Source organism: Mesoplodon densirostris, chromosome 1, assembly GCF_025265405.1.
Source record: "Mesoplodon densirostris isolate mMesDen1 chromosome 1, mMesDen1 primary haplotype, whole genome shotgun sequence".
Taxonomy (NCBI): Eukaryota; Metazoa; Chordata; class Mammalia; order Artiodactyla; family Ziphiidae; genus Mesoplodon; species Mesoplodon densirostris.
In genome coordinates, this window is record NC_082661.1 from 118425548 (window position 1) to 118569417 (window position 143870).

Below are 143870 nucleotides of genomic sequence, written 5' to 3' on the forward strand. Positions count from 1 at the left end.
TAAGATCTATATGAACTTTAGTAGGTTCTGCTCCAATTATTTTTCCATATCAGTGGAACTTTGAGCCCATAGAGTATCACGTTCTGTTTCAATACTTGTCTGGGGTATGCACTAAATATAAGGGAGAAGGCAAAGGTATATCCAGAACAGAATCAACTTGCTTATGAGTAGAGGAGTCCTCTGGAGTCTCACAAATAGTCCCAAATACTCTGGTGTATATTTAATATTGCAAAGTAAGTCTCTCCCTATTAAATTTGCAGAGGTGGTATCACAGAGCAGCAAGGAATGTTTGCAATCAAGGGCTCAAGGCTTACAGTTAAGGGCCGGGAGATAGAGAACAGCTGTGGATTATCTGAAATGCTTACCACCTATGACGTATGTTTGTTTACTGCCAGGCACAGTTTGAGCAAAGGTGGCAAGGTTTAATGTAGAAAGATTAGCACCAGTAGCTACCCGAAACTGATGAGGTTACCGTCTATAGTGGCACTGTGTTCCCCACAAGATACATCTTCACCTCCAGAACCTGTACATTTGACCTTATTTGAAAATAGGGCCTTTGTAGATGCAAACTGAGATGCGGGCATACTGGATTAGAGTGGGCCCTAATTCAATGATTGGGGGGTAATTGGGACACAGAGAAGACACGGGGAGAATACCATGTGAAGATGGAGGCAGATATTGGAGTGATGCAGCTACAAGCCAAGGGTTGCTGGCAAACCACGAGAAGCTAGAAGAGGCAAGGAAGGATCCTCCCCTGGAGACTCTGGAGGGAGCATGGCCCTGCCGACACCTTGATTTTGGACTTCTAGCTTCCAGAACTGTGAGAGAATACATTCCTGTCGTTTTATTCTACCCAGTTTGTGGTAATTTGTTACAACAGCCCTGGGAAGCCAACACACTTTCTATATTTATAGTTAATTCACCTGAGTGTTTAAGGGTATGGTAGGTATTGTGTGCTTTTCCTTCCTTGGAGCATGGTCGTTAACCTGAACTGAGAGATTGTTCTTGGTCTCGGTGTTTCTCTCATAAGATGAGACAATCTTCTTCCCAGTGTCTTTTCTGTTTATGATATCTGCAAGAGTCCTTGTCAATAGGTGGTTGGTTGAGGAGTACGCTACCTGGCTGATCTGCAGGGCCACAAGTTTATCTGGGGTCCTGTCTTGTTTTTGTTCTAAAGTCCTTTAGAAATATTTGCTGGGTATTGTTGTTCAGGTCAAGAGGCTATTTCCCATTTTAATTTCTGTTTTTGAACTGGGTCTCCAATTTCAGGTTTAACTACATTAACAGAATGAATGATGAAAGGGCAACTTTTTAAACTCCCAAATGTTGCTACAATGTGTTTTCTAGCCTATCCCAAAGATCTCTTATAGATTCATCTTTTCTGTTTGCATGATGGAATTATGGCTCAATCTGTTTTTATTGGAAATGTTTTAGGTAGGGATTTTAGGAGACTTCACCCTACCTTTTGAGTCTTTTTGTGGATTCTCAGGTTTATTATGGAAAGAAGGAGCCTGTAGACTCCTTTCCAGGTGAGTCCACTCAGCTTTTCCATTCAGGATTTAGCACCTGATGTTCTGAGCAACACGTGTACAAGTTGATAGAGGTCAGGTAACCTTGGATCACATACTCCCCCAAATATTCTAAATTATTCTATGAGTAGTTGCTGGTCTTGTCTGGGTTTGAGAAAGTCCTTAATTATAGCTCTTAATTCAGCTTGGATCCAAAGTTTAAATTCTACAGTTGCTGGCTTCATACCTAGTTCATGAGAGGAATGGACCTTCAGAGGCAAATGGAATTGGGGGGTCTTAGGAGAGTTGTTGGGGAGAGGGAAGGGGCTCTGGACAAGGGAAAGAAGAAGGAGTGGATGGAGGCTGGTAGTTAGATCAGAAGGATGGGGGGAAGGAGGGAGAGTGTATGCAGGAAGGCAACTGGGGGACAAGCAGAGGAAGGTTTTTCTAGGAAAATGAGTCTAGTTCGTTGTTGCTTAAATTTGTCAAATTTCTCATTAGCTTTGGCCAAAGAATCGTTTAGGGAAACAATTTCTGAATCAGGATTCTATTTGGTGACCTCTGAGTACCAATCAAAAAATGCTACCACTGGGCCTGAGAAATCTTGTTCCCTTTCTTTTCTAATGCATCTCTCAAATGAACAAACTTGTTCACATGGAATGTTCAGAGTGGCCACTGAAGGCCCAAAGCATCCTTGGTGAAGTTTTGCCATTTAGAGAGATAGACCCAAGAACTGGGATTGCAAAGAGACCACATAAAAGAAGCAGAGTTTTCCTGGAGGAGGAGAGGATTTAAACTTAGGCAACACCATGAGAGCTGGCAACAGTGGGTAGGAATGTAATGCTTGTGCACCTCATGTCTCTCTGGACACAAAATCGAGATCGAAGAACCCCATCCAGTTTTACTGGCAACTGCAATAATGTTGGTCCTAGTGGATGCCAGTCTGGTGAGAACCCCAAACTCACAGGTCAGTGAGGCTGGCTGGAGCAACAGGTTGTAGGGCCTACTATGTCTGTGTTCTACACCATGATTCTCCTTCTTATGACAACACTTTTAGACAGTACAACACAAAACAGTAACACAAAAGACAGATGCAAAAGAATGAACTGATTCTATCAAAGATGCCAAACAAATGTGAACCAATAACAAAAGCTGAGTACCAAACTGAGAATAAATAGCCAAGGAACTCAACACAAAGAGAGCAGAAGTAAGACCCAAAACCAAGAACTGCAAGGCACAAGTAGGCCACTGTGGGTGCCACACCTGATTGAAGGCTGTAGTCTGAGGTAACAAGCAGACTATGATGCAGACCGTATCTTGGCGGGGCTACCAGGAAAACTGGAAGCAAATGAAGATTGCCCACATGAAACAGGCAAAGGCTATTTATTCAGAGCTTGTGGTAGCCAGGGCATGAGACCCATCACTTACTTTTGGCAGAGACTCAAAGGCAGGCTAGGGGAATGGGAAAGCCTCATAGTTTAAAAAAAAAAAAAAAAAGCCTCAGATTAGAGATTGGTGGGAATTTTTTTTTAAAACTACATTCTTCTGATACTAATCATTACCACAGTTATGCTTTAGTATTTTTCCCAAGTGAACTTCTTATTTTATAAGCCCCAGTATATTATCCATTATCTGCCATAGAATTTGAATTAAGCATTATCTTCTCTCCAAATTCAAATTACATACATTTAGTATTTGACTTGGCAGTTAATAATAAGCTTACAATTTAAATCCATTGATGGCAGAACCTCAATTACTTTAAAAACAATTCTAATGGAGGATTCAAAGAACAGTTTTAAAGAAATGACCCTGTGCTATGAGTTCATGCCAGGTCCTGTCCTGGGAGAGCTTATGCAGTTTCCTCTCTGAGTTTCCATTTTCTCCATTGTAAACTAAGGACCATAACCTACTCCACAGGGATGTCAGGAAACTCACGCTAGAACATAACCAGCCAACCAGACCAAAACCTTAATTACGGCAGGCAGAAAATGTAATCAGGCATGCCGTCTGCTCGAGGAGCTGGTCAAGTGGTAGAGATTCTGAACAAGAGAGGGATTGTTGCATGTTCTTATTTTAACCAATTCAATTCATATTTGTTTGTCTGTTTGTTTTTGCGTTACGCGGGCTTCTCACTGCTGTGGCCTCTCCCGTTGCGGAGCACAGGCTCCGGACGCGCAGGCTCAGCGGCCACGGCGCACGGACCCAGCCGCTCCGCGGCATGTGGGATCCTCGCAAACCGGGGCACGAACCCGCGTCCTCTGCATCGGCAGGCGGACTCTCAACCACTGCGCCACCAGGGAAGCCCCAATTCATATTTGTTGAACGCTTACTATGTGCAAAGTACTGGGAGATGAAAAAGACATGGTCCTTACCTTCAGGAGCTTACAGACCCATGGAGTCTATGACTAGATGAATTCTTTACTCTTGGGCCAGGTTGAGGAGGAAGGGGTGTTAGAACCATAAATGTTTTCATTTGCTCAGAAGTGACATGAGTGAGGAGTGAGATCCTGAAGTTGGGTAGAGACTGGACATTCAGCAAGCCTGGCTTAGAAGTAGGCTGTCCAGACTCTCCTACCCATGGAATTCCCCACAGGACATATCCAAGGAGACCATCCAAGTTAAAGATATCCCTACAACCATCATCCAATGAAGACAGCTGTGATTAGGAACAGATTCCCCCTGCAATGCTGCCACTCCTACAGGATGTACCACCACAGTCGCCCCAGACTTCTGCTCTAACTAATGCACTTAATGATAACAATGAGCTCTGACTGCCTGCCACCTACCTACCAAGCACAGTGCCAACCACTTCAAATGCAAAATTGCGTTTAATCCTCACAACAATCTTAGGAAGCACGTACTATTATTGTCCCCATAACACAGCTGAGGAAACTGAGGCTTAGAGAGGCTAAGCCCACATAGCCTGCCAAGGTAACCCGCTAAGGAGAGCAGAGCCCAGATGGAAGGCAGATCCCCTCTTAGCACAGCCATGTCCTGCCCAGACACAGGCAGGGTCTGGTGCTGCCCGGTACCCCCTCACCTGCTCAGCTCAGGGCCGGACAGAGTGCCTTGGGGATGTCCCTGGAATAAGCATCTGAGTGTAGGGGATGTCAGGGCCACCCACTAAAGTCATACAATGTGAGACCTCGAAGCCATTTTCCAGAAAGTCTACCTCAACCCCCTCCTTTCACATATACGGAAATTCAGATCCAAAGAAATGGAGTGACTGGCAGCCCAAGGTTTCCTCGCTGGGGCCTCACGCGCAGCCCAGCCCTCCTGAGGATGCTCGGACACTTCTGGCGACCTGTCAGTCCTTAGCTAAGTGCCCACGCAGGCACTCATCGCCCCCTCCAGCTCCCAGGGCAAAGGCTCCCGGGCAGGAAAGCGCTGCCATCCCCCGCTGAGTCCCTCCCTCCTGCAAAGCCAGCCGTCCGGCCGGAGCTGGTACTCCCATCCCTGCAGACGCTAGCTCGGGTAAGAGCGGTTTCCTTCCTCCCGCACTCTCCTAACCTCCACAAATCGTTTTTTGGGCTACACGCGCGCGCACACACATACAGACACATTTGTAGCGGATACAGGGTTAATCAGTACTCGACGCCAATTACTGAGCTTTTCTATGCCAAGCACTGGGCGCGGGACGGGCGTGGGCGGGGCCGGGGCGGGCGCGCGCCGCGGCGGCGTCCTCATTTCCTCACGCGCGCCGGAAGTGGAGGTTGTCGGCGCGGCGGCGCGCCCGGAGGGTGGGCGTGGAGGTGGTGGCGGCCCCGGCGTGTCGGGCGCCGCCCAGGTGTGCCCGCGGCTGGGGAGGTGGCGGAGGGGCGGCGGTCGCCGTGCGCAGGCGGGTGAAGTCGGTGAGTATCCGGGCCACCCGGCCTCGCTTGCCCGCGGCTCCCAGGGCTCGGGCCCGGCCCGTGCGGGCTCTGGGGCGCGGGCCCTGGACTGTGGGTTCCCGTCGCTGTCGGGTCACCTCACGGACGAGCTCTCCTGGGGGCCGTGTCCCCGTGGGTTCTCCGCAAGCCCTCCGGAGTCTGCTCCGGTGTCAGGAAAAGCCGCGGTTTTTCAGAGCCGTTTGACTTGGCTTTTCAGAACTGTGCTGCCGGAGACCGTTGGTTTGCGTGTGTTTTATTTTTATCACTTTTTTTTTTTTTTTTAAACCAACTCACCGCCATCTCTGCTCCCCTCAGTGGGTAAACTTTGTAGTCAGCTGTTACCGCTTTATTGCGTTAAATTAGTATTCTCTGGCGGCAGCCTTTCTATGCCTGCCAGACGCTAGGCACCTTTAAAGGATGCATATTTGTGTAGGAATTAGTGGCCCCGAGGAGACCACAGGACGGGAAGCCTCTTGCATTTTTAGACTTCTTGAAAATTACACTATTCCTGAGCAACTTGCCGAGGAATAATTTGTAAACGCCATAGTGAAGTTTTTATTTATGATGTTATTGGCAGAATGAAAGAATGAAAATTTGATTATAAACCTGAAGCTTTTATCCGTCAGACTACTTTTGAGATGTATATGCGATGTCTGGACATTTAACTATCATTGAAGGTTCTCAGGAGCTGGGCCTTGATTTTTGCTGGAGTTAATGTTGTATTAAAACAGGACTTCGAACGTGGAAGTAGGAATCCAAGTAGTATTTTATGACTGAGGATGTTAACGTTCATTTTGTATTATTATTCTGATACCATTTGTCTAAAGTTGTCTTATTACTTAATGTAAAAAGGATGTTGGATATCCAGTATTTATGGCTCAGAGAATTTTGAGATAAGTAAACACAGTTTTCGTTCCCTCAGTTTGGAAATTACATTTTTTTCTTAACTTTTTGATTGAGATATAAAATATCTATGAAGTCATCAAGCGCATAAATCTTAGTTGTACACCTCAGTGAATTTTTATGTTTTTATTAACTTGTGCAACCACCAGCTTTCATATTATACCTGTAGAACATTTCCATCATTCCAGGAGTTTCCCCCTGCTTCTTCCAAGTCAGTTATACCCCTGCCCACCCCCCATCAGTATTCTGATTTCATCATCTATTAGTTTTGTCTATTTGGGGCTTGATATTAATGGAATCCTACAGTATACTCAGCATATTGATTATGAGATTCATCCATAATGTTTCATGTATCAGTAGTTAATTCTTTTTTTATTGCTGTGTAGTAATCCATTGCATCATTATATGACACTCCTCTGTTGGTGGATATTTATGTTTCCAGTTTTTGTATATTATGTATTTTGAAGAATGCTATGAACATTCTTATAAATGTCTTGGTGAACATCTGTGCATTTCTGTCAGCTGTGGAATGGCTAAATCATAAGGTAGGTGGAAAATTACGTTTTAAACATCATGGAGTCTTCCTTTTTTTTTTTTTTTTTTTTTGCGGTACGCGGGCCTCTCACTGTTGTGGCCTCTCCCGTTGCAGAGCACAGGCTCCGGACACGCAGGCTCAGCGGCCATGGCTCACGGGCCTAGCCGCTCCGCGGCATGTGGGATCTTCCCGGACCGGGGCACGAGCCCGTGTCCCCTGTATTGGCAGGCGGACTCTCAACCACTGCGCCACCAGGGAAGCCTGAGTCTTCCTTTTTAAAAAATACAATTTGTTATTTTAACTTCTATAACATTAAAGATTAGTAAAAAGCATAACTATTATGATTTCAAGACTTAAGTGATTCATTACCATATTATTATTATTTACTCCTTGGATTGCACATCTATGACAGTCTTCTACCAGACTGTCATTATTTGTTTAACTGTCTGTTAGACAAGTCTGTTAGGTAGAGCTGGTGATGTTCTGTCCCTGAAGCTTGTTGTATAACACTTAGGTAAGAACTGTGTTACTCAAGTTAGTGGTTGCTAGGGGAAATGAAACACCAAAAGGATGTGCCTAAAAATGGATTGAAGAATCATAGGATTGCAAGTCAAAAAACTTACATTGTTGTTGTCATACTGCACAGTCCTAGGATAAATGTAAACTTGAATTATAAGGTTAGTTACAACTGTGAATTTACTATAGGAGTACAGTGATTTCCACCTGTACTGAAATACTGATATATTTATAATGGGAACAGACAACAAAAATCACTAAACATTTGTGGGAAATCAGTAGCATGTAAGAGATGGCCCAGACTGAACAGATACAAGGACTGGACCTGAAGCAATGTAGCTCATGGAAGAAAAAGAAAAAAACTTTAAGGTAAATGTTAATATGCATAGATTTTGGAGGGTATCATGCCTACTGAACATATACAGGCTGCCCTGAAAACACACAATCAGTTCTTGAATATTAAAACATAGAAAGTAGGGAAAAATAGCTAACGTGGAAAATGGATCCAGGAGAGGGCCAGTGTACATCTAATAGGAATTCCAGGAGGGAATAGAAATTAGAAGAGGAGAAATAACCACAGAGGTAACAGATCATGAAGGTAGGAGTATCCAGGCAGAATCTTGGGCAACCTGATTAGACTTCTAATCTGAGACATGGAATGCTGGATGACAGTGGAGCAGAGTTTTAAAAGTGCTCGTTGGACATTTTTTTTTCCGTTGGACATATTTCGAATTCAAAATCTTATCCCTAACCGAGCTATCATTCAAAGTGGGGGCAAAATAAAGTCATTTTCACCCAGAACCACTAGGAATACCTCAGGATGTACTATATCAAATGAAAAATTAATCCAAGAAAAATAGATGTGGAATTCAAGAAACAGTGGTCAAAGAAAACAGTAAAACTTATTTCTTTACTCCAAGGCATTGATAACTATAGCTAAGAAATGTAATGCAATGCAAAGGAAGGATTCATAAACCAGAGTAGGTAGTTTTCAAGTCTGTAATCTGGAAGAAATATTTAACGTGATTTTAAAGTTGATTGGGAAGGTGGGTAATAAGTAAAGGCATGTTGGAAGGCTTATCCTGAGTATCTACGCTATAGATACTGACCAGTTACATGTTGGAATGAATGCTTTAAGGAAATTTGTCCCAGCAATTCCATTAACAGGGATTTATTCTATAGATGAATTAACATGTGGAAAGTCATGTATATACATATAAGACTATGTCTGCTGAGATGTTAATAGTGTCAGTAGATTTAAAAGGATACACAAGGGACTTCCCTGGTGGCGCAGTGGTTAAGAATCCGCCTGCCAATGCACGGGATGTGACTTCAATCCCTGGTCCCGGAAGATCCCACATGCGGTGGAGCAACTAAGCCCGTGCGCCACAACTACTGAGCCTGCGCTCTAGAGCCCGGGAGCCACAACTACTGAGCCCACATGCCAAAACTACTGAAGCCCGTGCACCGCAACAAGAGAAGCCACCGCAATGAGAAGCCTGTGCACTGCAACAAAGAGTAACCCCCACTCACCGCACCTAGAGAAAGCCCACTGCAGCAACGAAGATCCAACACCGCCAAAAAAATAATAATAATAAATAAATAAAAGGATACAGAAAAACTGGAGAGGGGAACTGGGCCTCTGGGATAGAAGGGAGAGGTGTCACTCTATGCCCTTATATAGTGTTTAACCTTTTTATCACGTGTATTTATTTTGTGGAATTTTATAAATATAAGAAATTTTTAGGAGTGTAAAAATTGTAAGCGTTTAGAGCATGGATTGCCAAATCTGGCTGACCACCTGTTTTAGTATGATCTGTGACCTAAGAGTGGCTTTAATATTTTTAAGTGCTTGGGAAAAAAAGAATAATAGTTTGTAACATGAAAATTATATGAAGTTCAAATTTCAGTGTCCATTGGAACAAACCTGTGCCATTCATTTACGCACTTTGTGCTACAAGGCAGAGTTAATTGGTTGTGATCTTTGCTACTTGACTCTTTACCTAAAATGTTTGCTAACCCCCGATTTAGAGGCCAGAAATAGACTTCCATATATATAGGAATTTTGCTTATGATTAAAGTGGCATTTCAAATTAGTGTCAAGAGCATGGATTGTTTAATAAGTGGTAAGAATTGACTATCTATTTGAGGAAATACATTTTATAGTAGGATTATTTCTGGTAGGGAAGCCAAAATTGAGAAGTAATACAGGAAAAGCTTGATAGGTTTAACCATTAACAACAACAAAACAAAACTTTGAGTAATGGGGAATAATACCTAAAACTTACTGAACACTTAATGCTTGTCATGTTTTACTTGGTTAATTGTTACAATAATACTCCAAGGTAGATGCTATACCTGTACCCACTTAACGGGTGAGAAAACTGAAACTTATAGAGATTAAGGAACTTGTCTGTGTTGATGAGTTAGAAAGTGGTCGAGCAGATATGTGAACTTAGGCTATCTGGCTCCCAAGACTTTTATACAGACAAAAACTGAAAGAATTATTTGTAATTTGTTAACACCATTGTATAGATACTATCTATGTCAGCACATCTGGATCTACCTCATTCCTTTTAGATAGACATTCTATTGTATAAATGTCTGCAGTTTACTGAACCTTTCCCCTACTGATGGATAAAGTTGCTTTTATTTTTTTTAGCTGTTACATATAACACTAGTAAACATCTTATGCATGTGACTTTATATACTAGTATGAATATTTCTGTAGTTTAGCATCTTAAAAGTGGAATTGCAAATTGTTGCACTAAAGGGCATGTGCATTTAAATCAAATTTGTCCTCCAAAAAATAAGAATGTGTGTGTGTGTGTGTGTGTGTGTGTGTGTGTGTGTGTGTATTTAGTTTATCGTTCATCAAAGGAATTGTAACACCTTGGAAAGAACCTTGGCCATCCAAGCAAGTGATTTCTTTTTACAGAGGAAGCCCAGAAAGGTTAAGTATTATGCTCAAGATTACATAACTGTTAAGTAGCTATGACACTTGACTCAGTTTTTACTGTGCCACAGGCTGCCTTTGGCACAATTTTCTGCTTTATTTATAAAGATATGTGTATTACTCCCATTTGTTTTGCTGAAATCCACGTACCATAAATTTAATTTTCCCTGGAAACACTTGTCAAAATGATCCATCTGATGTTACTTGTTCTTGGCATCCAACACAGTGGCTGTCTTAGTCAGTTTGGGCAGTTATAACAAAGTACCGTAGACTGAGTGGCTTATAAACAGCAAATATATTTCTCAAGTCTGAGATCAGGGTGCCAGCATAGTTGGGTTCTGGTGAGGATCCTCTTCCAGGTTGTAGACAGCCAACTTCTTGTATCTTCACAAGGCAGAAAGAGGGCTACTTAATTCTCTGGGCTTTCTCTCATAAGGACACTAATCCCATTCAGGAGGGCTCCACCCTCATGAACTGATTATCTCCCAAAGGCCCTACTCCTAATACTGCCATATTGGGGGTTAGGATTTCAACATATGAATTTGTCGGTGAGGGGGGGAATATTCCATTCATTGCAGTGCCTGACATACAGTAGGTACTCAAATATTTGTTGAATGCATGCTGCCTTTTGGTGATCACTATTTCTGAATATTTACAAAGTATTTGTCCAGTGACCTTACAGAATCCATGTATCATTGTAATACTCATCAGTTGCTCAAGAAGTAAAAAGTTCTAATTCTCTCCCTTACATGTGTTTGTACTTCATAATGTTTTAGTTTAGTCTGCTGACAGAGGTTTTGTTTTCCTAATAATTTTTGTGACTTTTTGTTGTTTAAAGAATGAACTCAAAATTATACATTTAGTATTTGAAAACTTTAGAAATTGTTCAGAAAATTTAGGAAGATTATACAGACTAGAACGTTGAAAATAAATAGATTCAGATTCAAATGGGTTGCTTGTATTTTGCAGAAAGCAGTAGGCTACTCTTATTGCAGAAGTTAGTTTGGCACATTGCAGTGTAAGCATCCTGGAAGTGATTATGAAATGTTTATTGGTAGTTTCATAAAATTATAGAATCAAATGTTTGAGTAGAAACTGGTTAAAGGTCATATTATTTAGGGATCATTACTGTAGAATGAACTATCTTTAATACTCTCTTGTTTTCTCAGAAGCACAAGGCAAATAGAAAAGATGTAACAAGACTTTCAGAGTAATCTAAGTACTACTTTTGTGGGGGCCAGGGCCTGGTGTATGCTTCGTTTTGTCTTTTTAAATCCAGATTTGTAGTCAACAAATCTTCATATTTGTCTTAATGAACAAAATGGAGTTTACTTACAAATGCCTCTTTGGCACTACTAAACAGCTTCATTGAGGTATAATTGACTTACAATAAACTACACATGTTTAAAGTATAAAATTTGATAATTTGAATATACTGTATATACCTGAAATCATCACCACAATCAAAATGATGGACAAATCCATCACTCCCAAAAGTTTCTTTGTGCCCTTTTATAATTCCTTCCTGGTATGACCTTCCCTACCCTCGCCCCATCCCAGGCAACCACTGACTCCTCTGCTTTCTGTCACTACAAATTACCTTACGTTTTCTAGAATTTATATAAATGGAATCATACTCTTTCATTGTACTCCTTTCTTGTTGGGCTTCTATTATTGAGATTCACCCATATTGAAACGTGTATCAGTAGTTTATTCCTTTTTATTGCTGAGCTGTGTTCCATTGTATGGCTGTATTAGTTTGTTTATCCATTCACTTGTTAATGGACATTTGAGTTATTTCTAGTTTTTGGCTGTTTCATATAAAGCTGTCATGAACATGTGTACAAGTCTTTGTATGGACATATGCTTTCATTTCTCTTGGTTAAATATCTAGGAATGGAATGGCTCAATCAAATGATAGGCTTATATTTAACTTGTTAAGAAACTGTGAAACCATCTCACATTACCACCAGCAGTGTATTAAAGTTCTAGTTCCTCCACATTGTCACCAACATATCAATCTTTTTAATTTTAGCCCGTCTAAGATTAGCCATTGTGGTGTCTCATTTTGGTTTGAATTTGCATTTCCCTGATGGCTAAGGCTAACAGTGTTGAGTATTTTTTTTCATGTGCTTATTTGAAGTGTTTCTTCAAATCTTTTGCCAATTTTTTATTGTGTTTGTTTTGTTATTGCATTTTGATACTTTTAAAAATAGATTCTGAATACATGTCTTTTATCATATATATGCTTTGCCCATATTTTCTCCCGGCCTGTCACTTGTTTTTCCATTCCCTTTATAGTGTTCTTCAAAGAGCACAAATTTTGTTGAAGTCCAGTTTATCAGTTATGCTGTTAGTGTCATATCAAAGAAATCTTTGCCTAATTCAAGGTCACAGAGATTTTCTCTTATGCTTCTAGTTTTATATTTTAAGGTTTTCATTTAAATCTGTGATTCATTTTGTGATTTTTTTTAAATTGAAGTACAGTTGACTTAAAGTATTAGTTTCAGGTATATGACATAATGATTCAATACTTTTATAGGTTATACTCCATTTAAAGTTATAAAATATTAACTAAATTCCCTGTGCTGTGCATTACATCCTTGTATCTTATTTACTTTAAACCTAGTAGTTCGTACCTCTTAACCCCCTTCCCCTATTATGCCCTTCTCCCCTGTAATTCATTTTAAATTATATCCTAGTGCATATGAAGCGGTATCTCATTGTAGTTTTCATTTGCATTTCCCTATTGGTTTATGATGTTGACCATATTTTCATACACTTATCGGCTTAATCTTTAGAAAAATGTCTGTTCATACCTTTTGTTCATTGGGTTATTTATTTTTTTAATGAGTTGTAAGAGTTCTTTATATATTCTAGATGCATCTTATATATTCTAGATGCATCTTATATATTCTAGATATATATATTTATATATTCTATTATATTTTCTAGTAGATATATGTTTTACAAATATTTTCTCCCATCCTTTTCACTTTCTTGATGATACCCTTTACAGCACAAAACTTTTTAATTTTAATGAAGTCTGATTTATGTATTTGGTCTTTGGTATTTTGATGTCATAGATCTAAGAAACCATTGCCTAATCCAAGGTCACAAAGATTTACATTTATGTTTTGTTTATAAGTGTATAGCTTTATAGTTTTAACTCTTACATTTAGATGTTTGACCCATTTTGAGTTAACTTTTGACTATAGGGTGAGGTAGAGATTCAGTTTCGTTCTTTTGCTTGTGAGTATCTAGGTATCCTAGCACCATTTATTGAAAAGACTGTTCTTTTCCTATTGAGTTACCTTGCCACCCTTGTTGAAAATCACTTGACTTAATGTGAAGTTTTATTTCTGGATCCTAAATTCTATCCCATTGATCCATATGTCTAGTCTTATGCTAGTTCCATGCTATCTTGATTACTGTAGCTTTGAAGTAAGTTTTGAAATGGGAAAGTTGAGTCCTCCAATTTTGTTCTTCTTTCTCAGTACGATTTTGGCTGTTCTGGGTTCCTTGAATTTCCATGAATTTAGGATAAGCTTGTCAATTTCTGTAAAGCTGGGAATCTGAAGAGGATTGTGTTGAATCTGTAAATCAATTTTGAGAGTATTGCCATCTTAATAATATCAAGTCTTCCAGTCAATGAGCATCGGTATCTTTCCACTTATTTAAATCTTTAATTTCTTTTAACAGTGTATTGTAGTTTTCAGAATACAAGTCTTGTACTTCTTTTTTTTTTAGTTGAAGTATAGTGGGTTTACAATGTTGTGCTAATTTCTGCTGTACAACAAAGTGACTCAGTTATACAAACATATACATTCTTTTTTTATATTCTTTTCCATTGTGGTTTATCCCAGGAGATTGGATATAGTTCCCTGTGTTATTCAATAGGACCTTGTTGTTTATCCATTCTACATGTAATAGTTTTCATCTACTAACCTCAAAATCCCAGTTCATCCCTCTCCCTCCCCCCTCTCCCGTGGCAACCACAAGTCTGTTCTCTATGTCTGTGAGTCTCTTTCTGTTTTGTAGGTAGGTTCAGTTGTGCCGTGTTTTAGATTCCACATATAAGTGATATCCTATGGTATTTGTCTCTTTTTGACTTCACTTAGTATGATAATCTCTAGTTGCATTCATGTTGCTGCAAATGACATTATTTCATTCTTTTTTATGGCTGAGTAGTAGTATTCCATTGTATATATGTGCCACATCTACTTTATCCATTCATCTGTTGATGGACATTGAGGTTGTTTCCATGTCTTGGCTATTGTGAATAGTGCTGCTATGAACATAGGGGTGCATGTATCTTTTTGGATTGTAGTTTTATCTGGCTGTATGCCCAGGAGTGTGATTGCTGGGTCATATGGTAATTCTGTTTTTAGTTTTCTGAGGAACCTCCATACTGTTTTCCACAGTGGCTGCACCAACTTACATTCCCACCAACAGTGTAGGAGAGTTCCCTTTTCTCCACATCCTCTCCAACATTTGTTATTCGTAGACTTTTTAACGATGGCCATTCTGACTGGTGTGAGGTGGTACCTCATTGTAGTTTTGATTTACATTTCTCTAATAATTAGCGATGTTGAGCATCTTTTCATGTGCCTACTGGCCATTTGTATATCTCCTTTGGAGAAATGTCTGCTAAGGTCTTCTGCCCATTTTTCAATTGGGTTGTTTGTTTTTTTGTTGTTGAATTGTATGAGCTGTTTGTATATTTTGGAGATTAAGCCCTTGTCAGTCGCATCATTTGCAAATATTCTCTCCCAGTCCTCTGTAGGTTGTCTTTTTTTTTTTTTTTATGGTTTCCTTTGCTGTGCAAAAGCTTGTAAGTTTAATTAGGTCCTGTTTGTTTGTTTTTGTTTTCATTTCCATTGCCTTGGGAGACTGACTTAAGAAAACATTGGTACGATTTATGTCAGAGAATGTTTTGCCCGTGCTCTCTTCTAGGAGTTTTATGGTGTAATGTCTTATGTTTATGTCTTTAAGCCATTTTGAGTTTATTTTTGTGCATGGTATGAGGGTGTGTTTTAACTTCATTGGTTTACATGCAGCTGTCCAACTTTCCTAGTACCACTTGCTGAAGAGACTTTTTCCCATTTTATGTTCTTGCCACCTTTGTTGAAGATTAATTGACTGTAGGTGTGTGGGTTTATTTCTGGACTCTCTTTTCTGTTCCATTGCTCCATATGTTGTGTTTTTGTATGAATACCACACTGTTTTGATTATTGTAGCTTTGTAGTATTGTCTGAAGTCTGGGAGAGTTATGCCTCCTGCTTTGTTTTTTCCTCAGGATTCCTTTGGCAATTCTGGGTCTTTTATGGTTCCATATAAATTTTTGAGCATGGGAAATTTTCTTTTATGGTTCCATATAAATTTTTGATCATGGGAAATTTTTCCATTTCTTTGAATCATCTTTAATTTCCTTTACTAATGTTTTATACTTCTCAGAGTATAAGTTTTTCACCTCCTTGATCAGGTTTATTCCTAGGTATTTTATTTTTTTTTGGTGTGATTTTAAAAGTTTTTTGTTTTTTTGTTTTTTTTTACATTCCCTTTCTGGTATCTCATTGTTAGTGTAAAGAAATGCAACCGATTTCTGAATGTTAATTTTGTATCCTGGTACTTTGCTGAATTCGTTTATTAGATATAGTAATTTTTGTGTGGAGTCCTTAGGGCTTTCTATATATAGTATCATGTTATCTGCATATAGTGACAATTTTGCCTCTTCCCTTCCAATTTGGGTACCTTTTACAGTAAGTCCCCTACATACGCACCTTCAAGTTGTGAGCTTCCAAAGATTCGAATGTGCGTTCACATGTCTAATCACGTAAGTTAGTTCTGTTTGAGGAGAACTAACTGTTAGTTTTAGAGGCAGAGGACCTGGACGTAGAACGGTACACAAAGGTTGCAGCAGCCATTCAGAATACAATCCAGTACTACTGTGTCTTCTATGACAAGAAAAAAAGAGCTACTACCCAGATATCACTGGATCATTTTTTCAAGAGGTTAGATAGAATTGAATCCAGCAAGGAACCAGAACCTGTGCCACCAACGTCAGGCATGAGTGAAATTGCAGCTTGCCCTCCATCTCCTATTGCTGATGATCCTTCAGCTCTACCATCTCCCACCTCCTCTCCCTCCTCCAGTCAGTAACTCTTCTTGCCTGTTCACTTGATGCCAACCCCTATATGCCAGCTGTTGTACTACTGTACTTTTCCAGGTACTGTACTGTAAGATTAAAAATGTTTTATTTTTTGTGTTTGTTATGTATTATTTGTGTGAAAAGTATTATAAACCTATTACAGTACAGTACTATATAGATGATTGTGTTAGTTGGGTACCTAGGCTAACTTTGTTGGACTTATGAACAAGTTGGACTTACGAGCATGCTCTCGTAATGGAACTCTTTTGTATATAGTGGACTTACTGTATTTCTTTTTCTTGTCTGATTGCTGTGGATAGGCCTGCCAATACTATGTTGAATAGAAGTGGTGAGAGTGGGCATCCTTGTCTTGTTCCAGCTTTTAGTGGGAAGACTTTCAGCATTTCAACATTGAGTATTATATTGGCTGTGGGTTTGTCATAAACGGCTTTTATTATGTGGAGATATGTTCCCTCTGTACCCGCTTTGGTAAGAGATTTATTGTGAATGGATATTGAATTTTGTCAAATGCTTTTTCTGCATCTGTTGAGATGATTATGTGGTTTTTGACTTTTCTTTTGTAATGTGGTGTATTACATTGATTGATTTGCGTGTGTTGACCCATTCTTGTGAACTTGGGATGAATCCCACTTGGTGGTGGTATATGATCTTTTTTATGTGTTGTTGGATTCAGTTTGCTAATATTTTGTTGAGAATTTTTGCATCTATATTTATCAAAGATATTGGCTTGTAACTTTCTTTTTTGGTGGTATCTTTGTCTGGTTTTGATATCAGGGTGATGGTGGCTTCATAGAATGTCTTTGGGAGTGTTCCCTCCTCTTCAGTCTTGTGGAAGAGTTTGAGAAGGATCGATATATGTTCTTTGTAAGTTTGGTGTAATTCACCTGTGAAGCCACCTGTTCCTGGACTTTTGTTTGTAGGGAGGTTTTTTTAAAATTACTATTACAGATTCTATTTCACTGCTAGTGATTGGACCGTTCAAATTATCTGTTTCTTCTTGATTCAGTTTTGGTGGGCTGTATGTTTCTAGAAAGTTGTCCATTTCTTGTAGGCTGTCAAATTTGTTGACATATAATTGTTCATAGTATTTTCTTATGGCTTTTTATATTTCTGTGGTGTTGGTTGAAATTTCTCCTTTTTCATTTCTTATTTTGTTTATTTGGGTTCTCCCTCTTTTCTTCTTGGTGGTCCTGGCCAGAGGTTTGTCAATTCTATTTATCCTTTCAAAGAACCAGCTCTTGGTTTTAGTGATATTTTCTTTTTTCTTTTTTTTTTTTTTTTGCGGTATGTGGGCCTCTCACTGTTGTGGCCTCTCCCGTTGCGGAGCACAGTCTCTGGACGCACAGGCCCAGCGGCCATGGCTCACGGGCCCAGCTGCTCCGCGGCATGTGGGATCTTCCCAGACCGGGGCACGAACCCGTTTCCCCTGCATCGGCAGGCAGACTCTCAACCACTGCGCCACCAGGGAAGCCCTTTCTTTTTTTTTAATCTCTATTTTATTTATTTCCTCCCTGATCTTTATTATTTCCTTCCTTCTGCTGACTTCAGGTTTCATTTGTTCTTTTTCTAATTCTTTTAGGTGGTAGGTTAGATTGTTTACTTGAGATTTTTCTTGTTTTTTGAGGAAGGCCTGAATCACTGTCACTTCCCTCTAAGAACTGCTTTTCCTGCATCCCATAGATTTTGTATGGTTGTGTTTTTATTGTTGTTTGTCTCAAGGCATTTTCTAATTTCCTTTCTGATTTCTTTGTTGACCCATTGGTTTTTTAGTAGCATGTTGCTTAGTCTCCATGTAATCATTTTTTTCCTCATTCATTTTCTTGTGGTTGATTTCTAGTTTCATGCTGTTGTGGTCAGAGAGGAAGCTTGAAATAATTTCTGTACTCTTAAATTCGTTGAGGTTAGTTTTGTGCCCTAGTATGTGGTCAGTCCTAGAGAATGTTCCATGTGCACTTGGAAAGAACGTGTTCTGGTTTTTTTTTTTCGGATGTAATGTCCTGAAAATATCAATTAAGTCTAACTGTTCTGTTGTATCATTTAGGATCTCTGTTGCCTTGCTGATTTTCTGTTTAGAAGATCTGTCATTGATGTGAGTGGGGTGTTAAAGTCTCCTAATATTATTGTATTCCCATCAGTTTCTCCCTTTATGTCTGTTAGTGTTTGTTTTATGTATTTGGATGCTCCTATATTAGGTGCATATATGTTGACCAGTGTAAAATCATCTTCTTGTATTGATCCTTTTATCATTATATAGTTTCCTTCTTTTTTTTTTTTTTTTTTTTTTTTTTGCGGTACGCAAGCCTCTCACTGCTGTGGCCTCTCCCGTTGTGGAGCACAGGCTCCGGACGCGCAGGCTCAGCGGCCATGGCCCACGGGCCCAGCCGCTCCGTGGCATGTGGGATCTTCCCGGACTGGGGCACGAACCTGTGTCCCCTGCATCAGCAGGCGGACTCTCAACCACTGCGCCACCAGGGAAGCCCTATAGTTTCCTTCTTTATCTTTCTTTATGGCCTTGTTTTGAAGTATTTTGTCTGATCTTTATCTTTCTTTATGGCCTTGTTTTGAAGTATTTTGTCTGATACGAGTATTGCAACTGTGGCTTTCTTGTCATTTCCGTTTGCATGAAATATCCTTTTCCATCTTGTCACTTTCAGTCTGTGTGTGTCCTTTTCCCTAAGATGGGTCTCTTGTAGGCAGCAGCATATTGTAGGCTTTTGTTTTTTTACCCAGTTTGCCACTCTGTCTTTTGATTGGAGCATTCAGTCCATTGACATTTAAGGAATTATTGATACATATATATTTATTGCCATTTTAAAACTTGTTTTCCAGTTAATTCTGTTTTTTCTTTGTTCCTTTTTCTTTTTGTGGTTTGATGATTTCCTTTTATTTTATGCTTGTGTTCTTTTTGGTTTTTGTGAATCTGTTGTATGTTTTTGATTTGTGGTTGCCCTGTTTTTCAAGTATGTTAACCCCTTCCTATATCTGCTTGCTTTAGATTCATAGTCATATAGCCTCTAACACACTCAAAAAAAAGAATCTACATTTTCTTACTCTCCTTCCCATCCTTTTGCTGTTCCTTGTGTTTATCATTGCTTTCACAAATAGGTTTTTTCTCTTTTTTTTTTCCTTGTTGCTCTGTATACCGGCTAATTTAAGTGATTTACTTCCAGTTGTGATTTCCTCCTTCCTGTATCTTCCTGCTGCTTTTCTGTTTAGAGAAGACCTTTCAATATTTCTTTTAGGATAGGTTTAGTATTGCTGTATTCTTTTAGTTTTTGCTTATTTGAGAAATTCTTTATTTCTACTCTATTCTAAATGATGACCTTGCTGGGTAGAGTATTCTAGGTTGCAGATTTTTCCCTTTCAAGACTTTGAATGTATTTTGCCACTCCCTTCTGGCTGCACTGTTTCTTTAGAGAAATCAGCTGATAGCCTTATGGGGGTTCCCTTGTAATTAACTCTGTTTTTCTCTTGCTGCCTTTAGAATCCTTTTTATCTTTAACTTTTGCCATTTTTATTATAATATGTCTTGGTGTAGGTCTGTTCAGGTTCACCTTGTTTGGGACCCTCTGTGCTTCCTGTATCTGCATATCTGTTTCCTTCTTTAGGTTTGGGAAGTTTTCAGCCATAATTTCTTCAAATACATTTTCAATTCCCTTTTTTCTTTGTTCTCCTTCTGGAATCCCTACTATGTGTAGATTGGCACACTTTATATTATTCCACAGGTCTCTTATATTACTTTCATTTTTTTTTTCATTTGGCTTTCTGTCTGTTGTTTTGATTGGGTTATTTCCATTATTCTTTCTTCCAGATCACATATTCTTTCTTTGCATTATTCATTCTGCTGTTTGTTGCCTTTAGCTCAACTTTCATCTCAGCAAATGAATTTTCCAATTTTTCTTGGCTCCTCCTTATAGTTTCTAGTTCCTTTTTACAATAATCTTCATTTCTGTTGATACCCTTTCTTAATTTCTTCAGTACTTTCATTACCTCCTTTTTGAACTTGTTGTCTGTTAGACTAAAGAGGTCTGTTTCATTGTTTGTTCCTTCAGGGGAATTCTCTGGGTCTTTTAACTGGGAGCTATTCCTCTGCTTCTTCATTTTGCTTATATTTTTCTTACTCTGTGAAACAATTATCTACTCTAGTCTTGGAGGGCTCTTTATATGCAGGTGTGTCCCTGTGTAGCTTGTGTTTAATATTTTTTTGGCTTGAGGGCTGTTTTTGGTTTGGGTGCTTGCTGTCTCTTTGCTCAGCATGTGCTGCCCATTATCCCCTTGATAGGGGGTGTGCAGGTGCATAGCCTGCACATGCTCCCAGGGAGGTGGGGGCAGTAACCAGCGTCCATTTGCAGGACCCTTGCCAGTGGCAATGGTCTGCTCCCACTTCTGGAGTCAGAGATGGCAGCGGTGGCTCATGCCCAGCCCTGGAGCTCGTGTAGGAGGTGCCCTGCCAATAGAGAGCACGTGTGGAGAAAGAAGCTCCTACGGCCATGGCACCCCCTCCTCGTGCGCCCCAACAGTGGCGCCTTGCCTCTCTGGCAGGACCAGGCTGTCTCCATGCAGCCAGCCCCAGTATTCTCCCCAGGTCTGACCTCCAAAGCCCAAGCCTCAGCACCCAGCCCCCACCCACCCCAGCGGACGAATGACAAGCCTCTCAGGCTGCTGGGGAGTGCTTGGCGGTGGCCCCGACCATCTCTGCAGGTCTCTCTCCACTTTGCCTTCTGCAAACAGTTTGCTACGCTCTCCTCCCAGGCTCTGAAGCTCCCCCTCTGTGCCGGATGATTTCCCCACCAGTAAGGGGACTTTGCAGTGTGCAGAAACTTTTCCTCTTTCACAGCTCCCTCCCAGGGGCACAGGTCCCATCCTGATTCCTTTCTCTCTCTCTTTTTTTCTTTTTTCTTATGTCCCACACAGTTATGTGGAGATTTTCTTGCCCTTTTGGAAGTTTGAGGTCTTCTGTCAGTGTTCAGTAGATGTTCTGTGTGAATTGTTCCACATGTAGATGTATTTTTGATGTATTTGTGGGAGGAGGTGAGCTCCACATCCTACTCCTCCGCCATCTTGATCCGATCTTTGTACTTCTTTTTTTTTTTTTTGCGGTATGTGGGCCTCTCACTGTTGTGGCCTCTCCCGTTGTGGAGCACAGGCTCCAGACACGCAGGCCCAGCGGCCATGGCTCATGGGCCCAGCCGCTCTGTGGCATGTGGGATCTTCCCGGACCGGGGCATGAACCCGTGTCCCCTGCATCGGCAGGCGGACTCTCAACCACTGCACCACCAGGGAAGCCCCAATCTTTTGTTAAAATTATTCCTAAGCACTTTTATTTTTTTTGGTGTAAACAAATTGTTCTCATAATTTTATTTTCAGATTGTTCATTGCTGGTATATAGAAATGCAGTTGATTTTTGTTTATTGATCTTGTATCCTGAGTTCCTAATTTCTTAGGATTTTCTTTATGCAAGATCACATCATCTGCAAATAGAGATAGTCCTCTTTTTTTTCAATTCAGATGTCTTTTATTTTGTTTTCTTGCCTAATTGCCCTGACTAGAACATCCTTCAATACAATGTTTAATAGAAGTGATGAGAGCAGACATCCTTTTCTTATTCATGATCTTAGGGGGAAAGCATGCAGTCTTTCACCGTTAAATATGAAGTTAGCTGTGGGTTTTTTATATATGCCCTTTATCAGGTTGAGGAAGTTGCCTTCTATTCCTTGTTTGGGTGGTTTTATCAGGAAGTGGTGCTAGATTTTGTGAAATGTTTTTTCTGTGTCTATTGATACAATCATACGGGTTTTTTCCTTTATTCTATTGATGTGGTGTATTGCATCAATTGATTTTCAGATGGTAAATTCACCTTGCATTTTTGGGATAAATCACACTTGGTCATGGTGTTTTGTGTTGATAGATTTAGTGTGCTAACATTTTGTTGAGGATTTTTGTGTCTATATTCATAAGGAATATTGATCTGTAGTTTTCTTTTGATATCTTTATCTGGTTTTAGTAGCACAGCAATACTGGCCTTATAGAATGAGTTGGGAGGTATTCCTCTGTTTTTTGGAAGAGTTTGTGAAGCATTGGTAATAATTCTTATTAATTCTTGGTTGAGTTCACTGGTAAAACCATCTGATTCTGGACTTTTCTTTGTGGGTAGCTTTTTGATTACTAATTGAATCTCATTAGAAGTCTATTCGTATTTACTATTTCTCCTTGAGTCAGTTACAGTAGTTTGTCTCTTTCTAGGAATTTGTCCATTTCATTCAGTTATATTTGAAAGCAATTTAAATAATAACAGAAATCTTGGGGAATTCCCTGGCGGTCCAGTGGTTAGGACTCAGCACTTTCACTGCTGTGGCCCGGGTTCAATCCCTGGTCCGGGAACTAACATCCCACAAGCTGCGCAGTGTTGCCAAAAAAAAAGAAAGACATCTTGTAATTATCCATGTAGTTAACATTTCTGGTTTCTTCATTGCTTTGTGTAGATCCATATTTCCATCTGCTAACATTTTCCTTCTGCCTAAAGGACTTGTAGTGAAGGTCTGATGGTGATGAATTCTTTTAGCTTTTTAATATCTAAAAAAAAGGTTTTTGTCTTTGTTCATGAATACTTTTTCTGAATGTAGAATTCTAGGTAGATGTATTTTTCCTTTCAGTTCTTTAAAGACATTGCTCCATTCTCTTTGTTTTTTGTTTTTGTATGATGTGTTTTTTTCCTTTGGCCACTTTTAAGATTTTCTGTTTATCGTAGGATTTGTGCAGTTTGATTATCATGAGCTTTGCTTTAGTTTTCTTTGTGGCTTTTGTATTTGGTATTCGTTGAGCTTCTTGGATATATGTGTTGATAGTTCATCAAATTTGGAAAAATTTCAGCCTTATTTTTTTAAATATTTCCTGTAGCCCCCTCCCCCTCGTTTGGAGACTCTAGTTACATATATATTAGGCTGCTTGAAGTTGTCACGCAGCTTACCAGGTGCTCTATTCATGTTTTTCATTATTTTTTCCTTCTATATTTTGAATAATTTCTGTTGCTATGTGTTCAATTCATTAATATTTTGTTCTGAAATATCTGCTGTTAATCCCATTCAGTATATTTTTCATCTCAGAAATTGATGTTTTCATCTCCTTAGTTCAATTTGAATCTTTTTTTAATGTCATCTGTGTGTCTCCCTATTTTTTTGAACATGAATATCTTTTTAAATACAGTTATAATAACTGTTTTAATGTCTTTTTCTGTGAATTCCAGCATCTCTGTCATTTCTAGGTCAGTTTCAATCATTAATTTTTTCATTATGGGTTGTGTTTTTCTTTTTCTTTGTATGCCTGATCATTTTTGTTTGGAGGGCAAACATTTTGAATTTTATTTTACTGGATGCTGGATATTTTTATATTCCTATAAATATTTGTGAAGCTTGTTGTACAGTTATATGGAAACAATTTGATCCTTTCAGGTCTTGCTTTTAAGGTTTGTTGGCAGGATCAGGCCTGTGTTTAGTCTAGAGCTAATTATTTCCCACTACTGAGGCAAGACCTTTTTGAGTACTCTACCCAATGCCCCATGAATTTTGAGGTTTTCCAGTTTGTCTGGTGGGAACAGTCACTATTCTTGGCCCTGTTTGAATGCTGAGTTCTGTGTCTTCTAATTTTGTGTGTGCTTCTGTCCTTAGCCTCAGTTAGTTTCTTCATATGCCTGCCCTTATTAGTGCTCTGCTGCACACCCAAAGGGTGTCCTCTTGAGATCTCTGGAGTTCTCTCCCTGTCCAGCTCTCTCCTCTGGTACTATATCCTTTGAACCTAGCTACCTTGGTCTCCTCAGACTGTCAGCTCCACCTCATCAACTCAGGGAGTTACCTGGGCTCTGCTTAGGAGGGGACTCCCTGTGCTATGGCCTGGAAACTACGGCAGAAAGCTGTGCAGTCACTTGTTTTTTGTTCCTCCAAGGATCAGTGTACTTTATTACCTAATGTTCAGTATCTTGAAAATCATTGTTTCATATATTGGGTTTTTTTAAAAATTGATTTTGTTTGTTTTTAGTTGTTTCCAGTGTGAGAGTAAATCTGGTCCATGTTACTTGATCTTGGCTATAAAAGGAAGTCTCTTTAGTCTGTTTTAGAGTGTAAGAATTGATGGCTCCTAACGTTTCTTTCTACTCTGAGCCCTTTGATTTTGTTTTACATATCTTTGACAGCTCAGTTTTCCATTTCCACAGTATCCCATTCTCTCCTCAGAACACTTAACTATCTGCTGTTGGTGCTTGGAAGGTTGCTTGGGATTAACTCTGGGTTATGAATGAACTTGGTTTATCATACAAACAGACTACATAGAATGATGGCAGTCAAGGTGTAACAGCAGAAGATGGGTGTGTTCTCTAATACTATTCTTAACATATTTAGAGTTGTCATAATCTAGTTTTTTAGGATGTTGTTAAAGAGTTCCCTTCAGGGAACATAAAGGCAAATATGACTTTAATTGGAATCTTTTATGTTTAACAACCACAGAGCTATGCAACTAACATTTATAGTCTAAAATAATTACAGGGACTTCCCTGGAGGTCCAGTGGTTAAAACTTCACCTTCCAATGCAGGGGGTGCGGGTTTGATCCCTGGTCGGGAAGCTAAGATCCCACATGCCTCATGGCCAAAAAACCAAAAAACATAAAACAGAAGCAATACTGTAACAAATTCAATAAAGAGTTTAAAAATGGTCCACATCGGGGCTTCCCTGGTGGCGCAGTGGTTGAGAGTCCGCCTGCCGATGCAGGGGACACGGGTTCGTGCCCCGATCCCGGAAGATCCCACATGCTGCGGAGCGGCTGGGCCCGCGAGCCATGGCCGCGGAGCCTGTGTGTCCGGAGCCTGTGCTCCGCAACGGGAGAGGCCACAGCAGTGAGAGGCCCGCGTACAGCAAAAAAAAAAAAAAATGGTCCACATCAAAAATATCTTTAATTACAGCAACTTTTCTTTCATTTCAGTGGATAATATTTAACCATAAGATATTCAGCTGTAAGATAAGCATGTAAGATATCTCAGACCTGTATTTTGCTTAAAGGAGGGAGAAAGAAGACCTTGGCTTTAATGTTGCCACTTAATAGTTATATAACCTTATTTAAATCTTTTCATTTCTGAACCTATTTTTCCTATACAAAAGAAATACTAGCAACACTATTCTGAAAGGATGACATGGGAAATGTATAAAAATACCTTATAAGTCAGTATTTTTCAAGATTTTTGGATCACAACCCACTTATAAATACATTTTATGTGGGTAGCTCATGCATATGTGTGTGTGTGTATTTGCCACACAAAATTTACTACTATATGTGATATGCACCAGTACTTCCTGTTCTATTTCACTGAAAAGTAAACCTTTGGTAGTGACCCATTAATGGGTGATATCTCACAGTTTAAAATACATTGTCTATACAAAGAAAAAAACTATGAGGTACCATATTAATATAAGGTTGACATGCTTAGCTTATATGCTGTTAGTTATCAAGTTCGAATATAGTATAGTTAAATATATATAACTTTATTAACTTATTCAAGATTATGTTCCCACATTTTTAGTTTTAATCTTTCTTTTCCCTATAAACGGGCTAGTAATAACTTACAGTTAAGAGATACCTCTGAGTTTTAACTTTTAAACAGTGAAATTTAAGTGGTTTCTTATGCTAAGAATTACAGTTCTGAGACATGTTAAAGTCCTAGAACTAATACTGGCTTTGTTTTTTACTTAGTTTTCTTGATACAGTACCAATTTTTTTTCCAATTTTTTTCTATATCACTTAAATAAGATTTATAAGCAGTAAAACAGATGCCATCATAGTAAAACTTGTGAATTAAAATTTTAAGGATACTTGGTTATCTTTTGGTTAACTAAAGTAATAAATGGCTAAGGGTAGTTAAGTCCATTGTTTGTGATCCACTAGCCAAAAGAAGTTTGAATCTATCCTACATTTTGTATAAATATGTGCCACAAAAAACACACATTGCAGCATTTTTCACAGAAGGCATCCAGGCTTTCCTAATCACCAAGAAACTGACGAGGGCTGATGTTCTCTAGTGACCTTCCTCCATAGGTTCTGCTGCACTGGTAGAAACCAACTCTGTTAAAAGCAGGGTGTAGTATCACATGTTCTTCTTGACAAACCCTTCATTAGAATATAAGTTCTCTCTGCAGTGGAGGCCTTCCCTGCTTCCTATCTCCTAGGTTTAGCCTTCTGTATTTCTAGAATTAAGGATCCTTAGTTTAGAAAGAAACATGGAAGAGCTCACATAGCTGGTTGTGGTATGAGGGATAGCATGTAATTTTGTAAATTTATAAACGGTTCTTGGATTTTCTTTCCCTGTAGATAAATATGTTCCTGTTTTTCTTTATATAGACTCCAAGCTTTCCAGAGTTGTAGGAAATCTGTTGCTGTGTAATACAGTGGAAAGAATTATGTGATCTAATGCTCAAATAATCTACTGGAGGACTTTGGATATAAAACTGTTTCTTAATGTGTTTTCCAGATGTCTGTGACCTTTTGAAATTGTTTTTCCTCCCAACTTAATTTTAAGGCTCTTATATTGACTGAGTTGAGCTATAGAAATTAATGAAGTGGAATGCTTGAACTGAATAAACTGGAAGAAAATCTCTCTCTCTAGAAAGCCATTATCAACATAACAAAAACATTTTATAGAAACTCAGCTCCCAAATGGTGATATGTTATAGGTGGGAAATGGCGAGTTAATTGAAATATTATGTCAATAAAGAGTTATACGTGATGTAATTTTCAAATAGTTAGGGACCAATAGAATCTATCTATTGTAACACAAGCTATGCTAAACATAAGTTTAATGTTTCTTTGATTCATTCAGGTTATGGATGTGTAGACATTCTGGTTGAAAGTATTACATGTGATATTTTAGTGTTTCATAAGGTATTTTTCTTAATACTTTCTCCCAGCATTTACTGAATATTCTATATTAGTGCCTCTCCTGGTGCTCTGCCTATGGTAGTCACATAGCTAAGTTTACTGAAGCTGTCAACAGTGTGATATACTTAAACAAAATTCTGATTGATTCTGATCTGTTTCTTACAGAAAAATCACCACCCATGTCATGGATTTTATCTGATTGTGTAGATCAGATTTCCTTATTCTGGATATCATGGTAACAATATAGGAAATATGCATTATTTCTCATTTCTTCAAGTAGAATTCACTGCTGAAGGAAGAAATTTTTTAAGCTACAGCCAAATTCATTTTGGTACCTTTTATGGAAATCCTGATTTTGTTTTTACTCTTTTATAACCTTTCGCAAAAGGTATGAACAAGCAAAGAGCACATCTCATTAGGCAAGTCCACATTAATAAGAATGCCTAGAAGAGGATTGATTCTTCAGACCCGGACCCACTGGCTACTGTTGGGTCTCGCTTTACTCTGCAGTTTAATATTATTTTTGTACCTTCTGGAATGTGCCCCCCAGACTGACGGAAATGCATCTCTTCCCGGTATCGTTGGGGAAAATTATGGTAAAGAGTATTATCAAGCCCTCCTACAGGAGCAAGAAGAACATTATCAAACCAGAGCAACCAGTCTGAAACGCCAAATTGCCCAATTAAAACAAGAATTGCAAGAAATGAGTGAAAAGATGAGATCACTGCAAGAGAGAAAGAATGTAGGGGCTAATGGCATAGGCTATCAAGGCAACAAAGAGCAAGCACCTAGTGATCTTTTAGAGTTTCTTCATTCACAAATTGACAAAGCTGAAGTTAGCATAGGAGCCAAACTACCTAGTGAGTATGGAGTCATTCCCTTTGAAAGTTTTACCTTAATGAAAGTATTCCAGTTGGAAATGGGTCTCACTCGCCATCCTGAGGAAAAACCAGTTAGAAAAGATAAGCGAGATGAATTGGTAGAAGTTATTGAAGCTGGCTTGGAGGTCATTAATAATCCTGATGAAGACGATGAACAGGAAGATGAGGATGGTCCCCTTGGAGAAAAACTGGTATTTAATGAAAATGACTTCATAGAAGGTAATGTGAAAACAGCGTTGGTCCATAGTTACGTTAGTATGACAAAATTCTGTTATTGTATGCTAGTAATATGTCAGTCATTATCCACAGTATTAAAACATTTAAATTTTTACCCACTAAATTCCACCAAGAATTTAAAGTGGCTTTTTAGAAAAAATTATAATGTTATCATGATAAAATAGAAAATAAGGACCAGGGAAATAGAATAAATCTAAGTTTAAATAGCAAAATACTCCCCAGGTCGAAGGGCTCTTAGGGTTGTATATGTATTTGCACGTATATGTATTTGCATTCATCTCTTAACTGGTCTTGATGTCCATTTTTTATATTTTTTAAAATATATGAACTAAGGCTCAAGACTTGAAAACCATTTGCTAAAGGAAAGAAAAAGAACCTAATTTAGATTAGTGATTGTTCTGTATTTTGAGTGGAGGAGAAACACATGTCAGAACATCAAGAGGCATACATAGTTCTGAAAAGCATATTTGGCATTTGGAAAAGTAAAGAAATAAACCTATTTTCCTAATACAGACTGCAGAAAGGGCATAGGATTTTTATATGTCAAAATGGGACGTGACTCAGAAGTTGAGGAACATTTGTATAAATTTAAGATATTTGTTGATTAATATAAACAAGAATAATTATAAATCCCAACTCATCTCCATCTTAATACCCCCTGCTAGGTATTTAATTGTAGACTTAAAACCATCTTGGATACAAATATGTCTTGAAAGTTCTCTTTGCTCGATTCTGTAAACAGTATACCACGTGTAGTTTTTTTTTTTTTTGACCCTAAATCATCATGGGTATCACTTGCTATAATATAATATAATACCTTGAGCCTTTGGAGGCCATCAGGGAGGGGCTTGTGCTTTTCTGTGGCATTTTAGCTGTCTTCTCCCTATAGCTACCTCTTTTTTCCCCTGTCACTTCCTGCAATGTTTGATGGGTTGTTTCTTTCAAAACGCTTGTAATTTTTCTGGAAGCTCAGCTTTTTGTCTTTTCACTGTATATGTTTGTAGCTTATGGCAGAATTGAAAGCTGCAGAGGAAATAAGATAACTAAGATATGTAAAATGTCTTCATGTCTGCCTAAAAAGGAAGGAACCTATGCCAGTTTTATATTCTGCAGCTTCTGCTTTTCTTATAACTCTCCTCGGATTCTGTCACTTACAGGATTTTTCTCTGCATGGAACACATTTTGTCCCTTGCTTTTCCTCCATTGTGCTGCTTCCCTCATCAAAAAAAAATAATTACTGACAATGATTTAGTAACTCCTGTTTCTCTACCAGACTTCAGCTTTGATGTCACTTCTTCTGGGAGGTGATCTCCAACCTGCAAGTTTAAGATAGCAGTACTTCTTAACTTCTTCCCTGTGTCCCATCTCATAGCACTTGTCATAGTATATGGCATTTCCCATTTCCTGATTTGTAGTTCCTGATACACTGTAAGCCTCAGGAGGAGTGGGACCAGTCAATCTTGTTCACCATTTTATTTCCAGATATTGACTGACTCACACATCTGTAGATCTAACCTCTCTCCTGAGTGTCACACTTAAAAACCAGATTGCCCAATAGACTTCCATACTTTATTCCCAAAGGTGTCTCATATCACCATGTTTAAATTTATACTGATTTTTCTTTGTCTGACTTCATTCTATCCAGAGTCTTGTGTGTTTGCATGTGTATATCACTATATTGTTATTTCTTTATTTTTCTGTCTTCCTTACTAGACTGACCCTTCCAAAAAACTGGGACCATGTAGCCTTCTTTATACCATCAGTGCCCGACACAAATGCACTCAAGTCATTTTTGTTAAGCTGAACCAAGTAGTAGATGATTTGACTCTCAGGTCTAGAATTTAATATTGCTAGAAGTAATTTCTTTATTTTCGTCATTTGGTTTCTGTGTTGATAGGCTCTGCTATTAAAGTCATATATGAAAAGGAATCATTGTCATTTGGAGCATATTTTATGGGTTGAATAATATAGCAGAGTGGTGAACATTTTTTTAACCTCTCCTTTTAAAGAAACAGTTGTTGTTGACTATACTGTGGGGATAAAATTTTCACAAATATATAAAAACCCTACAAGTCTGGTATCACACTTTTGATCTTTGAGTAAAATCAATAGTCATATTGAACTTGTAAACTTTGACATGGAGACATCTTTGTTCCTAACTCTTTCCTTTAGGTTATTATCGCACTGAGAGAGATAAGGGCACACTGTATGAACTCTTTTTTAAGAAAGCAGACCTTACGGAACATAGACATGTGACTCTCTTCCGCCCTTTTGGACCTCTTATGAAAGTGAAGAGCGAGATGATTGACATTACTAGATCAATTATTAATATCATTGTGCCACTTGCTGAAAGAACTGAAGCATTTGCACAGTTTATGCAGAACTTCAGGTAACTCCCGGGGCTTAGTGATTTGACTGAGCTCTCCTAAAAAAAAAAAAAAAAAAAAGCACATTTCATGCCATTTTATTTAATTTACCTTCACTGAGTATGATTACTTAGGATTACAGAACAATTTTTTAGGCTTTAGGGAACTTTATGTTTTGATATTCCCTTTTTTTTTTTTTTTTTTTTTTTTTCGGTACGCGGGCCTCTCACTGCTGTGGCCTCTCCCGTTGCGGAGCACAGGCTCCAGATGTGCAGGCTCAGCGGCCATGGCTCACGGGCCCAGCCGCTCCGCGGCATGTGGGATCCTCCCAGACCGGGGCACGAACCCGCGTCCCCTGCATCGGCAGGCGGACTCGCAACCACTGCGCCACCAGGGAAGCCCTCCCTTTTTTCTTAAGGCATGTATAGTATATTGCGTTACTGACAACTTGAACTGTGAAGTAAATTGAGGGTGACAACCATTAGAAACTAAATTTGATTACCTTTATAATTGTGTTTGAATTCATTTTAGGACAAGTTGAATTTTTAAAAATAAAGTTACTGACATGTAACTTACATACAATAAAATCGACATATTCCAAAGATAGAGGTTTCATGACTTTTGACAAATGTATACACCCATGTAACTGCCTCTCTAGTTAAGATATAGAGCATTACTATCTCCCCAGAAAATTCCTCGAGAACAATTTGAGTTTCAAAATTGAAAGAAATTTTAGAAATACAAATATTCAAGTAAACGTGGGAGAATGTTATTCCGTCTTGGGAAGCAGAGACTGTAGCAGTTTTTAAAAGAATTTTTTTCTTTTTTTTAATCATTAAATTTGGATATTTTTAAATGCTGAAGTGTTAAAAAATTAACAACTACATATTAGGGTAACGATTTGAGGAAAGTTTTACTTTTTTGTTTTAATTGAACAATTGTCATGTTTTTAATACTTTAATATGATAGTTTTAATTCTTTGTAGTCCCAATCTTTGTTCTCATTGAAGTTGTTGATGTAAAAGTTAGTTAACACAGTTCTGTTGCAGAATATCTAGAAGTCATGCTTCCGAATGAGTTTTACGTTTTTGAAATTGCTCGCTTGAGATCTGATTTCCTAAAGCATTTTTTAATTGCCTTTCTTGGAATTACCTTCAGATGCTACATTATTCTTTACAGTTACTGATCTCAATCATGACAAATATTTACTCCTTGATGATAAGTATAATTTCTCTAATTAGCCAATCTGAAGACAAAGTAACTCTTGACCCCAAATTTGAGTTATTTATTTATTTGGTTTTGAACTGACTGAACTTATTTCCTTGAGTAGCTTATAATTTGCTTCTGAAGGCAATAGCAAAGCAAAAGTTCCAAAGATGTTTTGAAATATGGCAAAATTCAGCAATATTGCCAGTTTTATATTTACTTAAAGCTTTGTGTGATTTCATTCTAAATGAGTAATGCTTCATTTGTTTTCTTGTTAAAGCTTCATGTGATTGCTTTCTGAATGAGTAGTGCCTCATATATTTTCCTGAATGAACTTTATTTTTCAATTCTGTTAGGGATGTATGTATTCATCAGGACAAGAGAATTCATCTCACAGTGGTGTATTTTGGTAAAGAAGGACTATCTAAAGTCAAGTCTATCCTAGAATCTGTCACAAGGTTAGTGAGCCATGTCCACATTGAAGTCCTTTATGTATAATAATAGAAGAATGAGAATTTCAGATACTTAATGAATGAATAATTTTGAATAGCTGCTGTTAAAAGTTGGCTGAGCATGTGAGTGGTGGTGCTAGTAAGTTCCTCATTTCACCCCTAAGTTCACTCTAAATGACTCATCTTCCCTTAACCTCTTAGACAGTGTGGCATGATTAGGGTGCTCTCACTCTGCGGCCCACTCACCTTGTATATATTTGCCTCCATTTATTCTTCCATTTCCTTCTTTTTGAACTCTTTCCCTTTTTCTAAATTTAATCCCTTCGCTTTGATATCATCTCCTGAGCTTGTCTCTCTTGCTTGCCACTTTTCTTTCCTTCCATTTTCCTGAGTTCCTTCTCACCCTGCAAATGATGCTTAGGTCTCCCCTATCCTTAAGAGACCCCCACCTGACTCTACAGTACCCAGTAACTGCTATTAGGTTTCTGTCCTTTAACATCTGAACCTCACAAAACAGTAGCTATCTAACCAAGCAACTCATATAGTACCTGGCACACAGTAGGTACTCAGAGGTTTGAATGAATGAATTAGTAATTCCTTAATAATCCATTATTAATTCTGTAGCTTCTCAGCCTTTTCATCTCTAAGTTATGGGCCCAGAGTTATGACCTAACTGCCAAATTCAGCCTTTTCTCTGTCATCCTCTTTGCTTTCTTACATTTGATACCTAACCAGTACCTTCTTGAACCTCTCCTCTGATGTTTGTAAAATGTAAATATTTTGTAAATGTAGATATGTTGTAATGTAAGATATAGGTTGATTGACTTTTCTGACCACATCAACTCTGTATCCTTTACTTGCTTCTTTACCTTTCTGCTAGTTGTGGCCATTCCCTAAGAGTCCAGCTTTGGCCGGCCATTCTTCTCGAATCGTTCAACTAACATTCATTGAGTCCCACCGACTATGTTCCAGGTACACTGCTCGGGAGTCTAACTGGGGTGGTTGGGATAGGACTGGGCACAGAGGAGGGAGTTGCAGTCCCTACCCCAAAGGGACTCTCACAGCATTGGAGTAGGAAAAACAAACACTGTCTTCCCCTCCGCCTTCACTGGCTCCTCCTCCTGCTGGCCCTCTTTCAGTTCGGACGAAGGTTCTCATGATTCCCTGGGCTTAATGTCTGAGGGCCAGCGTCTTTCACTCATTCTCTACCTCTGATTAATCGGTTGCTGCTTACCGCACAGGACCTCTGTTCTGTCCTCTCCTTGCTGCTGCCACCGCTCTAACCCACGCTCCCCTCCCTCCATTTCTTCCCTTTGTCTCTTCCCTCCTTACCATTTTCAGATCACCTACTAAGTACTAGTGACTCATGTTGGTATTACTGAAGTTGTCCCTGCACTAATCAAGACTCCTCTGTGGCAAACGACAGAAACTTATCTTGAATTTGGTTGAGGAAAATGGGAGCATTATTGAAGAATCTTGGATAACTCCCAAAACTAAAGGGGTTATTATAACCAAATTTAATGAGAAGAAAACCAAAACAGCTTTGGTATCTTAGGGACTCGGACCAGAGACTTGAATACCATCAGAATTCTCTTGTCTTCTTGTCTGTTTTTCTTTGCATGTTGACTTCATTCTCCTGTTGCAGATTGGCTTCTTCCACATGTGAGGTATATGGCTGTTGGCGGCTCTGGGCTCACATCTTCTCAGCTTTGCCATCAGAGAGGAAAGAGCTTTCTCCCAGATCCAGTTGAGACAATCCCAGGGAAGGACTTTTGCCCACTCTTGAGCCAGTCACTATGGCCAGGTGGGGTGGGGGTATTTTGATTAGCCCAGCTTGAGTCTGGTCCTCGCCCCTAGGAAATTACTGTGGTTGGGGTATTCTGTGATTAGTTCCTCCACTTGGTGCTGGGAGTGTGAGGTGGTGATCAGCACTTTCCCCAAAAGAAGGGAGAGATTTACAACGTATAAAGGGGGCGGGGGGGGCATGGGCACTCATAGCACTTGGAGTCCACTCCATGCACTGTTTGAGTCTTTGCTTCCGTGTCTCCATTTCCCATTCTATACTATTTTAAGAGTAATCTTTTAAAAATGTTCCTTTTTTGATCCAGCTGTCCCCTAGTGCAGCAGTTCTCCAACTTTAACATCAGTAACCTGGAGTGACTTGTCCCAGGAGAGACGCAGATGCTTAGCTCCTCCCCTAGTATCTGATTCAGGGGCCTGGGGTGGGGCCTGAGAATATGTATTTCTGACCTGTTCCCGGGGAATTCTGATGCTGTGGGTACATGGACTTGGCTGTGAAAAACCACTGCCCGGGTGGAAAGACCCTGACTCCTCCTTGACTTTAGAACACTGACCAAGTTCTTCAACTTCTCATGGAAGGTACTCCTTAGTCTGACCCTTTTCTGGTCTTCTCTCATTGTTCCATTTTAGAATCCCTGTGTTGTCTTATTCCTGTTCTTTAAAAAAACTTTCTACTTTCTTACCTCCTTGCCTTTTGAGAATAATTAATTGGAATGACCTTTACACTCACCACTGAATTCAGGATTTTAACTAAGGTATAACTTAAATTCTGTTTCTAACATCTTCTCTAACTACTTCAGACAAAAGCAATCTTTTTTCCTCAGAACTGCTGTTCATTCATTCATTCAGAAAATATTTATTGAACTCCTACCCTTTGAGGGGCGTTGTGTCCATAGTAATGAACAAAACAAAATCCCTGCTCTCATGGAGCTTACATTCTAGTGGGAGACACTCAAACAAACATGTCTGGTGGTACTGAGGAAAACAAAGCTGGGCAAGGGGATAGAGATTAAAGAAAAGGGAGGTCAGGGCTACTTCACATGTAGCCTGAGGGGATCCCTCTGATAAGGGGACATTTGAGCAAAGATCTGAAGAACTAGAGAGAACACTCTTTGTATGTATCATTCATGTGGATTGCATTATTTATTACCAAATATTATGCTACTTTTCCATGTGTATATTTCTTACCTCCCCAATGGGTTTTTAAGATCCTGAAGGGTAGTGGCCCCTCAACACTTATTAACTTCACACCACTAGCATGTTGCCTCAAATGTGGGCATTTAGTTGACTCTCTGTCCCTGATGATGATCATACACATGAAACTGATCATTGCCTTTCCTTATATGAATGTAGACCCAACATAATAAATACCTGAAGGTAAAATATATTTTGTAAGTTGTGTTAAGAGAGTCAGCTTTAAGTGGAACTTACCATTTGTTGTATGTGCTTTCCTTATAGTGAGTCTAATTTTCACAATTACACCTTGGTCTCATTGAATGAAGAATTTAATCGTGGACGAGGACTAAATGTGGGTGCCCGAGCTTGGGACAAGGGAGAGGTCTTGATGTTTTTCTGCGATGTTGATATATATTTCTCAGCCGAATTCCTAAACAGCTGCCGGTTAAATGCTGAGCCAGGTGGGTAAAATGTTAGTAGGTGAGTTGAGTGTAGAATTTAGAACAATGTCGGCACATCCCATATTTTGAATCAAGGTAATTATGTTTTTTAAAGGTTATATTTGGTGTAATTTAGCTGGAATATTAAGTAGGAAAGTGAAAATTTGCCCCTCTGAAGTTCATACCCCTTGTTCTTTTATGGCCAGATTCCAATGTATACATTTGGATTCAAATAAACAAATGCAGGGCTTCCCTGGTGGTGCAGTGGTTGAGAGTCTGCCTGCCGATGCAGGAGACACGGGTTCGTGCCCCGGTCCGGGAAGATCCCACATGCCACAGAGCAGCTGGGCCCGTGAGCCATGGCCACTGAGCCTGTGCGTCCAGAGCCTGTACTCCGCAATGGGAGAGGCCACAACAGTGAGAGGCCTGCGTACCACAAAAAAATAATAATAATAAATAAACAAATGCAAAGAAATAAAAAGTCTTGAAATTGACAAGGAGGAAGTAGCACCCATCAAAAAAGAGCAAAGCGATAGTGTGATGTGTGAGATTCAGAAGCACTCTACCTCAGGCAGGTGGTGCCAGCACACATGCAGGCATGCACTCAGGCAGAGGTCTAGATACAGATGGTGCTTGGTCTCCAGACTGCATTTTGGGATGATTACTATACTTTGTTTTATGTTGTACATATTTTTTGAAAATGTTAAGAGCAAATGACATTTTTATATATCAAATATTATTTTAAATGTGAAAAGGAAGTTTTCTATATTAAATCTCATAGTAAATTTTTTTATATAGAACTACTCATACTGTACAAATTATTATCTTCTTATTAATCAATTTGGTTAGGGATGGTTGTCAGGAACTCTCTGAGAGTCAAGTGGGTAAATGAGGGTTAGATTTACCTTTTTTGCACCAGGCAAAAATATATATTTTATATATTTTTATATTATTTCTTTAATGTAAAAGAAATAAATTTGCCTGTGGGAAATTGAGCTCCCCTTCCCTGAGTGGGTTTTAATGAAGATGAGATGAACATCTGCTGGGGATCTTGTAATAAAAAGGCTGCCACATTACTTACAGGGTCCTTGACAATTTCTGAGTGCTACATATTATCACGTCTGATTGAGGCCAGTCTCAGCAAGGGGTTCTCTATTGAGAGGAGATGGGCTAGTTAGTTAGCCTTAAAGGGTCCCTTCAGTGCTAACAATTTGAATGCTAATGACAAGGCCTTTTGAGGGGGCTATTACATCAGGTATTTTTAACTCAATCTTCCCAAGTTTTCCAAATCTTGTTTAGATCTGTCTACAGTTCTATATTCTAATTATTCTTTATGTATCCATTATACAATATCCTTTGGATTCACTGTTTCTATGATTCATTTTGAAGGGTGAGTTTAACAGAAGTTTCTAAGTTTCTTGGTGACTGTCAGAGATTAACCTACATCTGTTACTGCTAACTCGATGAAACAATGATTAATAAATGGTTCACCTCAGGAACAGCTGAGAGAATGCTTTCGTGCATCGCCCCAGAGTCAACAGGAATAAACATGTCAAAAGGGAATAAAGCACCCTTTAGTCTTTTTTTCTGTTCTTTTGCAAGGTTATAGTTTCATAGCCAAACTTACTGATATATTTTAAAATCATCATCATGTTCACCAACATGAGGTTTCAGTAACCTGAACATTGATAAAATATAATATTAATCAAATAAAATCATCATATGTAACAAAGAAACACTTTAACAAAGTCGTAGTAGATATTGCAATAAAGATCAATGCTTTATTTTATTACTTCTTTTTGTGATGTAAACATATTTTAATTTATAGGTAAGAAGGTGTTTTACCCTGTGGTGTTTAGTCTTTACAACCCTGCCATTGTTTATGCCAATCTGGATGTGCCCCCGCCTGTGGAACAGCAGCTGGTAAGACTCTTACTATTGGTTATGAAAAGTCTCAGAGATCTTTGCCTGGTTCCTTTATGTTTGTTTCACAAACAGAAAACATAGTTTCAATTAAAAACTGTAGTTACTGTGAACACATTTTCATAGTGTACCCCCTCCATAAAGTGTGATTCTGGCAGGGGGTTGGGGGGTGGGCAGAAAAGTTTAGGCTACAGAGAAAAATTCAGGTTCTAGATTGTGAAAATTGTACGGTCATTCCTACCAACTTATATTTAGTAATACTAAAAATAAATTTTAATTTTAGAAACCTTACTAACTGGAAATTAAAACTACTAAATAAATAAGAAGGAATAATATACTATGGGAAATTACTTAGAAAGTCTTGGAATGAGAATGCCATATATCAGAACATACAGTTATTGACAAAGTTATAAAACTTTTGAAAAAAATTTAAATAAACTTATGTGAAATAATTTAGATTTACAGAAAAGTTGGAAAGATAGTATAGAGAGTTCCTGTACTTCACCCAGTTTTCCCTGTTGTTTACATCTTACATAGCCATGGTTCATTTGTCAAAATTAAGAAATTAACATTGGTAAGTTACTGCTAACTACACTGTAGATTTTATTAGGATTTCACCAGTTTTTCTACTACACCTCCTCCTTCTGTTCCAGGATCCAGTCCAGGATACTATATTGCATTTATCCTAATCTTTTATTGTTAACATTAAGAACAAAAAGGAAACAAATGAACTAAGAAGACAATTTAACACGTTTAAAAAGTGAAAAGTAACTCCAGGAAAGAAAGAAAGATAAAGGTGGAAATTAATGAACCAAAAATAATAGATTGACAAATATAGGAGCTTATTCTTCATGTGCAGAAAAAATGTAATCATAAAGTGGGTAGATTCAGGGTAAAATAGAAAACAACAACATACGAAATCAGAATAAGAAAACATTAAATCTATTTCATATAGTAAGTTTAAAAAATTCTAAATAAAAGGAAAGATTTTAGAGTTTATAAAATATTAGCATGGGGCCTCCCTGGTGGCGCAAGTGGTTAAGAGTCCACCTGCCGATGCAGGGGATACGGGTTCGTGCCCCGGTCTGGGAGGATCCCATATGCCGCGGAGCGGCTGGGCCCGTGAGCCATGGCCGCTGGGCCTGCGCATCCGGAGCCTGTGCTCCGCAACGGGAGAGGCCACAACAGTGAGAGGCCCACATACCGCAAAAAGAAAAAAAAAAAAAAAAAAAAATTAGCATGAACTAAATTCATGTAAAATTGTTTTTTGTACTTTTATTTTATTTTATTTTTGGCTGCACCGCACAGCATGCGGGATCTTAGTTCCCTGACCAGGGATTAAACCCATGCCCCCTCCATTGGAAGCATGGAGTCTTAACCACTGGGCCACCAGGGAAGTCCCTCATGTTAATATTTTATAAAAGCTCATGTTAGTATTTTATAAATAAAAGAGATGGAAGCTCTGAAGAGACAAAGAGCAATTTAAAATATTAGAATAGTTATCAAACATTTAACCTGCAGATACGTAGATATGTTTCACTGGTGAGTTTTTCCAAACTTTCAAAGAACAGGTAATATTAGTGCCATATGATCTACTTAATATATTTTAAGAGGCCAGCATTATCTTCATACCAACCCCTGGCAAAGCATGTATACATAAACACACACACACACACACACACACACACACACACACACACACACACACACACACACACACACACACACACACACACACACACTTCTACCTTATCTGTAGGCCAGTATTACTTAGGAATATAGATACAAATGGGGTCAAAGTGGCAAACTGAGCATCTACATCTGCCTTATCTGACACCCTAAATCCTTTGTAGAAGTGAATTATTAAAAATAAAAAGGCATATTCGTACTGGAGAATGAGAGAAGTGCCATTAGGAGATCTAAATTTTGAGAAATTTCTGTAAGATGACAATAGTTGTCATAGGATTGATTAATGGAGGAGAGAACAGTCTGGAACATATTCAGGACAACACCGAAGATGGGGCTGCCTTGCATCCTCTGAGCTCATAGAAGACAGGGAGTGGTAGAGTATCTGTGCTTCTCTGGGAGGTGTGCTGAACAGCAGGCATCACAGGCACTGACCTACAGGCTGAGGCAGTGTGTGTGGTCCCTGGAGCTAGAACGGCAGGGTAGGGTCCTAGGAATACTGAGTTGTAGGGTGGATAGGGAGCCCCAGACTCCAGAGGTGAGCTGTTGTTGGCACATTTTGCCCAAGACCACGTTTAGCCCCTCCTTCACTATTGCTGGAGATAGAGCCCTGTAATCATAGCTAACAACTGGGGGTTTTTGAACAATGATTTTTGAAACAAAAATGAGTAGCAGCTAACCACAGCTAGCCAAACGTTTGAGGGAAGCTAACACAATGAAAGAGGCATCAAATTTTAATAAATAGAAAAATTAACACATGAGAATATGAATACAGGTAGAAAACAGCTTTAAATATATCTTTAAGGAAATTAGAGAAAATGTTAATTTCGTAAAACTATTTGTTCCTAAAAATACAGTCAGAACTTGGAAATTGTGAAAATATAAAACTCAGTAAATGGGCTGAATAGCAGATGGTCACAGTTGAAATAGTTTATAAACTGGCAGACAGGCCAAGAGATAATGTGAGAGAAATATTGAGATGTGGAAAATCAATTCAGAAGCTCCCAGATTGTTTAATAGGAGTTCCAGAAGGGAAAGAAAAGAGAATAGAGAGGGGAGGAAATAGAAGAAAACTTCAAAGAACTAAGAAAAGATAAGTCTTCAGGCATTTGAGAACAGAAGTTAAGGGACAATCCTAATAGTTTCCAGAAACGCCAAAAATAGCAAAACCTAGCTTGTCTACAAAGGAATAATAGGTTGGCACTCGTGGCCTTCGTGATAATATTGGTATTAGAAGATAATAAAATGACACCTTGAAAATTCTGAAGAAAAATAACTTTGATTATAGAATCCATATTTGACTTACTTGAGGGCAAAATAGACATTTTTTATTAGTTTCTGCTTTATAACAAAGTGAATCAGTTATACATAAACATATGTTCCCATATCCCTTCCCTCTTGCATCTCCCTCCCTCCCACCCTCCCTATCCCACCCCTCCAGGCGGTCACAAAGCACCGAGCTGATCTCCCTGTGCTATGCGGCTGCTTCCCACCAGCTATCTACCTTACGCTTGGTAGTGTACATATGTCCATGCCTCTCTCTTGCTTTGTCACAGCCCACCCTTCCCCCTCCCATATCCTCAAGTCCACTCCCAAGTAGGTCTGTGTCTCCATTCCTGCCCCACCCCTAGGTTCCTCATGACATTTTTTCCCTTAAATTCCATATATATATGTGTTAGCATACGGTATTTGTCTTTCTCTTTCTGACTTACTTCACTCTGTATGACAGACTCTAGGTCTATCCACCTCATTACAAATAGCTCAATTTCGTTTCTTTTTATGGCTGAGTAATATTCCATTGTATATATGTGCCACATCTTCTTTATCCATTCATCGGATGATGGACATTTAGGTTGTTTCCATCTCTGGGCTATTGTAAATAGAGCTGCAGTGAACATTTTGGTACATGACTGTTTTTGAATTATGGTTTTCTCAGGGTATATGCCCAGTAGTGGAATTGCTGGGTCATATGGTAGTTCTATTTGTAGTTTTTTAAGGAACCTCCATACTGTTCTCCATAGTGGCTGTACCAATTCACATTCCCACCAGCAGTGCAAGAGTGTTCCCTTTTCTCCGCACCCTCTCCAGCATTTATTGTTTCTAGATTTTTTGATGATGGCCATTCTGACCGGTGTGAGATGATTTCTCATTGTAGTTTTGATTTGCATTTCTCTAATGATTAATGATGTTGAGCATTCTTTCATGTGTTTGTTGGCAGTCTGTATATCTTCTTTGGAGAAATGTCTATTTAGGTTTTCTGCCCATTTTTGGATTGGGTTGTTTGTTTTTTTACTATTGAGCTGCATGAGCTGCTTATAAATTTTGGAGATTAATCTTTTGTCAGTTGCTTCATTTGCAAATATCTTCTCCCATTCTGAGGGTTGTCTTTTGGTCTTGTTTATGGTTTCCTTTGCTGTGCAAAAGCTTTGAAGTTTCATTAGGTTCCATTTGTTTATTTTTGTTTTGATTTCCATTTCTCTAGGAGGTGGGTCCAAAAGGATCTTGCTGTGATTTATGTCATAGAATGTTCTGCCTATGTTTTCCGCTAAGGGTTTGATAGTTTCTGGCCTTACATTTAGGTCTTTAATCCATTTTGAGCTTATTTTTGTGTATCGTGTTAGGGAGTGATCTAATCTCATGTTTTTACATGTCCCTGTCGAGTTTTCCCAGCACCACTTATTGAAGAGGCTGTCCTTTCTCCACTGTACATTCCTGCCTCCTTTATCAAAGATAAGGTGACCATATGTGCGTGGGTTTATCTCTGGGCTTTCCATCCTGTTCCATTGATCTATCTTTCTGTTTTTGTGCCAGTACCATACTGTCTTGATTACTGTAGCTTTGTAGTATAGTCTGAAGTCAGGGAGCCTGATTCCTCCAGCTGCGTTTTTCGTTCTCAAGATTGCTTTGGCTATTCGGGGTCTTTTGTTTTTTCAAACAAATTTTGAAATTTTTTGTTCTAGTTCTGTGAAAAATGCCAGTGGTAGTTTGATAGGGATTGCATTGAATCTGTAGATTGCTTTGGGTAGTAGAGTCATTTTCACAATATTGATTCTTCCAATCCAGGAACGTGGTATATCTCTCCATCTATTTGTATCATCTTTAATTTCTTTCATCAGTGTCTTACAATTTTCTGCATACAGGTCTTTTGTCTCCTTAGGTAGGTTTATTCCTAGATATTTTATTCTTTCTGTTGCAATGGTAAATGGGAGTGTTTTCTTGATTTCACTTTCAGATTTTTCATCATTAGTGTACAGGAATGCCAGAGATTTCTGTGAATTAATTTTGTATCCTGCTACTTTACCAGATTCATTGATTAGCTCTAGTAGTTTTCTGGTAGCATCTTTAGGATTCTCTGTGTATAGTATGTCATCTGAAAACAGTGACAGCTTTACTTCTTCTTTTCCAATTTGGATTCCTTTTATTTCCTTTTCTTCTCTGATTGCTGTGGCTAAAACTTCCAAAACTATGTTGAATAAGAGTGGTAAGAGTGGGCAGCCTTGTCTTGTTCCTGATCTTAGTGGAAATGGTTTCAGTTTTTCAGCATTGAGGACGATGTTGGCTGTGGGTTTGTCATATATGGCCTTTATTATGTTGAGGAAAGTTCCCTCTATGCCTACTTTCTGGAGGGTTTTTATCATAAATAGGTGTTGAATTTTGTCGAAAGCTTTCTCTGCATCTATTGAGATGATCATATGGTTTTTCTCCTTCAATTTGTTAATATGGTGTATCACGTTGATTGATTTGCATATATTGAAGAATCCTTGCGTTCCTGGAATAAACCCCACTTGATCATGGTGTATGATCCTTTTAATGTGCTGTTGGATTCTGTTTGCTAGTATTTTGTTGAGGATTTTTGCATCTATGTTCATCAGTGATATTGGCCTGTAGTTTTTTTTCTTTGTGACATCCTTGTCTGGTTTTGGTATCAAGGTGATGGTGGCCTCGTAGAATGAGTTTGGGAGTGTTCCTCCCTCTGCTATATTTTGGAAGAGTTTGAGAAGGATAGGTGTTAGCTCTTCTCTAAATGTTTGAGAGAATTCACCTGTGAAGCCATCTGGTCCTGGGCTTTTGTTTGTTGGAAGATTTTTAATCACAGTTTCAATTTCATTGCTTGTGATTGGTCTGTTCATATTTTCTATTTCTTCCTGATTCAGTCTTGGCAGGTTGTGCATTTCTAAGAATTTATCCATTTCTTCCAGGTTGTCCATTTTATTGGCATAGAGTTCCTTGTAGTAATCTCTCATGATCTTTTGTATTTCTGCAGTGTCAGATGTTACTTCTCCTTTTTCATTTCTAATTCTATTGATTTGAGTCTTCTCCCTTTTTTTCTTGATGAGTCTGGCTAATAGTTTATCAATTTTATTTATCTTCTCAAAGAACCAGCTTTTAGTTTTATTGATCTTTGCTATCGTTTCCTTCATTTCTTTTTCATTTATTTCTGATCTGATTTTTATGATTTCTTTCCTTCTGCTAACTTTGGGGGGTTTTTGTTCTTCTTTCTCTAATTGCTTTAGGTGCAGGGTCAGGTTGTTTATTCGAGATGTTTCCTGTTTTTTAAGGTGGGATTGTATTGCTATAAACTTCCCCCTTAGAACTGCTTTTGCTGCATCCCATAGGTTTTGGGTCGTCATGTCTCCATTGTCATTTGTTTCTAGGTATTTTTTTTATTTCCTCTTTGATTTCTTCAGTGATCACTTCGTTATTAAGTAGTGTATTGTTTAGCCTCCATGTGTTTGTATTTTTTACAGATCTTTTCCTGTAATTGATATCTAGTCTCATAGCATTGTGGTCGGTAAAGATACTTGATACAATTTCAGTTTTGTTAAATTTACCAAGGCTTGATTTGTGACCCAAGATATGATCTATCCTGGAGAATGTTCCATGAGCACTTGAGAAAAATGTGTATTCTGTTGTTTTTGGATGGAATGTCTTATAAATATCAATTAAGTCCATCTTGTTTAATGTATCATTTAAAGCTTGTGTTTCCTTATTTATTTTCATTTTGGATGATCTGTCCATTGGTGAAAGTGGAGTGTTGAAGTCCCCTACTATGAGGGTGTTACTGTCGATTTCCCCTTTTATGGCTATTAGTATTTGCCTTATGTATTGAGGTGCTCCTATGTTGGGTGCATAAATATTTACAATTGTTATATCTTTCTCTTGGATCGATCCCTTGATCATTATGTAGTGTCCTTCTTTGTCTCTTCTAATAGTCTTTATTTTAAAATCTAAAATAGACATTTTTGAACACTGAAGAACTCAGAGTTTATTTCTCACAGACCTTTTCCAATTCAGCAGAATGAGAATGAGCACATTGAAAGAGGAAGACCTGAGAATAAAACAGTGGTCAGGGGCTTCCCCGGTGGCGCAGTGGTTAAGAATCCACCTGCCAATGCAGAGGACACGGGTTCGAGCCCTGGTCCAGGAAGATCCCACATGCTGCAGAGCAAGCCCCTGTGCCACAACTACTGAGCCTGTGCTCTAGAGCCTGTGAGCCACAACTACTGAGCCCGAGTGCCACAACTACTGAAGCCCGTGCGCCTAGAGCCCATGCTCCCCAACAAGAGAAGCCACTGCAATGGAGAAGCCTGCGCACCACAACGAAGGGTAGCCCCTGCTTGCCACAACTAGAGAAAAGCCTCTGCGCAGCCACAAAGACCCAGTGCAGCCAAAAAATTTTATTTAAACGCAGCCAAAAAAATTTTTATTTAAAATAAAATAAATTATTTTTAAAAAGTGGTCAACAACAGCAAGAACCTAGTAAAACTTTAGTTTCTTTAAATAGTTGTTGATGAAACACATAATAAAAAAGAAGTTAATAGCAATTTAGGATTAAAAATCAAAGGGTATATACATGGTATACATACATATATGACCTAACTCTGTCCCAAGAGACCCAGAAGCAGTGACATCTTTAGAGTAAAAGGCATACCCAGCTCCCAGATCTTAGTGCTGGGACAGGAAATAGAGGAGCCTGGAGCATCTTGTAGCTCTAGAAAGTAAGGAAATATTCAAACAACAAAAGGATGAGGGTATGTCAGAGGGACACAAGAGCCTGAAAGGGCTCCCAGTGGCAAAGCTGGAACAATTTGAGCAACAAAATAAATAACCTAGTACTGGATTATAACACCAGCATAAAATAAATATCCATGAGTCCATACTGATATAAATAAATTTGTGAGTGAGTAAATAAGTAATAATAATGAATGAACTGGATAGATTGATAGGTTGATTAGATTAGATAGGGGGAAAAGAGACAGATCTTCCCTACCGAATTCTAAATAACTTGTATATACTCCCTTTTCCAGAAGGTGGAGCTAGGTGACTCACTCCCAAAGAAACAAGTATGAAAAAAGAAAAACTAGTAGGTTTCAACAGAGAAACCTGGCAGACACCACCTTAAACCAAGTACTGAAGGTTAACGTTACTAGTGTTGTCATGTACCCCCTCATATGATGTAACAAGAAAGGCACTTCACCCCTGTGGTCTTTCTTCCAAAAACCTACAGCCCCAGCCTAATTATGAGAAAAACTTCAGACAAACCCAAATTGAGGGACATTCTATAAAATACCTGACCATTACTCCTCAAAACTGTCAAGATCATCAAAAACAAGACTGAGAAAATGTCACAGTTTCTCAGGAGACTAAGGAGACATAACACCAAATGCAATGTGGTCACCTGGACTGGATCCTAGAACAGAAAAAAGGACATTAAAGGAAAAACTGGTGGAATCCAAATAAAATCTGCAGTTAGTTAATAGTAATATACCATTGTTGGTTTCTTAGTTTTGACAAATGTACCAAATGGTGTAAGATAATAACATTTAGGGGAAGCTAAAGCTACAAGAGAAATATATGGGAACTCTTTACTATGTGGCAACTTTTCTGTAAATCTGAAATTATTTCAAAATTAAAAGTTTATTTATAAAAAATTTTACTTGGAAAAACAAACCAGAAGAAGTGCAAAATGGACTCAACCTATGAGGGTGAAGAGTTAATATTCTTGTCTGGTTTGGGAGGATGTGGGCGAAGAATGATTTGAAAGTGGATTCATTCTAAGATGTTGTATAGAAAAATAAGTTTAACTACTTCCATTTCAAATTGTAGTTTCACCAGTTTGTAACCATTGCAAGTTATTTAACCTTTCTAAGCTTCATTCTTCTCACTTAAAAAGCGTAAGACAAAAGTTTGCTCTCCATAATGTTTAAAGTTGTATTAGAAGTAAATAGGAAATACACCAAATAGGAAAAAAAATAGTTAAAAGGCATTTGATAATAATTCACAGTAAACATATTTAAATAGTCATTCTTACTAAGAATGCATTAAAACAGTGGTGCGGTACTTTTCTTCTGCTGTGAAATCGCTGTTTTTAAAAACAGCCACGTGAGTGAGGCTGGTGCTGTAGGGGCTCCTCCGTCCCTGCCAGTGGTGTGGGAATGCAGGTGAGCTTTCTGGGTCAGGAGTTTTCAAACAGGTTCATCCCTCTGATCCAATAATTTCCGCTCCCAGGAGTCTCTCCTGAGGAAATAATCAGAGGTGTAGAGTAGCAATATACATAATATTGACAAGATTGAAAACAAGCAAAACTCTAATAATAAAATGATAAATTGAATTGTAGTATATACTGTGGTGAATGTTGTGTGTCAAGAGGAAAATGTTCATGAAATGGAAATAAATACAACAGCGTAAACGTAGAGGTAAATGTGAAGTTAAGAAATGGTAAATGGTGTATATATATTTTAGATATTTTAATGCTATAATAGCTAGTGTTTTTATGTACCCTTTTGTTTGTGCAAGGTACTGTGCTGCTTTTTATACACGTTAACTCATTTAATCCTGAAACAACCTCTGAGGTGGATGCTATTATTACCCCTATTTTACAGATGAGGAGACAGCTGTGCGTGGATGAGTGCCCCCTCCCCTAATGCACAGCTGGCCAGGATGGGGCCAGGAGCCTGGGCAGTGTGGCTCCATAGTTTCCACTCTGTTATATTAATTCATCAAATAGTGAGCGTCCATTCTATGCCAGCCATTATTCACCGCTGTAACCCCAGCACATAGAACCGTACAGACGCGATTGTTGTTCACAAGAATCTTTAGTCTGGTAGGAAAAGACAGAAAATAAAATCAATTAACAAGTACCATGCAGATCATTAAAACAGACTGCGTTGTGAAGAGTGATTAGGTGGTATCTGTGTTGCATTGGGTCAGAAAGGCCTCTCTGAGATGGGGCTTCCAAATGAAAGGAAGGAACCTGCTACACAGTGACTGGGGAAGGCAGTGCCAGGCAGAAAGACAGCTAGTGGATTTCCTAAGGTGGCTGGAGCACAGGGGGCGAGCGGGCACAGAGCTGGGCCAGGTCATGTAGAGCTTGCTATACCCCTGTAAGGGGTTTGAATTTTATGTAAGTGTGATAGAAAGCCTTGGGAGTTTTGGTTCTTTGGAGAATGGATTGTGTGTGGCTCTAGCTGCAAGTAGCCAGTTAGGCTTTTGCAGTAGACCAGGGGCGGTGCTGTGGCTTGGGTGAGGATGGTGATTGTGGAGAAAGGTTTGGCTATGATTTAGAGACAGAACTGACAGAGCTTGCTGGTAGATTGATTAGATGTGGGGAGTGAGGGAAAAACAGGAGTGGCAAGAGGAGAGATCAGGACTTCAATTTGAGCATGGTATGTGTGTGGGGGTTATCAGACGTCCAAGGGAAAGTGCCAAGTTGCCAAGGGAATTTGTGAACCTGCCGTCTGTGAGCAGCTGAGGGCTGGAGGTGTAGGTTATGTGTGGATGGCTGCATCTCCCACATGCTTAGGAGAAAGAGTAAAATGCAATAAAATATCAACAATCAGGGATTGTAGACAATATGAGTTTTCTTCTACTTTCCTCAGTGAAAATGTGCTGATTTAAAAATCAAAACCAATGACTCTTTTCCCCAAGTCTGATAATATTTGAAGAATTTTTAAAGAAACTAAAGTTATAAATGAAGTCATAATATTTATAAAATCAGAATTGGCCTGGGGTAGAAATGTCAGAGTGGATGTTTTAATACTTTGCACCAGGATTATATATATTATATATTTTTTGACAAAGGAGATAAGAATATTAGAGCCCAGTCTTGGTTTTGCCACAAAACTTATGCCTCTATAAATTTATTTATTCATTTAACAAGTATTTATTGAAAGCCTATCCTGTGCCTTGCATTGTTCTAGGTACTAGGGATATGGCAGTGAGCAAAATTAATAGCGAGCAAAATTAACAAAAAGTCCTGCCCTCAGGAAGAAGCCTTCCGCCCCCTACCAAATGTTAAAGGAAAATTTATATTTCATTTATTAGCTCCTACTTGAGCCAAGTCCTCAGTACTGCCTGGTTCATTCTGTCTTCCGGAGTGGTTCTCCCATTCTGCACAGCAGCTTTTTCAGACTGTCCCACTCTTCTCAAAAGCTGCCTCCTCTACAGACCTGTATATTCCTATATTCCTGCTATCTGCAAGAATTTCCAGTCTGTGGTTGCCCTACAGATCACTGAAATTCATTGTGTGCAGAACCTAGCTCCACATCATCCATCTCTGGGCTGGTCCTCCCCGCCCCCAACCCCATGCTCCTGCTCTTGTGGGGGAGGTACCGTCACATACCCATTGTCAGGACAACAGTCTGCTGTCATCCTTGGATGATCCTTCTGTCTCATCCCCTGCTCCTGCCCATTGAGTCACTTGCTGACTTCTGTCAATTCTGTGTCCTAAATCTTTTCTACATCCATCAAATTTTTTTTTCTTTCTGTACATACCACGACAGTCTGTACCACCAGCCTCTTATCCCCAGATTATAACTGTTGCCTCTTAACCAGACTCACTGCCTCCATTCTTGCCTTCTTACCTCTTCTCTCCCCTTATCTCTTCTCCCTTATCATCCAGAATGACCTTCCAAAAACATCATCTGATCACATTACTCCTTTCGCTCCTAATCTTCAGAGAACCCCCATTACCATTAGGATAAAGCCCAAACCATGTGACGAGGCACGAGGCACGCGTAGTTCTCTCTGATGTGGCCCTGCTGATCCCTCTAGGCCAGGGGTCAGCAGTCTGTGGCCTGCAGGCGAGATCCGGCCTGCTGCCTAGTTTTGAATGGCCCATGAGTTAAGAATGGTTGAAAAATATTTTTAAAAGGATAATATTTCATGGCACATGCAAATTATATGAAATTCAAATTTCAGTGGCCTTAAAGTTTTTTGGAACACAACGCGTTCATTTGATTATTTAATTGTTAAGGACTGCTTTCACACTACAGTGACAGAGTTGAGTAGTTGAGACGGAGATTCTGTGTTCTGCAGAGCCTAAAATATTTACTGTTCAGTTCTCTATAAAAGTTTCCTGAGCCCTGCTTCATATTTGTGGGCACCTCTACTTCTGACCCCAGTGTTTAGTCCCACCATCTTTCACCCACAGTGCTCTCTTCCATCACAGGCCTTTGCGTAAACTGTTCCTTTGCCTGGAGCTTTCTCCCAGCACATCTTTTCATTTGACTAACTCCTACTTATCTCTCAGATCCCAGCTCTAACTTCATTTCTTGAAGGAAGCTGTCTCAGAATGCTGCAGCTTGGGTGAGGTGCCTGTCTCTCTCCTCTCTGTCACCCTCCTCACATCCATATCCTCATTTCCCTCCTTACCCAACTCAGACTCCATGGTCAGCTGTTACCCACAGCCTCTTTTTTGCCATACACTCACCTCCTTCATCCCTCACTCCTTCCAGTGTTTTCTCTTAGAACCCTAACCTGGTTAAGGGCAACTCTGTCAACCAGGCCCCAGAGCAGCATAATGTGGAGAGTGAGAGACACACAGTCCCACTACACTGCATAGCTTTAAACATGACCGCAGGCCTCAGGAGTCCCAGACTTCCCTGAAATCCTGTGCCTTACCCTAGTCCACCCACTCTTTGTCCTCCAAGCCCGCCACACTATCCTTCTCATGCCTCCCAGCAACCCTCACCACTCCTCACTCTCCACGTATCTGTTTCATTTAGAAAAGAGAAGCAGTTGGATGTTCACTTCCTTATTCTCCTGTCATGAGATCCATCGGCCTCACTGGCTCTGTATCACATTCTCAGCCTCTCCAGTCCCAGTGGAGGAACTGCCACATTCCTTCACAAAGTCAGCTCGTCCTTTTGTAGTGAACTGCGTGGGGTTCATCCCTCATGCCTAAACAAGGGCGCCCCTCAGCCGTTCTTCACTCTCTCCTATCCTAACATTTTGCCTCTTCTAGATCATTGCCATAAGCCTACCAAAATACTGTAATACCACTTATGTCTGGAAAATGTAATAGCTGTTTCTTGACCTGGGGCCTCATTCTTCTTGCCCTTGTTTTCTGAGCTCTTGCCACAGTTGTTTCTTTACTGTTTGTCAAACACTCCAAGTGAGCTCCTCCCTCAGAGCCATTGTACATGCTTCTGGAATGATCTCCACATATTTCCATAGCCCACTCCCTGATTTCAGTAGGGTCTCTGCTCAAACGTTACCTCATCATAGAGGCCTTTTGTGGCCATTATATCTAAAATAGGCTTTCTGTCTTGCTCTCTGTTTAGCCTATGGCATCTTTCTTTCTAGCATGTCAACACCTGAGACCTATATTTATTTATTGGTTATTTTCCCATCAAAACGGAGGCTCTGTGGTAGCAGGGGTTTTGTCACCTCTGTTCCCTGCTGGGTCCCAGCTCCCAAAACCAAGTCCAACAGATTAAACACTTGTTGAATGTATGAATTTTAAAAGGAGGTTTATCAAGCTTCAACTTTTACTTCATTCTGCAGGCTCAGTGTCATCAAAGCCCTGGTTTTCTTTTTCTTTCTCTGCTTGGACTTCAGTGGTGACTGCTCCATTTTAAAGCTGGTTTCCCTCATGGTGGGAAAGGACTGCAGCCGTTCCAAACTTCACATCTATACCCTACACCAGGGGTTGACAAACTTATTCTGTAAAGAGCCACATAGAAAATATTTTAGGTTTTGCAGACCATACAGTCCCTGTTCCAACTTTTTTTTTTTTTTTTTTTCATTTTGCGGTATGCGGGCCCCTCACCGTCGTGGCCTCTCCCGTTGCGGAGCACAGGCTCCGGATGCGCAGGCCCAGCGGCCATGGCTCACGGGCCCAGCCGCTCCGCGGCACATGGGATCCTCCCAGATCGGGGCACGAACCCGCATCCCCTGCATCGGCAGGCGGACTCTCAACCACTGCGCCACCAGGGAGGCCCCCAACTATTTAATAACTCTGCCATTGTACCACAAAAATACCCATAGACAATTTGTAAACAAATGAGTGTGGCTTTGTTCCAATACAGTTATTTACAAAGCCAGGTGGTAGTTGCTTACTCCTGCCTTACACCATCCAAAGAGAGCAAGTGTCTTTTCTAGTAGCTCTCAAAAGAATGAGGGGGCTTTGTTTTCCAGAGTTCCCAATAGCCCTCCTGTTTTAGCATGTTGACCTGAACTTTGTCTAATGCCTAATCAGTTCCTAAGTGAGTAGGGTGAGACCGTCTCACTGGTGTAGCGTGCTCACGGCCCAGTCTGACGCTGCCGGTGGAAGGAGCGTCCCTGAAGCTCACGGGCTGCATGGGGCCAGGTAATAACCAGAGCAAAACTGTACACAGTTAGGAAAGCAGTAGGGGAATGGATGCTGGCCAGGCACCAAATAAGGTCTACTGTGTAGAAGTGATCAGTGTATGTGCTTGTGCAACTGGTCTCCTCCTTAAACAGAATGTAAGCCCCCTGAGGTCAGGCATCAAATTCTTTGATTATTAGTAACCTCAGCTTGCACCTTGTACAAGGCTTGAACAAATTAAATTGAAAGTAGAGGACAAAAGTATGGACACCAAGGGGGGACAGCAGGGTAGGGGGTGGGGCGGTGGTGGTGGGATAAATTGGGAGATTAGGATTGACATACACATACTAATTTGTATAAAATAGATAACTAATAAGAACCTGCTGTATAAAAAAAGTAAAATAAAACAAAATTCATAAAACAAAACAAAACAACAAAAAAGAAGTAGCAAGAATCCTATGCTCATGGGGATTACTGTATTTTTGTTGGTTTTGTAAGGATTTAATAATATAAAGGCATCTGATCCATTATCAATCACATAAATGACAGGAGAAAGTATTATTTGGAAAATATTTTAATTTGTTTCATTGTTGATTGAAACTACTTCTAGTTTTTGAGGGATTAAATTGAATTTTGTTTTTTAAACTTAAGGTTCACAAAAAGGATTCTGGCTTTTGGCGAGATTTTGGCTTTGGAATGACTTGTCAGTATCGATCAGATTTCCTGACCATTGGTAAGTATACCTTACATTTAAGGATAGGACTTTAGGTATATACTGTAATATGGCATTTTTCTAAAAGGTCTCAGATCTAAATGTTTTCCTATTAAATTTTGAATGTCTGAGATTGACTGGAGAGTCTGGAAATATGAAAGGCAAAGTGAGCTTATAATTAATGTCTTTGAATAGAAAAATGAGGTCATAATGATAAAATAAAATACCCATATTTGCAGTTGTTTCGAGTGCTCTTACAAAAGATCTGTACCTAGCTTTGGTGGTGTACTCATGAATTGTTACAGCTAGAAATAATGTTGGGTTATCTAGTCCAAGGGCTTCCATATTTTTTACTTGGAGAGGAAACCACCGTTTTCTTGAACATAATGCAAAATCCCAGTATTTAAAACAAATGGAAAAATGCCTACTCTTTCTAGCTCTGGTTGAAGTTGGAGTGGGGAGCTTGGAATCACTGGCTTAGTCATCCACTCCCCTAAACCAAAGCTAACCATGAAGAATCTCATCTAAGCTACCTGCCCCACTGTACCTTTAGTCTCAACCAGCAAAAATTAAAGTATCAGAGCCTAATTTAAGGAAGCAGGCTGAAACCTGATTCATTCATTCCATGTCTCCTGATTCGTTCAGGGGCTACCTTTCCACAGCATATTAGAATATATGGTATATATATATTTTTAATAGAATATATTTTGTGTATTTTTTAGGTCCATCTTACCTTCATTTTTATAATCAGCCATTTGTTTTGGAAATTCCTACACCTTGTCTTTTTTTTTTTTTTTTTTTTGGCCACGTTGGGTCCTCGTTGCTGTTCACGGGCTTTCTCTAGTTGCAGCGAGGAGGGGCTGCTCTTCGTTGCGGTGCGCAGGCTTCTCATTGTGGTGGCTTCTCTTGTTGCAGAGCACGGGCCCTAGACGCGCAGGCTTCAGTATTTGCAGCACACAGGCTCAGTAGTTGTGGCACACGGGTTTAGTTGCTCTGCGGCATGTGGGATCTTGACCAGGGCTCGAACCCATGTCCCCTGCATTGGCAGGCGGATTCTTAACCACTGTGCCAGCAGGGAAGTCCTCCTTGTCTTTTTACCTCTGTAACAAATGATGGAAAATCAGCAAATAGTAATAAAAAAGACTATTACATGAAACTAATGCCTTTTTCCCTGATTTCTTGCTTAATAAAATAGTAAGGATACATCACTGCCTTCTGACCTCTGTTATTTCTCACTGCTCCTTTCTCATTGTTTTTTCCTTGTATTTCTATTAAATACATGTTGGAGCAGTTAATGGTGCTGAGACTTTTCTGAGTGCTCACATTTCTCTGAGACTGTTCATTTTTCTTCATTCTTTTCCTCTTTTCTTTGTATTGCATAATCTCAACTGATCTGTCTTCAGGTTCACTGATTCTCCTTTTGTTAGTTCAGATCTACTGTTGAGCTGCTCTAGTGAATTTTTCATTTGAGTTATTGTACTTTTTAACTCCAGAATCTCATTTCTATCTCTTTATTAATATTCTCTTCTTGATGAGACATTGTCATCTTACTTTGTTACTTCTTTAAGCATGATTTCTTTTAATTCTTTGAACATATTTATAATGGTTATTTTGAAATCTGCTAAAACTGACATCTGGGTGCTCTCACAGGCAGTTTCTGTTGCTTGCTTTTCTTTTGGTATATGGGTCACACTTTTCAGTATTCTTTCAATACTTTTTTGAAAACTGGACATTTTAGGTAATATTTTGTGTTGATTCTGGATATTGACTCCCCCTGCCTCCAGGGCTTGTATTTTGTTTTGACTTTGCTTATTCATTTATTAATTGACTTGGCTTTACTATTTTAGTGAATTCTGTCTCCCTACCCTCTGCCTCCCAACAATATGAAGCTTCTCATGTCACTCATCAGGGCATGTGCACAGCCATCCTGGGATGACGTTGGATTTAGCGGGGCTTTCTTTGACTGTCTCTTTCCATGCCTGTTGATGTCACTCCTACCTATTAGGCTGTTAGGCTGCACTAATTTGCTTGCTGATTTGACAGTGCTCTGGGACATAAATTTCTCCATAGTCTGAACCAATTAAATCGAACCCTTTTGCAGGGTAGTTTTTGAGGCAAGTTTTTGAGGTTTGCTTGGACCCCAGGAGGGCTCATCTTAGCCGTCTCTTTGCCTGCCTTGCTCTGGTAAACTGGCTGGCCTACATTTTAGCTTGTTCTAATGGGTCTACCAGCCTCCTCTTAATTGTTTACCACCAAATCTCCAGTATTTTCAAGAGCCCCCTTAGGCCTGAATTTCTACACATTCTCTTTTAAATAAAGTCAGTTCCTTTGGGAAAAGCTCTGGAGCATTTGTTCTCATGGACTGCTGCTTCTCCTGAGAAAAGGCTCTGAGCCTCTGCTCCAGACCTGGGGGTGGAGATAGTGGCACACTTCTCTCAGAGGGACACCCCTGCTTTATGAGCAGGACATTAGGTGGGAGCAGAAGGGCCTCCTCCCTCTTGGAGAGCCTCTACCCTATGACTGTGGGCTGGGTGAGAAAGGGAGCCCCTGCCCTCTCAGCAGCACTTGTTTGCAGTTTAGCCTCTTTCATTTGGAGCTTCTGTTCTTGTCCCTCTTTCCTGTCCTTCTGGTATTCCCATTATACATATGTTACACCTTTTGTAGTTGTCCCATAGTTCTTGGATATTCTGTTCTGTTTTTTCTTTTCTTCCCCTCCCCACCCCCCGCCCCCGGTCTTCTTTCTCTTTGCTTTTCGGTCTTGGAAGTCTCTATTCACCTGTTCTCAAGTTCAGAGATTCTTTCCTCAGCCAAGTCCAATCTACTAGTGAGCCCCTCAAAGGTATTCTTCATTTCTGTTACATTGCTTTTTATCTTTAGCATTTCTTTGTGATTCTTTCCTAGGATCTCTCTCTCTCTGCTTACATTAACCACCTGTTCTTGCATGTTGTCTGCTTTTACCATTAGAGCACTTAGCATATTAATTATAATCGTTTTAAATTCACAGTCCTTTAGTTCCAACATCCCTGCCATATCTGACTCTGGTTCTGATGTTTGCTCTTTCTCTTCTGATACTGACCAGGGTTCTTAGCCTTCCCCAATCAATAGAAATTGACTAGAGGCCAGACAAGAAATTCATGAAAGGCTTTATTGGGGCCCCTGCTGCAGCAGCCGGGGAGTGAGAACAAACGACAGGTTCCCTTGCTTGCTCATTCGCTGTGGCAGAGCGAGCTTGTTCCTTATATGGGGTGGGGGTAGGCGTGTGTCCAGGGGTCGGGCCAGAGGGGTGGCTTAGGTGGTCTGCCCACCCATTGGTGGGGTTGAGTGCAGGGGGCGTGTGCAGTTCCCTGCTTTTGCTCCTGACACCCAGTTTTTGCTCCAGGCTCTTTAGAAGTGGCAGTTGGGTTTTTTGATCTTTTGTATCTTTCTATCCATAATTTGCCCCAACTGCGCATTCATGCAGTTATTTTTCGTCCCATATGGTTTCTTTGTATTTTGTTGCTCGAGGAGAGGTGTGTCCAGGTGTAAGCCCTGCAGCACTGCAGCAAAGGGTCCCGGGTCCCAGCCTGTCTCACTTCAAACTGTTTTTTGACTTTTAGTTTGCCTAATTTTTTTCTTCATAGCTGAACATGATGTACTGGGTAAAGGAAACTGCAGTAAATAGGCACTAAAGAGTGATGGTAAGGTGTGGGAGAAGAGGAAGAATTCTATAGTCCTATGATAAGGTCTCAGTCCATCTTTAGTGAGCCTGTGAGCCTGGACCATGAACTTCACAATTGTTTCACAGACACAGCCCCCAATCTTAGGTGGGACAGGATGGCTAGAGTGGGCTGGAGTTGGGTATATCCCTTCCCCCAGATAGGTTAGACTCTGGTAAAATAGTTTTTCCTGAGCACAGGCCTTATTAAGAAGAACAAAATGCCCTGGCATATTTCAGAATGGTTACTTTCCCCCTCCTTATGAAAGCACTAGGGGATTTTTCTCCAGTCTTCACTGTGAGAACCTGGTAGACCTAGAGGTAAAACTCACAAAAGTGTGCAGCCCTCTCTGGAATTTTCAACTCTTAGACTTTTCCACTGAGCCTCTAGCAATTCATCAATTACAGTTCAGATTTTCCTACCCCAGTACTGGTTCCCCTGGAGATTTCTACTAGTCCATTTCTTCCCTAATAGTTGTGACTCTGTCTTACCCACCTATCTGTCTCTTCACAGTTTGCCCTGTGACTTTATTTCTCCGAGGGATCTGAAAAGAGTTGTTGAGTTTTCAGTTTGTTCAACTTTTTACTTGTTATCGGGATGGAGTGATGACTTCTAAGGTCTGTACATGCTGGACCAGAAACCGGAAGTCCTCTGTTTATTTTCACTATCTATACCGTCTCCAATATTTGAGGAGCTTATTCGTATCTACAAGGAAGAAAAGCCAAGATATAATCAGACATAGCATTTAGTAAAGCTGTGACTATTTAAAGTAATATTTTTCAGAGATCTCAGGATTATTGTCATCCTATGAGAGTGAAATTAAGTGAAATAGAATTATTTGACAAAACACATAATTTGGAAACCTAGCTTTTAATTAAAGAATTAATTTTTTTCTCCATTTTTAAGAATCTTTTCTAGCTTTTCAAAAACCTCAAAATAGTTTGTATTCTCCATGCTTCTTTAAAGTTAGTTCAGCTTAAACCAATTTGAAAATAGTGTGAACTCTATCTCCCTTGCTCTAAGTAAGGCTCTAAGTGACATTTACATTGCCAGGTCTACTTGATTCTCTTTAAGTTCTTAATTGAGCAGCACACACTTGACCATTTCTTTCTCAAGATGCTTTCCTCACTTCACTACTATGATAGCACATTCTCCAGAATTTTCTCCTTCTTCTGGGGCCGCCTCTCAGTCTCTTTTGCTGACTTGTCTTTCTCTGCCTGTTTACCCTCTAGATATTGACATTTCTTAGCATTTAGACCTGGGCCCTGTTTTCCCTGTAAACTCTAGTAATTTCATCCACTTCCATGGCTTTAAATCATCTGTGTGCCCATTCTGAACTTTATGTGTCCACCTTGGCCATGTCTTCTGTTTTCCCCTCTGGAAAGTTTTCTGTGACCCAGAATAACTTGGATCTCAAAGGATAGAAAGAAAACATAATAAAATATTAATAGTGGTGATATTGTGGGTGATTTATATTTCCTTCTCCTTTCTTTGACTTTCTAGAGGTTTTCTGTAGAACTCTGAAGCTTACAAAGTATTCTCAAATGTTTAATCTCATTTTGATACTCTCAACAACAGATTGTGAGCTTCTAGACATCAGCTGGTAACTGGATTTCTAAACCAGGAAGTCAGTCCTCTACTTCAGGTGTCTTTGGATTATACCGTGCCATCTCATTTGAAGCAGAATGTTTAAATCTTTATCAGGTTTGACTGTGCTCCGGCTGCCAGGCAATTATTTAACAGTGTGAGTTTTGATCCTGCAGGTGGATTTGATATGGAAGTAAAAGGTTGGGGTGGAGAAGATGTTCATCTTTATCGAAAATACTTACATGGTGACCTGATTGTGATTCGGACTCCGGTTCCTGGTCTTTTCCACCTCTGGCACGAGAAACGCTGTGCTGATGAGTTGACCCCTGAGCAGTACCGCATGTGCATCCAGTCCAAAGCCATGAACGAGGCCTCTCACTCACACCTGGGAATGCTGGTCTTCAGGGAGGAGATAGAGACGCATCTTCACAAACAGGCATACAGGACAAATAGTGAATCTGTTGGTTAATGTAATCAGTGACACGTTAGTCTGAACCACAAACCAGCACTATTTATTTAGCCTTAATTCCAATTCCAGATGCAGTGCCTCTTTCAGAGAAGACGTGCTTATCTTTTGTGTTCTTGCTGACATTACTTTAGCAATTTAACTTAGTGTGAGAAGAAAAAGCAAGTTTTACAATGCAAAGTCTCTGTTTTATGAGTATACTTCACTATGGAATCATTGACAAATCAAAATCTGGTATTTGTTCTAAGAGTAGCTTTGAGTTAATTTTACCCGGCTTCATGTTCTGATGTGTATCCTGGTTGCGTCTGGGCTGAGGGATGGAATGTGTTGTGCTGAAGGTGGGTCGGGAGCATCCTGTTCCCAAAGAGAGGATGGAGTGTTATGGATGGAGTGTGTGGATAAGGGCTCTTCACCTACTGACCACTGAGTCACCCTACTTGGTTTTAAATTAAGATCTTTGGGCAGTTGCTTAAAGGATCCTTTTTCACTGAAGCAGAGAATAATTAAATGACACATCTAAAATCCCCAACTAATCAAGAGAAGGCAGAGGCAAAAATCCCTCAACTTTGTGTTGTTGCCTAGCCCCCTCAATGCCTGTTTTTAAACAAATGGGTAATAGTAGAAAATACTAAGGTTATAATCTGTGGCTTGATTAAAAATATAATGTATTTCTAATTTAGCATCATGTTCAGGATTAGGAGTCAAAGTTGCTGTAGACTGTTTTGAACAAACAGAAATAAACATGGAAACGTCTTTAACAGAACAGTTAATTATGCTGGAGTATAGGACACTAGGGGTGTCTGGGACGTCAGTTTACATGAGCCAGGACCTTCTTGTGGTGGTTCAGAATAGATGAACATAACATGGTGTCGTGTGTTTTTTGCTTTGTATTGTCTTATTTAGCATGGATCCATATGTATGTATTATCCTTTTTTTCTAATATGTTAATTAAGCTACATCTGTGTTATTATAATACTTTGAGTTGAGGAGGAGTTTCACTGAAGGAAGAAAAACCAAACAATTTAATGAGGTATACCATAAGATCATACTGATTCGAGAAAAGGGGAGGAGGGGAAGGTTGTCTAAATGGAAATCTGAATTACAGAATATTTTAGAAAAATATATAACTTGCAGATAGAATGATGTTTTAATTGAGGTGTAAATTATATTAAGGAGACAAGATGAATAAGAAATTATATTCAGATATGACTGTACTATGTTATTTATCACACATGGATCTTTTACCATATGGTCAATTGCTGGACCCACAAATTGGAGATATGGTGAAAGGCATGCATAGATTTTTGAACCCTTGGCTTTTAAAAGGGACCTATATTGAATTCTTTTTATTTGTATAGAAACCCCCGGAAATTCATAGAAGACAAATCATTACTCTTTTTGCTCAGTAAATCATATCATCTGAAATATTATAAATCCCAAATTTCTTGGTGCTACATGAATTCAATTTTATAATAACTCTTACTAAATATTCTTACAAGTTTTTAGTTGGGGTAGCATTTAGGCTTAGTTTTTTAAGATGTGTAAAATGTTCTCTGCAAAATTGCTCAGGCCATTGTCTCCTATTATATACAGTTATTTATTGTGAAGACCAGTGAATTAAAGTATGTAAAGTGAGAGAACCTAATTATTTGCAAAAGTGAGTTGTAGCTGGTTTTTTAACAGAATCAAATGATTTTTTTTCTCCTTTTTTTTTAAAAAAAAAGCTTTTCATATAAAGATGGAAGCTAAGCAATGGAAACATTACTCTGTTTTTGACAGTAAAAGGTACCAATAAAGTATTTTATTACTGAAAGTTAAATGAAAATGTGATAAGTTAATTTCTTTCTGTTGTAAAATGTCATAAATACAGAAAAGTGTATGACATGTAAGTGTGTACTTTAAAGAATAATAAAGCCAACGCTAGTGCACCAGCTATTCAGCTTAGGATATAGAACATTACCAGTGGAAGGCCTCTGTGTGCCCTTTCTCGATTACATACCCTCACTCTCTCCATAGTAGTCACTATCCTGATTTTTGTGATAGTTTTTCACTCATTTTTCTTCACAGTTTTCCCAACTATGTATGTATCTCTACCCAATGACTATTTTGCCTGTTTTGAATTTGTATGCATATTATTTCATTATACTCTAACTTTCAGTATTTTGTTTTGAAGGTTAACTCATGTTAATCTCAAAATTAATTCATTTTCATTACTGATTAGTATTCCACTGAATGAAAATACTGTAGTAGTATTCTACTGTTTATAGATATTTGGATCATTCATAGTTTTTTTTTGTTTACTTATTTGCTTTTGCTATCACAAACAATGTTGTCATGAATACTGCTGTGCGTGTCTCTTAGGAGTGTGCGAGACTTTCTCTAGGAGTAATGATGCTAAGTCATCGGTTGTGTGTACGCTCAACTTACTTTCCAAAGTGGACCGCCTCCAGCACTGTAAGAGATTCACTTTGCATCCGTGGCAATACTTAATTTTGTCAGGCTTATTAATTCTTGCTAATCTAGTGGGCTTTAGGCATGAATTGTAATTATAATTTTCATTTCCAGTCTTTTTGCCCATTATTATAAGTTTATAGGAATTCTTCACATATTCTGGGTACCAATTCTTGTTGGTTAAATGTTTACAAGTAACTTCTCCCAGGATGTGGCTTGTCTTTCCCATTCTTGATGGTACTTTTTGATGAATAAAAATTAACTTTAATGTGTTCAATTAATCTTTTTCCTTTATGTTTTCTTTTTATTACTGATTTATGACCTCATAATAGAGAAGGGTATCTTAAAGCTATTGTCCTGTATTATCTTCTGAATACCTCATACATAGCTTTGCTTTATCCCAGTCATAAAAGTGGAAGAGGTTTTGTGTATTATGTGACGTAAGGATTGCATTTCACTTTTTTCCAGCGTTGCCTTACTATGAAGTCCATATTTTACCCACAGATCTGCAAAACCACTCTCATCCATCAGATGTCATACACACACAGGTCTGCTCCTGAGCTCTCATCTGTTCAGCAGATTAGGCTGTCTCTCACCACGACATCACATCACAGTCTAATATTACTGTAACATTATAGGAGTTGATCATTTCTGAGAATTAATCGGCTCACCTTGTTCTTAAAGATTGTCATGGCTGTTTGCAGCCTTTGTACTTTCATATAAGTTTTAGAATAAGCTTGTTAAGTTTAATGAAAACTTGTGAATTTTTATTAGAATCTCATTGAATCTATAAGGTCACTTTGGGGAAAATGTACATCTTTATCATACAGAGCCCTCTGATCCTTGAACATGACATTATCTGTTTTGGTCTTTATTGTCTTTCAATTAAGTTTTATACTTTTTCATACAGTGGATTTTCGTGTATTATTTTTTTAGATTTTTTTTCCTAGGTAGTTTGCATTTTTTATGCCATTGTAACTATCTTTTATTTATTTTTATTGTCTATTGCTGGTATTTAGAAATCAGACTGGTTTTTGTGTGTTAATTTTTGTGTTCAGTAGCCTTGCTGAGCACAATTCTAATAATGTATTTCTAGTTTCTTTCACATTTTTCTGTTATCTATGAGTAGTAGAAGTTCTGTTTCTTATCAATTTTTATATCTTTATTTTTCTTGTCTTACTGTGCTTGTTAGGATTTGTTGTGCAGTGTTGACTGGAGTGATAGTAGAGAACTTCCTGCCCATATTTCTTATTTCAAGGGAGACATTCTCAGTGTTTCATCAGTAAGTATGGTATTTGCTCTAGGTGTTTTTATAAATACCCTTTATTAAGTTAATAAAGTTACTTTCTATTATTACTTGGCAAGTTTTTATCATGCTTGAGAGTATTTATCAAATATTTTTACTATATCTTTTGAGATAATTATATGATTTTTTCCCATCTTTAATATGTTAAATTGATGAATTAGGTTAATTGTCTGAAGTACCCTTGCATTCCTGGGGTCAATGCCAAGCTGTCATTGATGTGTTATATTATCCTTATACATTGCTGGATTCGGTTTGAATGCATACACAAACACATATTTATTTACATATTTGTATATATTTGTGTGTGTATGGGTGTGTATATTATATATGTACTTTTTCAGGTGTTTTTCATCTGTGTTCATGAGTAAGATTGCCTGTATGTATTATACTTCCTTTCTCACCCTTGGGCTTTTCTATTAAGGTTTTACTAGCTTATAAAATAAGTTACAGGTGTTCCTTTGTACTCTGTTTCTAGAAAAGTTTTGTAAGACTGTAATTATTTCTTCCTTGAATATTTGACAAAACTTCCTGAAAGCCACCTGGGCGTGAACTTTTCTAGATAGTAAGATCGCTGATCACTGGTTCAGTTTATTTAATGATTGTAGAACTGTTCAGATTTTCTGTTTCTTCTAGAGTCATTTTCGATTGAGTTGTTTTAGGTAAGGTGCTGTTTCCTAGGAATTTATCCTGATACATTTGAAATTTTAGATGAAATGTACAAAGTTGTTTGCCATTTCCTCTTGTTACCTGTGTAATATGTATGCGATCTATAGTGATAGCTTCTTTCTCATTCCTGATACTGTTTGTTTGTGCTTTTCTTTTTTCTTGAATAGTCTTGCCAGGTGTTGGCAAATTTTTCTCAGTCCTTCCAAATAACTGACCCCCTGCCAGCCACATATGAGAGACTCAGTTGCTTCACATCCTCCCCAGCACAGTATTTTCAGTGTTTTTAATTCAGACTCTTTAATTTCTGTTGGGTGTGTACAGTTATCTCCTTTTGAGTTTAGTGTAGTTTATCATCAGGGAAATAATGTTGAGTATCTTTTCATATGCTTATCAAGGCCATTTGGATATCTTGTTTGTGAAATGCCTATTCCATTTTTTTGCCCTTTTTCTTTAATTGGCTTTTTTAAAAATTGATGTGTAGGAGTTACTTATATATTCTGGATATGAGTCTTTTGTCAGATTTATATATTACAAATATCTTCTCCCAGGCAGGGGACTGTTCTTCATTCTCTTAATGTTATCTGTTAATAAGCAAAAGTTCTTAGTTTTAATAAAGTCCAGTTGATCTGTTTTCTTTCTTTTATGGCTAGTGGTTTTGGTGTCCAGTTTTAAAAACCTTTGCCTACTCCAAAGTAAAGAAGAAACATTCATGTTTTCTTTTAAATGCTTTATTGTATTGCCTTTCGTATTTAGATCTATGATTCATATGGAAATAATTTTTATATAGTATGCAGTAGGAGTCAAGATTCATCCTTTAGCATTTCTTTTAGTGAAGGTCTGATAGCAAACTCCATTTTAGTGTATAAATATCTTTATCTCATTTAAGAAATATTTTTTGAAGTGTTGAGAATTCTAGGTTGAGAAATCTTTTAGCGCTGTCAACTTTAATAATACAATCAGTTATTTTACCAGGAAAAGCGAGTTTATTCGGGAATAGCCAGAGGAATTGCAATTCTGGGCATGTGAACTACGGTGGACCATAGGCAAATCAGAGAGCAAGGAAAGGAAACTTCGTTCTCTAAGGTAAAAGGGGGAATTGGGAGGGACTGTATTAACCCAAGGGTCCATTGGAGGAAGCTGGGAGTTCACAGTATGGAGGCTTCTCATTGGTGGGCTTCTGTAGTCTCTGACTGGCTGGCCTGTGCTCAGGGGAGAGAAGTTTTCTTCTTCCTGGTTGGTGGTAAAGCGGGCAACACTTTTCTGTGATGGAGATGTTTGCTCTCTCTCTTCCTGTTTGGAGTAATTGGTGATGTGTAGCTAGGTATGAGAACTCCCCCTCCAGGCCTGTCCAACTCTAACTCTAGCTGAGGTTTCTTTAATTCCACAGCACATCGATGTTATTATTCCACTGTCTTCTGCCTTCAGTTATTTCTGTTGTGAAGTAAGCTCTCAGCTTAACAGTTGATATGCCTTTGAAGGTAATCAACCTTCTTTTTCTCCAGCTGTCTTTAAAATCTCTTCTTTATCTCTGTTCTGTATCACCATGATATGTCTGTGTGCAGATTTTGTTTTTGTTTTTTGTTTTTTATCCTGCTTGAGAATCTTTGGGCTTCTTGGATTGTCTTTTGTCAATTCTGGAAGATTCTCAGCTATTTCATTTTCATTGTCTCTGCCTTCTCTCTTTCCTTCTGTAACTCTGATAACATACGTTAAACCTGTTTCATATTTTCCAATCTTTGTCTCTCTGTGTTACATTCTGGTAATTTATACAGAATTTTGTCCAGATGGATTTGGAAAAGAACCAAATAGAGCATCTAGAAATGAAAATGAATTTTTGAAATCCAATAGGTGGGTTTAACAGAATATTAGACACAGCTAAGGAGAGGCTTTTAAAACTAGAATATAGGTTAGAATGTTTGCTTCTGCTGAGTAACTTAGGGACAGTACCAGTTCAGGGCCATGTTAAACTAAATTCTCAGCTTTAAGGTTTTTTGACCAGTGTGATTTGTGCTGCAAAACTTCGTAAAACTCACTGACTTGTGGTTATAAATTATCAGGGGCAAATTTTCCCCATCTCCATTCAGTGCCAAGGTTCAAAACAGGCAATCTTCCTTAACCCCCCTTGGTGGGGTTGGAGTAGGAGTGCTTTATTTCAAGTTCACTGTTACACTGAGGGGTGGCTTTTTGGGATGTCAGCTTTATGGGCTAGGGTCTCCTATTTGACCCTTCTTCTTGAGCAAGCTCAGGACTTCCTTCTCTATCCCCCTTGTGGATTGGAAAATGAAGCTCTGGGTTTCTGCCTTCACTTGGATGTTAAAGTTTTGCATAAGTTTATTAGTCAATTTCAGTAGGCAAGCACTTAGTCTTTCATGCTGCCAGAAATGAACAGGTGCTTAACTTAAACGTTCTTATATTCTTGACAACACTGTTCCCTTAACATTGTTGCTGAAGATCCATATCTGAGAGTCCTGGGTATGCTGAGATAGAAGCGTGTGGGGTTTGGGCAGCAACCCTTCACCTTCCTCCTAGTATCATGAATGCCTTTTTGAGACTAAAGATAGAAATTATGTTGGCATGATCTAAAGTTACCAGCCTATAGGTGGATAGTAAGTTTTTCATTTAGAAAGTAGCTTTGAATCCCAACTTCGCGTGCATTTCTTCTCCTATTTTTTTTTTAAGATTTTTAGTTTTGGTTTTTTAAAATTTATTTATTTTTATTTTTGGCTGTGTTGGGTCTTCGCTGCTGTGCACGGGCTTTCTCTCTAGTTGTGGTGAGCAGGGGCTACTCTTTGTTGCGGTGCATGGGCTTCTCATTGCGGTGGCTTCTCTTGTTGTGGAGCACGGGCTCTAGGTGCGCGGGCTTCAGTAGCTGTGGCACGGAGGCTCAGTAGTTGGGGCTTGCGGGCTCTAGAGCTCAGGCTCAATAGTTGTGGCATAACGGGCTTAGTTGCTCTGCGGCATGTGGGATCTTCCTGGACCAGGCCTTGAATCCATGTCCCCTGCATTGGCAGGCAGATTCTCAACCACTGTGCCACCAGGGAAGCCCTCTTCTCATATATGTTTATATCTTGGTTATATTTGACACTTAAGTGATTCTTCGGTAATGTTAGAATATATTTGTATTGACCAGGACTTGAGTTGTTCCTTTGAGAAGGGCACTTAATAATCCTTTGCTTCACTTTTCCCAGAAGATTCCTCTCTCTGTGGGAGAAGTGGCATTCAGTTTCATCAGGGGTGCCACTGCTGGTACACAGCTAACACTGACCACTTCTAATGCAGCAGGCATTGCACTTTCTGCCATATAACATTACAACAACCCATGAGATCAAGAGTATTGTAATTCCACTTGAATCATGGGGAAATGGAGGCTTAAAAAGGCAGACAGCTTGTCCAAGGGTACCCAGCTGGGAACTGGAAACTAGGACTCAAATCCAAAGAGTTTCGATCTCGATTCCTTGCTCTTCCACTTACCCTGTCTTGCCTCCCTGAGGAACATGACCCACGTTTTACAAATGTGTAGGTGTGATAGGTGTATAAAAATCTTAGTTTTGTCACAGAAGTCTCTGTGGCCTTAGTAGAGATTCTTGGCTTATCTTCCTGTCGCATCTGATGCTGTTAACAGGTTTGTCCCTGAAACGTGTGTGTAAAGTGAAAGGTGGTAACCCTCGGTCATCCCATGGAGTTAGGAGCTGCACACTGCGCTGGTCGCTGGCCACACAGCTACACGCCAAGAGGCTTCTACACAGAAAGAGCTGAGGCTCTAGTGCATGAGACGGATGCCAACAGTGTGGTGTGGATGGTGGGGCAAGGCCGGAGGAGCACGAGCGCTACTCACCAGGAAGACGTAAGGAGGCTCAGAGAACGTGTGTGGGAGAACGGGGTGGCAAGTGTACTGGAGAGGTGCACGTGCACAGCATGTGAGTCTAGTGCCCGAGCAGCAGCGTGCCCCTGGGAGAGGTGGGCAGGAGCCAGGTCCCGCAGAACCCTGCCCACCAGGAGAGCTTCTCCAACCTGCCTGGGCTCCCCGCTCCCGTGTTTCCCATTCAGCGGGTCTGCGCAGGGGCCCTGAGAACATCTCAGACAAGTTCCCAGTGTTGCTGCTGCTGCCAGGCTGGGACCCACACCTTGAGCAGCACTGCCTGGAGGGACCACCCATGGGTGAAGGACAGGGCCGTGCCGAGCCAAGCCAGCTCGCGTCCTGCTCCCAGCTCCGTATCCAAGATGCAGGCTAGATGTGCTGCTCCTTCTTCAGCTGAGGTAGGTAGAAACTTCCAAAAGTAACTTTACCAAGAAAGTAAGGATGCCCTTAAATGGAAGGACCTAAAAAGGGTTGTCACTTACCCAAAAGTCACTTAGGCATCCTCACAGGGGTCCTCGTTTGCTCCACAAACACCTGAGCACCTACTGTGTGCTGTTACTCCGCGAGGCACGTGGAGCGGCAGCAGGTGATGAGGCCCCGCTGGCCTCGCCTTCCGTCCACTAGCTATTTAAACGTACGTAAGGTTAGAAGTTCTGTTCTTCAGTCGTACTGGCCACATTTCAGGGCTCAGTCCCTCTGTGTATCTAGCAGCACTGTACTGGGTGATGCAGTACAGAATACCCCCTCAGCACAGGAAGTGTTCTGCTGGGCGCTGCTGCTCGAACGGGCTGAGTTGGCCCTGAAGGAGCAGGGTCAGGTCGGGTGAGCTGTCGCGGGCAGACCTCATCCAGCCTGGGCACTGCTGAGGGTGGCAGTGGGAGGCAGGCCAGAGAAGAGCAGTGTCTCGGTTCTTTTCCTTCAGCACCACAAGCTCTCGTGTGCCCCTCAACAAATCCCTTTTACTTAGTGCTCCCGAGCGTGACCCATTGAAACAGAAGGAGAACCGCGCAGCAGAAAGACGTCGGCAGGCACTCCCCAATGTCCCCAACCCCCAGAGAGACCCACAGCACCCATGGACACTGAAGGTTCTTGTTAGTCCTGCAGTAAAGGAACCTTGACAGCCGTTTAAGGTAGGGTTCCTGAACTGACATGACCATGTAATTCAAGCTGCTAGTGATATCCTTCTGGATCTTTCTTTGAGGAAAGCAGCATAGAACATGCCTCTTGTACAGCTTTGTTTTGTTTTGCAATATTTGAAAAGCCCTCTTTCAGAACATGGAGGTGAGAGCTGCTTGCTCCATCTCTGAAAGGCCCTGGCAGTCTCGTCCTCCCCCCTGGCCTGGGCATCCCCAGGCCTCCTGCCAACACAGAACTGCGCACAGAGAACAGGCACACGAGGGGAGCAACATGTTCTTTTATTGATGCAAGTACGTCCAGTCACACCAACAGTTGACATCCTTTATTATTATAAAGTACAGCTTTATACGCAGAGTTCATCTCAAAATACCAAAACATCATAGGGTATGTATCAAATTGGGAAAATAAAGTAGCAAATGTAGCACTGTGTCAGGTCGGTACTAGAACTGATGACCAAGTGAAGCGCACACTGATGTGAAAGCTCCTTAATACACGGACAGAAAAGGTTCTAACATTGTATTCCAAATATATATTCTCAAGTTTTAAACCTTTCTCTCAAATACATAAACAAAGCAATATGTACTGTCAATATACAATATGTACTATCTAGAACGTCTGAAAAGTGCAAAAACACTGTGACAATACAGTGTAAATATCCTTGCTCCACCCTGGGCTGAGGGCGACATCAGCATCGGATCATGGAACCACCTCCCCCTGAGGCCTCGCCTTCACATCTCCAGGCTCTCCTAGGAGTTTTGGGAATTAGCAACTAACTGTCCTTACCCAGGCCTGCCAGCTGGAGGCTCCGGCGGAAGCCAGCCATGTGGAGAGAAACAGGGTGAGTAGTTCCAAATCTGCTTGGATGCAATGACAGCCCTGCCATGAGGGATACACAGTCAGCATGAATTGCCCATTTCTGGCCTTGGAGGGAGCAGGGCTGTCACTGTCCCACGGCTGGGAAGTCGGAAGATGGAGAGTACTCCTCGAGTTCGGGTGTGGAAAATACCTCCAAATGTTGGGCAGCTTTACGTGAGTGGGCTCCAGCAGGTACTGGCCTGGCTAACCTTTCATGTTTCACATTCCGTTAGGGGAGCCCAATCCCCCACCCAGAGGACAGGAGGATACTGATTTGTAAGTTGCTTCTTTTGACTTTGTACTTGAGTTTCAAGATGGCTTTATACGTCCCCATCCTTAATTGTACTTTGTATTCGCTTCATTACAGCTAAGTGTGTCAAAGTTACAGGCTGGAAAACGGACAAATCCATGACTCCCTCCTTATATTATTTTAGATTTTCTCTTTTCCTAAAATGTAGGTGAAGAACAATTTGCCAGACATCTTCCAACAGAAAATATGCTGCCAGGTGTCCCCCTGCCCTCCCCCCAACCCCCATAAATCCCTGATAAAGGAAAATGAAAATGTAAACTTCGGAAAGCCCGTATTCAAGGTTCACTTCTGGAAGTACGCAAATGAGACCTCCGGGCCACCCGAGCCCTTCTTGCCAGAACCTTGTGTGCCTGCGCTTTGAGGGCAGAGCTTCCCCGGCGCCTCCAGCGGCACTGGCTGCAGGCGAGAACGGGCCCGCCAGTACCCTCTAAGGCACTCACCCCGACATCAGAGACACTGGCTGGAAAGGAGGCAGGGCTCACGTTGGTTTTGGTTGGGTTTTTTAAAATATTTTTTTGTAAGATGTTTGTTAATAATCAAAAGTAGAAAATAAAAATCTACATTTCATTAGAATAAGATGTTATCATGGATGCCATCTCCCATGATACTCTTTCCCCACCCCTCCCCAAAGCAGGGCCCTGCCCTGTCATAAACAAAAAGCTTTAAGTGCCAAAGGTTGATGCATGAAATAATTACTTCTTTTTTTTTTTCATAAAAGTTATGTACAAAATGGACCCCAACCAGTGAGGCCTCATCTCAACCCATTATCACTCAAGATTAAAACTCAGTACGTAGGTGTGCTTAATCCCAGCGTCTGCAGGCTGCATCCGTGCCTTCAGGCTCTGTTAAGGAGAGTGGTCCTAAAGGTGAGCAGGGAACGAGGAAGTGGTCAGGCGGCCACAGGCCCTTCCCCTGAGCAAGCAGAGGGCAGGCTTGTGCTACTAGGGGAAGGCCCAGCTGCCTAGAACCGCCCATTGAGGGAGGGGTCAGGGACGTTCAAACCCCAAGCCCTCAGCCTGCACCGGGGATGCCTTCCTCTCCCCGGTCTGTAGAGAGGTGCCCTCGGCCGCCTTTCAAAAGAGCAGACACATCATGCCTCCCCCCACCCCGTCCTTTCCGTTCCCTGTAGACTCTGGTATGGGGCTGGTCTTGGGGGCTCACCGGACTGCTGCTGGAGTTCTCCTACCTGAGGGTCTTCCAGCTGTCCTTTTCCATGTGGTTCTCAGGACCTTCACTTTCGAAGGAGGCGATGAAGAGAGCTGAGAGACGAGAAGCCCCGCAGAAGCTATGTCCACACCCGGTCAGTCTGCCTCCCACCTCAGTTATCCCTTCTCAAACTCTCCCTCCCAGGGTGGAGCGAGGCCCGGGAACGAACTCCTAAACCAAGGGGGCAGCGACTTTGGGCCTCGGCTGGTCCACAGGCCTCTGCTGCGTGGGGTTCCTGGCAACCTGCCTGGGGACTCTGAGATGTTTCCTGGTTCTGCAACGCTGGCCCGACCACGTACTGGCTCTCTCAAGTGGCCTCGGGGAGCCTGATCTTTTCTTGTCCTTATCCTTGACCTGCCATCCACCCACGGCCCACCCTCATGCACTCACCCCTGCGAGCTGAGCTTCCCCAGCGTAGCATGGGAATAACAACCCTGGGAGGGCACCCTGCACGAGTCAGGGTGACCCCTACAGTTTGCAGAGGTGGACCTCACCTTCCTCGCTGTAGATGGGAGCCGTCAGCAGGTAACTCTGAATCTTCTTGTCCTTCTCGAAGGGACACTCCACCTGTGTCCATGTCATGAACTCATGGATCTGTCTGGAGATGTCCCAAAATTTCTGAAGGGGCAGAAGACCAACTGGATGTTCATTTGTCACCTGAAGCTTGGAAACCCTGGTTAGGACGGGGGACGTAGGCTCTGGCTTTGGTCGGCTCATCATTTCCCTGGTCCCAGAGAGACTGGACGGTAGCCCTACAAAGCTGACTTCGTAGCCATGGAAGCACTCTGTACAACAACAGAGCCAGCCGGTGTCTCCAAGGCCATTCAGTCCTGCCCTCCACCTGAGCCATCGGGCTGCAGCCAGGCCTGTGCTTCTGCTGTGCAGGAACCCCAAGAAGCCCCTCATTTGTGACTCTAGGCTGAGGCAGGTGTCCCAGCCACACCCAGCACAGCACCACCAACCAGAACACCCCAGGATCTCACTCTAGGGCCCTGTGGCTCCTAGCACTGTAACCAGATCATCCACCCAGAACTGGGGCCACCCTCACACCTTGAGGTCACAGGGCACCCATGACCCACTCTGGAGCCTTCAGTCCTAAAAGGCCCTTCTGCCACAGGGCTACAGCCTGGCAGCTCTCATGGCACAGATGGATTCTGCCTGTCCTAGAGCAAGGCCAGGAAGTCTGCCCTACCCTGTGCTGGGACAGCCTGGCCCCCTCCCCTCAGACCACAAGGGGGCTGAGCTGACCTTGAAGTTAATGTGTCCATTGGGCAGGTGGTTGGTGTGGATTTTGTGCAGGAAGTAGATGTCCTTAACGAAGAGGTTGAACACAGGGATGACGATCTTCTCCCGGCTGCTGTTGGCCATCTGGGATCTCTGTGTGGCCCCCTGCAGGGCTGTGCGGTAGTTGCAGAAGTTGCTGGATGGGTCCATGTGGTGCTGTGGGCAGACAGGAGGATGTGGTGGGCACTGCTCCCCCTCAGAGCTGCTCAGGAGGCCCCTTTGCAGGAAACAGCTCGGGGTGGCCCTGTACCGTCACCAGAAGAGGCCTCCTCTCCAGGAGTGAGCACAGGGGAAGGAAACCCAGAGGCACGTATCTGAGCACTGGGCTGGGGCTTTCTGGGTTTGGGTCCAGACGTCACGGGGAAAGCTGTTCAGAAATCTTGAAGCTCACACACACCTCCCTGCCCTGCTAAGTCTGGGTCTCACCTCCTTCCTTTCAAAACCTTCCTTTGCCCTTGTGCTTTCATGGACACCTCCCAAACCTGACCAGCTCCACAAGACACACTTGCAAAAACTGGATTCTCTGATCAAACACATCTAGTCAAGGCTGTAGACTCGCCTGTCAGCCCCTGGGCACCCCCCAGACGGTCCGGGACCATGGAAGTCGAACGAGGAAAAAGCCAGTCTCTGCTTGGTCGGCACTGCCCAACCTGGGGCTGTCGGCCTGCTTTTGCCAACAAACTCCTTGCTGATCCTTCCCCCGAGCTTTGCTTTAGGCGATGCCAGTTGTGACTCAGGTCCCAAGGGCCGAGGAGAGCATAGGCTACCTGCCTTCTGGGGGCACCGCGGCCAGGTCAGCGAGCACGCCCAACATCAGACAGCACTCGAGGCAGCAGGTCCTCAGCAAGGGGCCAGAGCGTGGTGGGACGCCCAGCCCTCCCCGGGCCGACTCGGGACAAGACGGGGCGCCTACCTCTAAGACGTCGAACTTGGCCGTCTTGACTTTGGACCAGGTTTTCTTCAGCCTCGCCACAGGACTGAGGTTCATGCCAGCTGCAGGGGGCGACAGCTAGGGTCAGGACGGGGGCAGGTGGGCCACACCGTGCTGGAGGGGGAGCCCCGCACACTCACAGATGATGGCCATCATGGAGTTGAAGTTCCCGATGTTGAAGCACTCTCGGGCCACGTCGATGAAGAACTCCAGCATGCGAGTCCGATGCTTCTTCTTCACCACCTGGAGGGCGGCCAGACTGCTCAGCGCGGCCCCCACTGGAGGTCATCCCCTCCCGCACCAGCCCCCGAAGGGCATTGCCCTGGGCCCAGGGAGGGGCCTCCCCAGCAGTGAGCTGCCCTGGGCCCTCAGAGCTGTCAGGCGGGGGGTGGAGGGATTCTCGCAGGCTGCAGAGGCAGGAAATGCAGCCGTGGCATTTTCAATGCTGGGCAGAGGGGCGGGAGAGCAGGCTGAGAGGACCAAGGGAGACCCAGATGAGCTGGCAGGCCATGCTGCCCCCCGATGGGTCTCTTGTAATTTAAGGCATCACTGTTGGGGGTTGGCGCTTCCAAGGCCCTGGCAATAAAAGCTTCCTGTCTCCACCTGCAACGTCCCGTCCCCTGCGGGGTACAGGGGTCAGAGCCCCAGGCGGCACGGTGGGGTCGGGAGGAGACAGGGCCGGCCCTGCTGCTGTGTGCGCCGCGCGGCACTTACCCGGCACACCTCGGTGGCCACCAGCATGCTGAGGCAGTTGAACCAGTTGTCGTAGGCCTCCAGGCTGTAGGTCTTAATCAGGTCCCCTCGGCACTGTGGGGACACAGCAGGTCACAGGGAGCCCGAGGACCCTGCCCGTGGCTGCCGCCCCAGCCCCACCCTCAGAGCCCTCAGAAGGAGCTGTGGCCAGAGGAGGAGGGGGGACAGCTGCTGGACTGGCCCCCTGGGCCCGCCCGGGTCTCCCAGGATGCCCCCACCCGGCCCTGCAGGGCTCCCCAGCAGCATGCAGCACCCTGCGTGGCCGTCCACCGAGGCCTGGGGCAGGCGCTGGGAGGCCAGACCTACGTACGTCAGGTTGTGAGGCCCGACACTCCGGAGGCGCTCAGGCGTCTGGGCGAGGCCCCCACACCCTCCCCCAGCCACCCTGGAGCACGCCGCAGCCCCTCACCCTATGCTTGTCCCGAGAGTCCATGTGGCTGACAATCTGCATCAGGTCCTCAGGGTGGATGCTGCTGACCCTCTCCTGGGTGGAACGGGGAGACAGCCGAGGAGTGACAAGCCTGCCACCCTCAGGCAGGCCCCGCACGCAGCAATGGAGGGCGTGTCGAGAGCAGCAGTCACGACCTCCCTGCAGGCATGCTCCTCAGCCATGGGTTCCTCGATCAGAGCACCCAGACAGTGGGCAGGCCCCCCAGGTGTACCCCAGCGTCTGGAAGGCCCTCCCCTGGGAGGCGACAGCCTCAGCAGTAGCTGCTATGTGCAGGGCCCCTGCCCAGCCTGGGCACAGGCAGGATGAGGGGACGGGGCAGGGAGAGCCATCCCCCCTTGAAACCCTTCACCTCTTCCCGAGCCACTCCTCCATCCTGAGGCCACTGCAGTCCCCATCACCCCAGCCCCTCCCGTTAACATGGGGCTGCCGTGATCCTGGGGACCCAGGTACCAAGAAACCCTCTGCTCAGGTGGACACACAGCCGCCAGAGGCAGCGCTTGGGGCTACCAAGCAGGCTTCCCCTAACACCCCGGTCCGACGGGCAGGGGAAGGCCCTGTGGCGCCATGTTGGGAAGGTGCCGGCGTGAGCGTCAGTGAACACACCCCAGCCCATCCTGGGAAGGGCGCACTGCAGCACTGACCAGCTCGATGTGAGTCAGCTGCTGGGCCAACACCAGGGGGTCACAGCACACGCCCAGGATGTCCTTCTGCGCGGCTGGCGGCTTGGCCTTGAGGATGGGCCCTTTGTCCATGGCCGGTGAGCGGAGCTTCTCACGCAGCTCCTGAAGCTGGCTCCGGGCAGCCAGGGACAGCAGCAGGCTCTGTGTCATTTGGGCGATGGCCTTCTTCACCGTGCCATTCTCCTGGGAGGGGCGGGGGCAGAGAAGGTGCTGGCCTGGGCTGGCAGCAAGACCTGCACCGCGCCGGAGGAACCCATCTCGTCTCCAGGGATGTGTCTAACTTTGAGCCCACATCCCCTAGCCAGACCTGCCATGAGCACTTGGGCCTCTGACAGCAGGGTGGGGCACAGTGTGGGCTCCGCTGAGGGCTGCAGGGGAGGGTGACTCCACAGCCGTCCCGAGGAGAAGGGAGCTGAAGGCCAGGGCTAGGCTTCTGGGTCTGAAAAACATGGCTTTCTGGGTGGCGGCCGGCTGAGCTACTTCTCATGGCCTTTCCACCGTAGGAGGGGCCCACGGTAGGGACAAGGGACTCCAGAAGGGCTTCCTCCAGGGCTAGGAGCCTTCCTTCCCTGGGTGGGAGCAGCCCTGGCCCTGCCCCACTCTCCCTGGGCTTTGAGCCCTCAGGAAGGCAGAGGCGCTGAGCACACGGAGCCCAGGCTCCCACGATGGGGGCCGCCGGCAAGACCAAGTTGTCTGGAGGGCCCGTCTCAACGCTGCAGACCAAGCGGGAGCTGGGAGCTGGGAAAGGCGGACAAGGCCCTCGCTAGGCCCCCACTCCACCCACCCAAAGAGAGGGAGAAGCTGGGGCCTGGGATCACCCGACTCGGGCCACAGGGTCTCCCGCATGCGCAGGATGCCGAGGGCAAGTCTGGCCAGTTGCTGGCCAGCTGAGCGGCCCTCACGGGGCTGAGGGGCAAATGGAGCCACCCAGCAGTCCTCTTGGGAGAGTGACAGCAAAGGGGACCACATACAGAGCTGTCCCTGAAGACCCACCCCCTCCCTCAGACAAGGAACTCTGCCAGGCTCCGAGGAGGACCTCACCTCGTCACACTGTGTGACCCGGTGGGTGATGGCTTTCAGTTCGGCCATGGCCTTCTCGTCCTGGAAGTCGTAGGGGAAGGCCTCTGTCCACTCCTTCAGTAGCTGCACGATCTTGGCTGAGAAGGACTTCAGCCTGGCCTGGGGCAGGGGTCGGGGGTCGGGGGATAAAGCAAGGTCTGACCCTCCAGAGTGGGCGACAAGATGACAAGCGGTACAAGCAGCCCCAGTTCTGCAACACCCTCCGACCCGTTCCCCCACGGGACCTGTGTCCCCTGCCCCGACGCTGGGGGGAGGGCTGCTGGGTAGGGACATCCTCCACCCTGTCCACCTGCGGTTTTGTCATTCCTGCTTTGCTTCACATTCCCCTTAAGCCAGCTCTCTTTTTCACTTAAATTCATTTTCAAAGAACCTGTCCTATCGCTACCATAAATTAGTTTCATTTGCTGTCATTAGAAGTTACCCATAAAAAAGGACACGATGAAAACCAAGGAAAATCATTAACGTTAAGCAAGAGACCCCAGCCACCTTCTCTCAGTAAAAAGCAGGTCGGCAAGTGCTGGGAAGGGCCGCAGACACACCAGGCATCGTCTCCCCAGTTCCCACTGGCCCAGGTCCACACGCACATACAGCCCAAGGAGGGGGTGTGGGATGCCCAGCCGTGCTCTCCCAGCCAGTCCTCTGTGCCCAGCCCCGCACTGGCTCACGTATGCTAAACCATTCCTATGCCCGCCTTGGCTCCTGCCTGGCCCTGACCAGCTCCCCGTGCCCACCTGGCCACCCTGGACCATTCCGGCCCTGACTGCCCTCAGGGCCCAGCTCCTTCATGACCCAACTCCCCACACCTACACCTACCTGCCCCCCTCCACTCACCTCTGCTCCGCTGCCTCCACCCAGCTGACATTCCCCCCAGGTGCCCGCTGCACCCCGCACTCAGCAGGAACTACAGCCCTGCATTCCCTTCTCAGAGGCCCCGCCCTGCCTGTCATCACAGACGAAGGCGGGAGGGCTCACCCCAGGCTCCTCTCAGGCTTCTACTGTCCCCTGCTGACCCTCAGCCGAGAATTTCATCTCCCACTCACCCTGTTCTGGCTTTTCCCCACCCACGCCTTCAGGAGCCTTTCCTGATCCCCGGGCTGCAATGGGTGCCTGTCTCTGTCCCTGCCCAGCACACCCGGGGACACGCCCCTCTGGAGAGGATACTGAAGAGGGTACAGGTGTCACAGGCCTTTGCTGCAAACCTCCAGAGACAGGAGGCCCAGCCTGGTAGAGGGGAAGGTCATCAGGAACAGGCCCTGCCAGTGCCTTGACAGCACGCCCACCACCCCTGCTTCCACACCAGACCCCAGGCCTGCCCCAGGGCCTCAGGGATGAGCTGGGGTTTCTTACCCATCTTGACTGCCCGAAGCCTGACTCAATCAGAAGACATGGCAGTGAAAAACAGCCCTATCTGAGTCTCTGAAAACTCTAGCCTGAGGGTGCTGCCCGCCACCCCCCTTTGGAGGGAGCAGTGACCCAGGCTGCGTCTCCACCAGCTGGAGCCGGACTCTCCCTTCCGGAGTGCCTGGCCCTGAGCAGGAGAGCCGGCAGGGCTGTCTGCTGTGGCCCTTCCCCGGGAGTGGGTGTGAGCACCCGCCAGCGGCAGTTCCATCCAGCGCCCTGGGAGGTGGGCGCCCCTGCAGACCCCCGGGAGGCCTGCTTCAGGGACGTCAGGAGGCCAGACAAGCAGACCTGCCCCCAGCAGGGAGGGGCCCAAGCCGGGCTCGGCCGGGCCCTGTCCTGAGCAGCATTCTCTCCCAAGCGTGAGCGAGCGGGCAAGCCAGGGGCACAGAGACGGGCAGCAGCCCGGGGGCTCGTCTTTACCTTATCAGATCCGGCCTCCAGCTGCTGCCTCTGCTCCAGGCAGATCTGCCCCACGCGGGCCAGCAGGTCATGAGGGGGTATGAAGACCCGGGAGCTCAGGAGAAACGTGAAGATATACGTCCTCTGAGGGAAAGAGACAGAGGGTGAAGAGTGAGTCGGGCCCGGCGTGGCCCCCAGGTATAGCCGCGGCCTGCTCCTCCACCTGGTCCCTGCCTCCCGGGCCCAGCGTCACCTCCTGCGTGGTTTACCTCACCTCGAATGCCCTTCCTCCACTCTCGCTGCTCCCAAATCCTGCCCACCGTGCAAGGCACAGATCAAACCTCACTTCGCAGCAGCCCTCAGAGGCGTCCCCGACAAGCTCGGTTCCAGTGGTCTTACTCGGCTGGGATGCTCCCCTACCCCACGCCGGGAGCTAAACCCGGACCTGGATGTTGGCGGTATCTCTGGGCCTGTGTGGGCCTGTGGCCTGGCCCACGGTGCTCCCCTGGCCAGGCGTCCAGCCTGCTCTGGGCCAGATCCTCACTGCTCAGTGGGGCAGGGCCTGGCTGGGGGCGGTGGGGGCCTCCTTGGCCCCAGGACCCCACATCAGAAGCTGCTGCAGGCCGCTGTGCGGTCACCAGCCAGCTGTGGGCCCTGTCCCCACCTGCCACACCAGGGCCCCCCAGTCCCAAGGCCGCATGTCCTTGTCCCCTGGCCGCGGTGCAGGCTGAGGGGTGCACCTGGTCCGGGCTGAACGGCGGCAGGGAGCAGAGCCAAGGGCTCTCGGAAGCTTTTGGCTGACGTGGGGTTTAGCCCCTGTCTGCAGACAGGGCGGACTCTGGGGTGGGGAGGCTGCTTGGGGTCTCCCGGGGACTCAACTCAGTGATCTACTGCCACATGGCTTGCTGCAGGCAGGGGGCCCAGGACCCTCGGACCCTCGGCCTCCACTCCAGGTCCAAAGGAGCAGGTCTTCCGTGCTCCAGCCTAACGCAGCCTCCCAGATCGGGACTCGGCCCTCAGGCCCTCCCTGCCCCGATGCAGCCCTCAGAGGCCGCTGGGGAGGCTCTCCCTGGAGCAGCAGGGTGTCCCTGGGCTGTGCAGCACGGGTGCTCCAGGGGCCCGGCCTCTCAGTGGTGGGACCTCCAGGGCCCCTCCTGAGCAGAAGGCTCAGAGCGTGAAGGAAGGCCGCAGCTATTACACCTCGGAGCTCTCAGCCAGGGGCAGAGGAGAGCCCAAGGCAGGAGCTGCGCGGCTCCCGGGAGGAGCAGGGAGACAGACGGAGCGCCGTGTCCCCAGCCACCCACGTCTGCAGGGCACGGGCCGTGAGGGAAAGGCGGGGAGCCCGGGTGCTCGGCAGCCGGGCTGATGCCTAGCTGGACCCCCGTTCGACCTCCGCCACCCCTTGGCTCTCTCCTGGGAAGCAGGCTGGGACCCCAGGGCACAGTATTCTGGGGACAACACTGGGTGAGCTGGCTGAGGCTCCCCGGGGACAGGCCTGAAGGAGGGGAGGCCCCTCCCCCCCACCACACAAGGCCACTGTTGCACAGACCAGCACTGGGGTTGGAGGTCCCAGCCCCTGGGGGGCCGCGGCCCTGCTCCGGATGTCTTCAGGGCCTGGGGTCCCCTCTCCCTGGCTCTGCCGCCTGGCCCTCGGCTGCCACATCGGCACCACCAGCCCCAGCCAGGCCCTGAGAGGACTTCCGGGGTGGACGGAAGGACAGACAGGGGAGTGGACAGAGCCCCAGGAGGGAGGGAGGAGGCCTGACATGTCGGGGGGGCGGCCTGGAGCCCCGGAAACCCAACTGGTGGGCAGAGGGGGCAATTCCTCCCCACCCTCCCTCGCAGCCCTGTCTGTCGCCCAGAGGCCATGCGCAGGGCCCTGCCCTCAGGAGGGAGGGGGCACCCAGAGGGGCAGCTTGGCTCTCGAAAGGGAGCAGGTAACAGCCCCACTGCCACTACGAGACGTCATCTACTGGAGGCGGAAGGGAAGACACACGTGACAAGGGAACTCCTTCTCACTCTTCCGAGAACGCGCCAATGTCACCTTGAGATGAAGAGGCAGGATTCAGGTTGGCAAAGGCCCGTCCTGCCCACACACGCATGTGCCCAGGAGGGCGCGGAGGGGCCGACCTTCATTCTGAGCCACTGCAGTTCATGCACAAAACAAACTTCCCAGCTCAGAGACGGGACACTGATGGGTGGACCCTCACCAGGACTCTGAAGCCCTGGCCTTGCCCCTTAGACCCCTCTTGCTCCTCCAGGGCCACCTCCTACCTGCCTGGGGACAGCAGGGACGTCACTGCCGGTTCCCCTCTCCTAGGCTGGGGGCCAGGGTGGGAGGGAGCAGGAAAGCACAGGAGGTAGGGCCGGGGCTCCCTGCTGCCCTGCGCCTCCCCCTGCTGCTCCGTCCAGCTCTGACTAATGGGGGACCTCCCTCTCCATCCCAGCAGCAGCCTCCCTGGGAACCCAGGTCGATCCCACCAGTCACCGGGCACTCACATCGGGGTAATAGTCCACTGTGGGGACCAAGTGCTCCATCAGGGCCTCCAGGGACCCGGAGATGAGACGTCCGTCTTGGAAGACAAGGTCCCCGGAGCTGCCGGCCCCACCTCCTCGCTCCCCCATGCCGGGCTGCACCTGTCCACTACAGCTGGGCCCGAGGATGCTGGAGAAGACCACGGACGTCTGGGGCATAGTTTCCTGGGAGAAAAGAATGAGGCCGTGAGGCATCAAAGGCACCTCCGCCAGGCCCTCCTCCCAAGCCGCCTGCAGCCTGCGTGCGGGTGCAGAGCCTGAGCCCCGGCAGGGCCGGGAGGGGGGTCATTAGATGTCAGCACAGGTGGGCGGGCAGGCTCCTCAGTGGCCCCGAAGCCGCTGATCAATGTGTCTGATAAATGTTTCTTCAGCACCTGCTCTGTGCATACCAGGCCTCATTCCAGGCATCTGGACACACAAGGCCCTGCCTCCTGGGGTTCCATCCCAGTGGGAAAAGAGAAACTATGGAGAAAAACAGCACCAGGAGAATACTGAGTGTGCGGGGGGTGATCAAGGCGGCCTCAGGGAGGGGCCCTGAGACAGACTGATGCTGTTAGCTGTGCAGCTTCCCGGGATAAGAGAGGGAGGTTCGAGGCAAAAAGGACAGCAGGTGCCAAGGTCCTGAGGTCAGTGTAGGGGAAGGTGATCAGCAGGGGAGTGGTCTGGCCAGACCATGCACACCTGGGGGCCCAGGGTGCCGGACAAAGGAGTGACCTGACTCAGGGTGAAGGTCACCGTGGCCGCCGTGTGGGAGACCCAGCAAGGGAGAGATCTAAAAACCAATCAGTGGGTTTTGCCATGACAAAACCCTGGGAGACATTGCTCAGGTCAGGTGATGGCAGAGGAGGAGGGGCGGAGGGTCAACTCTGGACGCTGTGGAGAACAGTCTTCCTTCCGCCTGAGTGACTGACCAGCACGGGGAAGGGCTTTGAGGGTGGGATTTGGGGAAAGACCTGGAACTTGCTTTTGCACACGTGGATTTGAAATGCCTATTAGACACAGATGCTGGGCAGCAGTCTGGGGGCTCAGTGTGACGGGGCCTGAGGGTCCCCACCTCACACTGCAGCCAGGCTTTGCTGCAGGCTCTCGTGAGGCCCGGGAGGGTCTGCAGCCCTCTGGGCCTCAGTTTCCTCACTGCCCGGGGCAGCTGGCCGCGTCTGGAGGAGGCTCTGTGGCATCAGCTTGACGCACACCTGCCAGCCCGAGGCCTCGGAAGCTAGTGCTGTGGGCGCACTGCCCCTCCTGCTGGCCAGCGGTGGCCTGCACCATCTGCTGGGCTAGTCCCACCCTTGGAGGGCAGGGAGGCTGAAGTCCGGGGGGAGGAGCTGGCCCTTCCTGCCTTGGTGGGGACCGTGGCCAGGTGTCACCCTCTCTGGTCACTGGCAGGCAGGCGCCGCTGCCCCACCCCTAGCTCCCCAGGCCGCCGCGCCGGCCTCCCTCTCCGGGCCGGGGCTGCTCCCCACGCCTCAGGGGGCAGAAAGAGCCCCCAGCTCTGAGCTTGCCATTGATGACACCTCCAACCAGCCCTGGCCTGCTCTCTTGCCCGGACCAGTGTTGGCCTCTGAGCCCTTCTGGCCTCAGTCTCCCCACTGGGCGGAGCAAACAGCAGCCATGAGCATTTTACTGCCATGAGGGGCCCCTCCAAGGGCTTTACAAGGAGAGCCAACTCCCACCCCAGCACATCAGCTGAGCCTCACACCAGGGCAAAAGGGGCCCGGCCCAAGACACTGGTTTCTCTGCCAAACGCCTGGAGGTCACCTTTGGATTCTCAGAAAATCCTCTGCAAGGAGAGCAAGCGTTCAAGGGAAGTCCCCGGGGACAGGCCTGGATTGCAACATCTGTGGCCCCCAGGCTCCGTGCTGCCCTCGTGTCAGGTTGGGTTCAGATTCACAGAACACTCCCCTCAACCCACATTAGAATGCACAGTCTCAGGCCCCACCGTGTCAGAACCCTGGGGTGGGTCCTCTTTGTCGCTCAAGTCAAAGAACCACTGACTTGAGCAAACCCTTCACTTTTCACATAGTGCAACAGACTCAGCAAGAAGGAACTCAACCGAGGAAATCCTAGGATTTCCAAGTCCAGCCCGGGTGTCACCACCCCTAGGAAGCCCCCTGGGTTAATCGCTAGACTGCTAACCCACGAGGCCAGAAGTGGCTGATTACCTGCCTTCACGTCTTCCTGTCTGGCTGGAACCCGCCCCATGGCCGTGCTCAGTAGCCTTTTGTGGGAGGAAATAAGGAAGGTGGGCTCCCTGGGCACCTCAGCACTGGCAGCTGCTCTGCTGTGACGTCACTGGGACCCGAGGGGACCCGACCCCCAGCACTTCAGCTGAGGGCCATGCGCTGCGGGGCGACTTTCCTGAGATCACACAGTTCTGGGTTCAAAAGGTGACCCAAGAGTGGTAACCTTGGCCAGTTGGACATCCTGACCCCAAGCTTCTTGGTCATCAGAAATGGCATTTTCAGAGCCTCTGGCCTCTCCCCTCGTGGAGAGAGCGGGCTGCTCTGGTCGGAGGGTGCTACGGGGGGAGCACACTGACCCCCCACTAACTCACAGAGCCCCTACCAGATCCTCCACAGGGCAAGGCCGCCTGCAGGGACACCTGCCCCAGGGCTAGCCAGTGGGGAGCCAGCCTGGGGACTCAGCCCCCCAGCTCTGCAGCCCCCTGTGGGGGAACAGGTGAGCCTAGCAGGAAGCCAGGGGGCTGAGCTCTACACTGGGCACCGGCCCACAGCTCCCTAGGGAGCCTCAGACGGCACTCACTGTCCCCCTCGACAGGGGAGGGGCGTGCGCTCAGGGTAGTCACCTACCCCGGGGGTGGGGCCCCAGTCCGTGTGTCCTGCACGGCCACTGGGCGGCACATCCCTCATCACGCTGCTCCTCCCCCAGGGCTCCCCACCCGTGGGGTGTCTCGGTCCTCCAGAGACTGCGTCCCGCCTACACCATGCCCGTGCACCACCCAGGAGGCCACGGGAAGGAAGGGGCAGCCACGTGAGGCCCATCCCTTCAGCTTGGGGCAGTGACCCCTCTGACAGCAGCTGGGCCAAGGACCCCAGCCCTGGACCCCCAGCTGCACAAGGTCCCGCACCAGTCACTTCTCAAGGACATAAACAGATGTGGACGTGACGGGTAAACAGAGGCACAGAAAGGCCACACTCATTACAGACTTTACTGCCAGGAAGCAGAGGGGGGAAGAGACTTTCGCTTTCCGTTCTACACATTTGTCAGCTATTTGGTAACTTTTCTAAATGGCGGATCTGTTTTGTCATATTCTAAATAACTTTGTTTTTTAGTGCAAAGAAGCTGAGTTTTGAAATCAGCTCTTTTTATAAAGGCGTAATAAAGAGGCTGCAACCCCAGAGCTGGGTCTGCACACAGAGGCATGGCCACCACCTAGCGGGCCGTAATGTGAGGCTGGGCTTTGAGGCGGAGGCCCAAAACCCCCTCGGGGAATGGACAGAGTCCCCAGGGGCTGTGCAGAACCACCCAGCCTCTCCCCTACCCTGGGACTCTGCCTGGGGCCAGGTCTCTCTGACCACGTCTCTCCCTGCTCCTCTGTACACTGAGCCCTGTGGATCCTGGGGACCTCCCCCACAGAGGCCCTTCCCTTCCCACCCAGTCCCTAGCAGAGCCCACCCCCACCAGGCCATGAGCACCTTGGGGAGGGTTTCCAGGCTCAGTGCCAAGTGGGAGGAGACAGGTTCCCCAAGTGGGTCTTCCTGGACAGGAATTTAGAGCCCCCTTGGGTTCGAGTCCCAGCCCTGCAACGGGCCAACTCCTTGTTCCTAGACAAGTCCAACCAACCTCAATTTCCTCAGCTGTCAAGTGGGGACGATGGCAGGACTACCCATTAAGACCTCTGCTTGGCGTCTCTGCTGGCCACCCCACCCCACTCTGTGGTCCCTTCTGCTCTTGCACGTGGGGTCCTCCTCTCCTGTCCCAGCAAGAGCAGGGACTGAGGCTTCTGGCCACACACCTGTGTGTCCATCACCCCCAGCTGGACCCTTTCTCAAGGAAGGGCCACTCAGAGCAGAGGACCCAGGAAATCCGGGCTCCTGTCCTGGGAGGGAGCACATGGCCAGAGCAATCAGAGTCAGAAATGCAGCAGCTACCAGGAGGGGCTTCCGCTAGAGCAGGCCCCTGTGTCCCGGTCACTCACCGCCTCTGCCCCCTCCCGCCTGGGCGGGCCACCTGTGCTCCGGGGCAGCCTCAGGAGCAGACACTGGTGGGTGACCCACATGCAGAGGTGGGGCTGAAGTCACAGCTGAGCCCCAGGGGCCATGCAACGAAGGAAGAAGAGCTGAAATCTCTCCTCGCGGCTGTGTGAAGCACAGATTTATACCCCTGTGACCGGCTTTGTAAACTTAGAGCTGCAGAACATCCCAACAATGAGTGCTCCCACCGCTGAGATGGGTCTAGTTTTAGCAGCTGTGGACTTTGTGGGCACATACACACAGGGGTTAGGCCAGGCCAGAGTCTGAGCTGCCCCCATAGCGCCCACAGAGGGGTCAGATGCATGATTACTGCAGTCCTGGGACATGTCTTCAGTGGATCTACGCTGGTGGCCTGGTGAAAACAATACCTGAGAGACACCAGGGCCAACTGCAGGCATATCCACGGTTAAGGTGGGGCTGAAAGCAGTACCAACAACAGTGTAATTTGTGAGCCCGCACAACAGGTGAAAGGTGACACAACAGAGCACACTCACAGGTGAACATCTCCAGAGAAGGAATACTCAGTGGCTTCTCTCCCAGTGGGAGTGCTCCAATCCTGCCTACCTTGCACTGCAGATCAGAAACACAGCTAAGAAACAGATCTGGGGGCCTCTACAACAACAACCAGGGAGCAGACTCCACCCCTGACATGGCGGTGACAATCACAGACCAAAGGGGAGGCCCCGCTCAATACCCAGTGCAGGCTCTGGTCACAACACCAGTCAAACCTCCTATAAAGGGGATAACGGCCAGCATACACTGAGGAAAGAGGTGGCAGACACCCATACTGAAAACAGCCCTTGCACTAAAAAATATTAAAATCACACAGGCTATATAGGGACATAAAAATAGCCCTCCAAGACAGTCTGAGGGTCTGGCATTGGGAGGAAGAACCCCCAGAGCTCTCAGCCCTGAAGGTCAGCGGGGCTTGAGAGCAGGAGCTCCATAGGGCTGGGGGAAACACTCTTGGAGTGTTTGCATACAAGAGTGCACTGGGACCCAGCACAAAACAGTACCTCCACAGGAACCTGGGCTAGACCTACCTAGAGATCTTGGAGGGTCTCCTGGGGAGGCAGGGGTTGGCTGTAGATCACTGTGGGGGACAAGGACACTTGTGGGGGAAGGATCAATATTCCCCAAGGAATACTGATCAGCGTGAGCTCTCCTGGAGGTCCCCCTTTTGGCACCAAGACCCGGCCCCACCCAACAGCCTGCAGGATCCAGTGCTGGGAAGCCTCAGGCCAAACAACCAGCACATAGGAACACACCCCACCCATCAGCAGACAGGCTGCCTAAAGTCCTACTGAGCTCACAGCCACCTCAAAACACACCACTTGGCACAGCCCTGCCCACCAGAGGGACAAGACCCAGCTCCACCCACCAGAGGGTAGGCACCAGTCCCTCCCACCAGGAAGCCTGCATAAGCCCCTGGACCAACCTCACCCACCAGGGTGCAGACACCAGAAGCAAGAGGAACTGTGATCCTGCAGCCTGTGGAAAGGAGACCACAAACACAGAAAGTTAGACAAAATGAGACAACAGAGAAATATGATGCAGATGAAGGAACAAGATAGAAAACCCACAAGGACAACTAAATGAAGAGGAGACAGGCAATCTACCTGAAAAATAATTCAAAATAATGATAGTAAAAATGATCCAAAACCTTGGAAAAAGAATGGAGGCACAAACCGAGAAATGTTTAACAAAGAGAAGATTTAAAGAACAACAATAGGGCTCCCTGGTGGTGCAGTGGTTGAGAGTCCGCCTGCCGATGCAAGGGACACGGGTTCGTGCCCCAGTCTGGGAAGATCCCACATGCCATGGAGCGGCTGGGTCCGTGAGCCATAGACGCTGATCCTGCGCGTCCGGAGCCTGTGCTCTGCAACGGGAGAGACCATAGCAGTGAGGGGCCCGCATACCGCAAAAAAAAAAAAAAAAAAAAAGAACAACAATTAAAAAAAAAGAGAGATAAACACCACAATAACTGAAGTGAAAAATACACAAGAAGGAATCAATAGCAGAATAACAGAGGCAGAAGAATGGATAAGTGAGTTGGAAGACAGAGTGGTGGAAATCACTGCCATGGAAAAGAAAAAAGAAGGAAAAGAAATCAGGACAGTCAGGGACTTCCCTCGTGGTCCAGTGGTTAAGACTCCACGCTCCCAATGTGGGGGCCTGGGTTCAATCCCTAGTCAGGGAACTAGATCCCACATGCATGCCACAACTAAGAGCCCACATGCTGTAACTAAAGATCTCACAGGCTCCCCTGGTGGCGCAGTGGCTGAGAGTCTGCCTGCCGATGCAGGGGGCACAGGTTCGTGCCCCGGTCCAGGAAGATCCCACATGCCGCGGAGCGGCTAGGCCCGTGAGCCATGGCCGCTGGGCCTGCGCGTCCAGAGCCTGTGCTCCGCAACGGGAGAGGCCACAGCAGTGAGAGGCCCGCGTATAGCAAAAAATAAAAATAAAAAAAAATAAAGATCTCACATGCCGCAACTAAAAAAGATACCGCATGCTGCAACTAAAGATCCCAAATGCCGCAACTGAAGACCCCACATGCAGGACTTCCCCGGTGGCGCAGTGGTTAAGAATCCACCTGCCAACGCAGGGGACATGGGTTCGAGCCCTCGTCCAGGAAGACCCCACATGCTGCAGAGCAACTAAGCCCGTGTGCCACAACTACTGAGGCTGTGCTCTATAGCCCATGAGCCACAACTACTGAGGCTGTGTGCCACAACTACTGAAGCCCATGCGCGTAGAGCCCGTGCTCCGCAACTAGAGAAGCCACCACAATGAGAAGCCCACGTACCGCAACGAAGAGTAACCCCTGCTCGCTGAAACTAGAGAAAGCCCGTGTACAGCAACGAAGACCCAACACAGCCAAATAAATAATTAATTCATTAAAAAAAAAAAGATCTCACATGCCACAACTAAAGATCCCACATGACACAACTAAAAAACCCCACATGCACAACTAAGACCTGGTGCAGCCAAATAAATAAATGAATATTAAAAAAAGAAAAAAGAAATGAGAACAGTCTCAGAGACCTCTGGGACAACATTAAGCACACCAACATTTGCATTAGATGGATCCCAGAAGAAGAAGAGAAAGAGAAAGGGCCTGAGAAGATTTCAAATAGAAATCTCTTCTATTTGAAGAGATTATACCCAAAAACTTCCCTAACATGGGAAAGGAAAGAAGTCACCCAAGCCCAGGAGGTGCAGAGAGTCCCATCCAGGATACAATCAAAGAGGAGGCCGAAACACATATTAATCAAACTGACAAAAATTAAATACAAAGAAAAAATATTAAAAGCAACAAGGGAAAAGCAACAAACAACATACAAGGGAATCCCCATAAGGTTATCAGCTGATTTTTCAGCAGAAACTCTGCAGGCCAGAGGGAATGGCATGATATATTTAAAGTGATGAAAGGGGAAAAACCTACAACCAAGAATACTCTATCCAGGAGGGCTCTCATTCAGATGCGACAGAGAAATAAAAAGCTTTACAGACAAGCAAAATCTAAGAGAATTCGGTGCCACCAAACAGCTTTACAACAAACGGTAAAGGAAGTTCTCTAGGCAGGAAATGCAAACCAAAAAACTACAATAGATACACACACAAAAAAGAAAAAGCAACCAAACACAACACTAAAGATAGTCATCAAATCACAAGAGAAAAAAAGAGGAAGGGTAGAAAAAAGACCTACAAAAACAAATCCAAAACAAGAAAATGGCAATAGGAACATACATATCAATAATCACCTAAATGTAAATGGATTAAATGCTCCAATCAAAAAACACTGGGTGGGGCTTCCCTGGTGGTGCAGTGGTTGAGAGTCCGCCTGCCGATGTAGGGGACACGAGTTCGTGCCCCGGTCCAGGAAGATCCCACATGCCGTGGAGCGGCTAGGCCAGTGAGCCATGGCCACTGAGCCTGCACGTCCGGAGACTGTGCACCACAACGAGAGGGGCCACAACAGTGAGAGGCCCACATACCGCAAAAAAAAAAAAAAAAAAAACCACTGGGTGAATGGATACAAAAACAAGACCCATATATATGCTGTCTACAAGAGACCCACTTCAGACCTAGGGACACATAACAGACTGAAAGTGAGGGGATGGAAAAAGATATTCCATGCAACTGGAAGTCAAAAGAAAGCTGGAGTAAAAATACACATTATCAGACAAAATAGACTTTAAAATAAAGACTGTTACAAGAGACAAGGAAGGACACTACACATTGATCAAGGGATCAATCCAAGAAGATGATATAACAACTGTAAATATATATGCACCCAACACAGGAGCACCTCAATACATAAGGCAAATGCTAACAGCCATAAAAGGGGAAATCAACAGTAACACAGTAATAGTGAGGGACGTTCACACCCTGCTTACACCAATTGACAGATCATCCAAACAGAAAATGATAAGGAAATATAAGCCTTAAATGACATATTAGACCAGACGGATTTAACTGATATTTATAGGGCATTCCATCCAAAAGCAGCAGAATAAACTTTCTTCTCAAGTGCACATGGAACATCCTCCAGGATAGATTACATCTTGGGCCACAAATCAAGCCTTGGTAAATCTAAGAAAACTAAAATCATATCAAGTATATTTTCTGACCACAACACTATGAGATTAGAAATAAATTACAGGGAAAAAACAAACACATGGAGGCTAAATAATATGTTACTGAACAACCAATGGATCACTGAAGAAATCAAAGAGGAAATCAAATAATACCTAGAGACAAATGACAACAAAAACACAACGATCCAAAACCTATGGGACACGCCAAAAGCAGTTCTAAAAGGGAAGTTTATAGCAATACAATCTTACCTCAGGAAATAAGAAAAATCTCAAATAAACAACCTAAACTTATACCTAAAGCAACTAGAGAAAGAAGAACAAACAAAACCCAAAGTTAGTAGAAGGAAAGAAATCATAAAGAGCTGAGCAGAAATAAATGAAACAGAGACGAAGAAAACAACAGAAAATATCAATGAAACTAAAAGCTGGTTCTGTGAAAAGGTAAACAAATGGATAAACCTTTATCCAGACTCATCAAGAAAAGAAGGGAGAGGGCTCAAATCAATAAAATTAGAAATGAAAAAGAGAAGTTACAATGGACACGACAGAAATACAAAGGATCAGAAGAGACTACTATGAGCAACTCTACACCAATAAAATGGACAACCTAGAAAATATGGACAAATTTTTAGAAAGGTACAACCTTCCAAGACTGAACCAGGAAGAAACAGAAAATATGAACAGACCAATCACAAGTACTAAAATTGAAAAAGTGATTTAAAAACTTCCATCAAAGCCCAGGACCAGATGGCTTCAAAGGTGAATTCTATCAAACATTTACAGAAGAGTTAACACCTATCCTTCTGAAACTCTTCCAAAAAACTGCAGAGGAAGGAACACTCCCATGCTCATTCTACGAGGCTACTATCACCCTGATACCAAAACCAGACAAAGATAGCACAAGAAAAGAAAATTACAGGCCAATATCACTGATGAACATAGACACAAAAATCCTCAACAAAATACTAGCAAACAGAATCCAACAACACATTAAAAGGATCATACACGGGCCTCCCTGGTGGCGCAAGTGGTTGAGAGTCCGCCTGCCGATGCAGGGGATACGGGTTCGTGCCCCGGTCTGGGAGGATCCCATATGCCGCGGAGCGGCTGGGCCCGTGAGCCATGGCCGCTGAGCCTGCGCGTCCGGAGCCTGTGCTCCGCAACGGGGGAGGCCACAACAGTGAGAGGCCCGCATACCGCAAAAAAAAAAAAAAAAAAAAAAGGATCATACACCATGATCAAGTGGGGTTTATCCCAGGGATGCAAGAATTCTTCAATATATGCAAATCAATCAATGTGATACACCATATTAACAAATTGAAGGATAAAAACCATCTGATCATCTCAATAGATGCAGAGAAAGCTTTTGACAAAATTCAACCCCCACTTATCATAAAAGCTCTCCAGAAAGTGGGCACAGAGGGAACCTACCTCAACATAATAAATGCCATATATGACAAACCCACAGCCAACATCATTCTCAACAGTGAAAAACTGAAAGCATCTCCTCTAAGATCAGGAACAAGACAAGGATGTCCACTCCCAGCACTTTTATTCAACATAGTTTTGGAAGTTCTAGCCATGGCAATCAGAGAAAAAAAAGAAATAAAAGGAATCCAAATTGGGAAAGAAGTAAAGCTGTCACTGTTTGCAGATGACATGATACTATACATAGAAAATCCTAAAGATGCTACCAGAAAACTACTAGAGCTCATTAATGAATTTGGTAAAGTTGCAAGATGCAAAATTAATACACAGAAATCTCTTGCATTCCTATACACTAACAATGAAAGATCAGAAAGAGATATTAAGGAAACAATCCCATTTACCATCACATCAAAAAGAATAAAATATCTAGGAATAAACCTACCTAAGGAGGCAAAAGACCTGTACTCAGAAAACTGTAAGACGCTGATGAAAGAAGTCAAAGATGACACAAACAGATGGAGAGATATACCATGTTCTTGGATTGGAAGAATCAATATTGTGAAAATGACTATACTACCCAAAGCAATTTACAGATGCAATGCCATCCCTATCAAATTACCAATGGCATTTTTCACAGAATTAGAACAAAAAATTTCACAATTTGTATGGAAACACAAAAGACCCCGAATAGCCAAAGCAATCCTGAGAAAGAAAAATGGAGCTGGACGAATTAGGCTCCCTGACTTCCAACTATACTACAAAGCTACAGTAATCAAAACAAAAACAGAAATACAGATCAATGGAACAGGATAGAAAGTCCAGAGATAAACCCACACACCTATGGTCAACTAATCTATGACAAAGGAGGCAAGAATATACAATGGAGAAAAGACAGTCTCTTCAGTAAGTGGTGCTGGGAGAACTGTATAGTACGTGTAAACAAATGAAATTATAACATTCTCTAACACAAAACACAAAAACAAACTCAAAATGGATCAAACACCTAAAATGTAAGACTCTCTGACATAAATCGCAGCAAGACCTTTTTGGATCTACCTCCTAGAGTAATGAAAATAAAAACAAAAATAAATAATGGGACCTAATTAAACTTAAAAGCTTTTGCACAGCAAAGGAAACCATAAACAAAATGAAAAGACAACCCACAGAACGGGAGAAAATATCTGCAAACAAAGCAACCAACAAGGCATTAATCTCCAAAGTATACAAACAGCTCATGCAGCTCAATATCAAACAACCCAATCAAAAAATGGGCAGGGCTTCCCTGGTGGCGCAGTGGTTGAGAGTCCGCCTGCCGATGCAGGGGACACGGGTTCGTGCCCCGATCCCGGAAGATCCCACATGCCGCGGAGCGGCTGGGCCCGCGAGCCATGGCCGCGGAGCCGGTGTGTCCGGAGCCTGTGCTCCGCAACGGGAGAGGCCACAGCAGTGAGAGGCCCGCGTACAGCAAAAAAAAAAAAAAAAAAAAAAAAAAAAAATGGGCAGAAGATCTAAATAGACATTTCTCCAAAGAAGACATACAGATGGCCAAAAAGCACATGAAAAGATGCTCAATATCACTAATTATTAGAGAAATAGAAATCAACAATGAAGTATTGCTTCTTACTGGTCAGAATGGCCATCATCAAAAAATCTACAAACAATAAATGCTTGATAGGGTGTGGAGAAAAGGGAACCCTCCTGCACTGTTGGTGGGAATGTAAATTGGTACAGCCACTATGGAGAACAGTATGGAGGTTCCTTAAAAAACTAAATGTAGAACTACCATATAATCTAGCAATCCCACTCCTGGGCATATATCTGGAGAAAACCATAATTCAAAAAGATACATGTACCCCAATGTTCATTGCAGCACTACTTACAAGAGCCAAGACATGGAAGTCCATCAACAGAGGAGTGGATAAAGAAGATGTGGTACATATACACAATGGAATATTACTCAGCCATAAAAAAGAACAAAATAATGCCATTTGCAGCAACATGGATGGACCTAGAGATTGGCATACTGAGTGAAGTCAGACAGTGAAAGACAAATATATTGCTAATATGTGGAATCTTAAAAAAATGGTACAAATGAACTTACTTACAAAACAGAAATCGAGTCACAGATGTAGAAAACAAACTTATGGTTATCGGTGGGGGACGGGGGAGGGATAAACTGGGAGACTGGGATTGACACATACAGACTGCTATATATAAAATAGGTAACTAACAAGGACCTACTGTATGGCACAGGGAACTCTATCACTACTCTGTAATGACCTATATGTGAAAACAATCTAAAAAAGAGTGGATATATGTATAACTGATTCACTTTGTTGTGCACCTGAAACTAACACAACATGGTAAATCAACTATACTCCAATAAAAATTGTTTTAAAAAAATGAAATACAGGAGCTAAGACTCTAAGTACTTCACGGGCCAGCAGTGACAGTAATGCTAGAGCTGAATCATCTCATTAATCCTCACAATAACCCCACGAGAGAAACCCTTACTCTCTGCATGCTGCAGATGACGACAAGGCACAGAGAGGCCAAGTAACTGCCCCAGGTCACAAAGCAGATCATCAGAGGAAGGGGATGCAATGAGGGCTTCAGAGCTGCCACTGACAAGTTTTACGATAAACCTTCAGTAGGTGACGATGAAGGCTTAGAGACGTTGGAAGAAGACACAGAAGAAAGTTCAAGATCGCGGAGATTGCAGCAGGGCCAGGACGGAAACAAAGGCAGTCAGGCAGGTCTGAGTTCGACCCTGGCTCAGCCACTTGTGGCTTTATCAGGATCCTCAACCTCTTGGAGCCATAATTTCCTCATCTGTAAAATGGGCACAGGGAGCACTAATTCAGAGGTTTGCTGGGAGGAATGAATGCACTCACTTGGGTAAAGCACTGCACACTAGACATGGTAGCACCTCCCAACTGAGGTGCTGACTCCCACAGGTGTGCCTGCTCAGAGCCCCACACAGGCCATTCCAGACACATAGGCCCCCAAGGTTCCTAGGGAGTCAGACCCTGCGGGGACGCCCTAAAGCAAATGCAGTGCTGGAGCCGCAGCATCAGCATCACCAGGAACTTGTCGGTAGCGCCAGCGCACCTTCCCCTGAGTCAGAACTCAGCCTGCTCTGGAGTTTCAGACCCTCTCCTATATAGAGCTTCGCTGGCCCCTCTGTGGCCCAACTAGCAGTGCCATCACCTGGTCGATCACTGAAACGCAGGACCTCGAGTCCGAGCCCAGGCCTGCTGGGTCACGTCCTCACCTTTCCTGGACGTGCTTATCCCTTGGAGAGTTTCATCCTCCAGGTGACGAGAGCAGCTTCACCTAGGTCAGTGCCTCTGGCTGTGGCTGCACAACAGAATCACCTGGGGAGTTTCAGACATCGGTGGAGAGCTCTGGAAGCCTCCAGAAGCCAGCCCGAGGGAGGGGGAAGATGAGGCTGGGGTGAGCCCGAGGATGGAGCCCCCAAGGACCCACACCACTGCCCGAGGTCAGCTGGCGCTGGCCTGGACAAGGCAGCAGCCCTTTTGGGGGCGGTGGGGGGCGGACTTGCACCCAGCCTGCCCCCTCTGATTTCTTACAGCTGCGCCTCTGTTCCCACAGGAGGAAGGCCAGCACCTTATAATTATAGATGCAGTTGACTCACAGCCAGGCGGGTGAAAGTGATTCACCGGCTCCTAGAAGCCAGGCCCTGCAAGTTCCCACCTTTCCCACCTCACGCGCAGGCCCTGGTGGGCGTGAGGGCATCCCAGGCGCAGGGGGGAAAGGGGCGCTCCTGCCAGCTCGGAAGAGAGCTAGCTCTGAATTCAGTGTCAGCGCTTGCCCGTCTCTTCCCTGGGTTTACTTGGCTTTCTGGGGGCACCATGGAGGAAGAGGGTCCTCCCTGCATCTGGGCCCAGGGTCCCCATGGCCAAGCCTCGAAGGGTGCCGGGGTGCCAGGCGAGAAGGCTACAGCCACTGCCCCTGCACAGGCGGAGTGGCACGGTGGCGGCAGGGGGTGGGCAGGGAAGACTGGCCAAGCAAAAGCTGAGCCCGAGGGACCCTTTGCTGCCTGTCTGGATGAGCCGCCACCAGCGGTGTCCAGCGGGCTGGCCGTGGGTCAGGCGGGCCAGGTGGGCGAAGCAAGGAGGCGTACGAGTTTCCTGTGGCTGCAATGTCGCCCTCTCCCTCTTGCCGCCCCTCCCGGGGCTCCGCCACCACTCTGCATGACACAGGCTGTCCCGGCACTCCCAGGCTCGGCCGAGGCGCTCCATCCGACTAACTCCTGCTGCCGCCCTGAGCGTGACACGGCTGCAGCTACCCCTACACCACGGTCCAGCCCAGCCCCCAGGCTCCTGAAACACCATTCCTTCAGCGCTCCTTGTCTGCACCCTCGCCCATGACCCTCACGTGCACACCTGCCGAGTCCTTTCTGGTGGTTTCAGGCCTGGGTCTGGGACCTGGCGACAGAGTCCAGGCTGGAGTCAGGAGACACTGTCTCGACGACAATGGGGAAGCCTCTGAGCTGCTCTGAGCCTCCATTTTCTCCGCTGTAAAGTGGGCGTAGAGGTTCTTGCCCCTCCTCCCTCGCAGGGTTGCGATGAGGGTTCGACGAGAAAACATGTCCCTGGGAGAGGGAGCAGCGCTGTTCTGTGCCACCCGCTTCTGTGCCTTGCCTCGATGGCACCCTAGTGACCCGGCACGGCCTCCGACCTCGGGCCTCACAGCCATCCGCAGGCCACTGGCCTGCTGCGCGGGCTGTGGGTTCTGCTCAGGTGCGAGACCCTGTGGCTCCACCCCAGCCCGTGCGTGCGTGCGTGCCATGCGTGCGCATGCGTACAACCCAGGCGGGGGCGGGGGCGGGGAGGTCGGGTAATACCCTGGGGTAAACTCGGATCAATGAGGCACAAAAGCTTCCCATCCCCACTATCTATTTGCTCTCCCTCCCTCCCTCCTGCTTCCCCAGGACCAGCTCCCCTGTAAAGTGGTGGCACGTTAGCTTTGCCTCGATCTCTAGGGAGGCTGGGCTCAGAGAAGGGCAGCCATTCTTCTTGCTTCCACAGCCCCTCCCATGTCGAGATGAGGCACAGCTGAAGGCTCCCAAGCGCCCCGAGCGCCAGAGCTTAGGAGCCCACACACCCAATCCCGGGCCCAGGCCCTCTCCAGCTGTTGGTTTGGGGCAAGTTACTCCATCCGTGTGAGCCCCAGCTGTTTGTCAGACAAGACACTGGTCCCCAGACTTCCCAGCCTGGGTGTGGGGATACAGGAGGGGAGAAGGCAAGGAGGGTGGCTTCAGCCCAAAACAAGTGCTCACACACCTGGCGTGTCGTAGTTCAGAAAGTAAACAGCGTCCTCTGGGTTCCGCTCAGCCCGGCCAAGGCCTGCATGAACATGGGATTCCTTCCTGCGGGTACAGCCCAGAGCTCTGCGTCCACACAACTCAGGCTGGAGGCCCCGTTGAGGCACTCGGTGAAAACCTTTAGCTTCTAAGTACGTGCAGCTGCCCTGCACACACAGTGCACACCTTCTAAGGAACACACTGCTCCAAAGCATCAAGGACATGGAAGCTGCTGGACTGAGGGCCCAGGAGGAGAGGGAAGCACAGTGGGGAAGTAAGAGGAGATCTTAGGCAGCCCCACTGCTGTGAGAGATGCCGGCAAAGATGGGAAAAGAGGGTTTTCACACACAGAAGATTATGAATGAAATTCCCTTCTGCAGTCTCTTCAAGAGACTCCGCCACGCCACACAGCTTGTGGGATCTTAGTTCCCCATCAGGGATCGAACCCGCACCCCCCTGCAGTGGAAGCACGGAGCCTTAATCACTAGACCGCCAGGGAAGTCCCTCTTCAAGAGACTTTGGCTAGAGATCTGGGTGCCGCTCACTGCTGCAGTGCTTTCTAATGTGGCCCTAGCGAAGGGGAGCCTGCAGGCAGCAAAATCGGGAGGAGAGTATCTGTTCCTGGCCACACGCGTGCAAAAGCTGGACACCCGCCGGGAGGGGCGGCCACACAGGCATGTGTGTATGGCTTTTGTGACCTGGGGCACAGTCCTTCGGCTCACAAACTCCAGCTGTGCCCAAGACGGCCTTCAGAGACCCTGCACTCCACTCCCATCACACAGGAGCCCCCTGGACCCCTGGGAGCCACAGCTGTGACAGTGGTCCAGATGGTGCTGAGCAAGGGCTGCTGGCCTCACTACGACAGCCAGAGCCCACCGTGTGCACCCGGATGCATCCATGGCTACACCGTCATGTATCTTCATGTCCTCCACTCACACACTCATCCAGGCCTGGGTACAGGCCTTTCCCAAGTGCTTTTTCTGCTTCCTGTACTGAGAGGCTCAACAAGGCCTGGGGAGGCCTGACACTGCCCAATGGTCTCGTAAAAGGTTCCCACAGCTGACGCTGTCACAAAGTTTACTTAAACATACTTGGGTAAGGAATGCATGTGACACTGACTCTAGACAAACATCCAATTACTGCAGCATCCACGTGCAGGGTTGTCCGTGCTCACAACTGTCCGGGGCAGCACTGCACAGCTTCCTGGAGATGTTCGCATGCCCGGGGCTGCTCCTGCCTCATCTCTTGCCTCCTGGCCCTTGAAGGGGAGGGTCTCTGCCCAGGAGCAGGGCCCAGGAGCCTCCGGTTCAATGCCCCAGCTCTGGGCAGGAAGGTGGGCTGGGAGGGGACGGCAGGAAGGGACTTGGGGCTACAGGTGGGGCAGGGACCTCATCCTTCAGGAGCCACTTGGGAGGCTCCCCACCCGTGGGCTCTCCGGGGTCCGCAGGCATCCTGGCCTCTGATGCTCAGCTACCTGCTCCCAACACTACCTCTGCCCTCGGGGCACATCCTGGGAAAGGGGTGGCAGTGCTCAACAAGCATTCACTGCGCCCCACCCCCCGGGGCAGCCTCAGACACAGCCAGCTCTGCCCCAGCTGAGAATGGGGACAGCAGCCCAGGGAGGGGACAGCCTGCTGCACAGCTGGACGGGAGCAGTGTCAGGCCCCCACTCAACTCTGAAAGGGAGGAGCTGTCTGGGGCAGGTTCCCAGGGCACAGTCAGAATTCAGGACCCCTTCCAATCCTGGAGTCTGCAATTCCGGAAATTTCTAAGAAATGGAGAAGCAGGGAGAAGCTTTCTTTGACTAACCTTTGTACTCTCAATGTTTATCATCAGGAGTTGGGAGCCCAGCCGTGTGCTGGGCTTTACATCTCTCATCTCAACGCAATCCCTCCCACCCACGGGGGGCGGTGTGGAGATGCCCATTTCTTAGATGAGGATGCCAAGCGCCCACGACTTGCACTAGGTTGCTTAGGCAGGCAGTGGTGAGTAGGTCTGTCCAGGCCTGCCTGCCCCACTGCCCTGCTCCTTCTGGGGACTGTCATTTCTCCTCATCATTGTGCCTGGCCGGGGTATAACCTTCGGAGCATCAGATGAAGGCTGAGGCCCTCGCCCTGGGCACATGGATTAGTGCACATTCCCACGGCATTCTGCATATGATTTCGGGATTGACGGGCTCCCAGAAGCTCATCCATGGATGTCAAGTTAAGCAACCCAGCTTTCTGGAAAACTGGGACAAAAATGGCCCTGAGGGCCCATCTTGCATGAGCCCCCAGGGATCTTCTGGGAGGTGGAGGAAGGGCACGAATCAGCCCCCCTGCCTCTGCCAGGCTTTGCAAGTGGTGCTTCTTTCGGAGGCAGCACATGGACTTCTATTTTTTAACCGACTCAACAAAATGGAGACTATTTTTAGCTCAGCAAGCTGCAGGGCATCACAATTAGCAACTGAAAATTACACATCTTGCCAGTCTCCCCTCTGTTGGCTGGAGGAGAGAGAGAGAAAGTGCTCCTGGGGTGAGCTGGGTGCCATCCCTGGCCCACACCCTGGTGGGCCACTTAACCAGGAGGGCAGCCTTTGGCCGAGATTTCAGAATGAGTGCGTTCAGGGGGCTGTCTCTGGTTTCATCCCAGTTCCAGAAAAATCCAGAGCGGGTAGGAGCCAGGCAGGAGCTCCATCAGCACTCAGAGGCCACAGTTAGGGAGAGACCCATGCTGGCTGCTTGAACCAGGGCCAGCAACACTGGAACCCAGCTCGGCTGGGGACCTTGGGCAGCTGAGGCCAGGCCTCCTGCCCCGTCTGCACAATGGACCTAACCACCCTTCTAGGACTGACTGTCTGGTTCTCTGATGTCATTTGCACTGGGGTGGGGTAGGAGGTGGGGCCCTTACTCTTTGACCGACAGACTAACCAATCATTCCTTCATTCCTTCACAAATGGCACCAAGGACCTGCCTACACACTGGAGACCTACCAGTGAAGGAAACAGGGTCTCTGTCCCCAGTGAGACCCCCGGAGCCGCCTGTGGCTGTCACGCGTGATGACCACACAGATGAGGATGTGATATTAGGGGTTAGAAGGAGAGCAGTGCTCGGGAAGAAGAAGAGGAGAAGGGAGTCAGGAGAGCAGCTGCCAGCCTGAACTCAGACACTCCTAAGGCAGAAAGCTCCCTCCCGGGGGCTCTTCTTCCCCTCCCCAAACTCCAGCTTTCAGAGCTTCCTAACTTTGAGCTGAAATGTGTGTCTCTTAAGCTCCAGAAGCCCTGGTCCTATCTGCTGGGACCACATGCTGCAGATCTGGCTGTACACGGGCTTGGGGGAGGCCCGGCCACCCCATGGGCTGGGAGCCAGAGCCCTCTCTGTAAAATGGCACCTGCAGCAGCAACTTCACAGGCAGTAGTGAGCACGGCCGGAGGCCACCATGCTCCAGACATGCTTAGTACCTGCTGGTTTCGGTGGAGTCAGACCTGCAGGACACTGACAGGCGCTTGGGATACCTGTCCTCCAGGCTACCCACCGCCTTCCTAGACACAGTTATGGCAGCTGGTGCTGCCCCTCTCCTGACCCCGCCTCTGAGGCCCTCTCCCCTCTCCACAGCCCGGGCAGCCAGGGGGCCCTGGTGCGGCCAGGAAGAAAGTGGGGAGAAGCTGCCTCCTCTGTCCAGGCATACAGATCCACTGGCCCGGCTGCACTGCCCTGTCCTGGCAGGTGGCGCTCAGAACTGGCTCTGGGGACTTCCCTGGCAGTCCGGTGGTTAGGACTCTGCTTTCCCTGCTGAGGGCGCAGGTTCGATCCCTGGCTGGGGAACTAAGATGCCGCAAGCCTTGCAGCGTGGCCAAACGTTTTCTAAAACATTTTTTTAAATAGAAGAACTGGCTCTGCCTTAGAGGTGGCTGCTCTGCCCGGGGTGGGGAGTGGTAGGGGTGACATGCCCTCTTTAGTCCTCACCCCTGTACTCCTGTGGCCTTGCCAGCAGGGAAGAAGTCCTCCGGAGGGCACGGCCGGCCCCATCCTTGAGGCGGGGCCGCGGGAGCACCCTGCAGCTGCCATCCTTGCCTGATGGGCCTCGAGGGCAGGAGGGGCGAGGGGTGACGTTTTTCACATAAACCAAGCTTCAAGAAATCGTACTCGCAAATGCCGGGAGGAGGAGCCACATTCACCTTCTTGTACCCTCGGGGCCGGCCAGGGCAGGCCCGGTCCCGGTGGAGGGCTACAGGCCGGACTCCAGCCAGGAGGTGGCTGGCCTGGGAGCCAGAGCCACGCAGCACTTTGGCGCCTTCTCCACAAAGGCCTGGCCTCCAAGAGATGCCGACAATTAAAGCTTTGTTACAGATGCATGATTCATTTTCTTTTTTCCTTCTGAATTCCCTCCTATTACCAAATCCTATTTGAATTGACTACAGGAATCTTGCCATCCCCTCTTCACACTCCTAAATACAGATTCTGCAGCATCGGGGTTTTCTCCTCCCTCTGTTCTGCCTTTCTGTCCAGTCAGCTTCTTCTGGTGGCTGCTCAAGGGACAAAATGTCATTGTCCGCCAATAACCATCCCATTATTAAGCCTTGAGAGGCCCGGGGAGGAGCAGGTAGGATTTCAGAGAATCCCTGTCCTCTCCCCACAGGGCAGGCTGCTGGCAAGCCGGCCTCCCACTCAGGGCCCTCAGGGCAGGGAGAGGGTGCCCGGGGCCTCCCCTTCCCCCCTGGCCTCAGATGCCACCGGGGTCACCCTGCGCTCCTGCACGTGGACGGGTGACGCTCAGACTCCGTGTGGAAACTGACATAACCTTGGAAAGCACTCCTGTCGTTTCTGGGAGTTCCGGCAAGATGCCACGGAGGAGGGCGGGCTGGAAGGCAGGGCGCAGACCCCCACCTCAACTGGAACTGCACCTCTGGGATCCCCTTCCTGTATGGGGCATCCACTTAAGGCTGCTGCTCATAAGTGTGCTAAGCAGAATCTGGGGCAGCCAGAGCTCCCACCCACCAGAACCCCAGGTTCCAGGCGGGAGCATCTGACCCAGGTTCCCCCTGCTCCGGCCACAGGAGCCAGGCAGGACCCCAAGGAGCGGCAGGGCGTGGCTGTGAATGAGCAGGATAACAGGGGACCGTGTCAGAGCTCAGGGTCCTTCGGAGGCAGGGAGGCTGGGCTCCTAGGGAGGGAGGGGGGCGGGGTCCGAGCCACGCTCAAGCTTTTCCGGGAGTGAGTAGCAGCCTCTACTCCACCCGCCAGGCTGCGTCGAGGGGCTGCCAGGGTACAGAAAAAAGAACGTATGGTCCTTTTATTTTTAAATGACATCTAATTAGGCTGAGCAACGATTTTCCTTTGTGTTTAAAAACAAATAAAAATCAATTTCCTTCGCTTGAATTGTCATCCTCCTGGCAGACACCCAGAGTGGCAGCCCACTCTGGGATCCCGCTGCACTGCAGGAGCTGGAGACTTCTGTACGCTAACCTGCGGGTGGAGAGCAGCAGGCGCCCAGCTCCTTGCCGGGCCTGGACAGTCACGGCCTGTCCGGCAGCCACAGCCTCTCAGAAACAGGACCAGGACGTGCGTCTTGACCCTCCAGCAGAAACATCTCCCGCTCCCTGTGCATGTTCTCTGTACACAAGCAGCTTTCCTGCCACATGCCCTATGTCCCCTGGCCCTGGGGGCTGGTAACCAAGTGTCTAGCCCAGCCCCCAGAATGCCAGCAGCACAGCTGCCTGCATCCCTCCCCAGGGCAGTGCACTTCCCCGCACACCGCCCTGCACACACTGCCGGCAAGGCAGCTGTCACCCCATTTTCCAGACAAGGAACAAAGCCCCAAGGGTTTAAGTCATCAGCCTTAGGCCTTACAGCTCCAAAGTCGGGGAGCTGAGATTTGAACCCTGGTGTGTGTAACCACCACGATCTGATAGGAAACCCAGGACCATCAGCGCAGGCTCAGGAGAAGGAAGGGCAGGTGCGAGGCGAAGGCAGGTGGAGCCGGCCAGGGTCCCCACGAGATGGGCAAGGCCTGGCCCAGAAGGAGCCACCTGCTTGCAGCGTGCAAGGTGAGGCCAGTGAGAACAGCATTGTGGGGAGCAGGGCAGGGTCCAAAGGCCAGCTGTGCACGTGCCCGCACGGGGCCCCTTGCTGGACAGCCCAATCCAAACCCTCCCCTGAAACAGCTCAGCAGCCTCACTGCCAATGAGTGACACTCACAGGGGGTTTCCACCTACTGGGCACATCTCCACAGTGCCCTCCAAGGCATTACTGACCATTGTCCAGATGAGGTGCAGCCCAGGAGGCAAAGGACAGCCTAAGGCCACACGGTCTGGCTGGGCAGAGCCAGGAACAGCCCACGGCTCCTGCCTGCAGGCTGGTTCTTTCTGCCAAGAGTTGAAAGTGAAAGGCAAACTGCCAAGAATACGCCTGCCCCGCTGTGCCCAGGAAATGGGGCCAGTGCCCAAGCACAGAGCAGGGAGCTCCTCTTCGTGGACCAGAGACAGGCAGGATGACAACTAGAACTTTCTACAATTCCTGACCCGTGGTTCAGACCCAAAGAGACGAGTGGTAGAAAGGAATGAAAATACTGCAGGGCATTGTCTCAAGATGTGGGAATGGAAACATAAAGAGAAAAATGCATGAAATCCCATGGCCTAACGACAGCACGGCATATTCTTCTTTCCGAGAGTACTCATCCACATTGTTCATACATCATATCACCAATGAAACCCTGATGGAGTACCCAAACAGAAATGTACAGGTGACAGAATGATGTGTCTGGATATTAATAAACAAACGATGAACCAAAAAAATTCACCCATTTGATTAAAAAAACTTCCCTAAATCATGTTTGTGTTCAAGTAGCAATCAAAACTCCAATTACAGACACATCGGAAAAATAACCCTTATAAGAAATCTCATGAAATTCGACATGGCCAAAGCTGTACTCAGAGAAAGATTCATGGACTTCAATATATTTTAAATAAACAGGAGGCAATGAAAACAAACTAAGCACTTGACTTAAAAGGCTAAAAAGAGCTTCTGAACAAAACAGACATACAGCAAAGCAAACTAGAGGAAGGAATTACTAAAAGGTAAATTAGTGGATTTAAGGAAAGAAAGACAGTAGAACTTGCTGATTACATTCAAGAGCTGATTTTCTTTTGGAAACACAAATTAAGAAGATAAACCTCTGGCAATTCTAATCATCAAAAGGATGGAAGAAAGGAAGGAAGCTGGCAGAGAGGGAAAGAGGGAGGGAAGGAATGAAGAGAGGGAGAAATGCAAAAACAGAGGAATGAAAAAGAGACTCTAACCACAGATGTGGAGAAGAAACTTTAAAAGAATAGATGATGTAAATCTGTGCTAAAAGGTCTGAAAGCATTTTGAACTAGGATATTACCTAGAAAATATGAATAACCGAAATAGACTAAAAATGTTTAGAACGCAAGAAGACCAATAACCATAGTACAAATTAAGTAAGCTGACAGCCAACTAAACCTCAGAGAGAAATAAAAGCAAGCCCCGGCTGAGCCAGTTTCCAAAATGAATTATTTCAACCCCTGAAGAATAAGATAATTTTATATGATATTTAAACTATTTCAACTACACAATTCATATTGAAAACCTTTCCTATTCATTTTATGAAGCTAACATAACCATGATTTATAAATGTGACAAATATCTCCCCTAATAGAGAAGTAGGTATAAATTCTTACCTATGAATATAGATGAAAAATACCCCAAGCAACATATCGGCAGAATGAACCAAGCAGCATTTCAAAGCACAATCGAGCCTGACCCGGTGGGATTTATTCCAGAAACAGGATGATTTAGCTCAGAAAAGCTAATAAGTCAACACATTAATAGGTCCAAGGAGGAAAGGAATTTGATGATTCTGCTATATACAGGAAAGCCTCATATGATATCCATTCTTGGTGTACACTCTCGGCAATTAATGTAGGAATGAAATGTACTTCATGATGAAGATTATGTACTTGAAATTTAGGGCCAATTTCAGACTTAACAGTAAAACATTAGAGGCCTCCTCATTAAAATGAAGATCAAGCCAAGGACAACTGCTAGAGATATGAGGATACATGTATATGTATAGCTGATTGAATTTGGTGTAAAGCAGAAACTAACACACCATTGTAAAGCAATTATACTCCAAAAAAGATGTTAAAAAATAAATTAAAAAAATAAAGTTGCTTTGTACCTTTCAGAAAACACACTAAGATAAGAAAATGTTAACAAGATACATTAGAAATAAATTAAATTCATTTCTGGATTTTCCAGGGAGCCCAACTGAAAAATCTGTTCAAAATACTGAGAGTTTAATTACCAATTACCTAACATACATTTTTTAAAGATCTCTGTCTTACCTATCAACCTCGCCTGGAGACAGGTATTCCTATCCCCAAAGACATCCTGACTCAGTCCATGTGGAGCGCGTGCTTTCACCCCAGCGGCAGAAGGGAGGAGGGTGTGTGTGAGCCAGTGCCTGTGTGCGTGCACGCGTGTGTGCGTGCGTGCGTGCGTGCCCTGGGGCCTCCCAGCTCTGCAGGTCTCCCAGCCTCTGGGCAGGGACATGCTGCTCCCACTGGGCCTGCTCTGCCTGCCACCCAGGTCAGCCACCCGGCCCACAGCCCCCTTACTGGCCACACACCCTTGACATCACAGCTTTCCGCCCTCTGGGCGGGGCACCTCTAGGGGCCTGCCACCCCTCTTCTAAGGATGTTGCACGGGGCCCTGCTGTGCGCAGGGTGGCCAGGCTCTGGGGTCGGCCAGCCCCAGAATGAATGTCGCCTCTTCCTGCTCTGCTTATGGGGCTGCCTTACACCTCAGAGCCTCAGCTTCCTCTTGTGTCACTGGAGCAGCGACCTCGTGAGGGTTAAAGGAGACGCGAGAGCTGGCTCCAAGTCCTCTGACTCACACTCACCACAGGCAGGGGGCGGCTCGTGCAGCAGCCACACTGACCTTTGGGAAATGCCGTGGGCTTGGCTCCAGCCAGGCAGGCCGGTGTGAGCGGGACAGTGAGGGTGGGGTTCTTCCACTGGAGGCTGAGACACAGGGCAGTGGGTTTGCCAGAGAAACCCCACCGGCTGGCCGGCGACCATGAGGCCACAGGGCCAGAGCTCTTGGCGGGGGGGTGGGCTGCAGGGTTCCAGGGGGTGAGAAGCGAAGAACCACGGTGGAAGTCCCTGGCTGCTTTCCTCTGGAGACCCCGGGGCCACTGTCCACATGCTCCCACCTGACTGATAACCCAGGGCCCTCCAATCTGTCTGCCTCTAGGCTCCCCTTGTCCTGGAACCCACAGGGCTCCAGCCAGCCCAGAACCTGGCATAGTGGACATCCTGGGCAAGGGGCCAGCTGTGACCCCTGACACCCTGGCTGAACTCAGGCAAGCCGCAGCACCTGTGGGCCTCAGCTTCCCCACGTGTAACCCATGGAAGCAGAACTAGGCAGTCTCCGTGGGCCATTCCAGCCCTCGTGTCTGTTTCTTCCTTCCCTCACTTATTCAGTCAACAAACATCCCTGAGGTCCTACTGATCTGTGCTGCACACTTGGAAATGGAAGAACCCATGGAGCTCAGTGTGAGCCACTAGGGGTAGAAGTAACACCGCAGTGCAGTAGGAGAGACTCGGGATTAGAGGTCTGTGCTGGCTGGGTGTTGAGGGGGCATAGGGTGGAGGGACTATCGCTGTAGGGAGAAGTCAAGGAGGGCATCCTGGAGGAGGTGATTTGGAGGTGGGCTTCCAAGGATGAGCAGGGGGTTTCCAGTGGGTTAGGAGAAGGAAGAGCAGGGAGATAAAACAGGTCTCCTGGCTGACCTGTTCTTATCAGGACTGTTTGTCAGGACTGTGACACCACAGTCCTGACAGACCAGCCCTCTTCTGGTCACTCAACAGCAGCTCCCCAGAGGGTGAGGGCCAAGGAGCCCAGCGCTGTGGAGGGTGCAGGCAGCTTCCATGGGTACCTCAGCTCCATCTCTCAAGTCAAACCCTACCCATCCCAAAGCCAGTGTGTGACTCCCCACCCCCAAGCAGCTTTCCCAGATGGCCTTGCCCGCAAAGCCCCTGCACCACTGTGGTCCCTGTGCTTGGTGGGTGCGTGACCTACAAGTGGTACTGCCCCCAGTGCTCCTGAACCTCGGAGGGGGACAGCAGCCAGATCGACACAAGATGCTGTGGCCCCCCACCTCACCTTGCCTCCCCCGGTGGAGCTCACACGAAGCTCCTCCAACCCCAGCAGGAGGCAGGCCCAGCAAGATGAGGGCGTGGTGCCTGGACCAGACGGTCCTGCGCCAGCAGGTACAGGTGTAGGCGGCGTGGCCAGGAGGCAGCAAGGGCTTGCAGGATGGAGCAAGCTGGGGCTCCAAATTAGCACCCCAGGCCAGACCCTCCCCTAACTCCATATGCCCAGCCAGTGCCAGGTGACAGTGCCCCGGGGTGTCAACCTGTCCCACCTCCTCCCCGACCCCCCCTGCTCCACCTGCATCCTTTCCCGCCTCTCCTTCCTGGAGTCGGCTGTCTCCTCTCCATCTCTACACCACAGCAAGGCTCCACCGTCAGCAAGGCCACCTGCCTTACCTTCAGAGTAAATCGGCCCTTCTCCTCCGCTGCTACCTCCCTGGGCTGAGCCCCTGGGCCCCTGCGCCCACGCTCACCAGCTCTGCTCCTGACACCGGCCTCCGGTCTGGTCCCCTCCGACGCCTCGCCTGCCCTCTTCCTGCTGTGCTCCTGTGCTCCCACTGTCACGTATCTCCCTCCCTCCTCCAGCAGGTCCTCAGGCTGAGGCTTCCCCTGACTGCCCCACCCAAGGCACAAACAGCTGCCCCACACTGGTGGTCAGTGCGCTGGGCACCAAACGTGTTGGACCCCTGCTCGCCAGGCTGAGCAGAAATGTCATTACTGGTCCTAGTGAGATTGAGTGGGGCCCTGTGACTCATCTGGCTCAAGAGCAGTGAGTAGAAGTGACGTGTGGCACTCTGAACTGGGGCACTGAAAGGTTAGTGCAAGGGCCTCTCTCCCCCTCTGCCACGGGACCTGTCAGCCCAGGTCCTTGAGTGAGGAAGGCTTGGAGCAGGGCCCCGCCAAACCATGAAGAACTCGCCGACAAGTGAAAATTACAACGTGTTGTTATAAGCTCGTGGCTTTGGGGGTTGTTTGGTTACTGCTGATAACGTAAACTACCCTGCCCTTGATATGCACCCTTGATATGTTCTATTCCTCTTTCCTGCTTTACTTTTTCTCTTTAGCACTTATCACCACGTAACATTCCATATTCCATTTCTTGATTGTGCTTTTCTTTTCCCTGTCTCTCTTGCTAAAAGGTGAGCCATGAGGACAGGGACTGGGGTGTCTCTGGTTCCCTGCTGAATCCATGGTGCCTGCACACAGCAAGTGCTCAGTAAATGTGCACTGAATAAGTGAAAGAGCGAAGGAATAAATGAGTCCTGCTTCTTGGGCACAGCCAGGCCCAGTCAGCCCAGGTGTGGCCCCCTTCTGTGCCCCACCTGCACTGAGCCTGAGGTCTCGGGTCTACACCGGTCAGCTCCAGGCTGAAGCCTTACAACAGTGGCACCTGAATCACATTGCCTGATTGCCTCAAAGGAAGGGTTTGAGCCATGGAAATGCGACACTGCCTCATGCTCGGGATTAATTCCAGGACAGGTCCTCAGCCTCCCTTCCTGTAGAAAGGAAGCTGCCCCTCACCTTGGGGTCCACACCCCTGGAAGCCCCAGGCTGGGCCTCACTCTCCTTAAATACACAGGTGTCTGTGGGCCCACACAGGCACATTCCTGCCCGCCCTGCCTCTCCCTCTCTCTCACACACACACTCCATATATAAACATGCCCACATTTTCACATACTCTCACTCTCGCCCACACATCGCACATACACACCTCCCACGTGCCCACCTCATCACAGACCTCCTCTCTCCACACCTCCTCCAGGGCAAACAGGTGGTTCTGTGTTCAAGTCCAGAAAAAGATCCACTGTTGTCTTGGCGCTTAAAAGCCTGCCTGTGCCAGTCCCAGGGCAGCCACCCTCCTGCCGACCCTGTCACTGGGGCTGCTGTTTCCTGCCTCTCCGGCCCTGTCCACCCAACATGGGTCCCTACCAGGTGTGTGGGTGCCGCGCGGCCATAGACTATCACCGGCGTCCGCAGGCTGTGCCAGGAAAGGCAGTGGCAGCCTGGGCTGCCCATCCGTTCTGAGCCCTGGGCGCAGCCCACCTGACAGCTGGTGCCCCAGTGGGGACCCACAGAGAGAGTGGTTCCCAAGGGCAGGCTTCCTCCGGGCCTGGCCAAAGATGTTCTGGGGATGGCCACACTCCTTGTCCGGAGGTCAGGACCGCTTCCCGAACTCGGCGGCGCAGGAACCCCTGACCCCGCAGTCCGACTGCAACCAAGAGGTTGCCCTGCGGGCTCGTCTACGTCACGGCCTCCGCGACCCGCCGCCCCGCACCTGCCACACGCCGCAGCCCTACCTGGGGGTCCAGAAACATCCTGGCTGCCTGCTCCCAGCGCTGTCTCACGGCGCCCCAGGCGTCCCGCGTGCGGCCGCTTCTCTCCCCGCGCGCCACGGAAGCTCCAACCCTCCGCCCCGCCCGCGGACTACCCCACGCCCCCCTCCTCCCGGGAGGCGGGGCCGGGCCAGGGCCGGGAACGCTAGGGTTCTGGATGGGGCGGAGGTGAGGGGCCCAGGGGTAGCGAGGGACGGGGTGGAGCCGAGGTACCTGGAGGCAGGGCCAGGGGCGGGGCCGGGGCATCGTGGAGTTCGAGGGGGCGTGACAAGGACCGGAGGGGCGGGGCGCTGCTTGGAGGGCGGTGGCGAAGGTGCAGGGGCTGGGGCGCCGGGAGGGGCGCGGCGTGGGCAGGGCGCACAGGCCTGGCGCTGGATTTGGGGGCGCTGGGAGTGCAGGCGGAGCGGGCCGTGGCGTCAGGACGGAGGCCATGGCAGGGTGTCGGTGCTGGGTGCGCCGGGTGGGCTTGCGAAGGGGCGCCGTGTGGGTCGGCGCTTAGCGCGCGGTAGGAGCGGTGGTGCTGGTGAGATCCAGCTAACGGAGAGCCCCCTGCGCCCCCATATCGTCCCTCGAGCCTCTCTTCCCCCTCCCCGACCTCACCTCATCGTAGAGGTCCACTACAGAGCTACGGCAGGTGCTTGGCCAGCGTCTGGCTTGAATGCCCCCCCTCACGGGGCTCTCACTCCACACAGCTCTGGCCTCGAGCGTCCCACGGAACTCTGTCCTTACGTTTCCTTGAGTGAACACAGGGGACACGGCAGCTGCTTTTGTGGGAGGACTACTCTAAGACACGGCGTGGGTCGGACCTGGCACATGGCACAGCGAGGCGTCCTCCCGCCCCCAGGAGCCCCGGCGCTCAGAAAGAATCCTGTCCGGTGACGGATCTTTCCCTCCCGCGCGTTCCTGCGTTGCCCCCAACCCGGGCTCTGAGAATCTGAAAGGAAAAGGTGGACTGAGGGAAGAGCGCCCTCTCTGGGAGATCTAGAACCGGAGGGCCTAGAGGCTGAGTAGGAAGAGGGAGCCGGGTGGGATCTGGGAGAGGTCAGGAACAAGCCCTGGGGCTGGGATGGGGAGAGGTGATGCTGTCAGTGTCCAGGCAAGTCCCAGGACGCCGGCCCCCTGCAGCCCGTGAGACAGCCATCTCTCTTCCCAGCTACCCGTTCTCCTCTGCCTGTTCTCTCACCAGTAGCAAGACTGGCCCTGAGGCTGAGTCCTGCTGGACAGCTATTTCCGTCTTGAGGAATTAGGGGCTGTGCTGAGTCCATTCACCAGCCTCCTCCAAGAGAATGCAGGAGTTTGGAGACAGCTGTCCTTCTCTTGGAGGTGTGCCCCCACCCCACTTTCTCTACTAAGACTGGAACCCAGATCTCACTGCTCCAGCACCTGCTCCTGTGGGTGGGCAGTCGGGAAGAAGGGGGCAACATCAGCAGAAATGGCCAGGGCTGCAGACTGCTGGCACATCAGCCCCCCAAGCTTTCACACCGTCCTCCCCCTGCTGCTTCTGCATCTCATTTCAGGCCAGTCAGAGGATGCAAAGCTAACACTGGCCTCTGCAGGGGACTTGTGGAACCAGGACCAGCCTGGGCCCTTGGTCCTGAGCCTGCCTGGCCACTCTACGCCTTCAGACAGCTCCACAGTGCCAAGAGGGGTGAGGGGTTTTGCCCTGAGGGAGCCTGCCAGGCACCTACCCCTGCGGTCCTCAGCCCTACCCCACAGCCCTGCAGGACATCTGGGCCCTCAGGCAGCCACAGTATTTCCTCAGGAAGTCCATGTGAGCAGTTAACACCCTCTGCACCCCGAGCAAGCCCTCCCCTCTGCTTCTCTAGATGTTATGTCCCAGAGGAGGTGGCTAGGCCAATATGCAGCACCACTGCACCTTTCTGTACATGCCCACTCACAGATTCACAAGCATCTCTAAGAACCTTGATAAGGTAGATGCTTCCCCAGGAGGAAGGAGCACCCTCTGACAGTGGTCTCTGCAATGGGAATGTCCTCGCAGACACAGGTGGTGCTCTCTCGCCTTTGCTCACAGGTGTGACCTCAGCATTCATATGTGTACATGGGCTACATCCGCATCCCAAGGCAGCAGGGAGATGGGCGTGCCAGGGCTGTCCCCTGCCAGGGTGCTCCCCTGCTTGAACCTGTGGGTGGGGCTGGGCGTAGAGAGCAAGGTGCTGCAGGGAGGACTTGTGGGGACCGGCACAGGAACACAATGACCTTGCCAGAGCTGGCTTTAGAAAGTGGAGAAGGAACCAGCTGTGGTGCGGCCAGCAGACATGTGCTGGGGGCTTCTGGAAAGATGAGGCACCCAGATGATGTGGGCTGGCCATGAGGCCAGGAACAGTGCATCCATCCTGTGACCATGAGAAGATGTTCTGAGCAAAGAGCAAGGAAGCCTGGTTCCAGAATGACAGTGACCCTGGACATCCTCACAAGTACGGACACCTGGGACAGACGGGAAACTGGGACAGGAGGCTGGACTCACTGCTACAAGCTCCTAATTAGTGTCCTTGCTTCCACCTGTCCTGCCTCAGCACGGCAGCTGGACTGGCCCTGTTTAAACCTGAGTCAGGTCCTGCCCCTCCTCTGCCCAGACCCTCAGTGAAATGAAAGCCAGGGTCCTAGTGGCCCTGCAGGCCCCATTGGCCTGCCCCCATTTGAAACCTCCCACCTTCCACTAACCCCTGCCCCCACCGGCCCTGCATGTCTGCATGGCTCCCCTGCTTGGGTCTTTACTGACGTGTCACCTTCTCGGTGACATATTTACAGTGTTAACCTCCACTCCCACACTTCCTCTCCCACTGAACTTTCCTTCTGATGGCTACTTCAGTCTGACATATTCTTTCTACTTCCTTATTTGTTAGTCTCCTCTACGGAGAATTCGAGCTCCATGAGTGCAGGGCCTTTGTCTGTTTTTTTTTTTTTTTTTTTTTTGTGATACATGCCTCATTTATTTTAATTGACATTTAATTTACTTATTTATTTATTTATTTATTATTTTTTGCTTTAAAACAAATTTAATCAGTTATACATATACATATGTTCCCATATCCTCTCCCTTTTGCGTCTCCCTCCCACCCTCCCTATCCCACCCCTCCAGGCGGTCACAAAGCACCGAGCTGATCTCCCTGTGCTATGCGGCTGCTTCCCACTAGCTATCTACCTTACGTTTGGTAGTGTATATATGTCCATGCCGCTCTTTCACTTTGTCACAGCTTACCCTTCTCCCTCCCCATATCCTCAAGTCCATTCTCTAGTAGGTCTGTCTCTTTATTCCTGTCTTACCCCTATGTTCTTCATGACATTTTTTTTCTTAAATTCCATATATGTCAGCATACAGTATTTGTCTTTCTCTTTCTGACTTACTTCACTCTGTATGACAGACTCTAGGTCCATCCACCTCATTACAAATAGCTCAATTTCATTTCTTTTTATGGCTGAGTAATATTCCATTGTATATATGTGCCACATCTTCTTTACCCATTCATCTGATGATGGACACTTAGGTTGTTTCCATCTCCGGGCTATTGTAAATAGGGCTGCAATGAACATTTTGGTACATGTCTCTTTTTGAATTATGGTTTTCTCAGGGTATATGCCCAGTAGTGGGATTGCTGGGTCATATGGTAGTTCTATTTGTAGTTTCTTAAGGAATCTCCATACCGTTCTCCATAGTGGCTGTACCAATTCACATTCCCACCAGCAGTGCAAGAGTGTTCCTTTTTTTCCACACCCTCTCCAGCATTTATTGTTTCTAGATTTTTTGATGATGGCCATTCTGACTGGTGTGAGATGATATCTCATTGTAGTTTTGATTTGCATTTCTCTAATGAGCAAAGATGTTGAGCATCCTTTCATGTGTTTGTTGGCAGTCTGTATATCTTCTGTGGAGACATGTCTATTTAGGTCTTCTGCCCATTTTTGGATTGGGTTGTTTGTTTTTTTGTTATTGAGCTGCATGAGCTGCTTATAAATTTTGGAGATTAATCCTTTGTCAGTTGCTTCATTTACAAATATTTTCTCCCATTCTGAGGGTTGTCTTTTGGTCTTGTTTATGGTTTCCTTTGCTGTGCAAAAGCTTTGAAGTTTCATTAGGTCCCATTTGTTTATTTTTGTCTTTATTTCCATTTCTCTAGGAGGTGGGTCAAAAAGGATCTTGCTGTGATTTATGTCATAGAGTGTTCTGCCTATGTTTTCCTCTAAGAGTTTGATAGTGTCTGGCCTTACATTTCGCTCTTTAATCCATTTTGAGCTTATTTTTGTGTATGGTGTTAGGGAGTGATCTAATCTCATACTTTTACATGTAGCTGTCCAGTTTTCCCAGCACCACTTATTGAAGAGACTGTCCTTTCTCCACTGTACATTCCTGCCTCCTTTATCAAAGATAAGGTGACCATATGTACGTGGGTTTATCTCTGGGCTTTCTATCCTGTTCCATTGATCTATCTTTCTGTTTTTGTGCCAGTACCATACTGTCTTGATTACTGTAGCTTTGTAGTATAGTCTGAAGTCAGGGAGCCTGATTCCTCCAGCTCCATTTTTCGTTCTCAAGATTGCTTTGGCTATTCGGGGTCTTTTGTGTTTCCATACAAATTGTGAAATTTTTTGCTCTAGTTCTGTGAAAAATGCCAGTGGTAGTTTGATAGGGATTGCATTGAATCTGTAGATTGCTTTGGGTAGTAGAGTCATTTTCACAATGTTGATTCTTCCAATCCAAGAACATGGTACATCTCTCCATCTATTTGTATCATCTTTAATTTCATTCATCAGTGTCTTATAATTTTCTGCATACAGGTCTTTTGTCTCCTTAGGTAGGTTTATTCCTAGATATTTTATTCTTTTTGTTGCAATGGTAAATGGGAGTGTTTTCTTGATTTCACTTTCAGATTTTTCATCATTAGTATATAGGAATGCCAGAGATTTCTGTGCATTAATTTTGTATCCTGCAACTTTACCAAATTCATTGATTAGCTCTATTAGCTTTCTGGTAGCATCTTTAGGATTCTCTACGTATAGTATCATGTCATCTGCAAACAGTGACAGCTTTACTTCTTCTTTTCCGATTTGGATTCCTTTTATTTCCTTTTCTTCTCTGATTGCTGTGGCTAAAACTTCCAAAACTAGGTTGAATAAGAGTGGTGAGAGTGGGCAGCCTTGTCTTGTTCCTGATCTTAGTGGAAATGGTTTCAGTTCTTCACCATTGAGGACGATGCTGGCTGTGGGTTTGTCATATATGGACTTTATTATGTTGAGGAAAGTTCCCTCTATGCCTACTTTCTGCACGGTTTTTATCATAAATGGGTGTTGAATTTTGTCAAAAGCTTTGTCTGCATCTATTGAGATGATCATATGGTTTTTCTCCTTCAATTTGTTAATATGGTGTATCACGTTGATTGATTTGCGTATACTGAAGAATCCCTGCATTCCTGGAATAAACCCCACTTGATCATGGTGTATGATCCTTTTAATGTGCTGTTGGATTCTGTTTGCTAGTATTTTGTTGAGGATTTTTGCATCTATGTTCATCAGTGATATTGGCCTGTAGTTTTCTTTCTTTGTGACATCCTTGCCTGGTTTTGGTATCAAGGTGATGGTGGCCTCGTAGAATGAGTTTGGGAGTGTTCCTCCCTTTGCTATATTTTGGAAGAGTTTGAGAAGGATAGGTGTTAGCTCTTCTCTAAATGCTTGATAGAATTCACCTGTGAAGCCATCTGGTCCTGGGCTTTTGTTTGTTGGAAGATTTTTTATCACAGTTTCAATTTCAGTGCTTGTGATTGGTCTGTTCATATTTTCTATTTCTTCCTGATTCAGTCTTGGCAGGTTGTGCATTTCTAAGAATTTGTCCATTTCTTCCAGGTTGTCCATTTTATTGGCATAGAGTTGCTTGTAGTAATCTCTCATGATCTTTGGTATTTCTGCAGTGTCAGTTGTTACTTCTCCTTTTTCATTTCTAATTCTATTGATTTGAGTCTTCTCCCTTTTTTTCTTGATGAGTCTGGCTAATGGTTTATCAATTTTGTTTATCTTCTCAAAGAACCAGCTTTTAGTTTTATTGATCTTTGCTATCATTTCCTTCATTTCTTTTTCATTTATTTCTGATCTGATTTTTATGATTTCTTTCCTTCTGCTAACTTTGGGATGTTTTTGTTCTTCTTTCTCCAATTGCTTTAGGTGCAAGGTTAGGTTGTTTATTCGAGATGTTTCCTGTTTCTTAAGGTGGGATTGTATTGCTATAAACTTCCCTCTTAGAACTGCTTTTGCTGCATCCCATAGGTTTTGGGTTGTCGTGTCTCCATTGTCATTTGTTTCTAGGTATTTTTTAATTTCCCCTTTGATTTCTTCAGTGATCACTTTGTTATTAAGTAGTGTATTGTTTAGCCTTCATGTGTTTGCAATTTTTACAGCTCTTTTCCTGTAATTGATATCTAGTCTCATAGCATTGTGGTCGGAAAAGATACTTGATACAATTTCAATTTTCTTAAATTTACCAAGGCTTGATTTGTGACCCAAGATATGATCTATCCTGGAGAATGTTCCATGAGCACTTGAGAAAAATGTGTATTCTGTTCTTTTTGGATGGAATGTCCTATAAATATCAATTAAGTCCATCTTGTTTAATGTATCATTTAAAGCTTGTGTTTCCTTATTTATTTTCATTTTGGATGATCTGTCCATTGGTGAAAGTGGGGTGTTAAAGTCCCCTACTATGATTGTGTTACTGTCGATTTCTCCTTTTATGGCTGTTAGTATTTGCCTTATGTATTGAGGTGCTCCTATGTTGGGTGCATAAATATTTACAATTGTTATATCTTCTTCTTGGATCGATCCCTTGATCATTAGGTAGTGTCCTTCTTTGTCTCTTCTAGTAGTCTTTATTTTAAAGTCTATTTTGTCTGATATGAGAATTGCTACTCCAGCTTTCTTTTGGTTTCCATTTGCATGGAATATCTTTTTCCATCCCCTTACTTTCAGTCTGTATGTGTCTCTAGGTCTGAAGTGGGTCTCTTGTAGACAGCATATATATGGGTCTTGTTTTTGTATCCATTCAGCCAATCTGTGTCTTTTGGTGGGAGCATTTAGTCCATTTACATTTAAGGTAATTATCGATATGTATGTTCCTATTACCATTTTCTTAATTGTTTTGGGTTCGTTATTGTAGGTCTTTTCCTTCTGTTGTGTTTCTTGCCTAGAGAAGTTCCTTTAGCATTTGTTGTAAAGCTGGTTTGGTGGTGCTGAACTCTCTCAGCTTTTGCTTGTCTGTAAAGGTTTTAATTTCTCCATCAAATCTGAATGAGATCCTTGCTGGGTAGAGTAATCTTGGTTGCAGGTTTTTCTCCTTCATCACTTTAAGTATGTCCTGCCACTCCCTTCTGGCTTGTAGAGTTTCTGCTGAGAGATCAGCTGTTATCCTGATGGGGATTCCCTTGTGTGTTATTTGTTGTTTTTGCCTTGCTGCTTTTAATATGATTTCTTTGTGTTTAATTTTTGACAGTTTGATTAATATGTGTCTTGGCGTATTTCTCCTTGGATTTATTCTGTATGGGACTCTCTGTGCCTCCTGGACTTGATTAACTATTTCCTTTCCCATATTAGGGAAGTTTTCAACTATAATCTCTTCAAATATTTTCTCAGTCCCTTTCTTTTTCTCTTCTTCTTCTGGAACCCCTATAATTCGAATGTTGGTGCGTTTAATGTTGTCCCAGAGGTCTCTGAGACTGTCCTCTGTTCTTTTCATTCTTTTTTCTTTATTTTGCTGTGCAGCAGTTATTTCCACTATTTTATCTTCCACCTCACTTATCCGTTCTTCTGCCTCAGTTATTCTGCTATTGATCCCATCTAGAGTATTTTTTATTTCATGTATTGTTTTTTTTTTTTTTTTTTTTTTTTTGCTGTATGCGGGCCTCTCACTGTTGTGGCCTCTCCCGTTGCAGAGCACAGGCTCCGGACGCGCAGGCCCAATGGCCATGGCTCACGGGCCCAACCGCTCCACGGCATATGGGATCTTCCCAGACCGGGGCACGAACCCGTGTCCCCTGCATTGGCAGGCGGACTCTCAACCACTGCGCCACCAGGGAAGCCCCATGTATTGTGTTTTTAATCGATGCTTGATTCATCTTTAGTTCTTCTAGGTCCTTGTTAACTGTTTCTTGCATTTTGTCTATTCTATTTCCAAGATTTTGGATCTGGGAAATAGAATCTTGGATCATCTTTACCATCATTATTCTGAATTCTTTTTCAGGTAGACTGCCTATTACCTCTTCATTTGTTAGGTCTGGTGGGTTTTTATCTTGCTCCTTCTCCTGCTGTGTGTTTTTCTGTCTTCTCATTTTGCTTATGTTACTGTGTTTGGGGTCTCCTTTTTGCAGGCTGCAGGTTCGTAGTTCCCGTTGTTTTTGGTGTCTGTCCCCAGTGGCTAAGGTTGGTTTAGTGGGTTGTGTAGGCTTCCTGGTGGAGGGGACTAGTGCCTGTGTTCTGGTGGGTGAGGCTGGATCTTGTCTTTCTGGTGGGCAGGTCCACGTCTGGTGGTGTGTTTTGGGGTGTCTGCAGACTTTTTATGATTTTAGGCCACCTCTCTGCTAATGGGTGGCGTTGTGTTCCTGTCTTGCTAGTTGTTTGGCATAGGGTGTCCAGCACTGTAGCTTGCTGGTCGTTGAGTGAAGCTGGGTGCTGGTGTTGAGATGGAGATCTCTGGAAGATTTTCGCCGTTTGATATTATGTGGAGCTGGGAGGTCTCTTGTGGACCAGTGTCCTGAAGTTGGCTCTCCCACCTCAGAGGCACAGCACTGACTCCTGGCTCCTCAATTTGGGATGATTTGTTGTCCATTCATGTATTCCACAGATACAGGGTACATGAAGTTGATTGTGGAGCTTTAATCCGCTGCTTCTGAGGCTGCTGGGAGAGGTTTCCCTTTCTCTGTTCTCACAGCTCCTGGGTCTCAGCTTTGGATTTGGCCCCGCCTCTGCGTGTAGGTCGCCGGAGGGCGTCTGTTCTTCGCTCAGACAGGACAGGGTTAAAGGAGCAGCCTCTTCGGGGACTCTGGCTCACTCAGGCCGGGCGGGAGGGAGGGGCACGGAGTGCGGGGCGAGCCTGCAGCGGCAGAGGTCGGCGTGACGTTGCACCAGCCCGAGGCACGCCGTGCGTTCTCCCAGGGAAGCCGCCCCTGGATCCCGGGACCCCGGCAGTGGCAGGCTGCACAGGCTCCCGGAAGGGCGGTGTGGACAGTGACCCGCGCTCGCACACAGGCTTCTTGGCGGCGGCAGCAGCAGCCCCAGCGTCCCACGCCCGTCACTGGGCTCCGCGCTTTCAGTCGTGACTCGCGCCCGTCTGTGGAGCCCCTTTAAGCAGCGCTCTTAATCCCCTCTCCTCGCGCACCAGGAAACCAAGAGGGAAGAAAAAGTCTCTTGCCTCTTCGGCAGCTCCAGAGTTTTCCCGGACTCCCTGCCGGCTAGCTGTGGCTCATTAGCCCCCTTCCGGCTGAGTTCTCGCCGCCAGCCCCAGTCCTCTCCCTGCGCTCTGACCGAAGCCCGAGCCTCAGCTTCCAGCGCCGCCGGGGCGAGCAGACAAGCCTCTCGGGCTGGTGAGTGCCGCTCGGCACCGATCCTCTGTGCGGGAATCTCTCCGCTTTGCCCTACCCAGGTATGTGGGGAGTTTCTTGCCTTTTGGGAGGTCTGGGGTCTTCTGCCAGCGTTCAGTAGGTGTTCTGTAGGAGTTGTTCCACGTGTAGCTGTATTTCTGGTGTATCCGTGGGGAGGACGGTGATCTCCGCGTCTTACTCTTCCGCCATCTTACCCGGAAGTCCCTAATTGACCCCTTTGTCTGTTTTGTTCACTGCTGTGCCCCAGTGACTGTGACATGTTTGCATACGGCGGCACTTGACACCTATCTGTTGAATGAATATGTGTGTATGTATGTCTGTGTATAACTGTGCAGATATAGATATAGGTGTATGTATCTAGTATAGGCTTCATATCCAGAATATATAAAGAACTCATAAAAATCAAAGAAGTCAGGAGACCCAACTTTTTAAAAATAGGCGAAAGACTTGAAGAGGTACTTTACCAAAAAGGATATCCAAAAGGGTGATACACATAAGAAAAAGCATTCATTAGTCATCAGCAGAAGGAAAATTAACACCACAGTGTGATACTGCTGTACACCCACCAGGATGGCTAAAATGAAAAGGCAGAAATATCCAAGTGCTGACAAGGATGTGGCACAACAGAAACTCCCAGCCACTGATGGTGGGAGCTGAACTGGTAAAGCCACGTGAGAAGATGGACCCATAGTGCCTACAAAAGTCGAGCATATACAGGCCCAGAAACTCCTCCCTGGGTGTAGACCCACCAGAAATGCTTACATACTCACACCCAAAGACCCATCCACGAGTGTTTATAGCAGCACTCTTCACAATGGTTCTAAACTGGGAACCACCCAGCTGCCCTCCACAGCCAGGAGGTGTAGTCACTCAGGGAGCACCCCACAGCAATGAGAATGAACGAAGACAGCCACACACAAGGAGCAGTCTCCACCACCATCACGTGGAGCAAAAGAAATCAGGTGTGGGCTTCCCTGGTGGCGCAGTGGTTAAGAGTCCGCCTGCCGATGCAGAGGACACGGGTTCGTGCCCCGTTCTGGGAAGATCCCACATGCCGCGGAGCAGCTAGGCCCGTGAGCCATGGCCGCTGAGCCTGTGCGTCCGGAGCCTGTGCTCCGCAACGGGAGAGGCCGCAACAGTGAGAGGCCCACGTACCGCAAAAAAAAAAAAAAAAGAAAGAAAAGAAACCAGGCGCAAAAGAACATCTAATCAGGATCCTACGGGGCTGCTAGGGATGTGGCTGGGTGCTGGTCACCCACGTGCTCACCCCGTGAAAAGTCACTGAGCTGCAATATTTATGACTCATGCACTTAGCTGTATGTACATTGCACTTCAAAACAGTTTATGTTTTAAAAAAAGAAATAACTTCCCAAGCAGAGCAGGCAAAGCTGTCTGAGCCCCAAGGCCCTTCCAAGTCTGCTGTGAGCCACAACTCAGAGAAGCCAAACTGCGGGAAGGAGCATCTAAATGACACTGGTGGTCTCTGCCTCCCTCTCCTCATTCCCCTCAAGACCAAAGGCCCCTCTGGTAAAATAAAACAAAAACAAAAACAAACAAAAAAAAACCCCGCCAGCTCCTTCCTTTAAAAAGGTACAGCCTGCAAGGTTTTAGTTTTGGAAGATGGAAGGTGGCCTAATGTGGGGTGACCAACTTTGAAGAACAGAGGAAGCAGGAACCCAAGTGCCCACACAGGTGGTGCCCACACCAGCATCACGACGAAGACCCTGCAGAGGCTAAAACCTCGGAAGCTAGGGTTCCAGGGCAGGGGGGTGGGGGGCAGGCTGCCAGAAGGCGCAGGTGAAAGTTTGATGGTATCTGCGGGACCACGCAGGGGTGAGCACCAAGGGCGAGGGAGCAGGTTACGTGCAGCCTCTGCTTCCTGCACGGACTCCCCTCCCCACGCTGCCCAGCTGGGTCCACCCTTCTCCAACCCCACCAGCCACTTATCACCTAGGGCAGCCATGCAGGCAGAGCTTCGGCTCCAACTCTGAGTGCGATAGATGAGGTGGGCGCCTCTCTGAGTTATCATTTCCTGGGTATAAAGCAGGGTTCATGACACCCAACTCACGGGATGGCTGGCAAAACATGAAGCCAAATGAATCAAGCACTTGGTGAGCCCTAGAGACTTCTCAGTTTCTAGTTCCGAGGGCTTGAGCTGTCCAGAGGCTCTACGCCTGCCCTGAGAAACAGCCTGGGCCACCTGCACTCAGCAACTGTCCACTGAGAGGCCCTCTCCTGTTGCCTCCACGCCCCACCAAGAGTGCTCAACGGGACCCAGCTGGGACAGGGTGTGGCCTCAGGGCCAGTCAGCACTCTGGGTGGTCAGGGTCGCCCTGCGGCAATCACACCCATGCAAACCCATGAGCTTCAGGGCACGCATGGCCGACACCCTGGGGAAGGGCAAAGCGCCCATTCTACTCAGCTGCTGACCCTGTCCCCGGGTGACCTGGAGCAGTTGAGGAACACAAACAGGTCTCTGCATTTCCCTAACCCTGTCTGATTAATACTCCCTTTTGGAGAATAATGTTGGAAGCAAACAAATCATTACGGTTTTAGGTACCACTGAAGCACAAGATATGGAGGAGGGCAAATGGGGGGACAGCTGACCGTTCTGATGCACCACTCCTACCACAGAGGTTACTGCTCTGCCTTAAGAAACAGCCCCCAGCAGGGCAGCATCCTCCACGAGCCTCTCCCCATAGCCTCTGCTTGTCCCCCACTGTAGGTAGAACTGCCCACTCACCCCGGGCGTGTCACTTGCTGCATGCGTGTAACCGGGCGTGTAGCTAACCGTGACTAACAGCACGGACTGCTTGGGCCAGCGGCCACTTGCTGCACCCAGGCCCTGTCATCACTCTCCCGTCAACAAGCTGGGAAAGGAGCAGGTGGAGATGGGACTTCAGCTGGCCACAGGGCTGTGTGGTCCCTGCAGCACAGCCCTCTCCACTGTCCCAGCTCTCACGCCTCCCCCACCAGGCACAGGGACCAGTGGGTGAGGTAGGGGTACCGCGGAGCCAGGTGGGCTTGGCGGGGACAGTTCCCCCGGGGCCTGGCCAGACCCAGAGGGTCCTGGGGGCTAGGGAAGGGCCTGGGTGGCCCTGGCGAACAGGGCTGGGAGGATGCAGAGATTTGGGGCAGGGGAGGGCCGTGCTCCCACAGAGGGCGCCGGGAGGTGCCGGATGTTAGAGAAGCAGCCCTTTGGAAGGGGAATTGGGCGCATCGGGAGAGTAGTCCCTCCCTACTGGGTGCCAGAGGCCTGACCTCCGCTTCCAGAGGAGGAGGAAACACAGGTGGGAGGAGGGTCTTCCCTCATGCAGGTGGGGTCCCTCGGTGGACGGAGGGAGGGAAGTGGGGGGCCTGGGCATGAGCACGTCTGGGTCCTGTCCGCCCAGTGAAGGGGGCAGTTCCTAGCAGCGCCCCTCCCTGACCACACTCCCGAGTCCCGCTGACCCTTCACACTGAGTGCCCACCGATCCCGGCTGGCAGTGGTGGGAAGAGCACGGACCCGAGCCCACTGCACGGAGATCACCAGGCAGAGGTGGAGCGACCTGCCCAGGGCAGCCTGCAGGAGCCCCTGGGCTGGTGCCCTGGTGCCTATGTGGGGAGTGGGCCAGGATGGGGGGCGGGGACGTGCCAGCACCAGGAGGGCTGCCCAAGGCCACACTGCAGCCCTTTCCACAGCCCACCCCGAGGCCTCAGAGAGGCCACACTCAGGTTCCTGCTCTCAGAGAAATAAATTAATTTCTCCTAAGCAAGGTTTCCTTTCAGGCGACACCCCCTAGCCAGTCCAGCTTCCGGAGTGAGGCTGTTTTCTTGTCTGTGTGTGGGACCAGCCACCAGCATTTATCTCCTGAGAGCAGAGGAGGGGAGAGAATGTTCTCCCGGGGAAAGGTGGGAAGAGGAAACCCCTCCTTCCCCCAAGGAAGCCCAGACCTGCCTCCCTGGACGGTGCCAGCGGTGGGAGCTGCAGAGGAAGCTGCCTGCTCACCTGGGCAGATTCCCCCTGGACTGGAATGGCAAGGCCCCGCCTGCCACTGCACCCCGAAAGTTTCCATTCCTCTGACTCCAACGTTTGGCCGATAGACAACCCTGACATTGAAGGGCCTGGTCCTTTCCAGTGCTGGTCATCGTCAGAGAACATTCCTCTTGCCAAGAGGACATGACCTCCCCATTTGGAGGCCCTGCCGCAGGGAAGCTGACCCTGGAGGGGTCACATGGAGGTCAGGGCTGAGGTGAGACTTCTGGGTCTTGCAGGGTCCCAAAGCTGGGAGGACGAAGATCCTGAGGCTGGGTTCTTTGGAAAGCCCATGACCTCAGGCTGGGCAGCCCTGTGGCCTTGGAGCCCCGCAGACCACTCTGTCCAGGACAGTGGTTGGTCTCTGGGTGGCAGTGAACTAGGACACACACGGGACTCTCAGCGAGCTGCCCCCTGAACTGTGATGTCATCAGCAGACAGTCCTGGACAAGGTCACAGCTTCTGTGAGCCTCAGTCCCCCACCCAAAACCAGGACTCACTACCTGAGATGAAGCAGGTCACGATGTAAGCCAGGCGCCCATAAAGAGCCTGATGAGAGTATCTGCAGGGGCAGGGAAGGCAGGAGATATAAAGGGGAAGACGGAGGGAGACCCTTCCCCGCACAAAGCTCCCACCCAAGCGGATGACTGCCTGGGGAACAGGCCAGCAAGTGGGACAGGAACAAGGTATGAACGTCCTTGTGGAACCCTGCAGAGCTTCAACCTCAGAGCCAGAAAGAGGCGGAGGGCATGCAAATGAAGAAGCAGGAAAGGCCCATCCACAAGGAGCAAACTGCTTCATGGCAACCAAAAGCCCGAGTCATCAATTTTCACCTGTGCAATCTGCAAAAATAACTTTAAACGTAACACAGGGTGTTTGTGCAAGGGTCAGGGTCACTGGTGGGAAAAAGGGGAGAAATGGGTTGCCGAGATGGGTTCCCTCAAGGCACCTCACGGGAGAACAGCCCCTCCTTGGCAGCAGACCTGGCTGAAAGCATAACTTGTCCATGCACACACACGTGATCTGGTGCATGTGCACGTATATGTGTGTGCATGTGTTTGCACGTGTGTGCTTTGTGTGTGAGTGTGCGTGTGTATGGTGCGAGTACGTGTGTGTGTGTGCATGCACGTGCCTGTGCTCTCCATGTGCACATGTGTGTATGTGCCTATAACACAGACCAGCAAACACCCTCTGGAAGGTTAATCGGGGTGCCTGCCCGTCTTGGCCATCTCTCCGATGGCCTCTTTTGCTCCCTTCTCTCCATTTGTCCTCACTGAATGCTTTCCAAGTTTTCTCCAATGAACGTGAAGGGCTGTCACTGGCATAACGCAGTGCATGTTCTTTCGCTAAAACCAGGACATGAGGCTACAGCGCTCCTCTGGAGGATGCCGGGCGGGAGGCGGGGCTGGCTTGGCGGTAGCCCACGGGGCGGGGGGGCCTGCCCTTGAGCACCCTCACTGGCTCCTAGAGAAGGGAGACCCGTTCCCGCCAGCCAGGGTATAACCAAGGGAGGAAGGGTGCCCAGGGCAGACAGGTGGTATGGAGAGTCAGCGGAGCCTGAGGACCCTGATGGTTGGGTGTCAGGAAAGGCTGCATCAGGCAGCACGGCTGCATGGGAGCAGCACCCTCCAGACAAGGGACGGGGCCCCGTTCCGTCTCACCCACCGAGAGCGTGATCTGGTGCGTGTGCTCAGCAGCGCTCATCGCTTCTCTCCTTACGTCCCGCTAGCTTCTCCCTCCAGCTGGCAGGCCAGAAGGCTCTGCTTGTTACTGGGCAGGGCAAGCTGTGGGAGTCAGCCTGACAGGCGCCCTCCTCTCCACACGGGCTGGCTTTCACCGTCTCGGGGATGTGTCCACTTGATTCTTACCTCCAAGACTTATGTTATCACCCACACTCCACACTGTCCTTCTCCTTCCCCCTCTGTCCCAATGCCTTTCAGGTCCACCCTGTCCCCTCCTCCAGGAAGCCTTCCTGACTCTTAGAACATGCTTGAGGGCCTTGCCCTTGGACTACCAGCCCATTCCCGAGGTGCACCTTATACCCTAGTCTTCTTCCCGCCACCTCTTAAGGAGAGCGAGTGGCTCCTTAGAGGGCTCCCCGAGGATCAGAGCTCCTGTCTGGGCTCCATAAATCCAATGTGCTGTGTTGTATTAGTGATGTCTGCCTCAGGTGAGGCTGTGGAGGAAGAGGGTACCAGGGCCTTGGATCTGCATCCCTCCTCCAGCTCCTCATTGGTGGGCTCCTCAACCACTGGGTGGCATTTTGCATTCCTAACGAGACTATTCACTTATTCGTTTTTTAAAAGTTAATGAACATTTGCTACGTGCTAAGTTCTCAGAGACACAGTCCCTGCTCTCAGGGTTTACTCTCAGGGCTGTGGGAGGGGAGGATGGTAAACACAATACAGCTGGTGATGAGAAGGGCGATGGCCCAGCGTCTGTGGGTCAGAGGCCGCCTCCCTGGGGAGGTGAGCCTGGAGCAGAGGCTGGGCTGTTGGGTGGGGTCCTGGTAAAGGTACCAGGAAAGGTGTGCCAGGCAGAGGGCACAGTAAGTGCAAAGGTCCCCAAGAATGGAAGGAGCTTGGTGCATTCAAGGCACAGAAAGACCAATGTGGGGACCTGTAGTGAGAGACACCTGGACACTATGGCTGTCCTGGGAATTCTCCAGAAGCTCAACTGAGTGGCCAAGTTGGGAGGGGGCAGGGAGGAAGGGAGACCCAAGCTACCTGGGAGGCTTTCCCCAGCAGAAGGTGTGAAACAGAAGGTGAAGGGTTTGACACCCCTCTCGAGGCCCTGAGCAGTTTCCCAGTGCATTTGGGCACCAGCTTTAAGCCCTCGGGGGCTGACCCAGCAGCGAGCTCCTAGGGATGCTCAGAGAAGGCGTGGTGGGGCTGGGTCAGTGACCACCACCCACAGGGTCATCTGGCTTCAGTTCTCAGAGGAGACTCTGCCAGAGGACTCACACCTGAGGCCCCCTGTTGAGCGTGTGTGTGTTGGGAGGTGAGGATGGATGCTTTGGGCCTGCTGCTGCGGGTAGGGAATGGGGGCAGAGAGTCAGTACCAGCCTGGTTTGGTGGGGCAAGGGTGTTGGAATTTGGAGCTGCCAGAAAGTGAGGGGAGGGACTTCTTCTGTCTCACTGGGTTCCCCTTACCCGTGCCCAGCTCCCAAACTCCCTCCCAACCCCCCTCATGCTTCTGGAGCTTCTTCTGCCCCTCCCCCTGCCCAGTCCCTGGGGGCTCCCTGTCTGCTCTCCCACTTCATCCTCCCCTTGGGATGGAGCCCCAGCCAGCAGGTGGGCCAGTCCTTGGAGCCCCCCGGGGGCCTGTCCTCCCTCCCACCCCCTTCTCCCCTTCAGCCTGTCTCTCTGCCTCCCCTTCATCTCAGCTCTGCACTTCTCCAGACTCACAGTCTCCCTGACCTCCCACCCCTTTTAGCTGCCTTCCAATTTCTTCTTTCATCCACATTTCTAGAAAAAGCAGATGGCATCTGCCACTTTTATTTCTCCTGGTTCCACGCACACTCCCCAGCCCGGGCCTCCTCCCCTTCCTCGGCTTCTGGAACAGTCTTCCCGCCTCTTCCCTCCCTGTGGCTGCCTGACCAATCCTGGGGCACCTGGCTGACCCAGGCCCTGGATTTCAACGAGACATAACTGCTCACAGCCGAGCCTCAGCCTGGTGCCAAGCCCAGGCACCCGATGCCAGGGAGGTCCACAGGGGCTCCATGCAGGATGCTGGGCTGGCCTGGGCTTCCCTCCTCCTGAGCTGCTCCTCCACAGGGCCCAGCCCTACCGGCCAGCAGGAGTCCCCAGGGACCCGCTCACACACACAGCCAGGCCCACAGCCACCAAGATACATGTCCCGGGACCACCACCAGCCTCCCTCTTCATGATTGAGAGCAGAAGCTTGTCCTGCGATCTCTTGGGCACTGGCAGCAGGGAACCCACCCCTTGCACACCTTGGACAGCGACCTAGGCCCCGTGAGGCCCTGACCCCGGCGGGGGAGCGGCGGCCAGCCGTGCAGGTGGAGATATGCTGGGCCTGACACAAGTATGTTTGTATTCCACCTTCGGGAAAAGGTTTTAACCGGAGCAGAACATATGGTCTCCTACACTTGAGCTTCTCTATTTGCTTGGCTGACTTCAATATTTTGGAGAGTCACATTACACTTTTTGACAGTTTACTTATATTTTGAAGGAGAGTTTGGATTCCTCCTCCGATTTCCTTGATCATTGTCCCATTCTCATACCCACACATAGTCCTGCCGAGATCCTGCAACCCGGACAAGGCACCAGGGCCATTGCGAGGGTCCCTGGGCTCTCCCCCAGCCCTCTCTCCTGTGGCAGGAAGAGGCCGTCTGTGGTGGACAGAGAGGCATCTGAGCAGGGGAGGGGCACTGGGGGACTGTGACGAGCATCCAGAGGGGAGGCTGGTGGGGCTGACTGGGGAGTGAGCAGGTGGTGGCCCCCTGGGAGTTCTGCCCTCCCTCCTGGGGATGGACTGCAGCTGCCTGCCCATGAGAATCCACTCAGCCCCAGCCTGTCTTGAGCCAGAGAGAACGATGCTCCAGGCTGGTAGGAAGGGACCTGATGCCAAATGGACACGAGGTGACCTGTGTGTGCTTCTGTGTACATGCCTGTCCCTAGAGCAGACACAAATGTTCCCAGGAGGGGTCTTTCACAGTCAGTCCCAGAATCATGGGCTCTTGAGGGATGCCACCACCGTACCCTCTCCTCTCACCCCAGAGAGCTGCGGCTGTCCTGAGGACACCCAGTAAAGGCACAGAGCTGAGAGCAGAGCATGTGCCCTTCCCCTTCAGGGTCCCAGCCCTGTCCTGGACCCTGTAGGAGGGAGAGTTGTAGGCACGGCCTGCAGAGAAGTATTCTTCATTCTCCCAGCCTCCCAGCCAGAACCAGGGCCCCGGGGGAGGGGGGGAGATCAGAGCTTACCTGGGCAGGGCCTTCCCGTGCAGTCACATGTTTGTTTGCCTAGTCTGCTTGTTTATTTTACCCAATTGAAAATTGAAAATGCAATATATGTTCATGAGGAAACACTCAACAGTACAAAAGATTATACAAGAAAACGTAAATGCCTTTCTGCCCCAGGCCCCAGCCCCTCCACAAAGACACCCACAATTAATTAATCTTGTGTGCAACCACCCAGAACTTTCTGTGTTCATGAGATGATTTACATGTGCATGCGGGGTTCTTTTTCTGAACTAAAGGGCTCACACTTCACACATTATTTTCAACTTGCTCTTTTCTCTGGGCAACTCCTCATGTTCTCTGTACCCGCTGCAGGGCATTCTGCTGGGTGGCTGGGCTGCCCCCTAGCACAAGGCACTCAGGTGTGGCATGAAGTGGTGACCACAAACATACCTCAATGACCATCTTGACCAAGTGTCTTTACTCAAATGTGTGACCATATATGAAGAATAAACTTCTAAAATTAGATGTGTTAGATCAAAGATTATATGCATTATAAGTTTAAAGAGACATCACAGACCCGCTCTCAAAAGAGGATGGACAGATGTCAGCAAAATGGTATAGTAAAGACCTCTGAAAAGCCTTTCCTCATAAAAGCAACAAGAAAACTGGCAAAAATGATTAGAATCAACTTTTTTAGAGCTTCGAAAATTAATCAGAGATGTGGAGCAAAGCAGGGAGCATTTATTCACAAAAAGCAGCTGAGTACCACTAAGAACTGTAAGCTTTGTGGTGTGCTAACTTGCCTCAGTCTCATCCCCAGTGCCTTGAAAAACAAGACCCTTGCCATGGAAACCAGTAGCCTGGGAGCCACTGGGGGGAAGCCGAACAGGGCTGAAACTCTTTCAAGGCCTCATTTCCAGAAAATTGTCATTGTTCAGCCTGTCTGGTGGTTTCCCGGAAGACCCATTTGCAAGGGTGTCTCTCTGACTCAGAGCTCACCCCGTACAAAAAGCCTATTCCCGAGGGTTGATTGTCAGAGATAATTACAGGCATTTAACTTCACAGCTGCCTGAGGCAGTGGATAACATTTGGAGCAAACATCTGACGAACCAAAAAGCTTAAAAGACAAAGCTCAGCAATGAGATGTCCATAGGGGCTTTTAAAAGTTGCAGTGTATTCCTGGGAATCCAGAAGGCCACATGCATGCCCAGGCATGTGCACATGCTTAGGTAGGCCTTGGGAAGGCCCTCAGCTCTCACTCTGGCTGTCTTTGAAGCTCTGTGAAAACAGGAAGTGAAGGCTAAGGCAGAGTTGTTAACTGCCTGGCTGAGAGTTGAAGATGCGCCCCAACATGTACACAGAGGCCCTGGGCCGAGACTTGGAGACTGCTTCCAGGCATTTAAGGAGACCTCTGTCCAATCATTAAATGGCAACTAAGATAACCAAACAGAAAGTACAGTGGCCATACACAACGAAAGAATAGACTTTGCAGCATTAACTCAGAAAAGTCACTAAACAAACAAATCACAGTGACTTCAACAAACAGCAACAGCAACAAACCCTGAAGAGGAGTGAGCATCTGACTTCCAGAGCTGTCATATTAAATTATTTAAAATGTCCAGTTTTCAACAAAAAAATTACAAGACATGCAGGGAAAAAATATATATGTTCCACAAGCAAAAAAGCAATCACCAGCTGTCCCTGAGGAAGTCCAGACATTTGACTTTGTTTTAAACAAAAATGTTAAATCAGTTAATTTAAATATATTAAAAGAAAATAAGTAAGGTAACTTACAGGTTGGGTGAAAATATTTGCAAAGCACACATCTGATAAGGGGTTACTATCCAAAATATATAAGGAACTCACACAACTCAAGAGCAAAAATAAAAACCCAAACAATCCCATTTTTTAATGAGCAAAGGACCTGAATAGACATTTTCCCAAAGAAGATATTCACATGGCCAACAGGTATATGAAAAGTAACTCAACATCTCTAATCATCAGGGAAATGCAAATCAAATCCACAATGAGACATTACCTCACACCTGTTCTAATTGCTGTCATCAAAAAGACAACAGATAACAAACACTGGCAAGGATGTGGAGAAAAGGTGAGAATGTAAACTGGTGCAGCCACTATGGAAAACAGTATGGAGGCTCCTCAAGAAATTAAAAATAGAACTACTATGTGATCTAGCAATCCCACTTCTGGACATGTATTCCAACAAAATACAAAATCACTATCCCAAAGCGATATCTGCACTCCCATGTTCACTGCAGCATTATTTACAATAGCCAAGACATGGAAACAACTTAAATATCCATCATGGGATGAATGAGTGCAGACAATGTCACACACACACACACACACACACACACACACACAATACTATTCAGCCATGAAGAAGGAAATCCTACCATTTGTGACAACATGGATGGATCCTGAGGGTGTTATGCTAAGTGAAATAAGTCAGGCAAAGAAAGACAAATACTATATGATCTCACTTATATGTGGAATCTCAAAAAACCAACATAGAAACAGAGATAAGATTTGGGGTTGCCAGAGGTAGGAGGTGGAGGTGAGGGAATAAGGTGAAAGTGGTCAAAAGGTAAAAACTCACAGAAAGATAAATAAGTTCTGAGAATGTAATGTACAGCATGATAACTATAGTTAACAATACATACAGTATGTTTAAGAGTGGCTAAGAGAGTAAATCTTCAGTTATCATCATAAAGAAACTAAATTTGTAACTATGTGGGTTGATGGATGTTAACTAAACTAATTGTGCTAATCATTTTGCAAAATATACGTATATCAAATCATTATGTTTTATACCTTAAACTTACACAATGTTATATGTGAATTATATATCAATAAAACTGGAAAAAAGGAATTAAAGAAAAAGAAATTAAGGAAACTACGTCAGAACAATTAAAGCATGGAAACAATGTTTCACAAAATAAAGAGTATCAATAAAGGGGTATAAATTATTTGAAAAAAATAGAAATTCCAGTGTTGAAAACTACAATAACTGCAATGAAAATTTAACTGGAGGGACTCAACAGCAGATTTGCACAGGCAGAAAAAAAGAATCAGTAAACTTGAAGAGAGGTCAATTACTGTCATCCAGTCTGAGGAATAGAAACTAAAAAGAATGAAGGAAAATAAACAGAGCCTCAGGTACTACCATGCATACCAACATATTTATAATGGAAGTCCCAGAAAGAAAAGAGAGAAAGGAGCAAGAAGAATATTGGAAGCAGTAATGGCTGAAATGTCCCAAATTTGATGAAAAACATTAATCTACACATCCAAAAAGATCAACAAACTCCAAGTAGATTCCCCAACAGAAACCAGAGAAGGGAAGGGCAGAAAGCAGTGGGATAACATATACAAAGTACTGAAAGAAAAAAGATGTCAACAAACAATTCTTTATGCAGCAAAACTGTCCTTCAAAAATGAAGGAGAAATTTCCCAGCAAATAAAAACAGAACTCATCATTAGGAGATTTACCCTACAATAACTACTAAATAGAGTCCTTCAGGCTGAAATTAAAGGACATTAGCCAGAGTGTTCCCTGGTGGTCTAGTGGTATGGATTCCGGGCTTTCACTGCTGTGGCCCAGGTTCAATCCCTGCTCAGGGAACTGAAATCCTGCAAGCTGCATGGCAAGGCCAAAAACAAACAAACAAACAAATAAATAAATAAATAAATAGGACATAAGCCAGGACCTCAAATCCAGATGAAAAAATAAAAATTATCAGTAAAAGTAACGATATAGGTAACTACAAGAGACAGTACAAATGTATTTTATGCTTGTAACTCTTTTTTCTCCTATCTGAATTAAAAGACAACTGCATAAAGCAATAATTATAAGTGTGTGTTGATGAGTACACAATGTATAAAAATGAATATTTTATGACAATAAAATCACAAAGGATGGGCCTCCCTGGTGGCGCAAGTGGTTGAGAGTCCGCCTGCCGATGCAGGGGATACGGGTTCGTGCCCCGGTCTGGGAGGATCCCATATGCCGCGGAGCGGCTGGGCCCGTGAGCCATGGCCGCTGAGCCTGCGCGTCCGGAGCCTGCACGTCCGGAGCCTGTGCTCCGCAACGGGGGAGGCCACAACAGTGAGAGGCCCGCATACCACAAAAAAAAAAAAAAAAAGCACAAAGGAGAGGGGAGGTAACAGAACAACAGAGGAACAAAGTTTTTGTACACTACTGAAATTAAGTTGGTATTAATCTGAACTATATTGTTATAAGTTAAGATGTTAATGTTAATCTGACAAGCAAAAACTAAGGAAATAACTTAAAAATATATAGTAAAAGAAATTACAAGGAAATTAAAATGGTACTACCAAATATCTATTCAACACAAAAGAAGGCAATAATGGAGGAATAGAGGAACAAAAATGACATAACAATTGAAAAACAAATAGCAAGCCCTATCTTACCAGTAATTGCATTAAATGTAAATAAATTAAACACTCCAATTAAAAGTCAGAGATTGGCAAAATGAATTTAAAAACATGATCCAGGGCTTCCCTGGTGGCACAGTGGTTAAGAATCCACCTGCCAATGCAGGGGATATGGGTTCGAGCACTGGTCTGGGAAGATCCCACATGCCGCGGAGCAACTAAGCCTGTGCACCACAACTACTGAGCCTGCGAGCCACAACTACTGAGTCCGCATGCCACAACTACTGAAGCTTGCATGTCTAGAGCCTGTGCTCCACAACAAGAGAAGCCACTGCAATGAGAAGCCTGTGCACCATGATGAAGAGTAGCCCCCACTTGCCGCAACTAGAGAAAGCCCACATGCAGCAACAACACAGGCAAAAATAAATAAAATAAATTTTAAGAAAAGAAAAAACATGATCCAACTATATGCTTTCTACAAGAGACACACTTTAGATTCAAAGAGAAATAGGTTGAAAGTGAAAGGATGGAAAATATATTGCATGTAAACAGTAACCAAAAAAGAGCTAGAATGGCTAGATCAGTCAAAACAGACTTTAATATCAGATGACATAGACTTTATCAGACAAAAAAGACTTTAAGAAAAAAACAGTACTAGAGACAAAGAAGGACATTTTACAATGATAAAAGAGTCAATCCACCAAGAGGATAAAACAATTATAAACATAGGCACCTAACAACAGAGCCCCCAAGTTTAAGAGCAAGAACTGATAGAATTGAGGGGTGAAATAGACAATTCAACAGAAATAGTTTGAGACTTCAATACCCTACTCTCAATAATGGATAAAACAACTAGAGAGTAGATCAGTAAGGAAATAGAAGACTTGAACAATACAATAAACCAACTAGACCTAACAGACATGTATAGAACACTTAACAATAACAGAATACATATTCTCCTCTAGTGCACATGTAACATTCTCCAAGATACATGAGTTAGGCCATAAAACACATTTTAATAAATTTAAAAGAACTAACATCATACAAAGTGTGTTCTGTGGCCACAAAGGAATAGCAGAAATCAACAACAGAAAGAAATCTAGGAAATTCACAAATATATGGAAATTATACAACCCACTCCTAAATAACCACAAGGAAAAGAAGAAATTACAAGGGAAATTTTAAAATGACTTGAGATAAATGGAAATAAAAATACAACATACCAAAACTTATGGAATGCAGCTAACACAGTGCTTAGAATGAAATTTATAGATGTAAACATATGTATTTAAAAAGAACAAAGATCTCAACTTCTATTCGATATTGTACTAGAGGTCCTAACCAGGACAATTAGGAAAGATATATGCCATAAAAGACATCCATACTGGAAGGAAGAGGTAAAACAATCTCGTGCAGGTGACATGATCTTGTATATGGAAAATCCTAAAAAATACACATACACACACACACACACAAACACACACAATTAGAACTAATAAATAAATATACAAAGAGCTCATGCAGCTCAATAACAAAAAGACAAACAACCCAATCAAAAAATGGGCAGAAGATCTAAATAGACATTTCTCCAAAGAAGACATACAGATGGGCAAAAGGCACATGAAAAGATGCTCAGCATCACTAATTATTAGAGAAATGCAAATCAAAACTACAATGAGGTATCACCTCACACCAGTTGGAATGGCCATCATCAAAAAAATCTACAAACTACTGCAGAGCAGAATAAAGAAAAAAGAATGAAAAGAATTGAGGACAGTCACAGAAACATCTGGGACAACATTAAATGCACCAACATTCGAATTATAGGGGTCCCAGAAGAAGAAGAGAAAAAGAAAGGGACTGAGAAAATATTTGAAGAGATTATAGTTAAAAACTTCCCTAATATGGGAAAGGAAATAGTTAATCAATGCCAGGAAGCACAGAGAGTCCCATACAGGATAAATCCAAGGAGAAACATGCCAAAACACATACTAATCAAACTATCAAAAATTAAATACAAAGAACAAATATTAAAAGCAGCAAGGCAAAAAACAACAAATAACACATACGGGAATCCCCATAAGGTTAACAGCTGATCTTTCAGCAGAAACTCTGCAAGCCAGAAGGGAGTGGCAGGACATATTAAAGTGATGAAGGAGAAAAACCTACAACCAAGATTACTCTACCCAGCAAGGATCTCATTCAGATTTGACGGAGAAATTAAAAGCTTTACAGACAAGCAAAAGCTAAGAGAATTCAGCACCACCAATCCAGCTTTACAACAAATGCTAAAGGAACTTCTCTAGACAGGAAACACAAGAGGAAGAAAAGACCTACAATAATAAACCCAAAACAACTAAGAAAATGGGAATAGGAACATACATATCGATAATTACCTTAAATGTAAATGGATTAAATGCTCCAACCAAAAGACATAGACTGGCTGAATGGATACAAAAACAAGACCCGTATATATGCTGTCTACAAGAGACCCACTTCAGACCTAGGGACACATACAGACTGAAAGTGAGGGGATGGAAAAAGATATTCCATGCAAATGGAAATCAAAAGAAAGCTGGAGTAGCAATTCTCATAACAGACAAAATAGACTTTAAAATAAAGACTATTATAAGAGACAAAGAAGAACACTACATAATGATCAAGGGATCAATCCAAGAAGAAGATATAACAATTGTAAATATTTATGCACCCAACATAGCAGCACCACAATACATAAGGCAAATACTAACAGCCATAAAAGGGGAAATGGACAGTAACACAATCATAGTAGGGGACTTTTTTTTTTTTTTTTTTTTTTGTGGTATGCGGGCCTCCCACTGCCGTGGCCTCCCCCGTTGCGGAGCACAGGCTCCGGACACGCAGGCTCCGGACGCGCAGGCTCAGCGGCCATGGCTCACGGGCCCAGCCGCTCCGCGGCATATGGGATCCTCCCAGACCGGGGCACGAACCCGTATCCCCTGCATCGGCAGGCGGACTCTCAACCACTTGCGCCACCAGGGAGGCCCCATAGTAGGGGACTTTAACACCCCACTTTCACCAATGGACAGATCATCCAAAATGAAAATAAATAAGGAAACACAAGCTTTAACTGATACATTAAACAAGATGGACTTAACTGATATTTATAGGACATTCCATCCAAAAACAACAGAATACACATTCTTCTCAAGTGTTCATGGCACATTCTCCAGGATAGATCATATCTTACATCACAAATCAAGCCTTGGTAAATTTAAGAAAATTGAAATCGTATCAAGTATCTTTTCCGACCACAACACGATAAGACTAGATATCAATTACAGGAAAAAATCTGTAAGAAATACAAACACATGGAGGCTAAACAACACACTACTTAATAACCAAGAGATCACTGAAGAAATCAAAGAGGAAATCAAAAAATACCTAGAAACAAATGACAATGAAAACGCAACAACCCAAAACCTATGGGATGCAACAAAAGCAGTTCTAAGAGGGAAGTTTATAGCAATACAATCCTACCTTAAGACACAAGAAACATCTCAAATAAACAACCTAACCTTATACCTAAAGCAATTAGAGAAAGAAGAACAAAAAACTCCAAAGTTAGCAGAAGGAAAGAAATCATAAAAATCAGATCAGAAATAAATGAAAAAGAAATGATAACAAAGATCAATAAAACTAAAAGCTGCTTCTTTGAGAAGATAAACAAAATTGACAAACCATTAACCAGACTTATCAAGAAAAAAAGGGAGAAGACTCAAATCAATAGAATTAGAAATGAAAAAGGAGAAGTAACAACTGACCCTGCAGAAATACAAAGGATCATGAGAGATTACTACAAGCAACTCTATGCCAATAAAATGGACAACCTGGAAGAAATGGACAAATTCTTAGAAATGCACAACCTGCCAAGACTGAACCATGGAGAAATAGAAAATACGAACAGACCAATCACAAGCACTGAAATTGAAACTGTGATTAAAAATCTTCCAACAGGGGCCTCCCTGGTGGCGCAAGTGGTTGAGAGTCCGCCTGCCGATGCAGGGGATACGGGTTCGTGCCCCGGTCTGGGAGGATCCCATATGCCGCGGAGCGGCTGGGCCCGTGAGCCATGGCCACTGAGCCTGCGCGTCCGGAGCCTGCGCGTCCGGAGCCTGTGCTCCGCAACGGGGGAGGCCACAGCAGTGAGAGGCCCGCATACCGCAAAAAAAAAAAAAAAAAAAAAAAAAAAAAAAAAAAATCTTCCAACAAACAAAAGCCCAGGACCAGATGGCTTCACAGGCGAATTCTATCAAACATTTATAGAAGAGCTAACACCTACCCTTCTCAAACTCTTCCAAAATATAACAGAGGGAGGAACACTCCCAAATTCATTCTACAAGGCCACCATCACTCTGATACCAAAACCCGACAAAGATGTCACAAAGAAAGAAAACTACAGGCCAATATCTCTGATGAACATAGATGCAGAAATCCTCAACAAAATACTAGCAAACAGAATCCAACAGCACATTAAAAGGATCATACACCATGATCAAGTGGGGTTTATCCCAGGAATGCAAGGATTCTTCAATATAGGCAAATCAATCAACGTGATACACCATATTAACAAATTGAAGGAGAAAAACCATATGATCATCTCAGTAGATGCAAAGAAAGCTTTTGACAAAATTCAACACCCCTTTATGATAAAAACCCTCCAGAAAGTAGGCATAGAGGGAACTTTCCTCAACATAATAAAGGCCATATATGACAAACCCACAGCCAACATCGTCCTCAATGCCGAAAAACTGAAACCATTTCCACTAAGATCAGGAACAAGACAAGGCTGCCCACTCTCACCACTATTATTCAACATAGTTTTGGAAGTTTTAGTCACAGCAAGCAGAGAAGAAAAAGAAATAAAAGGAATCCAAATCAGAAAAGAAGAAGTAAAGCTGTCACTGTTTGCAGATGACATGATACTATACATAGAGAATCCTAAAGATGCTACCAGAAAACTACTAGAGCTAATCAATGAATCTGGTAAAGTAGCAGGATACAAAATTAATGCACAGAAATCTCTTGCATTCCTATACACTAATGATGAAAAATCTGAAAGTGAAATCAAGAAAACACTCCCATTTACCATTGCAACAAAAAGAATAAAATAGCTAGGAATAAACCTACCTAAGGAGACAAAAGACCTGTATGCAGAAAATTATAAGACACTGATGAAAGAAATTAAAGATGATACAAATAGATGGAGAGGTATACCATGTTCTTGGATTGGAAGAATCAACATTGTGAAAATGATTCAACTACCCAAAGCAATCTACAGATTCAATGCAATCCCTATCAAACTACCACTGGCATTTTTCACAGAACTAGAACAAAAATTTCACAATTTGTATGGAAACACAAAAGACCCCGAATAGGCAAAGAAATCTTGAGAACGAGAAACGCAGCTGGAGGAATCAGGCTCCCTGACTTCAGACTATACTACAAAGCTACAGTAATCAAGACAGTATGGTACTGGCACAAAAACAGAAATAAAGATGAATGGAAGAGCTCTGTGCTTTGTGACCACGTAGAGCGGTGGGATAGGGAGGGTGGGAGGGAGGGAGATGCAAGAGGGGTGGGATATGGGGACATATGTATATGTATAAATGATTCACTTTGTTATAAAGCAGAAACTAACACACCATTGTAAAGCTCCAATAAAGCTTGTAAATACTTGTAAATAAAAGCTTGTAAATACACACCATTGTAAATACTGCAATAAAGATGTTAAAAATAAAATAAAATAAGGACAGAAAGCACAGGTAGGTGTGAGTAGCCATGCTTCAGTACATTAGGTGAGACTGGGATGGGAAGCCAGGCAGACCCTAAAATTTGAGAAAATAGTATGACTTCTCTATAAATGTCACACCTTGGATGACTCCGGCTCTAGACATAATAGGTCATTTGGTCACTGACAATGGAATTGGATCCTGGAAAATTCAGCTTAAGACAAAAATGGAAGCTCAGTCCTTATTCCCGAAGTAAGGTTCCCTTTCACGAATAGTCAGATAGGAAGCTGAAAAAAAAAAAATCTACGAACAATAAATGCTGTAAAGGGTGTGGAGAAAAGGGAACCCTCCTACACTATTGGTGGGACTGTAAATTGATACAGCCATTATGGAGAACAGTATGGAGGTTCCTTAAAAAGCTAAAAATAGAACTACCATATGATCCAGCAATCCCACTCCTGGGCATACACCCAGAAAAAAACCATAATTTGAAAAGATACATGCACCCCAATGTTCACTGCAGCACTAATTACAATAGCCAGGAAATAAGTGAAATAAGTCAGAAAGAGAAAGACAAATACCATATGATATCACTTATATGTGGAATCTAAAATATTACACAAATGAACTTATTTACAAAACAGAAACAGACTCACAGACATAGAAAACAAACTTATGGTTGCCAAAGGGGAAAGCGGGTGGGGAGGGATAAATTAGGAGTTTGGGATTAGCAAATAAAAAACACTATAAATAAAACAGATAAACAACAAGGTCCTACTGTATAGCACAGGGAACTATATTCAATATCCTGTAATAAACCATAATGGAGAAGAATATGAAAAAGAATACACACACACACACATATTTATAACTGATTCACTTTGCTATACACCAGAAACTAACACAACACTGTAAATCAACTATACTTCAGTAAAAAAGAAGTCATTGCCAAAAAAAAAAAATAGATTGTGCAGTCACTTTGGAAAACAGTCTGTCAGTTCCTTAGGATTTTAAACATAGAGTTACCAACATTTACAGTCCTAGGAACATAGTCAAGATATTTGGGAGCTTATACTCACATAAAAATTGTACACAAATGTTCATAGCAGCATTATTCATCTTAGCCACAAAGTGGAAATACCCCAATATTTATCAACTGATAAATGGATAAACAAAATGTGGGATATCCATACAATGGAATATTACATGGCCATAAAAAGGAATGAAGCACATACTACAACATGGATGAACCTTGAGAATATCATGCCAAGTGAAAGACACCAGACACAAAAGGTTGCATATTGTATGACTCCTTTACATAAAATATCCAGAATAGGCAAATCCATAGAGTCACGAAATAGATAGTGGTTGCCAGGGCTGGTGAGCGGGGGAAGGGGAAGTGGGTATTAATGGGTATGGGGGTTTCTTTTTGGGGTAATGAAAATGTACTGGAATTAGACAGTGATGATGCTTCTACAACCCCATGAATATACTACAAACAACTGAATTAGTCACTTTAAAAAGGTGGATTTTATATTATATGAATTATACATTCCAATTTTTTTTTAAAAAAAGAGATAGCCCACGTTATACTCCCAGGACAGGACCCAATTCCCCTCACATTCACTACAATCTAATAGTGAGACTGAGGTAAAAAAGGCATTTTTTCCCCTGGAATTGCCTGCTTTGGGGTTTTCCCCCTTTATTCAACTGGCTTGTGGATTTTTCTTATTCATTCATTCAGTGATCACATACTGAGCATGTGACTTGCACTGCTCCAGGCACTAGCGATACAACCATAAATACAATCAACAAAGTCCAGGCCCCCATGAGGCTCATGTGGTAGAGGGAAGACACAAATACTACACAAGTGAATGGATCCCAGCTGTCAGGAAGTGCTGTGCAGAGTACCAAAGCAGGCAGGGTCGACCAGGAATGGATAGGGGAGGCGGGGGCTTTGTCATTTAAATCAGGCAGTCAGGGAAGGCCTTTCTGATGAGGTGACTTAGCAAGCCCTGAATAAAGTAATCCATGTGGATCTGAGGGAAAAGCAAGTGCAAAGGTCCTGGGGCAGGAGCATACGTGGCCTGTCCGAAGAACAGGCCTGCTCAAGGCCAGTAGTGCTGAGGCAAAGTGAGGGTGGAAAGAGGTGAGAACAGACCCTGCTAGGCCTTGTAGACCCAGATAAGGGCTTGTTTCTTAGGGTTGCTCTACAAATTACCACAAAACAGGTGTCTTGAAACAACAGAAATGTATTCGCTCACAGTCTGGGGAGTTAGAAGTCTGGAATCAAGGTGTCAGCCGGGCCATGTTCCCTCTGAAGTCCTAGGGAAGAGTCCTTCCTTGCCTCTTGCCAGCTTCCGGGGGCTGCGAGCAATGCTCAGCACTCCTCAGCTTGTACATGTGTTGCTTCAATGTCTGCCTTCATGGTCACGTGGTCTTCCTCCCTCCAGGTCTCTACATTCCCTGTCCTAATAAGGACACCAGTCATTGGATTTAAGGACCACCTCAATCCAGTATGGCCTCATTTTCACTTGATTACAAAGACCCTATTTCCAAATAAGGTCACATCACTGTTTCCAAGTGGACATAAATTTGGGGAGACACCACTCACCCCAGTACAGGGCTCCTCTTCAGACCCTCGGAGTCTACGTCTGTGTGTGGTGTTCCCTGCCTCTTTCACGCCTCCACACACTCTCTCTACTTCCTACTGGAGGGTTTGAGTGGAGTTTGACACAGTCAAATTTAAACCACTCTGGCTCATTTATGGAGCCAAAACCACAGGAGGCAAAGTCGAACAGGAGACCAGTTAGAAGCTCCTGCAAAAATCTACGTTCTCGGGCTTCCCTGGTGGCGCAGTGGTTGGGAGTCCGCCTGCCGATGCAGGGGACGCGGGTTCGTGCCCCGGTCTGGGAGGATCCCGCGTGCCGCAGAGCGGCTGGGCCCGTGAGCCATGGCGGCTGGGCCTGTGCGTCCGGAGCCTGTGCTCCGCAGTGGGAGAGGCCGCAGCGGTGAGAGGCCCGCGTACCGCAAAAAAAAAAAAAAAAAAAAAAAAAATCTACCTTCTCAGGAGGGTGCGCAGGGAGTGAGAAATGGACTTTATTGCAGAGTTATAGGATTTGCTCACTGATCAGATGTAGGTTTTGAGAGAAAGAGAAATCAAGGCTGCCACTGTAGCTTTAAGCCTGAGAAGAGGTAACAGAATCTATGGATTTGTAAGAGCACTTTATGTAGCACTTCCGACTTCTGGTTCAAGATGGACAACCGAGCACATGCGTTTGCTTTACACCCTTCCCAACCTCCATGAGATAAAAGAGAACAGAGGAACAGTGATGGAAGAGGGTGGGTCGCTGGTGGACAAGAGTGACTCATGCTTCTGGAAAACGGAAGGCAGAAGGGGCGGGTGGAAGGAAGAAGCCACAGAGGAGCCCAAGCAGGAAACCCCACCTTCCAGGTGGGCACACAGACAAAGACCAGGCAGAGGGCTGCCCAGGGGCGGGGGAGCGTCACTCCCGCCCTCCAGACACAGGACACAGGTCATTACCGAGCTGGCAGGCAGGGGCAGACCCCACGTGGAGAGCTGTCACCTAAGTGGGCTTCCAGTGTGGAGCCAGGAGCCCAGTGGGAAGCCCTCTGAGAGCTGGCACATCCCACCTCACCTCACCGTGTCTGCCTGGGAACTCCACGCAGGGGAAAGATGCTGTGGGGTAGGCAGACCCCAATACAACAGAGGGGGAGTGCTCAGCCGATCCCCAGACCCCCTCCTCAAAATGGACAGACGGTCCCCAAGTTCAGGAGGTAGGAGAGAAGAATGGACGGCATGAAAGCAAAAGGCCAAATGGCCAAGGGAAGAACTGACCCCAGAGAAAACAGATACTTTAAGCAACAAAAGAAATCTTAAAGGAAGAAACAATTGCAAAAGAGAGAAAGACTTGAGAAGCTGCATCCCTATAGTGAGTAGGACGCGACAGTGAGGACCAAGAACGGCTCAGATCTCTCCCTGGCCCCTGTCCCATGGGCAACGCATCGCCCGATGCTGGCAGTTTGCCTGCTCTGTATTTCTCACATCTGACCGCATGTGTCCGTCCACGCCACTGGCACACCCTAGTCCAGGCAGTCATCTCCCTCCCCCTCGGAACGGCACTGACCTCCCAGCGGCTGCTTCACTACCGTCCCATCCCAGCCCATCCCCACCTGCTATTCCCTCTACAGATGGGCTCATGTGTGTGGCTTCTGCGTGCCCCAACTTAAAACACTTCAGCAGCACCTGCCCCTCCCCCAGCCCCAAAGAGGACAAAACCTGGTGACCTGGCTGGCTAGGCCCAGACTCACCTTGACCCCATACCCATTGCTGTCAGGTGGTTCTGCTCCTGCACCCACACTGGGCCCTGCACGGGCTGTTCCCTCTGCTCAGAATGCTCTTCCTGCCCGGCCTCCCCTGGCCTCACCTCCCTGCCAGGGACCAGGAGCCTTCTCTACAGCGCTTCCCGCATCGCAGCCGCGCTATTCCCGGGATCATCCTGTGACTGTCTGTCTCCCCTACAAGACTCTCAGCCGCCTTCTCCCCGTCCTTTCAAACCGAGCTGATTCCCTTTCATGAATTTCGTGTTGCCCTGGGTTTCTTTCCCTTCACTGCTACAGAAAGTTTGAGAACGCCTGCCACACACCATGTTGCCTCCGATTTGGAAGAGGCACTCGGGGTACCAGGCTTGCGTGCTGTGCCCCTTGCAGTCTGGCCTGAGTCCCATTCTCGGTGTCTTGCTGTCTTGCTGAGCAGGGGGATGGGGAAGGAGACCCGGGACCTGAGGATAGGTCACAGAGGTGCATGGAGCTCTATCTTCTCTGCCATCAGGCTCTCAGGACGGACTCAGCCTTCCTTCAGACACTCCCAGAACTCTGGGAGGACCCTTCTTTAGAATGAGACAGAAGGCACGTTAACAATTCACGCTCAGGAATCAGGGCTCAGTGAGCACCGCTGCCCCAAGGGTCTGAGGCCGAGGGTCTTGGGGTGGAGGTTTTCGGGGCTGGAGACCACGTCCCGAGATGGCAGGGGGCCTTGTCTGAGTCAAGTGGTGCTGAGGCATCTGGCTCCAGGCTCTGACAGTTCCTTATTCAGAGAAAATACTCCGGCATGTGTTTCAATTCAGGTGTTTACAGTTTCTTTTTACAGGACTGTTCCACGTCCTCTTCAGGTAAAGCCCCCTGAGTAAGGCAGCACTGTGCAAGCAGCAGTGCACGGCAGCCTGGCGAGGTCGCCACCTCTGCGTCCCCCTGAGGGAGTTGGCACAAGCCTTTGACCTCTCTGAACCTCAGCTCCCTCTTCTAGAAAACACAGCGTGTCACGTACACCCAGAAGGGTGAGGCAGCTCACCTCCTCCCAGCATTGCCCCCCAAAGATGAGGCTGAGGCCTCAGGCCTAGGAGAGTGACCCTGGAGGGAGGGAAGGTGGGAGGGCGTTCCCACCGCGGGATGCGCTGGGCAGCTTTGACGATCCCCAGCTGGGGTGACGCTGAGACGAGCTCCCAGTTCGGTGAGCACCTGCCACCACCCATAGGGAGACAGCCGTCCCGGCGGATGGAGGACAGTCCAGCTTCTGCCTGCTGTCTGGCATAATTCACTCTCAGAAACTGTTCCCCCAACCCAACAAGGTGCTAAAAATAGATTTCTGGGCTCCACCTCCCAGACCAATTAAACCAGAGTCTCCGGAGATGTGGCTCGGGAATTTACACTTCCCACCAGCTTGAGGGGACTTCTAATGCGCAGTCAGGCCTGATAGCCCCTGGGTGTGGGGTATGCACGCGGCAGGGGAAGGTGGGCCAGGTACCCCAGGTGGAGCCCCTTACCCAGCCCCAAGGTCAGGCTAAAAAACGTCAAAGGTACCCGAGGGGCATCATGGCTCAGCTGTTTCTCCACCTGCCACCTGGCCAAGGGCAGCTTCCCGTAGGGCAAGGGAGAAAGAGGGCCAGAGGCTGGGCTGGGCAGTCCTCAAGAGACAAGGCTCGACCACTACGGGGGGCCCTGCAGGCAGGACCTGCCCCGGGCCAGGCAGAGGCTCCTGCAGCCCGCTGAATGTCTAGAAGGATGGGTGTCAGCAGGGGCCTCTGCCCCAAGGAGCAAACTAAGAGTCAGTGCGGCCCGGGCGTCACACAGGGCAGTGCAAACTGCACTGCCAACCCAGGCATTCTGGGGGCACCTCCATAGCTGGAGGGCATGGAAGGCACCGGTCGTCCCTCTGATGGAGCCAGGCCATGAGGGAAACCTAGGGAGGCACCAGAAATCCAACAGGAAAGGCTGTGGGAAGAGGCAGCTCTGAGGTTGGGGCCTGGCTCCAGTTGCACTGTGACCCCACTTCCGAGACTCGGTTTCCCTTCCCGCCCCAGTCCTGGCATGAGGTGCTGATGAGCCGGTGGCAGCCACCTGGAGCCCTGGAGAGCAGTGTCCCTGTGGGCTCGGCAGCAGGTCCCCCTGTCTGCCCGGGGTGGGCCGCCCCCTCTCCATCCTGCGATTTGCGGCTTTATCCAGCGCTCCCCAGGAGGCACAAACCCAGGAGCAGGAATGCACGCACACACGTACTGGAAAGAAAACAAAAAGCCACACAGATTGATTTGCTGTTCCTCATGTGCAGCGGGGCAGGAGGCGTCCGGGTGTGTGACGGACGCAGGCAGCTGTGAAAATTGAGATGTCAGCCCCGAGCCCCCAGCCGCGTCCCCTCACCTCCAGATGTGGCCGGGGACGCGCAGCACAGTCCCGTTCACTGTGCGAACCCGCAGCAGACTGTGAAATGCCCTCGATGCGGTGGCTGCAGAGCCTCAGGCCCATCAGGACTGTCAGAAATCTGGGTCGTTGCCTCTGCACTCCCGGCTCCGCTGACGGGCACCTGTGCTTCTGCCCCTGACCACAGCCTGTTCCTCCAGGCCTGGACCACGAGGGGGGATGGGTGCTGCCCGACAAGGACAGAAGCCGTGCTCCGGCCCAGCTCTGCCTCCAGTGGGGTGGCCTGTGGGTGGCCTGCACTGGCCCCCCAACCCCCAGGAGTATCAGTTTCCTCTTGTTCTCCTTGGGTTCAGAGGAAAATGGGTGAAGGTACCCCCCGGGTCCCCAGGACAGCCTGATCGCTGACAACGTGGGAACAGGCGGCAGGGGTTAGGAGTCCCTAGCTGGGTGGTGGCGGCATCCACAAGGACGCATGGGGGTGTCATCAAGCTCCT

The 143870-nt window shown here is 46.2% G+C and overlaps 2 protein-coding genes across 5 annotated transcripts; one reads left to right on the top strand and one right to left on the bottom strand.

Moving 5' to 3' along the window:
• Positions 1–5237: 5237 nt before the first annotated feature.
• Positions 5238–61284, top strand: CSGALNACT2 (chondroitin sulfate N-acetylgalactosaminyltransferase 2). 4 transcript variants are annotated; one of them, XM_060108491.1, is made up of 8 exons: positions 5238–5359; positions 27540–28474; positions 30665–30881; positions 32420–32521; positions 35774–35952; positions 37760–37854; positions 52763–52844; positions 58282–61284. In XM_060108491.1, the coding sequence occupies exons 2-8, from the start codon at positions 27814–27816 to the stop codon at positions 58572–58574; spliced, it is 1629 nt and encodes a 542-aa protein (XP_059964474.1). In that variant the 5' UTR covers positions 5238–5359; positions 27540–27813; the 3' UTR covers positions 58575–61284. The 4 variants fall into 4 exon arrangements, with proteins under 4 accessions (XP_059964474.1, XP_059964485.1, XP_059964499.1 ...); XM_060108502.1 differs by lacking the exons at positions 37760–37854; positions 52763–52844; positions 58282–61284 and adding an exon at positions 33396–33487 and having other exon boundaries at positions 35774–35862; XM_060108516.1 differs by lacking the exons at positions 5238–5359; positions 27540–28474; positions 30665–30881; positions 32420–32521 and adding an exon at positions 33406–33487.
• An 8706-nt stretch (positions 61285–69990) lies between these two features.
• Positions 69991–80052, bottom strand: RASGEF1A (RasGEF domain family member 1A). Its single transcript, XM_060090184.1, has 12 exons — positions 79840–80052; positions 77362–77484; positions 75502–75639; positions 74422–74643; positions 73739–73813; positions 73291–73383; positions 72717–72819; positions 72559–72638; positions 71610–71801; positions 70856–70979; positions 70342–70414; positions 69991–70015 (listed from the first exon to the last, which is right to left on the bottom strand). Exons 1-12 carry the CDS (start codon positions 80032–80034, stop codon positions 69991–69993), a joined length of 1443 nt encoding a protein of 480 aa, XP_059946167.1. The 5' UTR covers positions 80035–80052.
• Between the last annotated feature and the right edge of the window lie 63818 nt (positions 80053–143870).

Coding starts and splice junctions, on each gene's coding strand:
- CSGALNACT2 (XM_060108491.1), top strand. CDS start 27,814: ATGCCTAGAAGAGGATTGATTCTTCAGACCCGGACCCACTGGCTACTG. Junction 35,953..37,759: donor CCGGTTAAATGCTGAGCCAG/GTGGGTAAAATG, acceptor TTTAATTTATAG/GTAAGAAGGTGTTTTACCCT. Junction 37,855..52,762: donor CGCCTGTGGAACAGCAGCTG/GTAAGACTCTTA, acceptor TTTAAACTTAAG/GTTCACAAAAAGGATTCTGG.
- RASGEF1A (XM_060090184.1), bottom strand. CDS start 80,034: ATGCCCCAGACGTCCGTGGTCTTCTCCAGCATCCTCGGGCCCAGCTGT. Junction 77,485..79,839: donor CAGTGGACTATTACCCCGAT/GTGAGTGCCCGG, acceptor TCTTTCCCTCAG/AGGACGTATATCTTCACGTT. Junction 70,016..70,341: donor GACAGCTGGAAGACCCTCAG/GTAGGAGAACTC, acceptor GCTCACCTTTAG/GACCACTCTCCTTAACAGAG.